The following is a 144,179-nucleotide window of genomic DNA, read 5'->3' on the forward strand; positions in this document are numbered from 1 at the left end:
TACACCACCTCTGAATATCCCTGCACAGAGTCAAGGTTAAATTTATCTCAGGAGCATACTTCCCCCTTTGTATTTGGGAGACGGACTCCTACACGACTGTATATGGACATTTGATTTTTGTAGCAGCTGGTAATTATCACAGCACTAATTTGGAGTGGTTTTACTATCAACCTTATCCAATGTTTAACTTCATGTCTTCAAATTAGGCTGGAATTAGATTTAAAAAAAATAAAAAAATCCAATATATTTCTGTACCAAAATACGCTAAAGGCAGTAAAGTTTCAGCATTTCTCTGAAAAGTTTTTTGTTCTTCCATTTAAAAGAGAAAAGAAGGAATATTTGAGGCAAGCATTCTCCACAACAACAACAACAAAGCTGTTTTTGAAATATCCTGCTCTGTGTTGGAAAAGTTATGACAGAGAGTTTCCTGCCAGCTTTTATGTTCACCCACATTCCTCATCTGTGCAGGGAATTTCAGTGGTGTCATTAGAAATGCAGGCTTGAGGCCACCAAGACCTGGGTTAACACCTGAAGATGACACCTGAGGCCTTTTCAAAGAAGTGTCATTAACATTTTAGAAATGTGGGGGTTTTCTGCCTAAATTGACACTGAAGATTCAATTGGGGTGGGGAGGGGAATAGGGTGGAAGGAGCTGGAAAGTGATAATAATCCTGTTTATGAACATATCGCTGTGGCTTTAGCCAGTAAGACTACCCTTATGATCCACAGCACCGAGCATACTTTTAAAGGCTTTATTTCTGCCACTCTGTGAACTGAGAAAGTGAGATGAACCCATAAAAACAAATGTATGGACAATCTTCTTTCATTACCTGTCATACACTCGGTGGTCTGACATCTGAGAGACACAGGCAGCTATTTCCACATAATAGAGGAGATGTAAACTGGGTTCCCTGGCACATGACCTGGAGGTTGCTATGTTTGTCCCTGGAGAGTTTTCCAGGGAGCTGTTGCACAGCTGTTGCACCACAGAACTGGATCATAAAATATTCCCCCCGTGCCATTTATTTTCACTCTGGAGAAAAGTCAGAGGATGCCACCAAGAACCAGAGTGACCACCAGATTACAGTGCTTCAATTTTTTAGCCTCCCAGGAGGACTTTTGTCATACCTACAGCAGAATGATAGACTTGAAGACTGTTTACAAACACAGCAGCCAAAGACAGCAGTGGTTACAAGCCAGGAATCCAGGGATCAGACACAGCTGCAGGAACCTACCATGATTCTTGCCTATGGGTCCAAAAGAGAAATCTGAAGCTGCTGACTCCCTCTTTTTTGCAGGTTTTCTCATGAAAGGGCTTTACTCCGGTCTCAGGTACAGTACAAGATCTGCTCAACATGACTGTAGCCTTGCCTTTGAGTCTTCAAAGATGTTGACCTCAAGGGTTATCCTATGTCCCTGAGCCAACCCCTGACTGGACAGTAAATTCAGTCAAACCTCATGAAGTTTTCTTCTTTGAACAGGAATGAAAGACCAGGCAGTTGGTTGATTTCTTTCTCCTTGGCTCAGAGACCTTGTGCGCAGACGACCACAGTGATGAGAGCTTGCAGTCAGATCACTGAGCCTAGCACCTGAGTCACTGTTTTCCTTTGGCCAGTTGAGGTCCCAAACTACCTTGCAGTGGTAAGTGGTGGATTGGCTCCCCAACCTGGTCCCTTTCTTATCCCATTCTATGTTTGCTCCCATGAATGGGGAGAAATCCAGATGCAGGTGAGAGCTGAATCCAAGCTCCTTTTCACGGCCCAGCTCACAATCATGGTCCGAAGCAAGTTCACTGTTTTCTTCCGAGTGTTAGTGTATTTGGTCCAAATTTCATGCCTTGCCCGTAAGGTAACATCACTCAGGGTAATCAGACTGCATTTGCAAGCCATAAGAAAGGTCAGTGACACATACTTAAAAAGCTATTTTTGAATGTCTGGCTCCACACTTTTATCTCTTGAAATTCCCTTCATGGCTTTCTATGGCTCCAATCAAACTCCCATTGATTTCCTCAGGAATTGGATCAGGCTTTCTGTGGTTCCTGCCAAAACAAAAAAGCAGAATGCAGTCAAATGTATGCATGAGAAGAGCTGCAATAAAACCTGTTTAGATGAAAATGTGGTTCTACTCTGAAGACTGCCTCTGTCAGTGCGGTTGTGCCTTTCCTTGGTTGACTCTTAATCATTTCCTTATCATCAGTGCCAAGTTTAATATTTTAAAATTTGGATTTTTTTTCATGAGCTACAGCCCTCTAAAATCAACCTGGGATTAGGAGAGGAAGCATGGTCTTGTGGTTAAGACAACAGACTAGTATTCACTCTCATTTCTGCCACAAACACCCACCACTGACCTTCGGCAAGTTGCTAAGGGAGTGATTTTCAAAAGCACTCAACTTTGGCCTGACTCTGCTTCCTAAGATTTAAACAGAAACAGAAATTTACACTAATGGGAAGAGAGATAGGTCAGACCTAAGTCTCAGAGAAAAAACTGTTTTCGTTCCTCATTTCTTTCCATTTAGTAGTATTATTCCTTATTATCTATCAAGTCCTTTAGAAGTGAAGTTCTTCAGCATGGAGAGACACTCCTACACAGGGATTGTACAGTGTCTGGTCTAACAAAGCCTCAGTCTTGACTGAGTCTTCTAAGATGATGTCAAGCTGGGACAGAAGCAAGGGTCCACCTTGACTGCTATTCTGCTTCTGGCTTTGTCCGGCCAAGGAAGCTTAGACACAAACATAATAAGGGAGCATGTTAAGGGTGCTCCTTCCCCAGCTCCTTCGCCCAAACTTTTAACAACATATTATTTAACAAATTATTATAATCATCATAATAAAAGTTATTAAATAATTCAGTCTAATGGCAAAAATGTAATCTAGTTCACATGCTCCTGTCTATATTAGGAGGAAAAATTGAGGTTTTTGTAACATGACTAAACACACATCTGCTAAATAAGTTACAATTTTCTAGCCATATATGCATTTTAGTAAAATATTGAGAAGGTAATATACTCCAACTATATCCTGCAGTACCACTAGTTTAAAATGTGTCCTTGGGCAAAGCACTTTTCTTCTTAGCAAATCCATTTTCTTCTTTCCTTCTTTCCCAGTTTCATCTAGATAGCTGTAAGGACTTTGGGGTGGTGACTGGCTTTCCATTATTGTTCCTGCAAGGCTTCACAGTGTGGTCCCTGGTCTTGAAAGGAGTTTCCAGATGCAATTGCAATGCAAACAAAGGGATGATTACTCTGAATATATTCTACATAGAACAATTATAGGAAAACCTTCTATCTAGAAGTATTTCTACTGGTCTGAGAGCACCATGGGCACTAGAAAAAAATGGATGGACTTCTGTTATAACCAACTTGGAGGAAATCCATTAAAAAAATCAGACGTCTTTTTCTGTTTTAAGTTTACCAAGAATTGGAATTAAACCCATGCCTTCTGAAGAAATCCCTTTCTCCCTCCAGCCATCACACTGAACTGAAATAAAACAGATGTGCTCAAATAAAAAAATCTGTGCTTACTTGTTATTTTTTTCCTTGCCCTTATTACCAACACATATGACTTGCACCAATACAGGTAAAAGCAAGGAATATTCTTCAGAAGTTTCCCATTGCTATATTCTGCCAATACCTGCTGTGATTCCATTCTTATAAATAATGGGTTTCTTGTGTTATATTGTCAGATCCCAGCTGCACAAAAGCCAAACTCAAAACTCAGATATTCTTATAGATTTTAAAAAAACTAAAAAACAAGCCCCCCAAATCCAAAACTAATACATACAAATTCAACTGGAGATAAATATTTTCAAGATTTGTGGTCAATTAATGCTTATTGTGTGAAGACAAAAATGCACTCCTCTAAAAAGTACCAGTTTTGATATAGAAATATAAAGTATTGTTTCAAGCTTCATTCAAATATCCTTTCAGAAATAAGTTCTCAGGATGGGGCTTCATAGTTTCACCATTACATTAAGAAAAATAAGTTGTTTGTAGAACACTATGCAGTTCATAAGTTACCAGTTATAAACTAATCCTCGATATCCAGTCCAAATCCTAAGGGAGGCTTCAAGGCAGCCACTTCTTTTTGGCAATACAGTGATGAAAGATATATTGTTGAAAACCATAAAGCCTTGGGAAAAAATTTAGCAAACTATCTACACAGGAATGAAATGTTGAGAGCTTGGCTCATCAGCTGGAGCTTTCTGGAGAAGGAGGGGCTGCAAATATTTTTGTACAGGTTAGCTAAGCAGTCTTGAAAACAAAGAAAAATGCTGTTATGTGAATTATTAGAAGGGTTTTCTTGTATATCACAGAGACTTGCTTTCCAGGGATCTATGGGTAAAGATTAGGTGTTAAATGAATATAAACTATCCTTTTGCAAGTTGTTCATAGACATTATTACCCCAAATGAAGTCTGCGTTCAGAAAACATATGTATGGGTATGTGTTTACAAATTCCCAGGAACTTCTGTTCAGAAGGAGGGACCATCACTAGCATACTTTGTTGTATACAAACACATGTATGTGACACTGCACAAGCACCCATTGCCCCTTACTATGCCAGTCTAGGTGAACGCAGAGGAATATCGTTTTTCCATAGCACAGACAATAGCAGAGGATTGCACCAGAACCAGCTGCCCCTACCCTCACTTCTTATCAAGGCAGAGCTCTGGCCAAAATAAAGCCTGCAGGATTTAGCGATGCAGCTAGATGCTCCCTTCCCAATCAACTCTAGGAGAAGCCAAGGCATTTTAATGAGAAGATTTCAGTGTACATGGCTGCATCACAGGTCATTTTATAAACCAGTAAAACTTTCCCAGACATAAAGAACAGTAGTAAAACAAGGTTTCCTAAAACTTTTGTACTAGATGAAAAAGGCTTAATTGCCCTCTCTGATGCTAGGAAAGTAACTCCCTGAAAAAGCCTGTGACGCCCTTCACGCAGCCAAGGCCACGGAGTCAGCAGGGCCTGAGTCAGCCTGAGCCTCTCCTTTTTCCCAAACCTTTGTGCATCCTTTTACTTACCCGATAAACACTTGGGGCCAGCCCCTGTGGGCTACCCGGCATCGGAGGTACAGCAGTGGTGCCTACACCCACTGCTGAGGACAGCCGGGCACACGGTGGATGGACTTGGTCTCCAGTGCAGCTTTTGGGCACCAGTCTGCAAACACAGACCTCCATGCCTGAGCACACCCCACCAGCAGATGCACCGTAGGCAGGCCTAAGGGTGACTGGCTGGGCTCCAGGGACCTTATTTTCAAGCAGAGCAGACCAAGCCAATGTGCCCTTTGTAAGGACATTCTCACTGTGGCTGGAGGTTTCCGGGTGCTGCTGTAATACAAATGGTCAGATTAACTGAGACTCATACCCGGGCTTCGAATATAAACATTGGAAGTGACATGATAATTTTGTCATGTTAACACCTCAGCTAGGCATCAGAAGAAAAGAAACCAAAGTCCTGGAGCTGAGCAGTCCCAGAAGCTGGAGAACCTGGAGTCAGATCTGAAGTTTATGGCAGTGTGGGTTCTGTACACAACTTACTTATACAAGATGATTTATTTTTAATTGCAGACTAATTCATGGAAAGACTTCAGAAAGCATTTGATATTTTTGGCAAAATCCTGGTCCCACTGAAGCCAATGACAAATTCCACATGACTTCAGTGGGACCATGCTTTAAGGCTTTGTTCCTCCCATCTCAATACAATAGCACTTTTGCCAATTGCAGTAACAACTTTTGGTTATTACTGAAAAGAGACATTATTAACAGAAGAATCTTCTTAGTGGGTTCATCACATGATTGTACCGACGAAACTTTGATATAGTTCAGTAGCCACATCCTTCTGAACATGCACTCAGTGGCAGTTAGAAACATATGTTTTTTATAAATTTCTCATTCAGAAACAAAGACTGACAGTAAAAACCAAAAGCTTTGATATTTATATAAATTGCTAAATGGTCGCACTGGAAAGTACATTTCAATTAATGTGTCACAGTGCATCACAGTTGTTTTAAAGTTTCCCGACTCAACTGACTCTTTAGCCCTATGTAAGTAGTTTAGGTTTACTCTAAATCTGTGATATAGAAAACAGTTTGCCTCAGTGAGTGCTCTCCAACAAGTGGAGATTTTTTAGGTCAAATTATTTCACTGGGATCCAGAACATGCAATAACATTAGTATTATTTCCACCCTGTTACCTATTTCAAAGCTATGCCAATATTCCCTCTTGGGTTTTATGTTAGCACTATATTCCAGTAAAGCCCTTTAGTGAGATTTTATATAGATTAACTACTAACCAAACACAACTTTGCCCATTTTTGTGTTAGCTTTTTTTTTTCTTATGTACTCTGCTGCCGCCTCTAGGACAACATTGTAAAACTAGGTTTTGTTCTATGGCAAGCAGAGGTGAAACTTACTTCTATACCTCAAATAATGCTATAGGAGAAAAATGAGACAATTCTAGCTGTATTTTTTGCTAATTTTGGAAAGTAAAATGAAAAAGTGATAGCAAATATCATGTTCAGTTAAAGAAAAACAGGTCTTCCCAGCAAAGACACAATTGTCCTATTTTAATTCACTGCCTTTTCTAGATTTAGATAATCTATTCAGCTCTTTGGTCTGTGGGCAAAAAAGAAAAATCTCTTAAAAACTTACCTAGCTTTCCATTTTTCCGCAGATCCAAGAGTCAAGTAGATTAGCATGTATAAAATGCCCCTTAAATGTCAGCAATTGCCTGCGAGGTGGGAGCCAGACAATGCACTCCAGTTCTAAAGCTTTCGCTCTTCTAAGAATACATCAAAATGCATTGACCAGCTCACATCCCAAAGGGCGCTTATATTCATGGAGAGATTACAGCATATTTCCTGCTATTGATTGTACTGGGTTGGGGGTTGGTAATCTCAGAGAGGAAGAATGGTTGTCCTTGAGCAAGAGGAAAACAGCGAGTGTCATCCCATGCTCCTGTCACCAGCCCGGACAGGTGACCTGGAGCAGATCTTGATGGGCAGAAATCAGTGGTTAACATGTGCCTTTGCCAGTGTATCTTTCCTGGCAAGTGTCAGTAATGCTAGTACTCAGGAGACCTAAGATAAAGAAAATTGGATAAACAGTAAGGGAAAGCTATAAAAAGGTCATTTTGGACTTGGAATTAGCTAGCAGAGAGCTCATGCTACACATGCAATTCTCATTTCTCTGCAGTATTTAAATAAAATAGCTACCAATCCTGAGAAAAGCTCCTCTGTGTTTGAGATTGTCATCTCCATGGCCCCACTTGGCTGCTGAAGGGCTTCACTTGCCTGCTCGGCTGCTCTAGGCTAGCAGGACACATTTGGAGCAACGTGACCTTTTTTGCCCAATTCCACAAACAAGAGGGATTTTACCTTCATATTATAGCACATCATTGGACAAATGATATGCAAAATTGGCTGAGAGGAAAAAAACCCCTCCGCTTACTGTTTTTTGGAGGTACCTTATTCAAAGATGTAAATCTGCTATATTCACATTCAAGCTTGAATTGACATTTCATCTCCCTTCCCCCAAAGTCACAGCCAGCTACAGTTCCTGCAAAATGCTATTACCATATTAATACACCCTCGCAATATTGACTCCTCTGAAAAAAAACACCCACTAATTAGTAAAATTGACTGAAACGGAAAGACATGTATACACAGTTCCTTTCACCTACTTGTGCTTCACTCACCAGCCCTTTTGCCCTTCAGATGCTGATGTTTTCCTGACTCAAGCTCACCTTGTCTCCATCGGTGCTCCTTGCAGTCCCTGTGACCATCTGTCTGGACTTCCAAATCTACCCCAGCCTCCCAAGCGTTCCTCTTATCTCGTGTGCCTGCCACTGTCACTTTTGTTCATTCGGTGGTGAGATAAATATTTTTTTTCTTCTAACTGTTGACCCTGCATGCTAGCTGACCTCCAATTAGGCTGTGGCCAAAGCCTACTGAAATCAATGCGAGGTATACGATGGTCTCCACTGGGGTTTGGATCAGTCTCTTAAAGACTCACAAGGCCAGTGTGCCTTGCTCATGTGGGAAACAAGTTAAAATATTGACCATTCCACCTAACATTAAGATCCCAGTGAAGACAGTGAGTGTTTTGCCGTTGACTTTACTTAGACCAGAATCCCATTCTGCTCAACTTTCTACAGGCAATCTGTGCATTTATTGTACAGATAGTAGGATTACTGAGGCACTGCTGTAACCAGGATTTCCCCATGGAAAACAAATGGTTTATTGAATCCAACTTCCCTCAACATTAAAAACAGAAACATGTATAAATCATGTTAGCTGAAAATGTGTGGAACACCTTCAAATCTTTTTTATTTCTTATCCAACAAATATTTCCTATGTACTTAGGTCTTACTTGAGAAACACTAAACCCCTTCATTTAAAACTGAATAAATAAATTGCAACCATCAGAGAATGATTATGGAAAGTTATGCCAACACTCGGTGTCTTGCGGTCATTCCACAATAACAGATTGCTTATGGTGCTATGTTTTGTTTCCTTTTTCATTATTATTTTAAAGGAGGCAATTATTTCTGAAGTCATATGGAAAAAGTCTGATTAAAAGTATATTTATACAAATTAGTATATTCCTGAATAATGATCCCTTCTGAATAGGGGCAAGTCCATTTTGGTTTGGATCTTTTATTTATTTATTTTAAAATTAAGGATTGTTCCTTCAGAGTTTTCCCATTACACTAAATAGTGATATATGAGCAGTATGAAAAATGAAAGCTGGCACAAGCAGTTGAAGAAAAAGAAATCTCCATAGGAGTCTGGATACAAAACTACAACTGCTGTAAGTGATGAATGCAAACCAGCATTCTTTTTGAATGCTAGCCTTTGACAAATGCATACTTGAGAAAGATATCTTAAAATGCTCCATGCATGAAATACACATTTTCCCTTATTTAAAAATTATTAAAAAATCTAAGCTTTAGGCATCTTCCAACACTTTTACCTACTCATAAAAATTACTAGTATTACGCCATATTTGTGCGAAGACTTTAAAGAAACTTAATATTACAGCAGTGAAAATGCAGAGCAAGAAGAAAGTCACCTCCAGTACTATTCCCAGGTTTACCACAGGAAAGAGCAACCCAATGCTCTCTTTCAACATGCAAAGAGGAAAAGGGGTATAACAAGCAGAGGAGGCAAATAGGAGCCAGGGTTCTTTGGTCAGATTTTGTTCATTCATTTTTGAAATGGGAACAGAAACAACTTGCATCCCCTGGGTATTGCTAAAGACTTAATTATGGGTTTTTTTTATGATGCTTCAATTATACTTGCATGGAACGATAGCTGCATATTGCCACACACACACAATTATTCATTTGTAGTCTAGTAACACATCCAGCGTAGTCTTATCCTCTGAGAAATGATAGACCCCACCCTACAGAGATTACAAAAATAATAATAATTCATTATTGTTAAAAAGTAAGATAATCATATCTACCAGATGGGCAATTTGTAGGAAGTTATTTGTTGCTTTTCGTACAGGAATACTTTCATTTGTACATATAAAGGCTAGTTTGTGCAAAGTGCCAGTAGATGGAGCTAAAGAATATACGCACATTTTCAGGTTTTGGGGGGTCAACAGGAGGGAGTATGTTCCCTTCTGCTTTGTAATTTGTACCAAGATACGAGCGCAGTTCAGGTGCCATTGAAGCTGAACCTGAAATCTAGCCCTAATTACAACACAACTGGTTCCCAATTGCACGGGAGCGTCAGCTCTGCCAGGAAGTGGGAGGTGACTGCACATTGTGCAAGGCTCCCTGAATCTTCATCCTTCTCTTGACTGCCATAGTCCTCTCCCACTGCCTGTCCAGACATCTACTGCCAGGTAGGAACTGGGTACGCAAAGAGAGAAATATAATGAAGTAATCCTAGACTAAATGCAGACAGACCTGGGAGGGAGAGGGAAGGGATGGGGCCAAGGGGGATGACATCTGCCATCATGGAGCCTCGCAGTATTCAGACACCCTGAATATCTATGGTGTAATTACAACTGCTTTATTTGGGTTTTGCTCAAAAAAAGGTCCAAGCAAGGCCTGAAAAAGAAAAAATCCTGAGAGAAACTTTTGGGTTTGATATACTACTTCAAAAACTTTATTTCAGAATTTAGTTCTTTCCAGCTAATTTTGTCAAGAGATTCCTAAATTCTAGTTTGAATACCACTGAGCAATACCATGCTCACCTAATGTTGCCTCATTCGTTGGTGATGACCAGAAAGGACAAGACATAAATATTCTGTGAAGCTTTTAGGTCAATGCACCTCAACAAATCAAGAAAACTGATACCTAATGCAAGAGTTTCAGAACTGTGCAGGGCAGGAATCTCCCTCTCTCCCTTCCTTTGGGCACTGATATCCTTCTGTTCTCATAACATCCAAGTTGGACAAAAAGCCATAGGCAATTCTTCAAAGGAGGAACCTGAAGTGAAACCCCTGTCATTCAAAGGCAGTGTTTCCCATGTAGCTGAGATTTCTCCTTTGGTTTTATTTTTGTGTGCATACTATTCATAAACAGGGAATACTTCTAGAAGAAAGCAAGGGGTTGGCTGCTGAATTAAGATATTGGTTCACTTAGTGAATTGTTACTTTACCAACACACGTGCATTCAAAATTATTTTAGAAGTACTTTGCTGAAACTCTTTATCTTTCACAGCTTTCAAGATCTGGCTCAACAAACATGTTCCAACAGAAGCTGTTACTTGAGGTTTATATGTATCAGCAACTTTCCCCACTGCAATCAGTGACACATGTCAGATTTTAAAAAGATAGACATTTTCCTCCAGGTCATCTTGTTTATGTTAGTTTCCCTCTGCCATAATAAGGGAAATTTGGTAGAGCAAGGAAGACAAAACTTCTCCACATCTCAGTGCATTGCTGGTGCTGGGCACCAGATTAGAGGCCACGCTGGAGCAACATTAACATTGCAGAGCTTGGGGGTCTGGAAAGCCCCCTTGGTGCAGCTGGGAGCAGGCTGGAGCCAGGTCTCAAAGATGTGGCCCTGGAGCTACAGTTGCTTGAGGTTGTTAAAACAAAACCAATGCTAATTTACATTTTTGTTTGGGGTGATTTGCTTTACCTTTGTGCAATCCTCTTGGAGAGAAATAAATGCATGCAAACTGCTTGCTCCTGTCCCCATGGTGAGGTTTCTGCCCCTGGAGTCAGACTGGCCATGCACAAATTAATCTGACATCCAGCACAGCTGAAAGGAAAGAAGTCAGCATCTGCAGAGCGAGGAGTCTGAAGACGTGGTGTGGGTGGTGGGGAGCACGCTAGGAAACACACACAAATGAGTCTGATGGCTGTGAAGAAAGCTGCTCATCCCTGCGTAGTGGATGCATGCTTCCTCCCTTCTCATCGTCCTTTGTGCCTACTGTAAGCGTCTGCCTGCTCAGCCACACAAATTGTGTGTGTCTCACCTGGCAACTAAATAAGGGCAAGAAGCTTAGGTGGAGCGATTTTTAACAGGCATTTTTAGACAGATTGCCACAGGAGTTTGGGGGTAAAATCCCCTGGCATTAGCTGCATGAAAGTTGCTGTTGCTGCTCTACACACTGCTATGTGCTGACCCAGCTGATAGCTCTTCATAGACTGCATAAACCAAGAGTGTATTTATAGCAATATAAATACATATAAACTTCAGTGGGCTTAAACCAGGCCATCAAGGACTGCTAAAGGAGGAAGTGACAACTTTTTCCAAAGGCAAATCCTAGGCCATGTAGGTCTTTAAAGGCCAAAACCCAGTGCGAGACAACCACAGATCCTTAGGACAGAGCTTTTGGAGCAACAGGTGCTAAAAGATGAGGAGACATGACAGTAAGGGCAGTACCTGTCTACTAAGTGGCATAACTTGCTTGCCAATTAGGATTGCAAGGCAGTATCATTCCCACATTTTCCTCTTGGTACCAAAAATGAAAAGGAAGAGAATGAAAAAGAGAAGGTTGGGTCAACAGTATCTTTTTTTCATGGAGATGTTCCTTGCATCCCTCTCCCTGGGAAGGTATATTAAGAAATTCTTTTCCTCTTGCTATAGTGCCTGCCTCAAAGAGATAATTAAGTGACATCCTGGTAACTGCTTATGAGTACAGAGTAAGATTTTGAATGCTGGCACATGGCACACACTTTACTATGGCAATTGTGCAAGCTCAGATTTATTGGGACGGTTAGTCATATCAGTCCAAAGACTGTCACATCCCGTTTTCACTAGTGTCATGTAATTAATCTTCCCTTGACTTAGAGTCAGACCTCATCATTCTAAATACCATAATAGATTTTCAAATGAGAACATTAATAACAAGGTCTCTCTATTATTTACCTTGGCTAGAGTAATGAAAGCCAAAAAGGAGATGGCTACTCCCAAGGGCAGGCGAGGAGAGGCGTAAGAAGGAAATGAAGGTTGCTGACCTTCCTGTAGAAGAACCCAGGGAAACAGTATGATTTGCAGAGCTTCACTTCGTCACTGAAAAAGAGGTTGTTGTTGTAATTTCTATTAAGTACTTTGGAGGCACTTCCATATGATGGTGATGAGGGCCATAGGCATACTTAGATATCTCTATTAAAGAAGCATAAAGGTATAATATGCCAGTCTCGTTTAAAATAAAGATAACTATGTTGAACTGGAATTTTTTCTACCAGTAATTGGACTAAACTGTTTATTTAAAATTGACAATATAAGAATGCTGAGTGGGTTCTTTGCAAATCAGCTCTCGTTTTCGGTTGTATTACAAGAGTTTAAGCAAAAGGCCAGAGGCAACAATTTCATCTGAACAGACTTCAGAAAGCTGGGAGAGTGTAAGATACTTTGAATTCTGTGCCTGTACCTTTACTCTTTCTGAGATGTATGTAAAATGCAGATATTTCTATAGATATGGGAACACAGTACACAAGGCAATGAAATTGTGACACCTCATTCACATACCAAATGAGAACAGAAGCAGCATAATATTAATCCAGCTTCATGACAATCAGTGTGAAGAGAATAAGGTGGTAGAAAAAACACAACCTTCTCTAAATTACAGGGTTAAAACTGGAGTCTCATGCTACTTTTCTGCCTCTACGCTCCATTAAAATGAAATGGCTAATAAGAAATGCATTTCAGAGTTCAGTCCCAATTATCCAAACACCACAGAGGACATGGAGTGAATGCAGATTATCATGATTTCAAGCGATCAGTGGCTTTTTCAGGAAAACACAGAAATGGCATCACGACTAGAGCTTTTCCAGAAAGTTAAAAAGATATTTGTGTTCCTGGTGTGTCCCAATCTGAGCAGCAAGAGGGAAGAGAAATACTCTTCTATATGGACAGCTCAACTTGGACTTGAGTCTTCTGGGGTTAGATGCTGTGACTGCTGGAGAAAGTTATTCTCCAGCTGTTTTCTGAAAGGCTTCAAAGCCATTCCAGAACATGGAATGGCAAGTGGAGAGGATCAGGCATCTTCTACCACAGATTGCATTCTTTGGTGCTTTACTACCCTTTACTACCAAAGGTTAGGTTATTCACCTGGAAGCACAGGACCCAAGCCAGGTTTGTTTGTAAGTTAGTGGGGGTTGGATTATCCTCCCTGTGAGCAGTGAGCAAACACTAGGGGTGAATCCTAGTGCAGAAGAACATTATAGAAAAAGTGGAGTCACACCAGGGTGAATATCCACAATTGTAAATTGAAATTGTCAGAAACAGCAGAAATACTACTCGAGGGTCAAGACCCATTGAGGGCAGGTATCTGAAACACAACGGAAAGCTATTCCTTGCTCCTGCTTAACAGTTCAAAGGAAAATATCCCTGAAAGACTATAGAAATATATAGTAGAAACTGGCTACAAAGAGCTTACAGTGTAAGTGCCAGAGAGGTGCAAAATTTTTGATAAACAGAGTTAAGCACAGCACACAAGGAAACGCTCTGACTAGAGTCATCAGCAAGGAAGACCTAGGCATACAGGTTGTGCAGTCATATTCTGAGATAGCTGAAGTCACCAGACAGTATGAGAGATTTGGAAAATGTTCACAGGACAGTGTGCTGGTCTTGATTACTTTTTACAGGTGAATCCTCCAGACAACGTAGAAAATACCTGAGCGTTTTATTGTTGTACACACCCTTACAACTTCTCTATCTTGTTTTGTTTTCATACCATCTCTTTTAATAACAATGACAGCAGTACCACAGCTGGGAGAATCAGAAAAGGTGACATAAAATATGGTCAGTCAGAATGACACACTTTACTTTTATTATTTCAAATGACAAATTTGATTTGAGAGCTTTTGGGGATACTATTCTTAATTTATAACAAAAGAGGTTGAAATTGATGAATACCATAGATCATTGTATTCCAGAATGGCACCTTGAAATGTTAAAAGTATTAATCTAAAATGATATACTATATCCAGAAACTGAAATGGGTGAGTATGACTTTTGTTCGTTCTAAAAGTTCATCGAATTAAGTCCGTCACAAGACAATACAGCTTTCTAGTAGAAGTAAAATTTCTTGTCTCAAATTTCATGTAATTTCTGTTATTTCCCTTTTGAGCTGTAACTTACTAACAGGAATTAACAGAGCCAAATTTCATAATCATATCACTGTCATTATGATATCCCTTTCTATGGCATATTTTCTGTGGTGACTCCTAGAGCATTTCGTAGATTAAAAAGTGATATAGTCGAGCATGCTGTCAGTTCATGACAACAGCAAAAGGAAAGGGTCATGCTGAAAACAGCTATTTGGTTTCATGTCTGCTGACCAGAATGAAGAACAACCCATGAAATGGACTAAAGGAATGAACACAGAATAGTCAAGACAGGGCTGCCTAGCATTAATGCTTGATTACCTCAGGCCCAGAATGGATAGGAGATATTGATAGGTAGAGAGAAATTTACTGTCATCTTTTAAAAGTACCCAAACACCCTTGCTAATCTCAGGGATAACTATACAAGATACACATACCTCAAGGGACACAAGCTGTCCTAAGGAATTTCCAGTTTAAATAGATGTGACAGTCAGACAGTAGGAAAGGAGGAAAATTATCATATCCAGTCATAGATAAGGATTTGAAGCACCTACAGATTATGTGCAGTCAGGCACATGCTTATCACTGGAGGGAGATTGGGGGTATTTTAGCTCCCTTGTGTGCCACATGCCCCTGTGTCACACGTGGTGACGCCCCTATGGTGAGACCCATCTCTGTCCACTATACAGAGTAGGTCTGTGGCAGATCTGAGAAAATAATCCCTCTTCCAAGCCCAAAGCACTGAATGGAGCCACAGGCAAAGCAAAAAACCCCTGTTTGTATGATCCAGCTCCTCCCATAACAAATATTCACTATGCCTTTAGCTGCTACAGGAGACCATACACACAGCTCAGAGACTAACTCTGGAGAAAAATACACCACTTGTGACTGCAGTAACATTGCTGTTGTTCCTCCAGTTCTTCCCAAACCTGTAAGGAGTGGCAGGTCTTCCTGTGCAGCTTTTTTTCCTCCTCAGAGAAAGTCCAGTGAAGTCAGTAGCAAATGCCGTCAGGATGCAGGATAAGGACCGTGTGCTTTGAATGGTTCCGGAACAGAATTGTCCTCAGTGGGACTAAATACTCATTTCTTTTCACTATAAAAAATAGGGTTTAAAGCATCCTGAAAGCATACTGTGCATACATGTATACACAGAAGGCTTTCTCCTTCAAGACTAACATCCCCCAAAAGTATATATCAAATAACTACAGACTTGAAGACACACTAAGAGTACAATGTTTCATTCTTGCATGCCTCTTTCCTATTACTCTTCACAAAAGCTATTGCACCCTGTTCTTTGGGCTTCTTCAGCAGAAAAAGTGGGTGGCATACCCCAGAGCAAGAAGCAGGAGTGGACCTGTAATAGTGATTTAATGAATGCCAAAAATGATCCCTTACCTACATGAGCTAATTTATCATGCCAACAAGAACAGGAGTGACTGTAGCAGTGGTACAGGTCTGAGAGTGCAAAACTGATCTTTTTGCCAAATTCCCCAAAGAGAAAAGAGCAGCTCTGTTTAACGGATCATGATAAGTCGCAAGTGTCATTACTGCATTTCAGGGCAACATGCTTTATTTAGCTCTTTAACCTTGGCCTATTTGTTATCAGCACAGTAGGGAATAGTTTGTATTCATTAGGAGACTTGTTTATTTTGTAACATAATCCTTTTCTTTGTTAACATGAAAGCACAGAGCAGGAAGCACTGGAAGGACAGTTCATCCAGGTCTGCAATGTTGTTCCATAAAAAATGTCTCTTGATAAATGATTACCAGGATTAGATTTTATGGGCTAGATTCATAAGAAATTTCAGTCTTGTTCCCATATGTTTCTTACATAATAGGAAACATGCAAAAGATACTTAAAAGTGCAATTCCCGGTCATTCATTAAGTGCTCCCCTTCTCTCATATTTCTGGGAAGTATAAGACAATTTTGTATATTTTGTGGATTTACTCACCTTGGAAGAATTTGTTTTAAGCGTGTCAACTTTTTCCTGTAATTTGAAACCAGATTTTTACCTACATTCCCTAAGGATCATTTAAAGCAAAACAAAACAAAACAAAACACGTCTTTGCTCCTCTCTCATCTTGCTCATACCCAGCTCCAGGAAAGACTTCAGCATGTAGAAAAGAGAGAAAATTTACAGGAACAGGTGGCTGCTGTTTGATGGCACCGAAGTCTTGCATTTCCACAAGTGGCTTGTGATTCCTGCTGCCATCCTTAGGCCCTCAGGTCACCAACAGAGAGAAAAAGAGAAAGCCCACACAAATTTGACACTTCCCCCCAAAATCCAGCTTCTCTGAGCCTCAAGGTAGGCTGGAAGAAGTGGAAGTATGCAAAAAGTTTCTAGTCATCTTGAAAATTTATATTTAGATTACGTCTTCAGTTTGTCCTTGAACAGACACATTTATCAAGTAAGTGGAAAATGTCTGTTTAGATAAACTAAATATAATACCAATGTGAAACATCAGAAGCACTGTCTTTCAAGAGCATTGCACTGGCTAGTGCTTGGGAGCACGTCAATGAGGGAATGTTAACTCTTAGAAATACAGGTATGTGATCATGGGAGTTTAATACAGCTTCTAAGACAGAGAACCTGATTTTATTGTTAAGTGCTCAAATGTCTTTTTAAAATGGTACTGTCCCATATTTACATTAATCCAAAAGAGAAATGGATGATTTTTCTGCCACTTTTTTGATGTGACTCTTTAAAGTTAACAGAGGCAGATCAAGTGTGGCCATTCTGCACCTCAGGAAGGTATTTTTCTGTGTGGGCTATGAGCTTTACCCTCTTTCCTTCCTTCTTACTTGTGCAGAGGAGATAGTACATTTGTATTTCAACACCTTTCCTATGTTTGGAGATCAGCAGACATTTGTCCTCTGAGCAGAAGTAAAGACAGACCAAGAACCCACGCACACAGGCTGCTGAGCACATTTTACATGCAATAAGAAAGAAGTATCTGTTTGCTCTTTGTGCGTGAAAAAAAATCTGCAATGTTCATATTAAAGCTGAACTTTTGAACCTGAATTGCTCATGTTAGGAATATCTTGTTCACCTATTCCTCTCCTGGAATGTTTTCCATAAAGCTTTATGATGGAACACATAGTAAACAGAAACAATCTTCATCATTCACAATCATTTAATCTTGCTCACAGCACACAGTTCATCCCTGCTGCACCCTGGATTTTGGGTTTCTCTCCCCCCGCCCGCCCTGGACAGATATATTTAGGTAGGCTTTGATGTGCTTGGACTTCTGCTTCTGAAAGAGGCAAGGGAAATGCACCTGAAACAAAGTAATTTCTGCTTCTGCAACAAAAATATCTCATGTATAGTCAGGCTATTGAGTCTTTTTTAAAAGAGGAAAAGTAGGATTCAATTTACAGGTTTAAAAGTGGTGGGTTTTTTACACTAAAGGAACAATGATGTAGCTCCTTGCCTTGTAGGTCAACATGTACGGCTCATAGTACAAGGTTACTAGGTGAACTTCCTAAAAGCTGGTTGGATTAAACTGAGTACAGAGTAGGTGGCTCACTGCACAACTGACTGTTTTCAGGACAGACAGAAAGAGGCTATGTGAGACCAAAAGCTCATTTCAGCCATTCTTCTACATAAAAAGCACTCTGATTCCAGCAGGATTTGGGTTCCACGGGAGGAGGCATCTGGAGCTATAACCACACTTAAGCATCACTGGAAAAGCCTTGTGGGTATTCTTTGTGCTTCTGGAAACCCAATGCTGTTGAGAGACTTCACAAACTTTTGTTCTTTAATGGAGAGCATAACTGTGGTTGATGGAGGGCTAGCAGGCCCAAAGGGCGGTTGAAGCACAGTAGCTTCTGTAGCTGGTGGCACACAAGGGAGAATTGTGTCTTGCCTAAGTGTTTGCCTGGTGCCGACTCCTGACACTGGACAGGGACCCATTTACAAGGAGTCCTGGGCCCATGCCAGGGGCTGTCTCAAGGCTGAAGCACACATCTCTGGGACACTAGCAAGATGCTTTAACCATGCTGCCTCAGGAGCGAGCAAGCCATTTTTCACAGTGCATCCTCCACTTTCCTCTGGGACAAAAGGACACATGGTCCTTAAAAGGAGTGATTTATGCTTTGCACATAAAGGGCTATAGTAAAAAGCTGGCTTTCTGCTAGGATGGCACCCATTCCTGAATTTATCCAAGTCCAGTATTGTTTCAATTAGATAAACCTCTAGGTTTGGCGTCATTTAATGAAGAACAACTTCATAATGAAAATTCACTTCGCGCTGGAACTTGGCATATGCACTTTTATGCCTAGGAGCCAACTTCCCTTTTCTCCATATGTATTTTAATAGGTTGATCTGTTTTCAGGCAACAGGGATCCAAATGGGTCAATGTTTATTTATAAATCCAAGATCTGCCCTTCTGCCTCTTATGTTAAAACTGGGTTTGTTCCAGGATCACAGCTTTTTTTCAGAGTGCCCATAAATTAGCAGCTATCCTTAATTCCACCACTTCAAAAGGGCTTAAGCTTTTTTTTTTTTTTTTTTTTTTTTGTGGTATAATGCACCTGAATGTCACAGTGGCATCTCTAAAATTAAAAAAAAGATAAGCCTGTGTTACACATTTGAAAGAGTAAGGCACTGTGGATGTTTTGATATTTTGTTGATTTCTGGATGAAAAAAAATTTGAATTTAAAAGTCTCCTCTTCAAAATTGCTTTTTGTGTCATGAAGCATGCCTGGCAATCATTAAGTATAAAATGAGAGAATTATTTAAGCCAGCAAGCTTGGCAAAACCTATACAACCTTCTCTTTGTTATGTTCTGCCTATATTTAGCATTACAGACCATAGCATTTTTTAAAAACACCTTATTTTTCTCCATATTTGGAAGTGTGTTTAAAAGTAGCCATGTCAGAGCAGAGCTACATACTTTCCAGCATCCCTACTTTGTACATATATATAGCGCAACCACAGTTAGGCAGTTTAGGCAGGGTAAAACCAGTATTTGGGGGAAGGATCAGGCCAACTGACTATATGCAAAGCAAGCAGGCAGCCAGCACCTGCAAAGCCCAAGGTTTCCAAGAGGTTTCAGGTTTACTGTGCATAGGCACAGTAACATGGATGGGAGGTCTGGTCTTCCCTGAAAGTACTGGCCTGGTACCACCAAGCCACCGCTCAGAGCAGCATAGCCCTTGGCTTGAATTCCATATATGAATGAGCTCTTGTGAAAAAACCAAAGAACCCCAGTCCAGGTCACTCTCAATAGATAACACGAGCACAGGACTGTCTAACCTCTCATAAGGACACTCAGAAAACACGGACAAATACAAAAAGTTATTGCTGGAATCGAATTATTGACTCATTTGATAGCATTCTTCCCTCTAAGACAGTTTGAGCAACATGCAAGTTTGAGGAAGGAGGTAATGAGATCAGGGAGTGATAATGCACATCAGATTAAGTGTGTGGTTAAGGGAAAATGCAAAAAGAAAATCAAACAGAATTCTGGGCTGCATGACAAAAGTAACAACTCCTTTCCTTACACATGGATGAAGCTGCTTTTAGGATACTGTGTATGACTTGAGGCCTGCCTGATGTGGAGAGAATGATCAGCCACTTCTTTCTGCTAAATCTCAAGAACTATTTCCCTCAAGGTCTTGAGAGGATGAGAAAAGTAAGTCCAAGTGTTTGAAATTCAAGGAAGTTTGGTCAAATCTTACCTCTTTTCTTACTGCTCCTCTTTCCTTCTCTTGGGACTCAACAACGTCTTGTGCTAGGCACTTTCGATAGGCCAATCACAGAGATCACATATTGTGATAGAATTTGAAGATGTAGGGTTTAGAAATCCCCTATATCTCAATTCCCAAAGCCCTCAAAAGTCAAAAGAAGCATTAACAACCAATTCCATCGAAATAGAGGCTGAGTTCAACCTGGAAACTTCAACCACCAGCTCTAGATTCAGCTATCATTATGAAGGCACAAGCTCTACCTCCAGTATAAATAAAAAAAAGTTAAAAGAGAGAACATTTTTTCCTCTGAAACATGTGAAATATTTCTTTCTTGGAGCAGGGAGAGGAAGGGAAAAGAAAGGAGCTGGGGAGCATGCTTTTGTAACAAAGCACTGCAATATGAGCCAAGCCAGAGCTGCCCATTGCCTCCTAAGTGTTACAGCTCAGTGTCCCTCCCACCTCTCTTTCTTCAGTAAGCCACTTTCCCGAGAGACCCTATAGTGCCTATCATGTGTTAGGTCAAAAGAAAAAATACTGATAGTAATGGCCCATAAAGAGCACAGGGGCATGAAGCATCCAAACCACATCTGCCTCAAAATACTGCTATGGCTTGCACAGATACTTGACTGTATCAAACCACTTCCAACTCAATATTTCAATTCAATGCATTTGGAGTTTTAGATGTGGGTCAGTTAGATTAGAAATGATACATTTTATAAGATTTACCCCACTGAAAATTTAAAAGACTAGCGGTATTGAAAGTTTTCCCCAGCTAAAATTATAAATTTTGCAACAATTGAGTGTTGCCAGAAGGTTTTTGAGAACTTGTCAGTCATAAAACAGAAAACAAAAGATCATATGACCATACCAACAAAGAGGTCCAAGATGCAATTATTAGGGCTGCTGACCTCTTCTTCACCCTTTGCCTGTGTAAGGGGAAGATGAATGCCACTTACTGCACTAAAGAGAGAGGTCAGGCTGTACTTGGCCTGAGAATAGAGCAATCAGGACAGTCTAGACTTTCATCTGCATTGAAAGTTGGGAGAAGAAAACAAAAACAGTAAAGCTGAAGTAACATGACAGCTTGAAAGTCATGATGAGAAGACTGAACATGAACAATCAATACAAAGCATCTGTTTTTCCCTTTGCTACAAGGCTCATTTCTGTTTTACTGGCTATCTCAGGTCCTCTTTTTCCCAGCTCATTGTTTTTATTCCTTATGCTACTTTCCACTAATTTTGGCTGTGCAAAGTCCTGTCAGCGAATTAGCAAATGTTGCCTTAAATTGAGGTGAAATACTAGATCTTAGTCTGTGCACAAGCATACTAGTAGTAAGGTTGACTTCAGCATGCTTAACTTCTTTGCTAAATGCACCCCAAGAAAGGAAACGCAGGACAAGACAGGATTATTTTAACAGTGGTCTGTAGCCCCTGGATCTATCATTCCCCTGTAGCTTCTCCAATAAAAATCCACCCAGTGTGACGTGTGTCCCCAGAGCCAAATACTGAGAGAAGCCATGTGGCCGCACAGCTCTCCTGGCCAGGCAGTGAGTCTCCAGTGCTGCGCTAGCTTGTTGAAACTCTGTTAGTTCAGTGGAGAATAGGAATCCACTTCGATATAATCTTGCTGACCTGGTCCCGGCTCCTCCTGCTCACAACTGGCTCTGGGGACATTTTTATGCTGACAGTCTCTGTACTTGTTTTCATTTGACTGCCATAATCTCCTCCCCAGCGGATAAGCTATGGCACAAGGGAAATGAATTTTTCCTGCATATGGCTGGCTGACACTAATACACAGATGTTTGAGTAGTTGGGGTTCCCTCCACCTTTCCTCTTCCCCCTCTCATCTTCCTCTTATTTTGTAACCTTGCATTAATTTGGCTAGAATTACAGAGCTCACTTTGCTTAACTGCACAGAACACATGGCTTAACACTGGTGGCAGGTGAGTGCAGCTGTCATTTCAGAACAGGATGATTCACTCCTACAATACAAAATAAAAATAAAAAATAAAAATAAAAAGCAACTCCAAACCACCCAGCGTCACCTAAGGCATGGTCCCATACATGAAGTCCAGATAATACTGTGTGGGTATCTGCTGCCAAACACCCCCCCCACCTCCAACCATCAGGCATGAAGAAGCTGAGATGTCATCTAACAGAACCGTCTCATAAATGTGTTCTATCATTTTTTGATGGTCGCTTTTCAGGAGGGGGTGGTGGTGGTGTGGAGGGGGGGCGTTCTTCTGCTTATTTTATTTTTCAGTGTTTATGGAGCTTTTTGTTCTTTTTACATAGTCGATAAACTGACCTTTTGACTTCTGCAGCTATTCTGCAATAACTGAAGTGCAAAACCTCTCTTGGCAGGCAGTCACTTTGGATTTTCTGATATCTACTAGCACTCCAGAATTTCAGAATAGTCTCACACCAGTTAGTTTAGCATATGCTAAGAAAAACTTTCCTTCATTGCATTTTTTGCCTATCATTTGTCATCTGCAAGTAGAGTAAGAAAGAATCAACTTCCTAAAAACAGCAGTATGTTCTGTATAGAGGGCAGTATTGCTAAAAATATATGGCAATAAGGACATGCAGTATAGCCCAGTAATCCGGGCTGGGATCTCTCCAATTCTAATGCTGCCTTCACCAACCGCTTCGTGCAACACTTGGTTATCTGAGAAACCCAGTGAAAGCCATGACACGGCTCACCTGAACAGGGAACTGGCACCCGCTTGCACCCCAGGACATTGTGCATCTGACCTGATACTGCTCTGAGTGTGCTCAGGGACAACCCAACACGCTCAGCTCCTGGGGAGAAAAACATAGACTTTTTGCATTTCCTAATTCCCACTTGCTTTAGCTACACACAGGTTAAGCTGCAGTGCTGATGGTCCCAGCGTCCAGAGAGAGTGAAGACACCACAGCTCTGGAGTTAGGGGAGGCACCACAGCAGCACAGAGTCCTTCAGGAGTTCCCCCAAGGACACTGCACTCCTCCACTGCTCCATGGGGAGCTAAATCTGTTTGTCACAGGCCAGAAGTTTGTCTCCATTCCCAATATGTAAAGTAAGGATAATACTACTTATCCCATGGGGAAGTTCTGAGGGCTTAGGTAATGTGTATACATGGCTTTCGAAATATAATCCACTCCAAGGTCAGCCCTTCGTTTGTCTTATGGAGCTGCATTTGCATGTGCGCACACACATTTCAGAGGGAGCTCCGAGGTCACCCCAGAGGTGGCCATCCCCTCGCCAAGAGCCACCCCATTATCAGCTAAAAATCGGAAGGGGAAGAGGCAATCAGATCAGTTACGCTGGCACGATAACGTGCATTTGATATATAGCTGCGTACCGAGCAACATCATCCATCGTAGCCTATTAGAACATAGGGAAAAGCGGTGAATTAGCCTCACGCTGAAAATGAATGGTTGGTCCGGGCACCCTGATAAGGTGAGATGCACATCCTGGTGATTAGCTGGGTCGGTACTAAAGAACATTAGGAATTCACTTCTGCTGCTCTGATTGGTAATTAAGTGACTCGTCTACTGGCCGACAGTCCTGTATGCTTCCCCAGGCAGTTGTTAGTTCTTCGAAAACCACTCCTGACAAAATGAGGTTTGCCCTTGGTACACAGATAATGAGACTCAGCTTGACAGGTGTGGCGCGATTAGAGCGCCGCTACACGTGGCTCTTTCTGCTATAGCCACTCCGCAGTAAACACACTCATTACAACCCACTGGTCCCTGGAGGCAAAGCATGTTTGACATTATTAATTGGCTTTTCTGTATAAGGAGTCAAATAGATGAAAAGGTTTATCAAGCTGAAATAATTAATTTTGCCTGAATTCGCTGACAGTTCAGTTCTCCCGCAAAAGACCATTTTAAGGGTTTGGATTTTTTTTTTTTTTTTTTTTTTTTTTGAATTTCAAAGTTCAAAAGACATAATAGTGGTAAAAGTGGAGCTTTTTAGTAAATTATAATTAAAGGGAATTTAATTAATTTAGACCTGAGAAAAGGGTGTGTGCGGGGGGGAACTCCTATCTTTGTCTATACAGAGGTCTAGATGGTAGAACATATCATGGCTTAATAATGCATTAATTTTAATCTAATCAAAATATAATAAAAGAGGTAATTATGTTTAAAAATTATCATGCTCCAATATTGGTATATTTAAACACTTAATACTTACACTGCTTCCAGTTAGCAAAAGTTGTAATTGTTGCACTCAAATTTAGCTTATTTAATGATAGGGTTTATATTCATGAGGTTAATTGAATAAATCATTGTAATAACTCATGGTGAAACTATGATTATCTGTCAGGTTCTAATTTCACTTTCAAAAGGAGAAAAAAAAGCCTCAGAAGTTATTTTTCTTGGTTTCTCTCCCCAAAAGGCAGTAGATATTCTCCTCAAAAAACTTGAAGCTAGCATTTGATTTAAAAAACACAAAACATACTTCTCATGTACTTTTCAAATGACACACTCTGCAGTTTATTTAGCCTTTTCAAAGCATGCCAATGTCACTTACCAAATGTTTTAAGCCTTCCACATTAAAACATTCAGATAAATATTGTGTAATTAACTGTGTTCAGTCTGTTTACAAGCCCTTCTGTACTAATGAAAATATTCACCTTATAATTATAAAGGCATGAGATTTGAAATTTCAGAAAAGTGCCGGTAATATGGAAGTAAAAAAGAAATAGAAAACCCGGGAAGAGCAAGTGGGTCAGTAGTTGCTCCTACGTAGTCGCTTTTTAATGCATCTGCTAATGCCCTTATTTGGACATTTTAAAAGGACATCTTCACACCCATCTTTTAAAAATCCTTTTGACCTTTTCTGACAGACTTGTGTGCATGCCACTGAGCAAAGCAATGAAAAAAGTTCTCTAGTAAACCAGTTATTTTTGCTGAAGCCTCAGTGGCCCATAACCGTCAGACCACTGCACTTCATCTAGTGCGTGGACTGTTCCAAAACATTCAAAATGTTTCAAAACAGCAACAAGGGAGTTTTTCTACATTTAAAGCAGACTCTACCATCAAACACTCCAGAGTTTGTTCAACAGTGTTATAATTCATCAACATCTGTTTATTTGTCCCAGTTAAAAAGAGAAATTTAAGAAGACTTGATTATTCACCTAGCAGAGGATGAGGATCCAGGAATAACACACAAGTGTCAACATGTCAATATATTTTTGTTGCCGTATGAGAATATTTGTGAATTTTATAGTCTCTCATGTCTATATAGATGTATTTCTGAAAAGACTGATAGGAATCTGGATAACCAGTATTAGATCTGTAAAAGTGAAAGCCAACCCACCAGTCAGTTTTCGTGGAGGAAGATACAATGCCCAGTGGAGAGAGCAGCAGATGGGCTCCTGGGGGTACCTCGCAGTTCATGGTGCGACCCATGGATCTTTATGGAGCCACACAGGCGGGAGAAAACATGGGGAAAGAGGGGAAAGCAGTGGGACCCGCTTTAAAAATCACATCCTGAATAAGAAACCTGGAAGTCCTGCACAGTAACAAATTGTAATATTTACCAGCAACTTAGTATTTGGTTCCAGAAATGTCATCTTCCAAAAATGCAAACATCTGTGCACTCACAGTGGAGAAGTCAGCAAATGCATCAAAGGGATAAGAAAATAAGACCATTTATTAACAGCATCATTTTTCTCCCTTTGTCACACTTAATGATAGTTATCATATTTTATACTTGCATGTACTATATTAAACTTACTAATTGGCTACATAATAAAGCTCAGAGGACATTATGTTTAAGTAACTGGGGAACTGAGAATCAGGAGAGGAACAGGAAGGATGGGTATGAGCTGATCTATGCTTATTGACCAAGTTTTTTGAAGATTTTAGTTGGCATTTTCCGTAAGTATGTTTAATTCTTGTGTCTTACAAAAATGAATTCACATGCTAATTCTAAAAGTAATTTATTTGGGATTTGTAATGACTTATCTCACAGTAACAAATCCTGTCTTAAAAAGTCTGGAAAAAAACCCCACACACTAAAGCAAAGACCCCAAAGCCATATAACACATTGTTCTGCTAATCGAATTAATAATTCTACATCTTATAATTCTTGTTTTCAGCAATTTTGTTTGATAAAATTCTCCCACCTAGAAGGATTCTGTGTCAATGTGGTCAGTAGAAGAATATCCTGGGGGAAAGCACATCTGCCCAGCACCTCCCTTTCATTCATTAACCCACCAGGGGCTAACACTAATTAGATCAGGCTGCTCATTTTAAGCTGATAATTGATTTAAATAGGTTGCTCATTTAAAATAGAATAAAAACCTGCTAAACATTTGGTGCTTAGGTTTTTTTCATCTGCAACTTTCAATTGCTTGTGCAATGTAGCATAAAATGTAGAGGTCTCCCTTTGCTAAAAAGGCCATAAAATTAATTACAATGAGTATGAATTGTGCAGGGTGAGGGGGTGGGGGAAAATGAGTGCTGAAGTTAACTGGTGATGACTAAGAATCAAAAGCAATAGAGCTTGTTTCTTTTAAGCAGAATTTTTAAAGTAACTTGGATATCTGAACCACTCAGTTTTACAGACTTTTTTATCCCATAAGAGAAGGAACAGTTTAGCACATCCAGAGATGCTTCCTGCATCTTCTAAGCTGCCATTGCTGGGTGTACAAACGTTGTCGCATACAGCTAGAGGTTTCCATTGTCTCCCTTCAATTATTAACATCTCAGACTCTGTCCGAGCATGTAAATACGAAGTCTTCATTTTGTTATTAGGACAGTATCAAGCCTCAGTCAACGTAAAAATATTCACTTGGTGAAGTTGCACATCAAAAACTTCAGTTGCATGTGTCCGTAATTTACAACTTGTTTCTTCCAAATCTAACTAAATCGTTACCTTTTCAGCCAACTATAACCACGTTTATTTGTACAAGGCTCAGAGTTCAGCCCAGGCTAACACCCAGCATTTGCTGTTTATTTAGCCTGCGTAAGTGTCTAAATCTGCAAGCTAGCATGCACACGCACACAAGACAAAACAAGTAGCAGCAGGTACAAGTAGGCTGAAACAGAAACTCCTGATGAAGCTGCAGATATTTTAAAGCAGGATTACCAGTGGACAGAAATAAAAGTGACTGCGAGCTGCAGAGATTGTCAGCGCTGTTATTTTCTTTTTAATCCCACTCACTAATAAAGCCAAGTCCCTGCCAGTCCATCCGCTGCTGCAGCCCCATTTCTTGCCCCGTTCGGGGAGGTCCCCTCCGCACCGGTGGCACCACATTTCCCCCCTTATAAATCACATTCTTTCTCCTGCTTCCAAGAAATTCACCCAGAGGTTCAGACTTTGCAGTTCGCAGGGGTTCAAGGATTCTCTGCCTTGAAAAACTATTCAAGAGCACTCACTAGTGGCTGAAAATTAAAACAGCACCTTAACAGGCCATTACTCAGCCTGTTTCGTTCATGCCTTTTTAAATCGTAGGGAAGACAACAAGGAGACAATAAACACCCTTTCGATAATTCTGTATTCAGGCACCAGATCATTTTCTCAGTTAATGGTAAACATTATATACCAGTAAGCAGTTTTTCAAGGCAACCAGTTGTGAAATACACTGAAAACAATACCAGTTTCTCAACCGCTATCAAGGAATATTGAAGATAATTCAATTGCTTACATTTTACGTAAACGCCTGAATTTCTCCATTCAGTTTTGAACAAAACACATGTTAATAAAGCAAGCTTTTTTCAAAGTAAGATGCTAATTTATTCCCTTGCATTTCAATTTGTCACTGAGCACATGCTTCTCATGTTCTCCTGTTAGGTGCACTAATATATAAGCATGCAGCACATGAAAATGCATGCGAACAATCAGTTTAATTGACAGTCTGCTGTAACAGGAGCACACAAATAGGATGAACTTAATGACCGTACGCTGCAGTGCACCCAGTTTAGCTGCACTAAAACTTTCAGTGGCAGAAGGCATTTGAAAACAGATAACCAGGGTAACCAGGTAAAACTGCAGTCCCCAGGGTGGCTGATTTTACAAAGTTTCCCCATTACACCTCTCCAAATGGCAGTAACCTGTGTTGGTCACCTGTGAATGTGCGTGAGGACCGGCACTCCGGTACACTGGGTCAGGACAGCCCGCAGGAGCCGGGCGTCCGGCACAGGGCAGGGGTCCGGGCCGGGATGCGCTGCCTCGCCAAGGGTGACGGGCTCCTCGTTGAACCACAACACTGTAGAGGAACAGATTGCCTGCTAATATGGAAAACTGCCTGTTTCCTAGATTAACGATGAGGTAATTTAGAATTTACATATGTGTGGAGAGGGACTGTTTTGATCCCAGGGTGATGTATCGGTGGTATAATAATGCAGCCAATAGAGAAAAGGTGAAGCAAAGAGGCCAGATAAGAGGGAAGCGAAGTGTCTCTGGTGCCGGTGCCAAGGAGAGACCTAACAAAGCACCGGACCCAGCTCAGCGTTAAGTAGAGGCGTTGCTGGAACAACAGAGATGCGGCTGAGCCGGGGAAAGGCGAGTGCACAGCAAGGGACGTTGCAAAGGTCAGTGAAGCGGTTTGCACAGCTGTGCGTCCAAGTGGGCTCCTCTAGCCCCAAGTCCTTGCCCCTGACATTTCAGTAGCTGAAAACCAGGCTTTGCCGCTACCTTTTCACTCGCCTCAACACCTTCAAGTGCAACTGGGAGCTGAGAGGTCTTAGCCAGGCAAGGCTAAATGCACTTGATTCCCCCTTAGCCCTGTATTCAAGAAGCTTTAACACGTTTGCTCGCATAGCAGCGAGTTGGATGTGCTGCCTCAAACCTGAGACCCGGAGAGGCAAAAGAATTTGCCTGCGGTTGCATGGGCAGTTGGCAGCATAGTGGGGAATCACTGCTGACCCCTGGCAAATGTTTTGAGCAACAGTGTCCTCCCCAAGCACAGGACTGGGGCTGGAAACGGAGGAAACAGGCTTGCATTCATCCACCAAATCCTCAGTGATGAGGCGAGAGCTGATGGCAGAGAAGCAATCAGCTGCACAGTGAAAACACAGCATCATTCCTGAATCCTAGTATACAAAAAATATATCTATTTTTAATACTGGCTGTCCCACTCTGGCCTCTGTTTGATGCATGAGTTTTGGGGGTCAGGGAGGAAGCTTGAAATGACCATAATCTCTCTTTTACATTCTGATTAAGATTTGTATCATCTATCCCATTTGGAGTAGCAAAAGTAATTATATTGCAGAACTATAGTACAAACCTCCGCCCGTTCTTGTGCACTGCACACGACCTAAGCAGAGAGATAAGTGGGAGTAGCTTAAACCTGAGACACCGGTTCTTCCCCATTCAGAAAATCCTCTCACACTGAACTTGCCAGTATTAAATGTCATCTGCCACTATATGTCCAGAGATTTATGTATAAGTGAAGGCCGGTGTATTTACACTAATGGCAAAGAAAAGGTGGCAGCAAACTGAGTGCCAGAATAGCCAGTCATTCAATCTGTATCTCATCTCCTTTTATTTCATGCTTTTTCCTTCTTTTTAAGCTGTCTACCTTATTTTTGCTGTCTGCCTTTTCTCTCTGGTACATTTCAGTGCCTGTATTTTTCCTTAGAATACTTTTCCTTAAGGTATCTTTTAACTTGGCTATAATTTCCCTCCTCTTTCTATGCATGGCTTCGTCTTGAGATGCAGTCTCTTACAGCTTTCAATTACCTCCAAAAAAAAATTTTCTGTGCAACTTCTGTTTCCATCTCCTCTGCACATTTATCTTAGTCTCATTTCTAGCTGTTTTTGCAGTTATTTAAAATAGCATAATAAGAAGAATACATATATTTCTTCTCTCCTTCCATTTTCTGTTGATAACTAGATACCACTGTTAATTCCCTTTGCCATCTCCTGAAGACCATTTCTAAACAAAACTCCACTTGTTTTTAGTGGAGCTATACTTTCTGTTGTTTTCCTTCTGCAGTGGTAGGACAGGAGGGGACACACTGCCCCTTGTCCGGGGAGCTGATAAACCCTTCTGTGTTTCCATGGGGGAACCATCCAGATTTCTAGGAAACCTAGTTAAGTTTCTTTTATTTGGAAGTCCAGCATATCATTTCTGACTTAGGATATCCATCAGTAGCTCTAGAAAAAGGCTTCTGCCCAGATTGCTGCTGTAGTTACTGAGGTTTGGTAAAGAGTACCAGAAATGGGGTTTACAACCAAATCCTCAAGGTCATTCCAGGCACACAATTTGGAGAAGGTTGCCTCGCTTGCAAGCAGTAATATCGCTTGCACAGAGGTCTGGTGTCCTCTTGAGAGGAAGTAAGGAGGTAAGATGAGTGCTGGGCAGAGTTTTACTAACACTGCAGTTTGAATAGGGATTAAGGGCTACGAGGATTTTTAAGTGCTTCTCAGTCATGGTTCTTAGACTCAAGAGCACTTAAAGTGAATACCTAAAAGATTTTTCCTTTCTGTTTCCTCTTTCTCCAAAATGGAAGAGATTATAAGGAGTTCAACTTTCTGTTTGCTTTTTACTTTTAATTCTGGGGGATTTAAATTACCTGTATTTTGGGGGCCAGCTCAGCAGAAACACACAACAGGAGCAGCGTGCCTGCAAGCAGATTGTGCAACTGTTTCTTTTGTGGCATTTTCTTTTGTATTGCTGTAGTCTGTAACCGCTCTGGATCCTGTTCTAGGACACAAGCCAAGAATGAGAAACAAGGCTGCAAGCAAGACAACAATTCACAACCACAGTATTGTTTGACTTGGAGTACTCACTAGGGTAAAACTTACAACAGGAATACAAGATCCTTTAAGAAGCAGATGCTGATTTTAGTCTTTCTGGTAGTTAGGAAGTCCACCTTGCAGAGCCACACGCGGCCCACGGAGCCTCGAGGGACCTGGCAGAGGGATTTCTTCCTGGTTATGTCAGCGAGGAAATGACAGCAGGAGCAAGTGTTGGTAAGCACCCAAGGTGATCAGTAGAGTAAGTAGGATGCATATGAATATATGTTTTGATAGAGAAAAGGACTGTGCTATCAGTGAAAATACGCAGCAGCAGATTAAGATGAATGGTCAAAATGGTTAAAAAATACCTGTGTTCTAGTTTGCTAGGAATTTTTAGCCAAAAATACGACGGTCTTTGAACATACACACTGCATGAGAAGGAATAGATAAAGCTGTTTTCTACAATTTGGAAACAAAAGAACATGGGCAAAGAAAAATAGACATTGAGGTTTTGATTCTGCTTAAAGAGGAAGAAAAACATTAAAAAATGCTGCAAAACTCCAACATCAAAGTAGGATAAGACAGTAACAGTAAGGGTCACAGTGCTCTGAAATAAATGTCTTAGAAACATGTATCCTAGATTTTAAAGGAAATTAGTGTAATACCAAATAAACTTTTAAAGAGAACTTCTCTTTAATTTTCTGATGATTGGTAAGGTTTATGATGAAGCTTTAAAATTATTTGGGAGACATTATGGTATGAAAATTGAATATGGGAATGTAGCACACATTACTGTACAGGACAATATAAACTCTCTGATTTCCAGAGCAGTTGTTAGAGCTGTTCAGAAAATGCTGACAAAAATTAAATTTTTATTAAAAAGAAAACCTCTCTCAAAACTGTTTGTGATTTCCTAATCCAACCCACACTCCCAGTTCCCACCCGTCTTTGAGAATGCTCTGGGTGAGATCCAAAGCCTGTGAAAGCAATGGACAGGATCCCACTGGCATTCAGCAGGTGGGACACGAATGCCAAGTCAGTGTCGGGATGTCTCTTGAAAGCCATATCTCTCGCTGCAGATCCCAAATATTATATCTAGGCCTGTGGTAATCCTCTGTAAAACAAGCTACAGAGGCTTTGGATGTTTTTATGGTCAAACTTGCTAGTGCAAACAAAATGGCAAACAGTAAATTTGTAAGGATGGCAATAACAAAACGAAAATAGCCCAGGCATATTCAATGGGAAAGTTATGTACTACACTGTCCAAGAAGGGAATGCAAATTTTACTATTCAGAAAGGCCCAGAACTATCAGCTCAAGCAGTGTTTGTACCCTGGCCCTGCATCAGCTGCAGTTTTACCACGGGAGGGAGGCTGAGGATCTCCAGGCCCAGCCCCACAGGGTGTGCACAGGCTCCCACATCACACAACGCATTCGCAGCTGTGTGCCCATGCAGCCCACCTCTCCGCTCAGCTGAGAGCCACATCCTTCCAGTTCGCTTCACATGCAAACTGGAGTGCTCCACGTGCACTGTCTCACCCAACATGTGTGCTTTTTCCCTTCCCCCCCTGAAATTTGACATAAAGCAAAGTAGGAAGGGCAATGGACAAGTCCTAGAAGAAAATGTTACAACCGCAAACCTGCTGTCACTGCCCACCAGAGCTAGAAAGAAGAGTGCCATGTATCTGCTCGCATAGCCTGTGCAGATAATCCAGGCAGTTCTCTGGCACCTCCACAGCTATACTCTTTTCCAGAAGTAGCTGGTCTTTTGTCTCAGATGAAAATTATTTGCGTGAAAAGGACAAAATACAGAAGATTCAATGTCATTAAGATAAATCGAAATTATCACTAACAGCAATAGAATGCTAAGAGCAAGATTTACAGAAAATCATCCTGAAAAAAAGGTTAAAATTAAAAAGTTTACAAGCAGGACAGGTTCAGGACATGAAATGCTTAGCAAAAGCAGAGCAGATCAAAGATTACATTATAGAAAACTTAACAGCAGGTGTAGTATCAGAAAGATGCAACAGACATTCTAGGTTTTGAGATTATTCTGTTCTTTTATTAGGCAAAGGAAAAATGTATGCAGAGTGAAAATGGAGCCTGCAGGATGGGAACCATCTTAGGTTCTGTTACTTGTGTTACCTAAAAGGACTGCCATAATGGTATTTTCTGGCCTTAAAATTTCTGATTATGGAAGAAAATTTTCCAGTCAAAACAGTCTGTAAGAATCACGAATTAATTTTGTTTACTCACAATTTCTATCAAAATGTGTTGGGTTTTTGCTGGAGTGATATTTTTAAAGGGAAAATTGTTACCCTTGCTGAAAGAAACACCAAAACCCTGCAGGTATAAACATTTCAGCCAAAGTGGGTCAAATGGTTGAGTTTCCACCAAAGGCCTCAATTTTTAGCAACTACATTGTTAAACAGCTTTATAACTCATGTCATGAGATGCAGAATCACAGTCTGAAGAAGGAGGTAGTCAACCTGCACACCCTGCAGATTCATCCTGAGGCACAACTTTCTTGGGCTATGCCAGAAATAAGCCTGTGAGAGCTCTGTATAGCAGGCACTGATACCTAGCCAGTGAAAAAGAGACTTCAATACTACACTGACTTTATACCCTGGGCTTTGTGATTCTTTGACTGAACACCATCTCACATGTACAAAGCAGAGATATAAAGAAGAATGAAATGCCAAGGAGGTGAAAAAATTTCTGTCATTTTAAAACAGGAGGTAAAATTTCTAATACTATTTTTCTGCATGGTGACTTCCTAAACTAGATCCAATTTATAGCACTGATTGTCCTCTGGGGAGGGGAAAAAAAAGCGCTTTTCATTTATTTTTCTTTGTGCTGTTCAGTGTTGCTCTGTGACATATCTGGCTATGCAGTCACTAGCAGTGCCAGCAATCATCTGATAGTCCAGGATCAGGGCTAAGGAAAATTTTCAAATGGAGATAGAATCATGGAATGGTCTGGGTTGGAAGGGACCTTAAAGGTCATCTAGTTCCAACCCCCCTGCCATGGGCAGGGACACCTTCCACTAGACCAGGTTGCTCAAAGCCCCATCCAACCTGGCCTGGAACACTGCCAGGGACGGGGCATCCACAACCTTTCTGGGCAACCTGTTCCAGTGTCTCACCACTCTCACAATCTACCATAATCAGATTTTTAACCAGCCTCTTATATGCTCTTAAGCAAGGAGTCCTATAGGCTTTGGATAAAGCAAATGGTAGAGATTCTCTGTCTCCTGGTTTGTCATGAGGTCTGATGACACTTCTCCCTGGATGAAGTTTTTTTAAGTTTCTGCCCTGTTTGGGTTCTCTGGTGTGCTGCAGCCTGCCTGCAGCCATTCTCCCTACCAGTGCCTTCATGGGGTATTTTTTCCCTATCATGCTACATGTTTTCACTGACCTTCATGCAATATTTATCCCCTCTCAGATTTGGTCAGATTCAAAAACTGTTGCTGAAGAAATGGCATACATACACACAAGCAAATACATACACGAATATTTGTCTACAGCTTTTTTTTTTTTTTTGGTGAGGCAATCTGCTTAAAATACTATCTAGCAGAATGACATTTCCCTCCATCAGTCATAGTGAACACATGTACTCCTATTTCATTCATAGTTACAGGAAATAATAATAATTTTTGTAGTAGTAAAGTTAATCTGTCAGGATTATAGTATTCAAAATGAGCTGCAAAGAGAAGGAAAGAACCATAAACGATAAATACATGTAAACTAATTGCTGGTTTTATTTTATCAAGCCACAAAAATGTAAAATACTCAGCTCCAGGGACTCTAAATGGATTGAACAATATTTTTTAAAAGAAATCTTTCATTTGTTTTATTCCAGGATAATGAGTAAGTGCCCCCAGGACAGTCTTGAAAGGAGATAATGCACCTCAAGAACTGATTTCCTTTTTCTGGCAACATATTCTAACTGTAAAAGTATTTGGATTAAGCAACTCGACTGACTGGCTGTCAATACCGCAGAGCAACTTTACAAAGCTACCTTAGTTGCACTGTTTAGCTGCAGCTATCCTTCAGAATTCAAAACTGTCAGGTATATTTTCTTCTCATGTGAAAACACAATTTTCTCTTCAAACTTCAGGTGCAACATAGAGAGCAGCCAACCCAGGCAGTGAGCTGCCCAGGAATCCAGACATTTGTTTCCCTTAAAGCCTTGGCAGCTCATTGTGGCTTCCAGCACTCGCTGAGGGGACAGTACGGGGCATCCAGATCATCACAAAAACACTAGTGATCTGGCCCTTTCTGCAGAAGGGAAAGGGCACATCTAGTGTTTGCGACAGACTGTCAGCAAGCTGAAGAGTAATTTTTTTTTTCTTTCAAGGTAGGGTGTATAATGGAGTTGGGGGCTCAAAGCTTGCTGAGTATGGGAGGTGGGCTCCCAGAGGACTCAGGAGAAGGGCTTGGGAAGTTAGCTGAACAGACATGCAGGGGAATTTTTACAATGTGAAAAAAAACAAAACAAAACAAAAAAACAGAAGTAGGATTATAAGAAAAGAGGACAGAAGCAAGCTTGGGATGACTGAGTGCTGATCCTGAGATGGCATTTTTGGGGGGGCTGAAAGACAAAATTTAGCTCAGGTGTTACTCAAGTGTCTAAACTAATACAGAAAACACAAATACAGGGATTCAAAATCCAGATATTGTAGTGCCTGGAACCTAAAATTTACACACAACAGTATGGAGCCCAATCTTACAAGTCCATTTTACTTATCAAATTCTTTCTTAAAACCTCTTTATGCATGCAACACACAGATGACCGTGACGAGCTGGTGTCTCTACAACTGTTACCAATTCTATATGACGAAGGGAACAAAAATGCAAAGGCAAACGGAGGAGGCAATATGAGCAAGTGGATTAGAAAAAGAATTGGTGATTGACAGATATGGGTTTACACATGGCTCTGCCTTGCTGAATGATGGCAAATCAAGCTCCTGCTGCTTTAGAACCCCAGCTAAGCTGGGTGGTGAGCCTTGAGGACCTCAGACACGAATTTCTGACCTACTGTGAAACCAGACACTGCAGCAGCTACTGCAAACTAGGAGCTTCAGCACTGCCCTTGAGCAAACAGCACTGCGCAATAACCACACAGAGAGATGTTGCAGTCTCACCTTCACCCCCAGACTGAGGATGGTGTATTTCCCGCTGAACCCTGAATCCTGAAGAGGCCCACCTGGTAGCAGGGTGGGCCATAACTGATAGATATAGTCCCATCTTCTGTAAGGAGGGAGGTGAAAAGGGTACACTTGGGATAGCTGCACACCTGCGGGTGCTTCAGGTAGAGCAGTTATAGAGCTGTGTTTCATATTGCCCCATGGAGCCACAAAGCCTCCTAATTCTCCTGGCAGCCCCATTAAAATGACAGTGAAAATGTTGGGGAGCACATCTAGTTATCTGTTTAAAGGTCTGGGGTGTTCAGTTCTCCCAAAGAGAGAACAAACCATTGACTTGGTCCAGTGATTTGTAACACCTCGGTCAGAAATACATACATCTAGTACTGCAAAGTCACTATTGCTGCTTATGGAATCCTCGTAGATATCTATGTCCCTCCAATGTTTTGACTTCAGTATAAAGTCAGAGAAAACTCTCCATGGTGGCCAGTTCAAAACAGAAAAGTAAACCTGTTCTCTAAGGCTTAGGTGCCTTTGGACCTCTATAAAATGAAAACTGTAAATGAGATTGTCAAAAGACTTGGGATCAAAATACTTTGCTGCTTTTATAGACATCAACGGCCATTTGTTATACAATGAAATTCACAACCTAATTATGGTTACCTAGTATATAGTATGTATATATTATCTCTTTATATATACATGCCCCTGCAAATATTCTTTTGCTAGTATGCCTCAGTTTCATTGAATGTGTTTACTTTTATAGCTTCCTTTTAAAATCACTAACCTTCAGGAGAGAGAAAACATACAAGTACCTTAAGAAATGTTGATTTATGAACTATAGTGGTCTTTATTTTTCTTGTAAACCTGGGTGGAAAATTGATCAGTTATAAGCCTGCTATAGATCTCACAGGTTTGCAAGATACATTATTGTATTTCAAGATTATCTGATATTGCAAAAGATTTTTTTCCCCTTCTTTTTTATTTTACCATGGTCATACATTTTCCTGTCTCCAATTTTTTTCTACTCTTGTTAGAGTTAGGGAAGCTATCAGAAAATAAAAATAAAGAGGAAGAAATCATCCTAGAGAAAGTAGCTTTGGGCCACCCCAGGTTTTCCCAATCCATCATAATGTGGGTTTTATTTCATATCCCACTGAGGTGGAATTTGCAGAATGTTTCTTGAATTACCATGAGGCGCTCTTATAAGACAATTACTGTCTTTTTTCCCCCCTTTTGCTTCACTCTGCTTTTGACAGCTGTTGGTGTTTATTATATAACCAATGGAACCGGCATTAATTTTCAGTGAAGAACCCTTCCGTAGGATACAGATCAGTTAAACTGTAAAGTAAAATGTACAGACTAGGATTGCTCAAAAGTAGGATATCCATGTTGCAGAAAACAAAAATATTTCAACATCTTTTGAAATCCAATTTTGGGCAGAAAGATGAAATATGACAATTTTACCAAAAATTTCTAAAAATAATGTTTTTACAATGTTAGAATAAATAGGAAAATGCTGACATTTTTATCAGAACAAAAATGTCATTTCAAAATGCCAACAATTTTGGTAGTTCAAAATCCAAGTCTGTTGCTCCAGATTTTTCTGTTTGGGGTAATATCAGGGAAATAGAGACCTCTTCATAATATTCCCCAAATGTCACCTGTCTTGAGAATCTCCCAAATAATGAAGTTTATCAGTAAGAAACCATCATCAAACGGTAGTACATATACCAAGATAAATTATATTCTGAGTCATTTATATTTTTATTATTTACTCTAATAATCTGTACAGGTCCAGGTCATGTAAAAACTTTGGTAAGTATAAAGTTAGATGCAATTTTAAAAGGCAGATTCGATGCATTTTTGGAGCTTTGGAATGTTCACTTGTTCCAGATTCCTTAAAATAATTGAGTGCTCAGAGTGTGAACAAGCTGCCCTTTCTCTGACTGGATGGAGCTGAAACATCTGACCTTATATTAGAGAATGAGTTCTGAGAAATGGTCTCCAACTCAGTAACACCAGTAATGCCCAAGTCAGTCACAGTCTGGCTTTAGCTCCTAAGTCTCGAGCTGAAGGCTAGATAAGAATTACAAGCTGTATTTTGGCAAAAGCAACAATCATCACTTCCATGATACAGCTCTAAAGCTCTGGCAGTTCAGTTGTGACCATCAGACAGCTATCTATCTAAATTATCTGCACCTTTCTTGATCGTTTTCCACGTTCACTTTATGCCTTTGCTGAGATGCTGCTTCCCTTTTTATGTTGTGCTTACAGCACTCTCTAGGAGCAATAGTTTTTCTCTCACCCTTGAATCAGGAGATAACAGTAAGGGGAAAGTTCCTTCTGCTCTTTTCTAAGTGGAAGGAAACCTTCTACATGTGAGCCAGAACGCAGACGTACTGCTTCCTAAGCACTGCCCCTTTAAGGGTCATATACTAATTATTTTGCAGATGTTGAATTCCAGTTTATTCCACTGGAATCTCCATTGAGTGACATCAACAAGATTTCTGGAAAATTATGAGTTTCTTAATTATTAACACAGATGTTACATTGTAGACTAAAAAGCAGAGCTGTGGCCTGAGACAAAAGGTCAGGACAAAAGTTTCAACTAATCCTCACATTAATCAAACATAAAGATGTCTACCATGGATTTTGACACACATCTGAACCAAGTCTTCAGAGGTGCATGGAATGGCTATTCTGCATATGTTAGTCTTAGCAGTCTTATGGGGTTTCATTCTGCACAGACAGTGATTTTCTTCTGGTCTCAAATTCATACCTCTCCTGTAGAAATTACGGAACACTTACAGTTGGAAGAATATGTATCAGAAGAAATCTCGTATGCTAAGGTTTCTTATTCCCATGTAAAGTCTAGTACGGTCATCTACTGCATGAGACAAGATGGGCCAGACGGACCACTAATCCAGCCCAGCTAGTTCTAACATTCTTTTTGCCACCTTTCTATCAATAATATGATAATTATGCACACTAAATAAAACATATCTTTGAAGGATTCCTTAATCAAGAACCTTACTGATACAGCCTCCTGCTGGAAACATTCTTCTCCTTGACATGAGCAAGTTTAAGTGTATAACACCATGATTTGTTAGGTGGAAGAAGCTGTATGACAAAACACTTCAGAGATGCAATGCTTTTTGCCAAGCAGCTGAAATTGTTTTGTTGATAAATGTTCGGGTCTCATACTATTAACACTGTCACACAGGTAAAGTTTGATCTCCTGACAAAACCTCTTGTGGCTGTCTCTTAATCTATTTAGTAATCAATATTAACACTGTCAAATGTCTCAAAACATTCCTTTTAGCTTGTTTGTTTCAGTATGTGCTATGTACACATACACATATTTCACTCCATATATTCATTCTGTATGTGTGTATATATTTCATTCCAAGTGATAATATACATTTTCTTTAGTAACTGCAACAACCTAGAATGTAACAGAAAGATGAACGTCCAGATACCCTGGCAAAGAGCACATTATTAAAGATTCGGAAAACAGGAGAGGCAGCTGCTTACATAAACCTGCAGTTCGTACTGGCCTTCAGGCTCCATCAGGATCTCAATATAGTCTGACAGTTTTGTTTGCTGTCTTAGGAATCTGTCTGGCGTTGTAACCTCAACTCTGCCTGACACCAGCAGGAATGGACAGTGCTTGGTTTGCTATGGAAGATGGCCCACCTCTCTCATGACCAAGCCTATCACATCTCAGATATTTATGCAGCCAAGTAATAAAAGATGCAGTTCTGTGATAAACGACAGATGGTTTGCCTGTTCCCGCTGTCTCACAATATTTAAAATAAGCTGTGATGATGCATAAACCCAAATACTAGACTGCTCTCACACCTAATTGATCCACTCCAAATGCTAGTGAAGAAGACCTTTCCAGATTAATCACACCAGACACTTCGACTCCTTCACGGTGCAGCAGATTCCATTCTTCTCTTAAAGGCATATTTCCTTAAGGCCATCAGAATTCCAAAGTTAAAAGAAAATTAGCATGTGTCTTGGCTTAACCAAGACCTGGAAAGATGGAACTGTTATTTCTTGGAGACGAAAAGAGCGTAACTTTGCAAAGTTTGAGTTTTCACAAGCAGACACTGCATTTTAATACTTTATCTTCTCAGAGGAGCATATTGTACCTTGAAGTAGAGCCTGAAAGGTTTTACCCTGTAGGGAATGCAGCTACAACAAAAGAAAACTGAAAACCATTTGGCTGCTTGTGACCAGCTCAGAGTTCGAATTGGCCAAATTCCACACACGAGCACAGAGAGACACATACACACAGCGGCTGCAACCAGCTCACAGTGCCAAATTGCAACCATATTTATAATCCTTTCAAAACACTTGGGTCCATTTTTGTGGGAACAACAAACATAAAAATAATGAAAAAACAATATTTCTTTTAGGAAGCGAAGTGTCCTCTCTCCCACGCACCCAGTAAAAGCAGTCATGTTGCATTTCCTGCTATTGAGCTGAACAATACCAGCCGTTAACATTTGTAGTTTCTTGTAAAGATTTCTTTTGAAGAAACATGCTAAAAAAATAAGAACCCTTAAAGTTTTGATATATATTGTCTTTTCTGACTAATTCCAAGAAAAATTGCTCATGCCTGACTGTGTGGGCAAATGCTCTTCCTCATTTAAATTATACCTGTTCTCGTGAAGCTATTGTTTCAACATCAGAAAACTGGTTTACACTTTAATATGCATGCAAATTCCATTTAGTGGTGGCATAGAGTGAGATTTTGTACTTATGCTTTGTGGCTATTAAACTTGTAATGACAACAAAGAATCTCTCTTGACACTCAAACCACTATTGTAAAGAACAAATTCATTTTTGTTGATATTAGCATCTCAAAATCACAACAGCATATTCATACATGCTCATGAATATATTCAATATATAAAAATATTTTACATTTATACGTAACCAGTTTGAGGGCAGACCATTAGCTAGTGACATCAGTCAACACCATTTAAAATTTATACCACATTAGTCTCTCTCCTTTACTGTTGTGCTATGCTGAAATTTAAAATTTCCTGTCTGAAACTCTTTTTGAAGAGAGTCCCACCATTCTGAAGTTCCAAGAGACCAGCTCCCTCCACTGCTGTAAATCAGCCTGCAATAACCAATGTCATCTTCAGAGAGTAAGTCCCACATTATCCAATAATATTTCTAACAGCATCAGGATCCCAGATTGAAAGTTGTTTTCGTATCTGAAGTAGCAAATATTTATTGAAGGGAAGGTGCTGATCCAGCAAATAAAAGGAAGGAGACAATATTTTCCACTGAAATGTAGGGTAAAAAGAAGGAAGGGAGAAGAAGAAGGGTTATTCCCTGAAACTGGGCAAATGTGGACTACACGATGCCACTTACAATTCTGAAACATGAAGCAGAGCTGCAGTAAAATGACATTAGCAGCTTTCATATGATAATTCGTATAGAAGAGAAGGTTGTTTCTGGGTGGAGCACTAGCCAAGACCAAGTTCACTGAACCTAGCACACCATTCAATCAACTATGGAAAAAACAATGGGAGACAGAGATGGGGGAGACTTTTATTTTGACTTGGTAGCAGACGTGAAGGCAGGGGGTGAGTATAGGGAGGGGAAAGTATGCAAAAGTGAGAATTCAAGCAAGCTAAATATTTGAAATGTCTCTGAATGCACATATATTATTTATAACAATAAAATAACAATCATTCCTGCATTGACATACAGGACGGCAAACCAAGCAAACACAGACTTATATGGTACGTGTAACATACGAAATAATGAAAGAAGATAGTGGCAGTCTGCCAAGTCGCCCCCTCCCCATTACCCCCCTCCCCAGTCATTGACTTTCAAAGAGGAAAAGATTTCATACAACAAAATCTACCCTGACTTCCAGGAGATGCAATGAGAAGGGATTTACACTTAGTTGTATCTTCTAAATAGTCCCAAATAAATTCAAGTTTCAAGTAGTTCCTTGCAAGAAATAAGTCTTTTTAGCTTGCTAGGACAGACATACAAGTTAGGATTTTCTTGCCTATGTCTTTTAGCTAGGATTTTTCACCCATTTTATTTGCTGTCTTTTGGCATCATTTTATTCTTATTTTAAAATAAAAGCTACAAAAGGCTGTTCTATTTTCATGGAAATTGCCCAGCAGTAAGAATTTCAACTCATTTCCAGAAGAATAATCTTTGTGCTGGTCAATTCAGCCAAGATAGTTTGCTGGCTTTCACACAGCAATTTACTAATTAATGACAAATTAAATAGTGTTCTATATGAAGACAACTTCAGAGGTGGTGCATAAAGTTTGGGATTCCTGGAATATTTTCACACTGGCTACAGTCCATTTGCATGAAAATACGGCTGTTAAAATCGTGTTGAGTTTTTTGTGCTACTCAGCACATAAATAAACCCTTATGATGAATAAGCATGTTTCCTTTAGTCATATAGATATTTACATTGATTCAATACTCTTGGTGTGCCCTAAAACATGTTTATAATTCAAACCCACAGAGCTATCATATTAACACTTTGCTGCACTCTTTGGGAAAAATCATTCAGGCTGCTCTGAGAGATGTAAGCCATGCTATCAAAATGCATTGCTTTACAGCATGGCTTCATTTTGAAGGAGTGTGGGAATCGTTCACAGTGCTGCATTCCTCAGGGTTTCTCACTGTGGGCATCATTTCAGAGTTAGGCATTTTCAAGCACTCAGGATTGGTATAATTTTAATCTCACTGAAATGTACAGATAGCTCGTGCTTGACTTTAATGGGACCTCGCTGTGATACAATGCTTATGAAAGAGCCCTTGAATTCCCATTGTGAACTGCCCGAGACCCACAAGGTCATTTCAGGATGCTTTGGCCTTTTCTCCAGCAGCATCAACCTCCCTTGAGCCTGGCCACACCAGCGGAGTCCAGTGTTTCTGGTAGGGTGGGGGCACAAAGCAGCTTAAGGAGTTGCAAACTGTCTGCACCATGCAATCAGTCCTATGCCAAAAATTCAGGCATTACCTAGCAGACATTGGATGCACGTCTGATGCACGTATAGTAGCTTTTGACTTTGTGACCTGATGCACACTGGATTTCCAGACTGGATTTACTGGAATATCATTCAGAAAACCAGGAATTATTACATTTTGTCATCTAACACTAGAAGGGACCGTGAGTGAGTCTGTAAGGTGGCAGAGAAGACACTGCAGTGGAATGTTGTTTAGGGGAAAGAGGCATGGCTGAAGACCCTGTACCCGAACCATAGGTCAGCTACTTGGTCTAAAGCAATTTTGGTTGCCTATCAGCTGCTTTGTACCACTACAGTTTTCCTACACAGCATACATTAGGTGTTAAACAATTGACTGCAAGAGACTATGTTTTCTCTAGTGGTAGGTGATGCAGCATGCTGGGCTAATCTCCCCAGACTTGAGGAAATGTGCAATAAGGCAGGAAAGGTTCAGTTTTTAAAATAAATTGAATGTTTGATCACAAGTTAGCATTCTGCAAAGCTGTGTGCTGTTACTATGACAAGTTCTTAAAACTAGAGCTAGCTAATAAAAGAATTTTATTGATTGTCATGCCACATCAGGTCAGAAATTCATTTAGTGTTTTATTGCATTCTTAGCACCAGATGTTTCAGAGGAAGGTGTGAAACTCCCATAACAGAGAATTATGCAATAACTTGCTTATGAAAGAATCTTCTTCCTATGCCCAGTGCTTAATGGTTAGCATTATTGTTCTTCTTCTTATATACTATCATCCTATTTAAAGTGGCTGCAGCTGTTCTTTCCACATATAACCAGTGAATCTTGCAGTCTTTGTTACGTTATTCTAATGTTGCCCATGTGCAATGAGTTCCACAAGTTAACATACATACAAATGGTGTTTCAATGGTTTTCCGCCCTTTTTAAAAAAAATTTCCTTTGGTATAATTCACGACCAAAAAAAAGTATCCATCCTGCACTAATCCTTACTGATGATTTTTCTTATGCTTCCCTCAGTGTTTTCCTCTCCAAATTCAAACTGGTTCAGTAGCAATAAAGATAGTAAATGAAAAATGAGTCATATACTTGCAGACTTTTGCCTCTCTATACATTCCTGTGTTAGGTATGAACAGGTCACAATTTATTTGAATTTATTTCTGTGAAAGATTTCAGTAACTAATATATGCTCAGTGTTTTATTTAGAAGTTTTTAATCTGGCTAAGCATACAGGTAACTCAAGATATTTTTATAGTATGTAAAGAAGAATGGGCATGCATAAGTCCGTGAATGAGAAGCCAGGTTACAAAATCAAAATAAAAATTCTGCAATTATTCTTGAATATCTACTAAAAACCAGTGCTTTCATAAACTTTCCTGACAGAAGCTCCCTTTCAAGAAAGCTAATGAAACTGAACCCAAAGCAGATGGGAATACAATCAAGACAAATTTGTTTTCCAATTCCATTCAATTGTTGTGGATTTTTTTTCTCCACTCTTCTACTTTCAGATTCCTCATCTGTTTTATGGGTTGCTACTACTTACTCTCCCCATAGTGAAAGATCAATACATTCATATTTTTAAAGTATTTTCAAATCTCCGAGTGAAAGGGGCGACTATATCAAATTCATTTTGTGTTTATAAAAAAGAAACTTAAAAGTTACTTCAGCAAAGGCTTTAAAATCCAGATCAATACCGATCTCAGGACTGAATATAGTGAATCCGAATACAGTGTTGTGTATGTGTTACACAGTTTGGCTCTAACCCAATAAAGCACTTAGACTCGTGCCTGGTTTTACACACTGTAAGTAGCGTCATTGAACTCTGAGGCACTACTGAGCCTTAAGTGCTTCACTGGATTGGGGCATTCTTGCTGTGGGGCAGAAAGGGAAGTGCCACAACCATTACGATATGCAGGAATCCAATTACATTTTTCTCCCAATAGATCTGCCTATAAGCTCTCTGTTTATCACCCCAACTATATTTTCTTAAGTCCACAAGCAATGCTATTTAATTTACCAGCTTCCATAAGGGCAGGTGTTATGTGAGCATTCCTTTCAGCAGCTTTGACATCCTTAAAATTAACCACTAAGTTTTCAAATGTATGCCAGGAGAAACTATTTCAGGAATAAAAGCCAAAATGTCTCTCTCTCTAAAGTAAATGAAAGTCAAAGGTATTCAGCTCACATTGAAAAATTTTCTTCAGTCTAGGTAGGCACAAGACAAGACTTTGCACAACAAAGCTTTCCGGTGCTACTGAAATACTACCTTTGGCTCTTTCTTCCTGCAGGGTAAGAATAAACAAGCACTCATGTTTCATTAAGGATTTGAGAAATGCATCTCTGTCCCATTTGGAAGACAAGTATAAACTAAATAAAGAGTTGACCTTACTGGCAAATACTTTTCATCAGTTTCAAACTCATTTGGGTTCACATCCTGGTTGTCTTAACTCATAGAAATATGGGAGTTCGTGCTCCTCTACTTGAATGTATCAGGTATCACCTTGTAACACAGGGAGTTAGATTTCCATAAGGGCAGTAGCTCACATTTATTGCATTTCTTCCCACAGGCCATGGGTGAGTCTATATTAGTATTTTAGTCCAGATTAGGGACTTTAAAAGGAAGTTTCCTAATCATACTGACTTACCACTTCTTGGTTCACAACACAGAGCAAACTCAGAGGGCACAAACAGGCTCCTTTTTGGATGAAGCTGATGCAGAAGCACTCCAGAGGTCAGCTTATGCCCTCCAGGCACCCATAGGCTAAGACGGGAGTTAGTCCAGAGGAAAAACCTCCAAAACACAGAGTGTGGACCTTTCATCCTCAGCACCAACAACATCCCTCTATAGGTCTTCTCCTTTTGCACTGCATTCCTCAATAGTGTAGATGACAGTAGTAAGCCATAACTTACAAATTAAGATAATTGCTATTCCACCCAAATGTCAATTCTCTACTGGACAGTAAAATCTGATCTCATTTCTGGATGATGCAAAGCACCTCAGTGAACTATATTTCTGCTGCAGCAGTGTACAGGCACAGAGATGCTTTAGGGAGCTTGCAGTAACAGGCAAGATGCACTGCAGTAGGAATTTAGATTTTCAATCCAGTGTCATTCTGTTCTCTTCTTTCCAGCTCTTGCACCTTGCAGTAGGGGAACTCCATTTCACACACGTGGATGGGATTCATATTCGAACCCGTGTGACTACATTTTTCTGGGCTTTGTGATACAGAAGGCTCCAGCATTACAATCAAGTTCATAAAGGTGATCCTGGCACACATGTCCTGATAGAACAATCCTTTGGACTTCTGTGATTTCTGGTCAGATCAGCAACCTGCCCACACAGCAGCTATGTTCAACTCACAGGTCAAGGGAGTAGGCAAGCATGGTACAAGCCTGTGCCTCTCCTAGCCCAGTCATAAGGCAAGTCACTCTTCACTTTGCAAGTGTCACCTTCCTTCTATTTCCTCCCCTATGTTACATGCACATAAATACTACCCGCATTCCACGAAAAGTCTTGTCTCTATACTATTAAAATTTATTTCATTTCATTTCATGGATCTGTTTGGTGTACTGAAACTTTTTAAAGGGATGCTATAAGAAATTACCTTACCTCTCTAAAAGATCCCATGCTGTGTGTTTTGTGGAGTGGTGTACCCTCAGTTTGGCTCCTCCTTGGTTCCACAAGAGCCTTAGAAACTCTGAAAAACAAAGCACAATTACAAAATCATTATGCTTTATTCAGTATTATTTTCATTTCTATTTACCCAGAAGTTTAAAGCAAAGCTCCAGCACTTAAAATATTGTACTTCAACCAAAAGTTTTTCCTGCCTGTCTTTTTTTTCAATTACATCATTAGAATATGTTCACAATTAAGACAAAACAAACATTTTTTCCCCCTTGCATGCAACATAAAAAAATATTTACTTTACACTGTGAAAGTAGAGATCTGTTCAAATCCAAAAATTTAACCTGGGGTATTTGCAGTAGAAATGTGTCTTTTATAATTATCCCCTTGTGTTAGAACAATCCTAGTCAGTCCAGAATCAGTCTGGCTGTGAATACCTCTCTCCCTCACGTGAGGCTGAGTGGAGAAGCAAAGATGAAAGCAAGGAAGAGGTTTTATAGTGCCCTTGCAGTATTTTCTTTCTCCGGGTAGAATATGATTAAAGATATCTCATGTGAAGTGGGAACAGGCAACACTTTCTAGCGGCTATTTCAAATTCTGCCCTTGAGGATAGTAAAAAAAAAAAATACTCATTCTTACACAGCATTTTTCACCCAAAGATTTCAAAGGCATTTCTTGTCTCACTACTAGGGCACTCTGTACTCACGTGGAAAAGTTTTTTCTCTCCTTGCTTGCTGGCACCCCTGAATGCCTGGAAGGTCATGGAGGGAGTGGGGGTTGCATGGCTGGACGTGATCAGAGAAGGTGCCAGGAGAGACTTTTCACTATCATATGCCAAAACACATGGCACCGTGATGGCTGAGCCACTGTAGCAAAGCCTGGTGAAGCTGCCCCAAGCAGAGGGCATGCTGGAGCATCATAGCACCATGGTAAAGGGGCTCTTTATCTCAGAGATGCTCCCTGGATGACTATTCTCACTCTGTTACAGCTATAGCAGTGACTACTGGAGTTTCCAAGAGAGAAATCTTTTCTTCATCATCCTATAGTGCAAGTCCTTTTTCATCTGTCTTCTTCACTTCTAAATCAATTCTCACTCAATGTATTCTTTTCTTTGTTTCATTAACTGATGGTTTTAAGGACTCTCAGTGTTGCATAGTTAATAACTTTTCTGTAGCTTGACTTTTTCCATCAGTTCACATTTCCAAACCAATTAATTCCTTGTTGTTTTCCAATGGTTATTAAAAGGTAGAAAAATCCAGTTTAACCCAGTCTACCGTCTGAGGGATGCATCTATATGCTAATTACTTTTCCAGTTTGCTAGCAGGAAACTCTGCATGATAGAAAGGACCATTTTCTAAAATTATCAAGGGCCAGACTTTTAGAGGTAGTTAGGTGCTTAAAGATGTATAAGAGCCTACTGGGGTTTTTAGAAGTGCCTAGAGATTTAAATCCTATTGAAATCAGTGTGATTGAATTAGGGGACTGAATACCTTTAAAAGCCTAGCTCCACAAGATGCAAAAAGAGCATTTTAAAAAAAGACAGTATTTAAAAAATATTTAGTCATGTAACAAGGAAGTTAAATATTTAAGAGTGGGGTGATTTTTTTTCTGCTGTTAATTAAATTTTAGGTTAATCAGCAGGATTATTCAATTCATGGTGCATTCAGCCAAGTGACTTTAGCTAACCAAAAACCCTAAATATATTTCATTATTGCTATTTCCAAAAGATAAACTTTTTCCTGTTTTGTTTCTTAAACACATTAATTCTTAGAAAGGATAATAATCTGTGAGCTAAATAAAATTATACTGTTTTCCTCTTTCACCAGGAAGAGCTACAGATAGTACATTTTCAATTGAACTTCACCCAGTTGTATACATACTTGATGGTTTTTTCCCAGAGCTATGCTCCCATTGACTCATTTCTGTGTAAGAGCTCCAAGGCTGAACTCATGGCCAGCTTCTTGCCTGTTCACATTGTTTAATTGAAAGGGCCCTCTCAGCACTTGCTCTGGCAGTTTTTATCTGTCCCATCCACTTCTGCAGCAATAGCACTTGAGGAACATCAGACAGCTAAAAAACAGCCTGAGGTCCTTTTTCAGAAGGGCCCTAATAGCACAGGGGAGAAATGGTTTGCAGGTAGCCTGAATTCCGGGTGAATTCAGGATTTGTACACAAAGCACCACATCTCAGGAGAGAACAGAAATACAGGTTACTCCCAACACCAACCAACTATGTTTTTACAAATAACTAGACTTTGAAGATTAATTCTCCTAGGTGTGCAGAGAAGGATACATTGTCTTGCATCACTCCTAATGCCCTTAAAAATTGGACTATGGGCGAAGTTTGAAGAGAGTCTCCATAAGAGTCTTCAGAAGTAACAATATAACTGCGAGTCCAGAACACCCAAAGGTGTAGGTGTTACATTAAGCTATAGATACCTAGATACCGTCTGGATCTCATTGGAAAACATAGTTTGGCTAATTTTAGAAATGGTGAGCAAAGTGCAGACTTGCTAGAGATATGATCACCTCTCAATGAATTTTGGTTGGAGTCACCTGAACAAGATCTCCTACCATCTACTGTATGAAGAATTTTAAAAGCATTTTAACACTTTAGGATAGACATCATTGATGAGGTAGTAAAACAAGGTTTATAGCCTCAAGCTATGGTTTGATTTCATCCTAGGACACAATGACCATGCGTCTCTTAAAGCTATCATCTCATAGCCTTAGGAGTGCAGCTAAGCAAAAACACAGGAAAAATTTTATTTCAGAAGAGTGGTTCGCTGCTTGTTTATCTGATTTGTCCCTTAATCCACAACTTGTATTTATTTCTTCCCCAGAAATATTGCAAAATTGCTTAAGGACAGGATGGCTCAAGGTCTGGTAATGGGATTTTTAGCCTTTCACACCCAGCTCATTTATCTGACCATGGGTAGGTCTTCAGGTCAGTGAGTTGTTACCCGCTCACTCTTGTCCAGTGGCCTCTGAAAAAAAAAAATGAATGAGCAACTTTCTCACAGCGAACAGTTGTCTACCCAAAAGTTATCTGCCAAAAGGGGATAGTAACAGAAGAAAAAACACAGCTACACAAGAGTAGAGCCCAAATTTCTTTATGAGCACAAAAAAGGGTTTTTCCCTGACACTTCTGAATTATGCTGGTAAGGAGATTTGTAGAAACCAGCACCATTCAGCCCATCTCTTCTGGGTAGAGACATATTTTACTATCCCACACCGAATCAGATTTCTGCTGGACTTGCTCAGTACTTTTTCTGGGCAATAGATTTGGAAAAAATAGGAATTCCCATCCTTTGAAGAAACCTCCAGCATTATGAAATAAAACTTTGAGATCAATAAAGTCCAGTATTGTGTCTAAGAAACACTTATTTTCTTTTATACTGAACACTGTAATAAAAATAGAAAATCATAAGCTACATATATACACACACTCACAAAAATAGTTGAATAAGATTTTAAATTAAGGATGTAAAAAAGAAAGCAATCAAGCCATATTGATACAAAAGAAGAAAGCTAAGGAAAGATATTTCATTTTGTTTAAAACTTCTTGGTTTATTTTTTCCATTAAAAGCATTCTGAGCAGCTCTTCCAGGTACAGACTTTGAGAGTGAAGTGTAGACAGTGTCAAAACTGAGTCAGGACTGCAGGAGCTGACCTAGCTGGGATTTCTAGCTGCAAGTTTTACCTTTTGCTTTTTATTCAGTCTCATACTTCCCACCCCACAAAAATAACTACATAGTTTAGCCTGATCTAGAGCTTTCCAAAAGAAATGAAATTTTACTATTTATGCTACTTCATCAGGTCGAGGATTAAATCATACTCTAATAAATAAATGCATCTGTTACATTTAAACTGCAGCTGAAAACAATCTGTCCATTTACAGGCTGGTTTTAGTAGACCACCACAGACAACCTTCAGCAAGCCAGACCTGTTCCCATGCATGTTCTTAGTGCTCTTTGAGCATGCTGCAGAGACCTGCCAGAGATAGAGACACCCTAACATAACAGTACAGGCAGTTCTAGCAATTCCCCATAGAAAGCCACCTTATTTCTTCCAAAGCCTCTACCTCACCAACACAGGGATAACCTCTATTCATAAGAATGCTCCTTCCACAAAATGGCATGCTCTAATTAGGCATTCGAGTACTATGTACTTCCAGATCAAGAGAAAGCCTCCTCTGACTGTATGTATCTGATTGTCAAATACCATCCCCTATTGGAATGCACTCTGAAAATCAGTAAGCAATTATTAACTATAAAGGAAGGCAGCGCTACTCTGAAATAAATGCTCTTAGACCACTACCCCAACTGCTGCCTTTGAACCATGCTCATTCACCACCAGGACAAGATTGCCCATGGGCCAACCAACACTGAACTGGATGGGCTCACACTAGAGAAACAAATACAAAACCTGTTCAAACCTCAGTAATAAATACCCATGAGAGCAGGCATATGAAGGCCCTTATGAATGATAAACCACAATCTACTTCAGCCAATGCAATAAAATTAATTAAAAAACCCCCAAACCCCCACACCCATGCTGGATGAAACCAAATAAGTATAATGTAACAGAATAGCTTAAAGAATTGCTAAAGAACAGAAGCATCCAGAGATTACTTAAAAATAGGCGCTTTATCTTGTTTTTTTCATTCCTGATTATCAAAACCAGCATGCCAGTATCTGCAAAATACAACCTCAGAAACTAAGATGATGCAAAAAAACCTACCTCATCAGAGAGGCTGCTTTTATGGTTTATTACTCTTTCTCTCATTTCTCAGTTTCCACTAAGCCCTAATTGTTCCACAGGTGTGAATTAGATCACCTCTAATGATCTAATTGATTAACATATTTAAATTAAAGTAATTATCACCTGATACTTAGTTGAAGTTTGATGCTTTGGTTTCAGACCTCAGAAAGACCTCAAATGTGTCCATTTTTTCCCACAAATATATTAGCAAGTCTATAAAAATATATCTCTACATTATCGCACCTGTACCAATGCTAATAAAACAACAACAACAAAAAGCAAGGTACTTGTTTGATCATTCTTCTTCTGTAATCAGCAAAAATCATATGCAAACTTGATTGATAATTGCATGTACAAATTAGGTATGATTTGGTTTGCATGGGTATTTGTTTGTATGTGAATCAAAAATTCATGCCCCCTGTGAATACAATAACACTAAGATTTACTGCATGCCACATTGCTATGTATGAAGAATATTGCAGTGTGCTACTTATTCAATGTATGCAGACAGTTTTCCTAGGAGACTGAATGTTAAATATTTAGTATCATCCATGATACAAGGCAACATTTTATTAGATGTCTAAGTATTTGGTTTGATTCATTAGGACAGACAGAACCACAGAATAACTTGGCTGGAAGGTCAACCAGTCCAACACCCTAGCATCTTCTGGAAAAATATAATGTATATAACTGTAGGATGTCTGCATGAAGATGTTACAGATGCATGGATGATGCAAGGAAAACAAAATGCAGAATGTGAGAATCCAGTCCTGTGTTACTTACGGTGTTAAATAAAGACAAGACAATTGCTGGCAGTTTCACAGATTTCTGTACTCTACATTACTGAAAATCCCTGTGCCTTTGGAAACGTCTGTTCATTTGTTTAGGTTAAACCAATTCGTAGCACATTCAGCTAAGCTGAAACAATCCTAATTTAAATAATAGTATTCATGCTGAGATGTAGTTCAGTAGTTCCATAGTTTTAAAATGATATTTCAAGCTAAAGCAGTGAAGTTTTGTTGTGCAGCGGTAAGAAAAAATACCTAGCCGATACCTAGCTTTTACACAGAGCATTGCAAGTCTCAGAAGGTAAAGGCCTCAGACCAAAGTTGTGCAGAAGCTGATGCACTTCTCCTGTAAATCAGGCAATTAATTTCCTCCTAACAAGCCCAGACTAAAGCTCAGTAAATAATTTGCTGACACCGTCTGACACCAGCTAGGGATTTGGTACAGGGAATGCAAATCCATAGGTGCCAAGGACAGATTGCATGGCTGTGTGCAGGTGGAGGGCAGTGCCCCTGCCATCAGTACCTCAGCTCTCTTCTGACATCTGCTCATGCTCTGCATTTTAGGAATGGCCCAAAGCCCATTAGACGAGCAGTATGTATGTAGCATTGCATGTCTGGCCATAACATGACTTCCAGATATGCTGTGCCTGGGGGTTAACTTCACCCTCTAAGCAGCAAAAATTCCCAGCATCCATGAACGGCTACAAAGAGAAATTGCTGAAGTCTGCAGAGCTGTCGGCCTCTTTTAAGCGGAAACTCCCTTTGCTGTAAGTGCACAGAGCATGGCTTTAGGCTGAAAGTGGATGTTTTCATTTGCATTGAACAGCCCACTGCTGAAACACTGGGGACACTAAGGTCAGCGATGAGTATCCTGGATGGAAGTGCTATAGTAGATCCAGAGCCTGCTGCAATCAGATCACACTGGTGCGGGCCTAAGGTGAGGGAAAAGCCAATTTAACAGTATTTCAGCAACGTAACATCAGAGCAAAATTGTGTGCTGCTGAATGGCCATCTCAATAACAAGTCATGCTCGGGGTGGGGTAAGCGCGTGGGTGGGGATGAGAGAGAATAAGTCTTTGTCAGAGATCACGCCAGGGCTCCAGATCAAAACATTCTTCAGCCTCGGAGGGGATTCACCATCCAAACTTCGATGCAAACCTGAATCTCATTGCTACTCTTCTCAGCACACTGAGCTCAATCAAATTCCCATGCGCGAGACTGAAACATGAATCCCAGTTGCATAGCTTGGCCCCTTCTCTAATTTGTAATATTATCAGTAATAAGCTTTCCAAGGAAAAGTGAAGGGGCATCACACATCTATCACGCTGTACATCAAACATGCTGGACCAAATTCTTCCATTTACATTTTGCTGTCAAAGCCTACAGAAAAATGTTGATTTAAGCAGTAGGGGCTCTGTGCCTGTGTCTCCCCGTAGATACGCATGCAGTCTCTGTGCCAAAGCTAGAAATGAAGTCTTAGGGTTATTGAGGCTGAGGAAGCTATTGAACTCAAGAGACATTGGAAGAAACTGGAATCCTAGTGTTTTTACTAGGATTTCTCTCATAGTAATGAAGGCTTTTGCATTAATGATTTTTCACACAAAGGGGTGGCCAGTCAGGATACATGAGTGTGCATGTGTGTGTGTGAGGGAAGAGAGGGGTAGAGGTAAATGCGGGTAGCTTTACACTAAAATTAAATCAGGCTTTTCCATAAAACAGATGTTATGGCTCCCTTTAAAAAAAATAATTAAATTAACAGTGAACAGAAACGCTTAGGAGAAGGAATTTGGGGTTGGGATTTTGGCATTAGTAATTCCCTATACTTAATCCATAAAAGTTTTCTTTTATGTTTACAGAAGGGGGTTAAAAAAAGGAGCAAGTCTGTTACTAAAGGATTTTAAGATACAGTGGAGATGTGAAAGGCACAGAAGATTTTCATTTCCTGTGTTATAGGGTGCAAATAATATCAGTATGAAAAACCTGGCAGGAAGATTTAAGATAGCAGTTTTTACATTGATAAGTATTTGTTCATTTCCTGACAACAAAAAATATAAATCTCTTCAGAAATTAAATACCCTGGCTTGTTGAAGCACTTTTGTGACGTTCTGTGGTAGACTGGCTTCCTTTCATTGGAAATCCACAGCTAGAATAATAATCACAGCATCAGTTATTATACTTGTATCAGTTCTGTGCGGCAAGAGGCTAATACAGTGTATGGCCGAATTCTCCTACTTTTGTGTCACTTATTTTCTCTGTGGGCCAGATTTGCATTTTAATGGAAGTAGTTTATAGACTTCTTTGCTGCCTTCATAGTGCCACAAGTGGCATCATTAAGTGAGTTAAGCCGGATTAATGCTGATAGTAAAGTCAGATAATACAATAACAGAGGCCTTCATTTCCATTTGGATTAGGTGAAGAGAGCAGGCCTGTCTGGTGCAGGGTGATAATTTGTAAGCGCGATATGTTGTACTTGAGAGGATAAGATTAAATTTAGTGGGTTTAACTGTCATCCCAGTAAGTCAATTACTTCATCTTTTCAGGCTTTGAATTTATTTTATAAATAAAATAAATGGAATATTGAGCTGCTCCACAGCCATTTCGAGCTTCCATGAAGAAGAATTACACATGCTGGGCAAAAAAAAAAAAAAAAGAGAGAGAGAGGGGAGGGGAAAAAGGGTTTCTGATTTGGCTCCATAAACCAAATATAAACTGCATTCAAGTGCCAGCATGGCAACAGCTTGGGAATATTGTCCATCTCTCATATCACAAGCATGACAGATTCCATTGTGACTTTAGTTTATCCATAATAGGAAATATTTATGTTGTGCCTGGCCTTTTCTATTTGTATCTATTAGATTGTAGAAGGAATACACTAAAATACTGATCCCTGCTATCATTTAACTCTTTTACTTTTTTTTCTCTGCTTGCTATCTCTTGTATATTTAATGCTTAACATCTTGCTGCTAAGAGAGTCTTAAATGGCAATATATAAAGGAGATCTGTTCGATTTTGATCAGTATCAGATAAAATCTTTTTTAATTCTCCTGTCTTCTCTCCCCATCTCCACCCCCATTTGGACACCAAATCCTGCAATACCATTTCTTGGGCTCAGAAAGTTTGACAAGCTTTCTGTAAATTAGATACAGAAAGATAAACACCAACATCTTCATTTCTATCCACAGACCCAGAATACAGGTTATGTCAAGGGATGCTAGGCATGTCAACAAGGGAGTGCTTATCCATAACAAGAGACTATTTCAGAAGCCCCCCAAACTCTAGATCCTTTCATAACATCATTTATAAGTACTTAGCTTTCTCCTGTGATTCCTGCTGTGGGGCATTATCACATGCAATGGGAAAGAAACCTCTGCTAGTCTCTTTTAAGCTATTGATAAAGCTCAGCACTACAATGAACTGAAGTCTTCAGGTCTGGTGTGGCAAGGTGCTAGGCACTCTTATCTCCCACTGATGCCGAGAAAGAGCTGGCATTAATCTCCTGGGAGGGAGGAAGGACATAGCTAAAGGCTAAGACAAGTGCTCTTCATTCCCATAAGAATACTTGGCACACGGACCATTAGCTAATTCAGTCAAATAAGCATCCGAAGACCCTGGCATTAAAGGGCACTTCACAGAAGATGCTCAGCAGCCTGCAGGACTAAATACATTGTATGAACCCAGATACCCCGAAAAGACAGGGCACCTGGAGAGCTGATCAAGCGTGATGGATAGATTCAGACTGGTCCGCCTAGGACATGTCTTTTTATTTTCCTGCAGCTCTCACACGTGGCACCTCTCTGATTTCACTGGGAACTATAACTGTGGTACTACAAAGTGAAAGGCACCCTTCTGGGTTGATGTGGGTAGGATAAGTATATACTTTGACACTTATTCTGTGCCAAGGAGCAAGATATTTTCCACACAATTAAGCTGACAGAAATCATAAGTAAATAACTATTTGCAATGGGCTTTTATGGCATGTTTGCCTCTCTTTTATGCTAATATATATCACATATAGCTCCCCAAAAGTCAAAGGAATCACCCAGCGACCAAACCTGTAAGGCAAAGAACTGGGTCTTTTCATGATACAAAACTACATGAAATAAAATGGGATGTATCAAATCACAGAATCTGTATCTTAAGTGGAGGGCACCATTTAACATACAAAGATTCCTCTGTAGGTAGGAGTTACTTAACACAGAAAGTTGTGCTTTGAAAAGTGTTAAATAATTCTGATTTCATAATTTCATGCCACAATCTGATGGTCAATTTGACTTTCAGGTATCTTAAAATCTGACTAACCTCTTTCAATTTTTCTTAATAGCTGACATTTACATCTTCCCATCTTTTGTTTTTGAACGATATGTGTAATTACTTATGTAAAGATACTAAATGACTTTAATATTCACAGGTTTGATTTGCTGATATATGGAGTCTATAATCAAAATCCCAACCCCGAGTGTTCTTACAGATATCAGTGTCCTATTTTCTCTCAAATTAGCAATGTCACGCAAGCTTTGAGAGAGTGTAATTACAACCTCAACAGAGCAGAAAAGCCCCAGCAGCCAGCCAGGCTCATTCTGCTCAAAAATGAGTCTTCCCTTGTCTTTAACACTGGGGAGTTCTTCCTTCTTGCATCTGAGTGCTGTGACTATGATCCAAATTCTGCCTTTTTTTGGACCCAGCAATGCCACAGGTTTTTGTGCAAATGTCAGTATGGCAAAATTTGACCAGCTTGACTTTAATCTGCCCTGATTTGTCACACAGTTCTGCCAATTGAGTTCCTTAGATGGTATGGAAAATTGGCGCTGCTTTTCTCCAGAATGCGTGTTCACACACTAGCACAGCGTACAGACAGTCAAGTGTGCAGTAAACAAAGAGCACAATAGCTCAATGTGTTTGTCACAACCAGCTGGGCTACCAGTCTCTAGTTACTAGGTTAGCTAAGCTATTTCATGGAAATTAAGACTGTATGCCAAAATTAGGTACCTAGATGTCTTCCTTTGCTGTGCTATCTGAGCATCTCAATAATACTGTGAAATAAGACAGTATTAACCTTCATTTTCTAGGAAGTGAGTCACAGAAAGAGATAAGGGCAGGTTTAAAGGTAGTCAAGATGATAAAACATGCAGAGAAGTTTGTAGCAAGTATAAGTTAATAAGCCCTCTTTGCTGATTTCTTCCCCCTCCTCTTCTCAGGACTCAACCAACCTGCTTAGACTGGAATGTAAATATCCCAGGGGACACCTGCTTTATATCTTTTGCTATTTAAATATTCTTTAATCAGTTTTTAAGTGATGTTAGCAAGCAGTAGCCCTTATGTCCAGTGAAGCACCTCAGTCACTATGTTATGTTACTGTTGGTAAGGCTGAGCAGAAGCTCCGTGACTAGATCAGCGAGGAAAGACGGATTTCTACAGAAATCTGCAAGGCTAAAATACATTAAATATTCTGTTTGATGAACAGCTTAGTCCAAAACCTTGGCAAGCTTCAATTAATTAAAAAGAAAGGAGAAATGTGTGGAAAGCCTTTGCCATGCAGGAGTCCAAATGGACTGGCATTGTCATGATGAACACTAAAGAACAAAGTCAATGGGGTTGTACCAGTACACATGAGATCCTTAGGGCCAGCTGTCACCCCACCTTACACAGGTTTTATGGAAATGTAAAGTCTGTGAGGCTGATGAGGTTGCTTTGGGCTAGTTACCTGCAGGTACTTGAAATTTTTGTCTGCACATGTCATACAGGGCTGGTTGAATTAATACCTGGCCAGAACATATAGAAGTATTAAGTTCTCTAAGTGCCAAATATGGCTATTTCTGCATCAGTTCTCATCTGACAGAGGACAGCTTTGGTCTTACTGATATCAGAAGCAGAAGCCTGTATATGTCATCCATCAGTTGTCTTAGAGTATATGTATGTTTTAAAGAGAGACAGAGGCAAAGACAGAGATGAATCAAAAAAGGCTGCAGCAGTATCTCAATTTGGTTTCAGGTAACTCTATATGGGCAAATATTAAATTGTATGACAGAGAAGGTTCTGCCCCCACCAAGCTTTAGCTAAAAGCAAGCCTCTCCTTACTGTGTTCCTGTTCTGCAAAGCGCAGAAGGTTTGTTAAGTTTGTATTAGCAGCTTTGACAAACAGTTGTTCAAAAATATTTTAAGCCTCCTAGGTACATGAAAAGAAACATGTATATTACAAATGCCATACAAAAACGAGGGTTCTCAGGAGCTGAAAGCAGAGACCTGTGCCAGCAGGTCTCAAAAGGAGAATTTCTACCCATGAGATCATGTTATCCCATTCACAGTACAGAACAGAGGGAAAGTTTTGGAATTCATATCCTTTTGAACATGATACTGTAGCTGCAACAGAAAGGGCAGATTTATAGATCTGTAGAGTGGTTAATATGCTTTTGTATTTACCAAAGTGTTATGTCTTGTACATTAGGTCAAGTTCTCCAGTATAGAACAGTATGGTTTTATCACACAGATAGTAAAATACAGCATAAAATCCATTTTAGCTACCGCAGAAGAAGATCATTTGACACTAACAGCAGCTCCCAACAACTGCTGAGTTGAAGTCAGGTGCTTCCAGACAGCAAACCTTTCTCCTCCAAGACTGAAGGAAAGCAGGTATTGCAGAAAGGAAAAAAATCACAGGCTGGGTATGAACGTGAGCCCAGCTGGGATGTGCTGTCCTTTGAGGTTGGTATCAATTAAGGAAGCCACTGAGCAGCTCTGAAAAAACATATGGGACCAGCCTTCAGAAAGCAGTGCAAGGGTTAGGGAGAGTAAAAATGAGTTTTAAGCAACTGCAGCCAGCTATTCCATGAACTGCCTGAGCACTGCATATGCGTGAAGTGTTAGCAGTAACATTTGAATCTACAGTGGGCTAAGTCCAGTAAATACCAGGTTCATTGTACATGAGCATCATCACTTTCTTCTTCTACCCCTCTTCTTTTAACATGTATTCTTGTTTTAATATGCAGAATATACTGGCTTAAGAAAAGGAATAAGAAGAATTCTTTCAAATAAAGAGGAATAAATGGGTGTGAACTGGGTAACATAGTCTGATTTACATGTTGGGGAGGGTCAACAAGAGGGTTAGCAGGACGTGTGTATGAAACTACATTACTTCCGCAGCCTACTAACTTAATCTCTAAACTGCATCTAAGAAAAGTCTACCTGCCAGAAGGAAAAAAGTACAGTACATTGCAACTGTGTACTGAGGAAGCTAATGGAGCATTTTATGGATGAAAAAAGAGTGCAGCAAGCCTAGGTCAATAGACATGGGCTGAACTCTAGGAAAGAAATTAGTGTAAATATACAATAATAGGAATAAATATTATACAATCATCCATTTGTGCAGATTTGGATGCAGAAAATAAGTAATATTATGATGTTTCTTGAGCATGTGATCATTCACCTAGTGACTGTATTATAATACACATGTACGATGTTAGTTTTACAGTTGAATATGCTGCCTTTTCTTTTGCATCTTTTAGTTTTTGAAGGTAGAACCATGACTTTTCTGAATATAGGTCTGTCTGGGGAGTTTTTAAGCTTAATATTATATTTCCATGTGAATGGAACAATGTCCATGTGTACCTCATGACATTTCTGCATGCCTCACTGCATATGATAGAAACTCTTTCAGAAGATGCTGTTACTTTAAGGATTGACTTGTCATATAATAAAATTATATCTGTCAGATTGCTGAGATTTAGAGAGACCTTTGGACTGAAAGTGCATGAATTGCCACTTACATGTTGGTTTAGAAGATTTTATCACGTTCTACATGCCTGGCAACAATTTAACCAATTCTCAAATTTTGTATCACACTTTTTTAGAAGATTTTCTTTCTTTATAAAGAAGGTTAAGGTATTTTACTTCCCATGTTTATTATATATGAAGTTGTTGAAATAATGAGGGCAATAAAATTGAATTTAGCATTGTCTTTATTGGTATGAAGGTTACATTCATAAGCTTTGTTTGTTTTAATAGGTTTATTGTACAGTCTTAGGCATATGCTATTATGCAGCGATGGATATGCTATGAATATTTTTGTAATTGTGGGTAGTATAAAAGTCATTTTCTGTTAGATTGCACAAATCCATTACATTAGTAGAAAGATACATTATTGTAATAGGATTAATGTGCAACACATAAACATGATCAGTAATATTCTTTTTGATAAATTATCTTATTTTAATCACTTGGAATGTAGAAAGATTTCAGGATAGTTCCATCTTTGATTTGCATAATTGTATTACAGACAGACAAATTGCATTATATTCTTCATTAACAATAGATGGCTTGTATAACTATTGTATTTTTGAAGACACTGCTCTTATGTTCATCCTGTAATTTGTCATTTTATGACACCACTGTTTAGCTTAGTTTGGAAAGAATAGAAACTAAAAGATTATTTGATTTTAGCTGAGTACAGTAATATCTTTGCACTCAACTGTAATGCAGTAAGCTATTGTTTGTTTTAACAAATTATAATCCAACAGCTAAAGTTAGTAAAAAAATATTCTTCTTATTTGTGGCAGATCCCACATTCATGGCTTTTCACAGCAAAGTGTTAGCACTCGTAAATGAACTTTAATATAAAAACACAACATAAAATTAAATCCAATCCATCAGAATTTTTTCTACTTCTCTGCTTGGGCTCGCTCTCCCCCTTTCATGTTTTTTCTCCCTTACACATGTGCACACACACAAACACATGCTCTGTCTAGCTTTCACTGAGTTCTTTAGTGGTTTTTAATTCCGTGGGCTAAATAAAACAGCTGAATTGCAAATTATATCATAAAATGTATTATTCATTTCTTCAATGGCAAATCCTTCTTTTTCAAGATTGTGTGTTTTCTCTATGAAAAGGTAGTGTCAAAGATATTTTAGGATAAAACAAATCATTTTTTTATTTTTCTCTAACCAAGCCTTCTTCAATCATTTCTGACTGCTAAGAATACCAGTAAATTAAAAGTTAGTAGCTTGAGACAGGTTTACACTCCTACCAAATCAAAACCAGCTTCTTATTTTAGAAAACCTAATTGTTGCACTTTATTAGGGCACCTTGAGCATTGCGATTCTTTAAAAAGAAATTGGGTTTAGAAAGAAATTATTATGGCTAAATCACAAATAGATACCTTTGATAACAAAACACAAAACTTAAGTTCCTGATATAAATGCAAGTGAGAATTCAGGCCTAGCTCACTGAAGCTTGCTATGTTAAACAGAATTTTAAAAATCTGGGCCAACATTCTTATAGTTGAGGTTCCAGTCCTACAAGAGCATATTTATTGTTGCATGTAATGAGTAATTCTATCAATGCTCATATAACCAGCCTCAAATGAAAGCCTGATGCTATAAAGCCAATGGGAGTATGGCTATGAGTCCAAAGAGTCCAGGATTAAAGCCTCTTCATCCACCTACTGACACCCACCACAGCCCTGGCCTTCCTAATAATGGGGATTTTTTACTCCAATACACACTGGAAATAAACTTTACGGAGATGGGAAAAAGAGAGAGTTTGGACCAAATTTACATGTTCCTTCAGCAGCTAAACCACATTATTACAACACTTTTGAGGCTTGTAACATGGCTGTTTTTGTCAAAATGGGTCAAAAACAAAATAAAAATCTATACCTTGTGTTTTTTCATTCTTCTGGAGAAGAAACATATAAAATTACCAAAACACAAGTTCACACAAATTTGTTAGAACTCCATGCATCTTCTATAGAACAAAAGGGATAAACCAGGTACAACAAAGGTAGAAAAATATAGCTAAATCTATTTGCAGGGAACTGAATGAAAACTCTTAACTTGATTTGGTTATGCTTTTTAAGGTTATTCTTTTTAGTTTTCTCAAAATAGCATTCATACAAGTTGTATTTGCCCACCCTGATCCTGAAAGTGTTATCAGATATTTTTGCAAAAGGCTGAAGGTTCATATTTTGCTATTTGTCTTCTTGAAATCTCTTTGAATGTCTCCACTGTAGCTTGGCAAAATCTTAGTGCTTCAACAAGGGAGGATAAACATTATCCGCACCATCACGTGGCCTCCATGGCTGACTGCATACTGAGAATTAACAGTTAATGAACTCTGCATATGCAAGGACAGTTTCTGAAACAGACTGGCAAAAGGAGATCACATCCTAGTGCTGACGAATGAGAAAATGTATAAAATTCAGAGTCTGCTTGCAGATAATTCCCAAACACAAAATAGAATTACATTTGCAAGCAATTTATGACCAACAAATTGCCAAGCAGTGTGTACATTTACATCAGCTCTGTCAAAAGTCATTTTCAAAAATGTTTCAGCACTGATATCTACAGCTGACCTCCCCAATCCACACAGCATCACACATAGCTGATGTGTCAATCTGAGAGGTTTTTATACTGCTTGACACCTCGGATCAAACACAGAGACATACTGTTTTTTTCAGTTCCAATGTTTTGTGTGTTTGTAAATGTGCACATTGCAACGCAATTGAGATTTAGGGTCATACATATTTAACACTCTAAAGAACTCCAGGAAATTTCTTTTTGCTGCTTATACTAAATAGCCAGAAGTCTTACAGAGCAAGTAATGTGAAAAATAAGCTTATACTGTTATTTACCATCACAATAACTCATCTAATCAAATACAAACGGGCCACACTTTCTCAGAAGCATGATTCTTTAGACTGTTTGGGCAAGGGCAAAACAATCACATCCTCACCACTGCATCAGTTGCATGCACCACGGCTCACTGCCAGATATGCTCTTCCAAATTATCTCTCTCTGTATTCTCCAGATGAAAAGCCATGCCACTCTGAATGAGGTTTCACTCACCATAAGTAGCCTGTGTGACCATCTCACATACGATAAACTGGACTTGGAAATAAGTATGGAGATGCCTGACTTCTGGTCACCACCGACTCATCCTCTGACCTGAGAAAAGCATATTCTGCTTCTACCTCTGCACGTATTGTTTGTTCTCTCCATTAAGATGTCCCACAGCCAGTTTGCCTGCCTGTGTGATTTAACTATGGACATTAGAAAGATAAATAGGGAGCAATATTTTAGGATGTGTATTTATTCTCCTCCTAATAGCTTGCCTTCCACCACCTAACTCTTAGTAATGCAGTTGAGGAACTTTCCTCAGAGTGTATATATTACAGCATCAGTGTTTTTAATTCTTGAAAGTTTTCCTTGCCCACCAAGAGGATAATTATAAATATCAACAGGAATAAAAGCCGCCACATGTAAAAATATATCAAACCAGAAAAAAGAACCAAAGCCTCAAACCAATTTCTTCTTTTTTAACATGTTTCCCTAAAAACAATTCTTCTGTCTTCTCTCCCTCTTCCAGAGATCCCTCTGAACAGAAAAATGGGATGCATATGCTGTATCGTCCATATGGAAACTAAACATAAGCCCCTTCAGGAATTAATAAGATTAAGTTACACTTCAGTGGGAAATCAGTGTACATAAATTAATGAAAATTTCCTGTGGATGGTGGCAAAGAAAGCCACTCACTGTGTTAGCGAACTGATGCAAACAGACATTTTATGATGAGGAGATTTACTGAAGAAGAATTAATAGGACCCACCTACTGTCTATGACAGAATATAGGTGACCTTAAGTGTCCCCTATGAGTCAATGTTTTCTGTTGTGTCTGTAAATGAACCAGCAAGTATGTTCTGATGCTTTCTATCTTAGACATCAGGTAAGGATTTTTTCCAGTCATGAAAAATGTCTCTTGCAGGCAATCATATCTGTGTATGCTTAAAGGTAAGAATGTGTTTAAATGCTTCTGATATTTGGCTTCAAAAACTGGCCAACACCTGCTATTGTCTTACACACTCTTCTCTGCAGGAAAGCACCAGCTTCCGTCAAGTAAGCAGTCATTAGAAATTCTCTCTTGCCCTTGGATATCTTACTAATGGTTGTACCTCTCATTCCCTTTCAGAATGTTACAACAGGCCAATGCTGGTGTCTTCTAGGGTCCCCAGATTCTCTCATTTCAGGCTCACCATCAGCCAGAGGATGCATGGAAATTCATTTCATCCTATTACTGGGAGGTTACTTAGTTCTTTCAGTCCTAGCATCAGCCTTTGATTTCGATATTGATAGCAAGGATGCTTTTGAGCCGCATTTTTAGAGGTGGTTCTTGGAGTACAGGCTTTATCTTGAAAAATCTTTTTTTCCTCTACTCAGATATCTCCGAATGTGGTAGTGGACATCTCTTCTGTAGGCCACCACATACAGAACTGGGGAAATGGGGTTTCTTTCTCTTCTATCTTATACCTGCTATTTTTGCTTGCTGGTGAACAGTGATATTAAGTACAGTTCTTTGAATACAAGCTATACCCAAATCTTGGCTGTTTTAAGTTAAATATTCTTCTAATTAGGTTTATTCTTTCAGAATCCAAACAATTTTTCATACAACCAAGCAAGCTAAAGGAGGAAAATGGCATTTGTGTCATCTGCAAGATGTCAAATTTATTAATGTGTTGTCTAGTGCACATCAAAGTATCAAAGAAGAAAGCTTCCAAAATTTCCGTAGGGATTCTATTTCCTTATTTATTAAAGCTCTCTTAGAAAGCATTTTCCAGCATTTGCATGTGCCTATTTTTATTCTATTACCCCTAGTTATGTTGTACCTAGGATCACTAACTACTAATTTATTTTGATGGTTAAAGCTAACCCAATAATATTTGATCAAATAGTCATAACATATTTAAGATTCCCAAGTCTGAGATTATGTTTGGTACTTTAACATTTATTGTAGCTGTTGGAGCTCTTAGTGCTTTTAAAATTCTCCTTGTGATGTGCAACTGTTATGTGGAGTTTAAATATCTCACCACCAAATGAAGTGACTGTTTTATATACTAGAGAAGCATCTTAGAGATACAAAAATGTATCGTTGCCCTCCTATTCTTTTCCCCAAGGTGCCCTAAGAAGCATCCAGTCACTTTAGATAAATGGGACAACAACTCTTAAAGGACTTAAGTGCATTTAAAATTCAGAACTGAATAAATAATTGTTTATAACTGTGGAAAACATGAGGAAGTTCCATTGTTCCTTTCAGAAGCTGTGTTATACACACAGATTGAAATAAAAGAAAACCTCTGAAATGGTTAGTAGCAGCATCCTACAGGGAATAAATATAACCACAGGAACAACAGGTATTTTTTTCAGAGCTCTCATTGGAACTAATACTTAGCTCTAGATCAAACACAGGGGATATTCTGGGATCTGAAAAAGGGCTTCCCAAAAAACCCAAATGCTCACAGGATTCGTGTTTCCCTTTTAACCATCAAAATAAACACTCCATAGACTTATAACCAATGGGTTTATTTCAAATAACAGTAAATGGCCTTCTAAGGTCAATATATTAGTTTCCCTCTATATATACAGTTTCAATAGCAAGTGATGCATGAAGTCTGTTAAGCCTTTTGAATTGTCTATCAGTTCTGGGAATTATAGATTTTAACCCATATAGATACTTGGCTCAACCACAAAATGAAAAATCATTAAGAAAAAAGCACTGTATATTATTACTCCAATATGTATTTGTGATCTAGAATTGGCATTTCAATACACAAAGAAAATTCCTAGAATCATCCAGCTAAATGCAAATGGGTTCTATAAATACTTTAAATAACAGAAACAAAAAAGCTCATCAGAATTTACTACTCATCCAAGTGTATATAGCTTTTTCTATTACACATCCGTAAACACTCTTTGTACTTCTACAGTTGATTGAATCAAAACATGAGAAGATCTGAAAACACTTTTGTAGCTTTCTTTAAGTTGTACTACTACCGTAATATCTTCCCTGGTAGTGCACAGCCCATATTCTGTAAATAAATGTGTGTTTCATTTTCAGTTGGAATTTCATTAATCAAACCACAGTAATAGTGGAGTATTTAAAACACATTTCTCTAAAAAGGGGGTGGAACATGCCAGAAAACTACTGATACAGTTCTACTGCACAATGATTTAAACCATCTGAGGAGATGGCCTTCTGCCTTTGGATTTCATGACAGCCCGGGCTCGAACTCCTTCCCTTCTCAGAGGCTCTCAAAGCAACTCCAACACAGTAACGAACTCTTATATCTCCCCTTCTGGGAGGCAGACATGTATTTCTCCTCCCCATTTCATTCACAGGGAAATTCAAGCAGAAAGAGGTAGGTTAATGCATAGGTGCCGTATCTATGAATCAAACTCAAAGGCACATAGGTTACAGTGACCTACCTTTAGTAACAATACCTTCAGATGTAGTTGGCAACTGCTGACATCATATAAGCATTTCCTCTGAAGCCGGAAAAGTATTTTAGCGATGAAGAAATAAGAAAAGTGAGATGAGAGTGACATTAAAATGTCCTTCATTCACTGGGCTGAACAAACACAAAATATCCAGTATCCAAAACCTTTGCCCTCACCTTCAGAAGGTAACAACGGGGAGCCAGCAGACTGGACCCCAGATGCTATCTAACATGGCAACTGCAGCAAAACCATCAGTAACTGCTTCCTGTATAAAGATGGGTTGTACATGAAGCTTTCAGTTAAGGTGTGGGTAGCTAGAGCACAACCGCACAAAGACTTTCCTGATTCCCAGGAATACCTATGGCCTTTGACGTTTGCAAATTTAGGACAGAAATCAACACCGTATCCATTAAAGGCGACTAGCACTTGCTATTAGCTTCGTATTTTGGTCCTTAATGTACAATGCTGCAGGGAGAGAGAGGGATGGAACAAAAGGGAGAAGAATGACTTCCCTAAGATTCTCTGAGGATTTCAGGCAGAACAATAAAAAACTAAATTAACTTATTCATTTTTATCACCTGATGAGCATAATTAGCAAACAGTGCATAATGACAGCAAATAATGGTTCTTTTTCCCCTATTAAGATAGCTTAATGACTCTATTTTCCCACAGTCTTAAAGCTCTGCTGTATTTACCAGTTGTACTTACCTGAAAAATGTTTTGTCTGTCAATATTGAAGTTAACAAAACGCTTAACTACAGCACATAATGGTCCTAACACAAAGCAGCATTCGAGCTGAGCATGGAGGCTTTTGCAGCTCTCACTGTGCTGAAACCTCTGCGACAGCAACTCAGGAAAGAAATGTGATGTAGCGAAATTTAATAATTCACCTCATCTTCCCTGTATGATGACTAATAAGCAACCTTCATTTGTGACGTGCTTCTTTCTTTTATGAGTTTCACTATCCATGTATGAATCCCAGAACAACCATCTAGAGAAACCTGATGGTAGAACTGCATTTTAATGTAAGCACTTTAATATACAGCTTCAGGATCCAGGTACCCTTTGGTAACATTGAACTATCCCTTTGGGTTTCAAGGTTGTGAATAAGGTTATCAAGCTGGCTTGCTCTATACTCACACTGAGAGACCTTGCAATTAAACTTGGGGAAATGGATTTGCTGAATTTGCTAGTGTTGAAATCAGCTTTTTGCAACAGGAACAAGACGCAAACTGTCTTGTCCAATGACAGAGTTTTCATGTTTTGTCTTCAACACCAAGTGACACTGATGGCATTGGCAGCTATTGCTATCTACTGCCAGACAAAACAAATTCAAACTAATTTGGATGGAGTATAAAATATACCTCTCCTCAGGGCACAGTCTTGCAAGACCCCTGGAGACTGAACTCCCATTGATTTCCCTTGATTTAAAAGGCACAAATGATTCGCATGACCAGATCCAGAATGGATAAAGATGGAGAACAGCAGTGATTCTGATATCATCCTAAAAGCCTCTCTGACCCTCACTGTATGGCCATCCTTTGATTCATCTGTCACAGCTGTGTCTAACAGAAGTATTTACTTTCAAGGGTCTTCCCAGTTTATTGTATTTTACCTACTGTTTCCCAGTCACAGCCTAAATGTCAACCTCTGTCTCTTCCAGATATCTATTCCTCCATTTTCTTGTTGTCATGTGAAGAGATCAGAAGTATCTCTTAGTTCTCTTTTTCTACAGCAACTTGCCCAACATGACAATAGTCTGTAAGCAACACTCCATGGTCAATTAGAGCAAACACTATACCAGAGATAAACCTACAGAAGAGAAAAAGTATTATTATTCCTTCTCAGATCAAGTGTGTTGGGTATCTGGGGAATAAAAATACCCTAGCTGATTCTTTGGGGAGATTTAACACTGACTAACAATATATCAGCACCCTATTTTTTTTCCTTTTTATTTCATTCCCTGATAATAGACATTAAAAAAACCTCTGCAGTTTTACAGAAAAACAGCACATGGCACTTTATCATCACCTAGATGATTATGGTGGTAGTCCTTCTGAGACTTCTAAATTCTGTATTATTGCATAGGGTTTTATTAGCTAGATGCACGTTATGCTGGTGGATGTAAGGCTTTGCTGATGGAAGGAGCTTTCTGCATGCCTGGTGCAGTATGGGAGAGAGAAATGTATGCCAGGAGATGTGGTGTGTTTTGCCATTCTTGGAAAAAGTGAAAAAGTTTTGGACTTTGTTGTTGTTGCTTTGTTTAGTTTTCTGCTCTTCCTGCAAAGGAAGAACTTTCATCACTAATGCCTCTTCCAACGACCCATGGGTCACATGGGTCCACAGCTCACCACATGATTCATTCAGTAATTAATTTACTTCTTTGGAAGGATCTATGATTGAGTCAGTAACAAAAGGGTTTGAAACTACGCTTGTAGTAAGTTTACCTACTTCTAGAGGTCACTACATTAAAGATAAGATATTTGCTCTTACTGCCTTTCTTATTACTTCTTTTATGGTTTTGTTTTACTTCTTTCATCAGTCATCAGTGAGGTGTGATAGGGTGAGGAGAAAAGACTTGCCAGCCACTCATGCGTCTGTTACAAAGCAGGACTCTAAATGCTAGGCCCAAACATTTAAAAAGTAGGCTTTATCGTACATGGCATTTCTGTGTGGCTAGAAAAGAGAGATACTGAACTTTATTAGATCCGGTTGACTCTATCCTGTCATTACAATGAACATGTGGCATTGATGATCTTACTGTTTCTAACAAGAGCCCACTGAAGAAGCTTATTTAACAGCAGAGGATAATTCAGGGAAGAATCTCAGAAGAGCTCAGTCCTTCAGCAACTGGATTTTATGCCAACAAATAATCTGACAAGTAAAGAAACCTTGTCAAAACTAAGCTCACGCAGCTTGAAGTATCTATCATACACTCATCCTTTTTTTCATCTTTGTCATGGCTATTTCTAAATAGACTTTAGAACTAGGGAAAAGACTCATGGCTTCTGGACCAAGTTTTTCTGGGCATACTGAAGATCAATATGCCCTGTATCAAATGAAGTATTAGTACCTATCGCAAAACTTGAATCATGTATCTTGGGTACAAAGGAGAGACTGGAAGAATGAGTGAGAATCCTGTATATGTAAATACATACTTGCAAATACACACACAAATGCCTACCAATACTATAAATTTTATATAATATGCTGGCACTTGTTCAAAACTTTGAGGCATTGGCATTATTTTAATCATTTTTCCATTGAAGTAAAGAAACTGCATGTATAATTAAACAGTTGTATTGTATTGTAGAAATAACCATGTAATGACATAGTTAGAAATTCTTGGTTTTTCATGGTAATACCAAATATAATTACCATGTAATTTGCAGAAAGCAAACAAAGCTGTAATTATTCTGTAATCCAATTTAATTACAGGGTAACAGATTTGTTATTTCTTCCCCATAAAACCTACATGCAAAGAAAAGAAACTGGTAGAGAAAAGATATTTTTCCTCTGAAGAAACTTATTTAGTATAAAACCCCTCCATGGTTCGCTAGTATTTCTATGTCAAAAGACACAGATGAACCTAGCTGTGGACATCACTCTGGCCAAACCTTGCAGCGTATACTCTGGCATCACTCCATTAGGGGAGATACCTTTTTTACCTTTTTCTTTCTTTTTTAGCTGCTAAAGCTGTAACTCCATATATTTGTATGATTCTATAGGAAGATACTGAGTTAAAAGCATAGAAAAAGGAAATCTTATAATTATTCCCAAAATAGGCATTGTGTGGGTTTGGAAGTCTTAGATGCCTTATGCTATCTGCCGCAGTCATGTGGGACCAGCAGAGGATGAGCTGACTGTCTGTTCCATCCTCTGCCCTGACAGCAACCACATCATGTCACTGACGTGGGCTGAGACTGTTCCTTTCATTTTTGCAAAGTGCCCACTTTCACCTACTCAGAGAGTCATTTTGGTTTACCCAAAGCTAAACCATAACTGAAACAGCTACTTCTACCCCAAAAAAACTGTTAGAGGTCAGATCAGCCCCTAGACAAAAATGAAATATTTCTACAGGCTGTATGTACTCGGGGTATTTTGTGACCCCACCCACATTCCCATTTCAGTTCTGTAATTCCAGTCAAGTTAAATCTTCTGATCTAATTTTTTATTTGTTTTTAAAATAATAATAATTGTGAAGCATGCCACAGAAATCTGGAAGTAAATTGCTGAAAGGCTGTGCTGCATGTACAAAAGGAGAGATGAATGCAGCAGCTCCCATCCATTCCTACTGTAAGTTTGAATGACTGTCCTCTATAGTCAACAGGTTTACGTCCAGTTTGAAACTTCCTAAAGAGCTTGACTATCATATGACAGAAAATACTGTGTTCCTTTATATATGATATAAAGTGACTTTTGAAAATGCTGGTTCTAATTTTCTTTTGCTATCCTTAAAAAGAAAAAAAAGGGTTTGATCCTGTGAGCTATTTCTACCAACCTGCTTCTGCTCCAGATATTTATTCTAGCCCACTACCACTTTCAGACCACTTAAAACCCTAGTCTTGTGATGCCAAGATCAGGTTTCTAAGCCAGCAGTGCTCCACTTTTCTGGACTGTGTATGTTAAGGATATATCCAAAGTCAAGACAAAGTCACCAAAAGTCAAGCTATCATCCTCAAGTGCTTTCCTGCTCTATTTCTTTGCTTCAGAATTTTAACTGGAACAATATCAGAGACAGTAGGTACCCTTTGCCCTAACAGAGACTGAGATCAACACTTGGTGCTAGCCCCATGGTCCCAACAGCCCTTGGTCCGTAAGTGTAGCCCTACATCCTTTTGTCCACAGTGCTGCTCTGTACAGTGCCATGGTCTAGCTCCAGACGAGGAGCTGCAAGACTTGAACAGCACCATTAGATCAGAAGGGCACTAGCTCCAACCTACTTCCATTTACCATGCAAGCAAAAACAGTCACAGAATTCAGTGGCCATTGGAGTTTTAAATTACTGTACTGCAAATAATCACTTTGCCCTACTCTTGTCTGCCTGGCCTGCTCTGATCTCCTCTTCCTTTCTAAACTTGCACCACTCTAATCCTCAGTGTTCAGTTGTTAATCCTTTTGAGAACAAGATGAAAAGTGGTGCAGTAAAGTAATGTTTGAGGGCATGCAAACAATTATATTTCTGCCCTTAGCAGGTGCTGTTTCTATTTCTGGAAATTGTTTAAAGCTCTTTAAAGTATGAATAGATGGAGAGTACTCTTTCTGCTCTGTTTCCTCATACACAGCACCTTCTTAATGAACAATACATTCCACACTAAAGGAGTCCTGGGGGTCAGGTTTTCACTTAGAAAATTTGGGCACTCCTCATTAGATATTAAATAAAAGCTCAAGACATTTCTTCTATTTTGAATGCAAATATAATTTTGAATGTACATAGTGTTCATTTTTAGAGCATGAAACATATATACCACTTGAATGAATTGGGACAATAGACTTCTGTCTCCTAGAATATAAGTGTGAATTTCTGGGGAGGGGTATAAGAAGCAGCAAATTTCAAGGGTCACACACTCCTGTAATACTTTTTTTCCTATCTGCCTCCTGAGACAAGCTTAGAAGATTAAAATAAGGAAAGGCTATTACACAGCAGTAGTTCTGAAAAGGAAATACTTATACCAACATGCCTATGGAGAAGCAGTTTAGACAGTCTGCCAGACTTACACAGACTTCTGTCCCAAGTTTTGAGTTTATGGATATTCATTTTTGGATAAAGTACATCAGCCTGGATGTGTGGAACTGATTTTTTTCCCTTGGCCAAACTGTTGTAAAAGTTGCAATTGGGGAACCACTTTGGTGTAGGACTGGTGGTAAGATCCATTCCTGCTTTAAGACCACAAGTCCTCTGGTGAATGGCTTGACAGGGCGGAGAGGAAGTCTCTGCCTCTTGCATGTTGCTTTCTCTCTTTTCTCTTAAGGGTATGAAACTTAAGCAATCATGTCATGTCTGAATGTTCCCTCACCCTTTCATTTCACAAATTATTTTTGAGCCTACTAGGCAATGTCAGCCAAATTTAACAGAAGGGTAGGTATTGAGTCTCCACAAATTTCTACAGTTTCTATTCTACTCAATTCTAAATATAGCAGCTGAGAAGGGTGAGAGATTGTATTAGTGCCCTATGGAAGGTAAGACGACAGCCTGAACTTATTTTCTATTAGCTATGGGAGAAGCCATATGGGTAAGAGATGTTATGAGTACCAGGGCTAGAAAACCATTGAATAGGTCTCACATCAGTGAGTACAACTGCAGTGCACAGGTCCATAGGGAAGCAGGTTTCATTGATTCCACTTGCACCACAACTTCTTGATCCCTGCTATAGCTCAGGTTTTAGTCTCACACAACAATCTGTGAAAAAAAGCCTCTTGGCATTATCAGAACAAAACTGCATACAAACAGATGCACTGAAACCACTATCAAATAACACTAAAAGGACATCATGGTGACAAAATCAAGCTCTAAAAATATTGGGAACGACAGTTGATTCAGCATGTGCACGTACATGGACTGTAACAATATCAGTATGCAGGGTCTGGCTTCATTTTGATTCAATCAATTGTTTTACTTCTTTATTTGACAGAGCCCCACACTAATATTGTCTATCCATCCAGTAAAGATTTGTTTTTTTCTTTCAACTCTGTTTTTGTGTTGCACTCTCTAGAGTAACCAGCAGCTTCACAAACATGCAGCCCATTGCACTTCATAGGACTCTGCAGAACAGGTGTTATTATCCCCATTTTACAGCTGCAGAACAGAGGCACAGAGCAGCTAGTACTATAACTGTAAAAAAAGTGTCCACTAATCCCAGTATCTGAAATCAGTTTGTTTGGGATTTTTATTCTTGGGTTTTCTTTTTGAGTATCTGGCATTGTTATTGCACTTTTTACATTCAAATCACAGCTCAAGTTGACTTCTGTTACAGCTGTAAGAACTCAACATCTCTAAATTTGGCCACAGATGAACTGCACTGGGCACCCAAAAAATGAGAAACTCATCCTAAAGGGCCAGCTGTGCCAAGACTGAGGATCTGCCCAGTTTTACAGGGCAGACAGTATGAGACAGCAGCTGGGATAGAATCCAGCTTCCTTAACCATGGGATGCAGCTTCTCCTACTATTGCCCCATTGCCTCTGTCATAAGCCCTCCAGCACTGGAAAAAAAGTTGTGATGTTCTGCACAGAGAAGAGCTTCATTGATTGCACAGTACTAACTACACAGTACACTTAATAAAGCAGGGTTCTGGTGAAGGATGGTGAAAACTTCCTGGTCCAAAATATTTTGAGCATGGTATGACTATTCAGATGAGTGAAACTGCATATTACTGCAATACAGTGTTCCTAACTGCATGTATGTATTCCTTAAGGACGCTAAATCTTGTTTGCTTTGCCACTGAAAATGAATATTCAGGTTTAGCATGAAATAATGATTTTTAAACTCTGTGCAACAAACCCCAAAAATCTTGTGATGACAGGAGCACTTAGTGCTCTTCTCATTGAGTAATGTGGATTAGTGAGCTCTGGAAAAACGGTATTCCACTATACAGTATGTGCTCATGTAATTAAAGACTTTGTAATGCATACAGCCCTATTAATACCATATAAGCTGAACATGCCAAAGCCCTGACTTTTCAATATTAACATTCCTTTTTTTTTTAAATATACTTTCTGGATGGAATTCAGAATTAAAAAGTAAAATTATCTCCTCCTTCATCTTTCTCCACACTTCCATCAGGCACAACCACATTGACTCCACCCAAGGTCAGCAGGAGGATTTGGACAATAGATATTTTACTATTTCTCTTGAACTGTTGACAGCTGGGGACTTAAAAAACCTACTAAAGCCATTGAACAGACATTGGTCAGCCAAGGCAAACACTGATCTCCGTAGAAAAAGTAAAATATGGAAGACTGGGTGCTCATTTCTTTGCTCATCTAGAATGAAACCTTGCCATGGATACAGTTCAGGGAAGACTGGTTAGAATATTGTTAAGACTCACTGAAATCAGTGCTTAGCATGTGCTAATGTGCTTTGATGAACGAACTTCTGAGTAACAGTACTGTATTCAAACTACAGCTTGAAGTATGTCTCAGCCTGACTAAGTGTCACAACTTTCTGAACTTCTTGTTCCCTAAATGTCATGTTTTGCCCCTTAAATCAAAACCAAGTCATTGAATCTTACTTATAGGGATAAAAATAATAATCTTGCCAAACTGAGTTTCTAATAAAATATCAGCCACCTGAGTTTTGTTTGCTGTTGTGTTGCTGGCTTGGAGACTCATTTTTTTATTTTCATTGAGGACTTCTGTACAGAAGCTAAGTTAAAGGTGCATTTTGGATTCAGTGGAGTCTTAATTCAAATGACATTCTCATGCGCATAACCTTCAATTTTTTGAACAGTGTTTGTGTTCATTGTGTGAGAGCACATGCACACTGCTGTGGGGAGAAAGCAAGAGAAAAATTGTTTCAATACCCTTGAACTCTTCTGAATCTAAATGTAACATTAAAATACATTTCTATGTTATTTAGATATAGCACTTGTCCAGACTTTCAGGAGAAAGAATAAGGAAAGGAAGGATAAAAGATGTGACTAGAAAGGTGTAGAAGACCAGAAAAAAAAACCCAAACAAGCAAAAGCAAACAACTGACTGCAACAGGCTCCTTCACAGCCATTCTAATCCTTTATGTCAATGCATACTGGTAGAGATCCTTAATTGATGGATTATTGACACCACAAGCAGTAACGGCTCCTTTGGAGTTGTTACACTCAGTGCTGTTAGTGGCTATTTAAAGAGCTTTAATCTGCCAATTATTGACGTGACAGAAAGTAATGGCTCCTTGGAAACCATTATCTTGTGTTGTGTCAGGGCAAGTTTTCCTGCCTACCAAAAGTTATATCCTGTGCAATTCCATGCTTTAATGATGAGTAAGAGTGCTGCAGATAATACTAAGAAATACTGCAACACTGCAGCACCATAACTTCAAAATCAATACTACAGGCAGCAAAATATCCACCAACGGACTGCAATAATTCATGCTCTGCCTAGTTTCATCTGCCTGTATAATGAAAACAAAATAATAAAACCAAAAGAAAGATCAGGGTGTATTAGGTTCATATCCAGTGTGGAATCTGTAAAAAAAATCTCAGACAGTTCCTGTGTTTGAGATGTGCTTCATTCCCAAACCTCCTGAGCAAGCACAGTGGTGCTTAAAATGCCCAGCACTTCTCAGAGTGAGATAAGGAGTAGTTGGTTACCAACACCATGGTATGTTGAGCAAGTGCTTGTGATTGAGACTTAGATCTAGATAATTACCTTCAACACCACTTCTCTGATGATAGTGCCAGCATTCAGGTAGAAGGCCAAACACATGCTTAGGAAGCTCTTTCAGCATAGCTATTCTGGTATCTCCATACTATACTATTGTTTTGCCAGTACAGCTGTGCCTGTGTCAGGAGATTTTGCCAGCATGTTTATATTGGTCATAAACTGCACATCGCAAAGCTCTTAACAGACTTGCTGAAGATCTGTGCATCTGCAGCGCGGTTCCACCTTCCCTCCCAAGCCTTGCATCCCCATCTTCTCCCTTGTGACAGCATTAGTGATCACGCATTTGGCTGGGAGCAAAAAATTACCATTTTGGGGGGGGAGGGGGTAATATTTCTTTTGAGCTGGATCTGCTCACTGATCCAGCCAACTTCACAGCTGTCCCCTGTTAAAGCCAACACTGAGAAGGAGAGGGAACACACAGCAGGACCCTGGGCTTTCTTTGGCTTAAACTGCTTCATAAACCACACTCTTTGAGTGGTACAAGGAGTGATATCTCATCCAGCATAAAGATCACTGGTACAAAGTCATCAGAAGTGACAGCTCTGGCCTAACAGAGAAAGTCTATCCAGGCTTGGTGTTTCACATCATTCAGTCACAAAATGTTTTGATCCAATACTAGAAAGCAAATTTATTATATCATTGAACTGTGGCCTCAGTCTGTACCCCAAACTACTTCCAGTTTGAAAAGGCAAGTAAAAAAAAGCTAGAAGAAAGGATGTATTATCTACCCACTTTCAGTGGAAGATGTAAGGTCAAGTGACCTGACCAAGGTTGCACGTCAAGTCTATGGCTGAGTAGGGAATTTAATCTGGATTTTCCAAATCTCACTTTGATGTCTTAACCATAAAACCACCCTTCCTTACTCTTATGCATATCTTTTTCATTCCAGAGACAGCAAACTATAGGGCAGGATTTTTCAAAAAAGCCTTATTCTTTTGAAGTACCACAAAACATGTTTGGAAATCTGACCTTTCTGCGAATACTTTAGTGAAAAGTGAAAAATCCATCTCAATTTACATATGCCATGCATTTGGAAAATCAACACAGAATGGTTGCTTTATTGCTTCACTGCTTAGGTAAAACTTTGAAGATGACCAAAGTTTGCAAAGTCATAAAGCAAAGACATAGGCAAAGTAGTGAGTATTCTGCATTTTTCCATTTCTAATTGTCAAATATGGTTAAAAAGAAGATTCAATACCTAGTACCTGACTATTACAGAAGTGGTAGAGTTTTCTGGGTTTCAAAGTATTGGCATTACTTTTCTTATATTGAGGAAAATTAAGCATAATTGTGATATAAAATTTTTGTTTCTAATACAATTGTCTACTGGCAAAACTATCACTTTGTACAAAATAATGTTATTCTAATGAATCTATTCAATCTAATCTTCATAATCATGGTATCTCCAAGGTAGAAAATTAATTGGATGAAGTTAAATATCCCCTTTTCATGTCAACAAAATTGGTTTTTCTGGGGATTAAAGGATTAACGTGGTGTTAAGTCCCTAAAGAGGTTAAAACACTTTATTATTCATTACAAAACACAAAGATTGGACTGTTATTTTGTTCTTATGTCACTGTTTGTCATTTCATTGAAATAAGAAAAACAGGACAGGAAAACTTTAATGATTAAAAAAGCACCTAATGCGTAATTTTAAAAAAGGTGTTGAAATTAGTAAACTTTTTGTCTATCACAAATTACCAATCTTTTTAAACAACGTGTATCTGCAGTTTTCAGACTATGTTAAATGTATCTATAGGTGAGGAACAGGAGCCCATACAGCGCGAAGTTGCAGTTCTGCATTGATATGTTAGAATTTCAGATAACTCCACAAGTATTACCAAATTAATCTTTTCTTTTAGTTATCTTTCTTAAAGCTATAGAATGAAGAAAATGGTCCATTAACTCTGTGTTCAGAAGGAATTCTTGCTGAGGGGAAGGTTCTTTAAGTAGAAGAATTAATCCTCACAAAATACTTCCCTCATCACTCTGGGACTGATCTAATACCCATTAAAGTCAGTGAGAGTCTTTCCAGTACTTTCAGTGAGCAATGGACCAAGTCTTAAGAACTGTGCTTGGTCAACATCATTAAAAACTACATTTTTTTTAATCTGTCACAGAAGCAAAACTTTGCACTAAGATGTTCTTTTGATTGACATCCTTTATTAAATTTAAATAGATAAAATACTGCTTATGTTAACAGCTTCTTCTGCTAAGTCCTTTTGCCACTCCTACTCTGGCCAAATCAATGCAGTAAATAGCTCACAGTTTAACGGTGCCAAAAGCAGGATTGGTGTATGGATTTCCCGCTGGAATTCAAAGATGGAATCCTAAAGCCTGTGAAAAGCCAAGGGCATAAATGGGTATGGGATTTTAAAACATCTAGATTCACAGCCAGCCGTAGAAGTCAGTGGGCTAGACATATCTGCAGAAAGACAGATTTACATTTTCTAAGTGTCCCTAATGCATGAATAGATTCACCAGATCCAAAAAACCTGCCTTTTTTCTAACCTCACCCTTAAAACGCCTGTTTCCACCAGTTTAAGACATATCATGAAAGACATTTGCAATTTGGCAGCTACTTCACAAAAACTTCACTGACACAAGTGAAGTGACACTTGTGACACTAGCTAGCAGCATCTAGAAGAATTATCTTTGATCATCTGTCAGTTAGCCAGTAATCAACACTTCATTTGTATGGAGCACTGAGAGAAAGTGCATGCATGTGGGCATGCCTGCTGAAACACATCACATAGCTACCTCTAGTCCTCTTATTTGTTCTTAACTGGAGAAGGTCCTTGGACACAGGAATGTCCACATGGGAAAAGTATGAAAAAACTGATTGGGTTGATTTTTGTTATCTGTTGCACGGCGGGTTTGGCTCAATATTTCTCCACTAACAAGACACAGTGCTGGAATCCTTGGCACCAATAGGCCATTCCTGGAGGAAAAAATGCCTTACAGCAGTACTTTAGCTTGTGTGAATTCAACCCAAATTTTAATCTGTATCACATAAGATACAGACTGTGAACCCCACAATGCTTTACTACATACAGCATAGACCCAGCCAAGGTGTAAGTTCAAGCCAAAATAGAGCAAAAGCCAGTTGCATAAGGGTATTTTAGAGAGCAATCAATACTAACCATAGGGAGAGCAAAAGAGAACTTAAGGGGCACAGGCTGGGGGAACAGAAGATGTTTTCAAACAAGATTTGAAGGGAAGTGGAGAATCAGGGAGTTGGAGACATGGGAAGGTTGTTCCAGACAGCCAGAGCTGCAGAGAAGCTCACCCATGCATATCATCACAGAGTGGTGGGAGGCAAATACATGGGCATTTAAAGGGTGCCTAAGAAGCCCCATGTATTGTGTTGAAACAGATTGTCTCCAGCAGTCTGAGTGCAGATACTCATCTGCTTTCTCAGAGATGCTCAGTCCCTAACTGAAAGCCATGCGGTTATATCTCCATCACTGTTTTGGATACAAAAGCATATGCCTAGGTTATGCTTCCCTCCCAGATCTTGCTGCTGGCTGTGAAACTATCCCAGTCCCATTTCCTTAGCTGATGCCACTCTGATAAGAGCAGTAAATTCCTCCAACTCCCACTCCTCAAGCTCTTCTCTAACCTCAGTGTCCAATTCAGTCAGCCTCATCTTGCCATCTCCTCTACAGAGGTTTTAGTTCAGGCTTCAGCTAGTGAAAAAGGAATGCCAAAGTACAAACAATTGAGAAATGAAAAAAAAGTGCCAAAATATCACAAGAAAGCTGATCTTGGAACATTTCCAGGCTGAACCAAAGGAGGAAATTCTTAAAAGTCGTAATAGAGATTATCTTCTTGATATCTCCTGCCAAATTTTGGCAGTCCAGTAAATAGGAATAAACTGACAAACTTTGAATACTTATCCACTGAATGCAAGCTTTGACCCATATTAGTTATACCCATCTTTAGTCAAAACTCAGCTCCACCAACCCCCTGGGGCTTCTTTCAGTCCTGCTGCTTTGATGTCTGTATAAGGAAGATTTATACTTAGAGCTTCTGGAGTATCTCACATGGTTCAATTTTCAGCATTGAAAAACAGCATCTTTTCTTTTCTGAAGTCTCACCTCATTTATTATATTAATGAGGGAATCTTCTGTGCTGCTACTGACTCCACTGCAGAGGAAGAACTTTTCCACATCTTTCCCAGCAACAGACACCCTCTTTATGGCTTTGTTTCAGGACACTGAGAGCTAAGGGAAAAGGATGAGGCTCCATGGAAACTTCCCTTTTGCTGGCCATTGTCGTCAGCATGGGTGAGAGTTGCATTCCTGGCACTAAAAATCCCATTGTTGCAATTATAACTGAGTATTTGTATCACCTGGCACGATGTCGAAACAGATGCTGACTAGTACATGCATATGACATACATTTTGAACAATGCAATTTCAATATTCACATCATTTAAAGAAACAGAATGATTTTTGAGTGGGGGAAAGAGTAAAACCACTGATATGTATTGAAGGTAATGCACATTCTTTGGCTCTTTGTTGTGCTCGGCAGGTGGTAATCAACGACCTGATAAGATTAGTGAGACCTTTAACATTTCAGAAAAGACCGTAGGAGCCATGAAAAAGTCTTATAATTGACGAGTATTGCAGCAAGCTCACCCAGGGCAAGAGCGTACTCTGCTCATTTTTTGTTTATCTCATCCCTGACAGTAGATATCAAACTTGTAATGCATTTTCTGAAAATAATAAAGTATCAAGACAATACTCCTACAAGCCTTTTCTTTTTGGCTAATGATGGATACTCTTATTAAATCAAAGACTATCTGGACTTGCAATGGAGAAAAATAGAAACCTAGAAAGCTGTCACTTGATTTTTAAAAACTTGTGCTGGATTCATCTAGCAGTGCTGATCTCATAGCAAAGAATAAATAGTTATGAAAGAGATAAGAAATTCTGAGGATAGATATATTTCCTGGTGTATTTAATGACAGCAATGTTCTACAATGATGATGGCTGCTGTAGTTTTCTCAAATTAAGCCATGGATCAGGCGGACTATCATAGTGTTTTTTCCAAGAGGTAGTAAGTGACTATTAAGAGTCCTGGACACAACTAACCCTTTCACTTTGTTCAGCTGCTGTATCCCAGAATTAGATATGTTGGAAATCATCCAATATTACTTTTCCTTGCAAACAAGTGTCTTCGGTGATACAGGAATAATATATGAGTATGAATAGAAAGCAGGTAGTTTTTCTGGCTGGAAACAGAAAAGAAGAATTGTATGGGCTGACATTTTTTATAGCTGCTTCGTGTGAGTTGGGAGTGCACTGATTTCAGACTAGAAGTCTGATGGTGAAGCTGGTTTAAGATTTCATTCAAGATTCAGAGCTGCAGATTTCTAACTAACAACTCTGAAAAGTTTCAGCTGACGTTAATAAAATGATACTGATTCACATCTACCATAAATAGAAGGGTTCTGCAGGCTATCATGCCAATATAGTCTCCATTCTCACCAACCATACCCATGTGCAGAAGTGTCTAGCTGCTGAAGCAGTTGCCTCTGCTGCAATAGTTCCAGACATCTTCAAGCATACGTCAGCAAAAGCTGGATTTAATGAACAACATTTTCTTTATGTGTTTGTGTTAAATGATGAAAAATTAATTTTCATGTGGTAATGGGAGTAAAGTCTGACCTTTTCTTAGATTCTATTTCTGTAATTGAAATCCACTACATTACTTTTTTAATTGAGTTATTCATGAGTGTGGGGTTGTTCACTTCTCTTGCGTGTACAGGTTATGTGAGAATCTTGGCTTTGAAAACTACAGAGGAAGGTAAAGGAATAAGATTCAGCAATGGTTGGAAGCAATTGTTTGTGTGAATACTACGGATGGAGAACTGTTGAACTGGAGGTGGACACAGCTTTATTCTGGCTAGATTTATGGTCTATAAGTTTAATTTTGTGCAATTTTCTGGGAAGGAAGAGAAGAATGTAGCTTTTCTCTCTAATTTATGCAGAATCAGCTTCCAGCCACCTGGAGTTAAGATGGGGGATATGGTTACACCTCTGGAATGTGACAGGATGTTTGGGGAAAAGGGAGTGTATTTGAAGCCCCAAAATGGGACAGAAAATGAAGACAGACTGGAAGATCAGGACTGAATTATTAAGTGATACAAATGCAAAACCCAACACATTTGGGAAATTTAGGAAAAAATAAGATTTGGACTCTGTGCAGTTTTAAATTGCATTATTGGCCTTTTCCCCAGCAAATAACCCAGTAAAACCTTACTTAGTTTGCCAGAACTCTGGTATGATTCTCTACATGAAAGAGAAGGCCTCTCACATGAGAATAGGCTGCTTCCTCCAGAATTAGGCCCTTTGATTTATCTTTCCTCTCTCACACAGCCACAGCGTAACCACTTTGGTCCTTGGCCACATATAAGCAACCCCTATTGAAGAGTAGAGATGTTGGACAGATAAAAGCAGGTCCCAGATCAACACTTTCACTACCAAATGAGGTAAATCTTATTCTTAAGTCTAGGGGTCCCTTCCAATCTGAATTATCCTATGAGAAAACTAAAACATTAAAGGAGAAGGCAACCAGCCCAGACACTATCTACTTTATTTTGCAGTTCCTGCAGGCTGTGTACTACACTACAGCCACAACTACCTGCATAGTCCTTAGCATTAGTTATATACATCTTCAAGTGACTACTGTGCCTGAGATGTGCAGTGATAGGCATACCTAGTTTTGAAGCAGTTGGACAGAGTACTGTTAACATTATACCTGGAGGGTCAAGACTCAAACACTTATTCCTCTCTTTTAGCAGATTCTTATGTTTGCCCTCAGTCCTGTGCTGCTCCAGTGGGACTGAAACCCATACACAGGCCAGACAGTTTAATGCCACTATGGAGGTACCTGTGCTGCACTTCAATGCTAGTGTGCCATCCCCACCTTTTTTACCATGACTCCTTTGGGAAGGAAGCAATGGACAGAGCCCTCCAGATTGCATAAGCTGCAAGAGCCCTAACATGATACGGTCTGTATCTTTCTGTGTCATCACAAATGAGAGGCTTTGGCAGACCCATGACAGACATGAAATATTCTCTCCCTGCACTGAATGGCTTCACAAATTCATGCAGAAGACCAGGCTTCAACTGGGACAGGGGTGAGCCACAAGGTCTCTGGAACCACCTGTAAGGATGACTAAGCAGGGTAAATTCAGGGGTCATCTGGTTGGAGGATGAATGGGACAATGACACCTCTGCCTCTCCCTGGCATACTATCAGTCATGGCTCTGCAAAGCACAGCTCAAATGTTTTTCAGCAACTGTGACATGAATGGAAGTATTTTAATTGACTTCAAAAGTCCTTGAATCTGGGTCATAATGTGCAACTGAACTTTGGACAGTAAAATCCTTAGGGCAGGAACATCAAGTTTTTATTAACCTGGCAGTCACTTAAACCTCCACCCACTTTCACTTAGAGCACTATAGAAATGATTAGTGTGAAGATCTCAGCAGTGCAGTACTCTGCCTTTGAACATTACTACCTCTGGCCATGGCTCAGCTGAATTAAAGGTTCACCAGAGTCAAAACTTGGCCATATTAATAGATCCCAGGCACCACAGTTCCACCTGCCAGCAAAGAACCCCTAGCTGCTATAGAAGGAACAGGGCTTGCAGCATTACACAGGGGACAATAAAACTGGTCAGATATTCCACAACCTTGTCTTTGCCCTGCTAAGAAGAAGGGGTTAAGGGGAGCATCTCTGCACTGCATAAGGAGAAAGGGAGCCAAGTGGAAAATGGACCCAGAAGAAAATGTAGCAGAACCTCCCTCTGCGCCAGCTCACGGAAATTGGTGGTAGCACTAATTTTGTGTGTGCAGCTATATTGCTCAGAGAAGCGTGCTTTTCATTAGAGGTTGAATTGTGAGCTCCAAACAGACAAGCTGGTGACTGTCAAACCCATACCAGTCTCTGTCAGCTTTGCATGGAGAACCGAACAGAACACTGCTAACAGTGCTCCTGACACCATCCCATGGGGGAAAAAAGAGAACTGTCTTGCTGAGACTACCTTGCAAGTGTCATGCACGATATAAAATGTCTAATTTTTAATTTAAATTATTACATTTTAAGGATAAAATAATTAGTAATTGACCTGATTTTACCTGCTATTTTAGTATTTTAAATTTAGGAAATAATATATAAATCTAAAAGAAGCCCCTCTGATAAAACCAGCTTTGATACTCATCCATAGATTTAAAGCTATAAAGTGTTTTGTTGGCCAAGGAGAAGTCATTATTCCAGCCAAGACGTAATAAATTTCTATGTTGTAGTTCCTAAAATATTTTCCTGGAATTTATGGCATCACTGGAACTTATTCTTTACATTTTTAAACACATAACTTTATTATTTTGCCAGTAATTTTATGTTTTACACTAAATCACTGGGTTATGAATGTTCCCATTCTTTTTAGACTTTGTCTTTTGTAAATCAAATTAATCACAATTTGGAAGTACATAAACTTGATAGGACATTTTTATAACTTTGTTGAACATTTCAAACTGGGTGTACACAAAAACAATTAAAGTAAGAAAATATCTTGAATCAATATTATTGCAATTCATTTATCAGTGGTATAGAATAAATTAGAGTTTCTAGAATCTGATTTAGGTCACTCTGTAGCTTCAGTGACAACCACAAATCACGTACACGCATACAGATTTCCTTACATCTCCCCAGTCTCCTCTGCAAACAAATCTGTTTCCTTTCTGTCCACTCAGCCTTCTCAATTCTCAGTCTTTCCACACTTTGAGCCTTTGTTTTCTATTAAAACAACACGCTCAGCTACTTAGCAGTGAGCACTAAGACTGAAGAAGTCTGTGTACTCCTTTGGTGCTGCCCTAGAATTATCTTTCTGTACAAGATGTAACTTTCTCTTGTTCACCTTCTCCAGCTATAAAATGCCAAGCCTCTGCAGCTGAAGAGAGGCAGAGATTTATTAACCTGTCTAAACCAGACTTTGAGAAGCACAGAGGAAATTTCTGCTGAGCAGATGCCCCGCAGAAGGCATTTGCAACACTTAAAATTAACTTAACATTCCTTTTCAAGGGACTGAGCAGCCCATAAAATTCAGTCCAGCTTTCAGTCCTGCTGCTAATGTTATTTTAGTTATAGCTCTTGCTTACCCTTGATGGTAGAGTTTTAATACATACACCATACTTGACAGTTGCCACAATCAGCAAGAATAACAAATACAGCTTAGAGCGCGACTCATTTTAAACACAGGGTGCAAGCCCAATCACGCAAAACGGCTGCCAGGGAGGTGCTGTGGATGCAGTCCACAGAAATGGACTCAAAAGAGTTACGAACTGCGTTAGTCCACTCCGATCTTCTCTGATTTCTCAGCAACTGTCCGGTTTAGGTCCTTCTGAACCTTATACAAACACACTTCGGTGAAATCCACAAGACCCCTGCAATTCTAGGATCCTTCTTGTCTTTTTTAAGGAGCAGCTGGTTTGTCAGCATGCTTTCCGCAGAGCTGCTTCTGTCCCAAGAAACAGTTACGGCCCAAAGTTAATTCGATGACTGAACTATAAAACCTGAAAAGAAGGATTTGTATAGGATACGCTGAGAGACTTTTAACAAAGACACTACAGCAGCAGCTGGTGTGATAAAAGTGATACTGAAAGATTGTTTGAAGAAATAAAACAATTCAAACAGTTCACCCGATGAGGAAAAATGTATTTCACCACTGTACATCTCAGCGAGCTGGTTTTAAATCAAAACCAAATAAAATACTGAGAAATATATATATATATAATTTATATAGTATATATTTTTATATCTTTATAATTATGTGATTTTTTTAGTCAGATCATTCAGAAAAAAACATCTGAATGATAGTTGCAGAATGAGACTCTTATTTTAGTGAGTCTATTGCACATGATCATGGAAAATCTGTAAGGCTTGGTATTTATTATCAAAGGGCTTGCACAGCAGCACTGGAAACCTACAGATGAATAATGTTTGACGCATTGCCCCATCTAAATAGGGTCCCAGATAGTCCCAAATAGGCCTGTTTCCTCGGTGTGGCAGGTCTCAGAAGTGAGCATGACACCTGGTAGCACTAGCACTTGCAGAATCAGAACCAGAGAGCAGGCAAGCATTGTAAGCTTTTGTTAAACCTGACAGTTTAACCTACTGCTGAAAAAGGAATTTATGGACTTTTAGCTTTGATTTAAATCACTGATTTATCACTTTCATTCTATCCCGAACTTTTCCCAGTGAAAGACTTTGCATTAACAACTCCACTTCTCTTAGCAGAATTTCTTGGTAGAGATTCCTTATGTGAAGTATTAATCGAGCTCTTCTTTGAAAATCCAGCTTCTGCCAGTGTTTTACAGTCACACAAGGTATTTCCAACACAGCAGGGTAAAATTTTTCAGACAAATAACATACTCATCAGGAAATGTCATGCTGTGGCAATATGTAGAAATATTTGAAAATTCAGGTCAAATTCAGCAAATTATTTGAAAATAGCAAAGTGGAATGGACAAATAATGTCTAAACATTTTATTTAAATATTTGCTAAATAAAAATTTCAACTGCTGATGTCAAATTATTGCCTTATCCCAGGAAATTAGCTACTTTTTCAAAGAAACATTTTAAAAACTTTTTAAGGGTAAAACAAAAAACTGAAATTGTTTCTTTTATATTAAAGCTGTTGACTTCAAAAAATTATTCTAAGCAATTACATGAAAGAAAGCGTTTTAAAAAGATTGCAAGAAGTCATTGTGGATTGTGATCCCCTCAATATTTTGATTTGGTGACTTACTAGGAGGTGGGGATGGGGAGAAGCTATTTGCCCAGCTCTGATGATTACCACAGGCCTCCACTTGATACTGTACTATGCAGGCAAGGATGGGTGACCACCACATTTCATACTGGCACAGCAATAATGGCCATGATCTATCTGAGGCTGGAAAAGTGTGTGACGCGCTAATATAAGGACTGGTGCACATGGAAAGAATTTGATTTTAAAAACATACACAGCATTAAGGTTTAAACTAAAGTTTTGTCCTCATATAAGTGGTTCCACATATTTCAGCTACCCACAATATCTTAAAAAAATTATTGCATTGTGAGACTGCATATAAATGATGTGCAATACCTGGAATGAAGTGCAGGAAATGTCAAGGACATCCATCTCAGCACTGCTTCACAGGATTCCCCAAGAAGAGACACGAGTGAAAAATCTGAGAGCAGATAGGTGCATGAAAAATGGACCTGCTTTCAGAAATCCTGAAGCACTAGTTCCTGGCTGCACCACAAATGCTCTTGACTACATAGCAGTAAGCAAAAAAGATACTGAATGAAAACAACAATGTTTAGTGGCTGTTTATTATCAGAGTTATAGCTGTTCTGTTAGACCTAAGTTACTTCCTTTTGCCACACTCCTGGAAGAGTGACTTCTCATGCCTACAGAGGCACTGTACTGTCCACAACACATAGCTGTTAGCACACATTTGGATATCCTGACTGTATTCTTCTCTGAATATTATCCTGATAAATCATTCATTGTTTTTAGAAGTTCATGAAAGCACAAATGAAAAAGGGGAAAAAACCCAACAAATCTTAGGAAAAAATCTAATGCCAAATACTGTGCAAAGGCAGAAAGACTTTATGCTATTTGAAAAATCAAGGCACGAGTAAAGATCTCTGTATAGCATTCTTCAGCCTATGTTGTATGTGGTTTACTATACTACCAGCAACACACCTAAACATGAGGCGAATTTTACCCTCTTCACAACACTACACACACTGGCTCCTTACATTCTTAAAATAGACCCTAAATAATACATGATATTGTACTCTCTCTCTGCATAGGAGCATATCAGCTAGCATAGGTGTTGTCTGGCATATAATCCAAAGGATGTGCCTTCCGCTTTGCAATCTTCCAGTTTACCCATTACTGAAACTTGTTCCACCACCATAATTCCATAAATCTAATTACCAATGTTCAGACTCAACTCAGCTAAGAAGGCAGGTATGTCTGGCAAAAGAATGAAAACTGAAAAGAGAGAGAAATAGACTTTATCCATGCCACTGACAATGATTTGTCAAGCTTACCCGAGCCTTGCACTCACTCAGTGGTAGGAAGCAGCTAGACAGATCTTATACCGAATCCAGCCCTTATTCTGCTCTTGGGTTATGCAATATATTATACCTTGAAAACGACGCTTATGTAAGTAAAGTTACAGTGGACTCACATTTCATATGTAGAGAAACAGCTGCTTTTTTAATTTAAAAAATCCAAATTAAATCATAACTTAAAAGCTATGTTTCGTCATCTACAGAACATGCCAAATCATATGCCTGAAATATAAAACTGATGCTGAAATTCTGGTAATATTTAACATGTTCTTTATGAAGAAAACATTCTTCTTGAGCTTGGAAACTGACTGAACAATAGCAGCTTTAGGACCTCCAAAGCCGAAGGCGTACAAAGGTTATGAGAATGTGTCTGCCCAAAACTACAAATCAAAAGAGTAACAACAATACCATATGTTACAGAACATAAAGTATCCTTCACAAACACTATAAAACCCCCACATATCTCTGCCTTGAGAGTCCCACTGGCCAGTGGAAGGTTGTGTTTCATTATACTATCACCATATAAGAACATTTTTTCTCCATTTTTAATGGCATGCCAAAAACCTAGTGGTACCACTGAATGACTTTGGAGGGTTAAGATTAAGTAGTAATGACAGAAGATTGTCTTTGGCCTAATACTATTTAAAAATGCAGAAGCTGATTTCATGGAGAATGTCTCCAGCTGGCTTTAAACTGCAGCCAAAACTGGTCTTTATTGATGTTGTTAGTTTGTTTTATTTAATTTAGGGTTGCTGTATGGATTTGTCCACTCCCATAAGACCCATTTCTTGTTGGAGTATTTCTCTTCACACAGAAGTACTGTAGGTCCCTGTGCTCTAAGGTATTACAAGCAAAGAAATGGACACATCTAGACTGGCACTGAGACCCTGCATCCAAACAGGGAGGAGACAGAACTAGTGACCTTCCTTGTTTAACTGCACAGAGCCCCCAGATTCTGAGCTTTATAACATGGACATGCACCCACCATGTCACTGGACAAGGAGTGACTTGGGAGAAAGGCAGCTTCTCTCACAGCTCATTTCAGCAGAGGGAAGATTACACTGGAGTGCCACCACTTCTGTTAAGAGATTATTTCTTTTCTTCCTTGTGAGAGAAAGGAAAGTGGCATGGGAGCAATGCCTTCAAGAATCTATATGCCACAGATGTGCTGGAGCTGGAGTGGTTTTGCTCCAATAAAAGCAACAAGAACTTGGTCAGTCTTTCAGCACTGATTCCTGCAGCAATGGGACCTTTATGAAACCCTGAATTAAAACCACTAGATGTGGAGATACACCTACAGTCCATTCAAGACCCCTCTAAGATCAATGAATTAAGCTTTACAGCAGTCCTGGGAGAAAGCACAATGAGACACAGAGGAGTTCAAGCTTTGAGATGTAAAGTATATGCACCTGGGGCCTGGGTTAAAGTGTGCACAGACACAGCCTTGTCCTGCACATAGCTCTTTGCTGAAGCTCACCTCTATTTTGAGAAACATTAATACAAAACTATCTTAAGGTTCACTAAACATAAACATCAAACATAAACTTTATCAATAGCTCCCCCAAATTTTAGGGAGTATCTGGAACACTCTTAAACAGCTCTTTAACTAGAAGATAATGAATAATAAAACTGTCAGCCTCTCTTCCCTGTATTAATTTCAGAGAGATTTTCCTTACTCCATTAAAATTACCTTTTCAGATTCTCAGCAGGAACATTCAATCTTGCTCAGCAGAACTTAATCACAGCCTATGTCTGGTTTACATGGAAGCTTAGGTAGACCCTTTCCATATCATTATGAAAAGAGAAATTCCCTGATCACCTATACAAATGCTCCAGTCTCATACTAACTTGTGGATTTCTCAGTACACTTTCTCTAATCAAAATGAAAATTACACAAAACTAAAATGGAAAACGTTTATAACTACATGAAATAGAACAGAGAGGAGCATTCCTGCAGAATCCTTCTCAGTATCAAGCTGTCTTCCTCCCAGGAGGAGGAAGGCTAGAGGAGGCATTTACAGATATTCCCTGTACTTAACTCTTGTATCTATTCTTGGACTTAGCAATATAGAAAATTACAACTTTAAGCAATTAACAGTGATTAAAAGTGTTATAAGTGTTGTGGGTTCTAGAGAGGAGAGCTTTTGCATGCCTATTTGGAGATGCCCAAGATCTAGGGGGTGGGTTGTAGATGGAAAACCATGCACAGGTTTCCCCACAGCATGGAGGATCTGGAAGGAAATGTCTGTAAAGTTCAGCAAAGCCCAGCACTCCGCATACCCAGAGCACAATGACCGAACAACATCCCCTTTCTTTGCCTCATGCCACATGAACAGACTCATCTGTAGACAGGGCTGAGAGACAGTGACGAGAAATCTTTCCAGGCTAGGACTTAAATCCTTGTGTTTCTGATTGAACTGCAGATTACTGTGGCCATATGCTGCCTTTCCACAACAGGTGGAATACACTTTATCAGATCTGCCATTGCCAAGACAGCTATCATTTTACTCATTTAAAAGATTTATGCCTCAATTGTCCTATTTCTCTCAAATGGAGGGCTTGTCTATGTGGGAAATTTGGTGTGCAGTAAGCCAAGCCACAGATTTTTCAGCACACATGCTTTTCCACAGTAATGCTCTGAATGCATGCTTCTAGAGCCTAGTATTGTTACTTTTTTTGTTGGTTTGTGTTTTTTTCTTTAAGGCACTCTGAAAGACTATATGGTTGGAAATTGGTGTGGAGAGGTTATGTAAAATTCACGGCTTCCCATGCCACAGACTGACTTTCTCTGGTGAAAGTTAGTGTAAACAAGCTCCAATAAAACCAGCTGAAAGAAAAAAAGGGTGCGTAAGATCCAGCCTTCCTCTTCCCTTCTCCCTCTGAAAGCTCTGGACCTTTCCTAGCGTAACTGCTTCAGAAGTCTGGCAGACCTGAGACTTACTGCTGTGGTCTGTATTCAGAAAGAAGCAAAAAAAAAAAAAAAAAAAAATTCAATATTCCACACTGGGTTAATGGAGCTAAAATACTTTGGGCCTACAAGGAAAAGAGGAGAGTGAGACCAAAAACTCTGATAGGACTGTTCCTATTGGCAAAATGCAGTTTCACCAGAATAATGGGCTCACTCATCTCTGTCACGCTGGTATAATATAAATATAAATAATATAAGTAATACCGTACTTGGGAGAGTCATCAGTATGATATAAATTGAGTGTGTCAGGAAAAGAGAACAGACAACAGTGCAAAGGGAAAGGGAGCTGGTACCTGCTGTTCAGGCAAGCGGTGTCTCGGGTGTATGAACCAGGCCGGCGTACACGAAATGCCTCAGAAATGGACGTCCCCACGATTCTTGTTCCCTCAACACTTATTTTTGGACTAACGTCCCTGTCCAGCAGTTCACCTCACACGAGAGGGAAGCCGGGAGCCAAGCGGGCCCTGCTGGGCGCAGCCCCACTGCCCCAAGGGAGGGAGCAAGGCAGGCCCCAGGATGGCGGCTGGGGTCAGCCCAAGTCCAGGCCCACAGGCGGGTTCACGGTGATGGAGCAGGGCCGAGGCCAGGCCAGGACATCGGTGTCCCTACAAACCGGCATCCTCCAGCCTCGCTGGGGCAGGGGAGGAGGGCCCAGGCTGGGCTGCAGTGGGGTCCTGGGCCGCAGGCAGCCGGAGGCCGCAGTGGGGGGGTCCTGGGCCAGTCAGGGCCACGGCAGCACTGGTGTCCCCACACACCAGTCTTACTGGTACTGAGGACAGGTCGAGCTGTGTGCAATTCAGACAGAAGTACTGCTTATTCTAATTTTTACTACTTACTCTAATTTTTAAGTGCCCCTTTCCTTGCATGCTGACTACCTAGTAGTCTTTATCCCTTTCACAGAGAGATTCCTCCATCTTAGAGCTTCCCTCCGGAGCCACCTCTTGAATTTCTACCTGAGCCTGCCTGCTTTTGTGTTCAAACTTTGCAGAAGAGGAGGCATCCCAGGACAGAAAGTGCAGCCTTCATGAGGGGGGAAGTAAAAGCAGGTACTGTACGTGGAGTCTTTGCTCCAAGCCGGGCTGACATAAAGTGCCACAGACAGACCCAGGTCCAAAGAAGCCCCAGGGGATCCATCACGCAGGGTGATAATGCAGCTCTGCCATGTCATGATCAGACAAACCCTTGGGAAGAATCTTCTTGTGCTTGCAGCCGAAAAGCGGGTAGTTTGTGAGGAAAAAATCCCATACCTCACTCCAGCTAATTGTATAAAGAAAAGCATAGACCACAGTGGGCAGATTTATCATCGAGAGCACCCACATCCATTTAGTTTCAGTAAGAGGTAATTCTCCTTGTTGACTGGAAGTATTGCACTATCACATTTATGGCAGTGCCACATATGGAGAGCATAAGGTGTTGCTGTGCCAGGTACTGTACATTATTATTATTTGTACTAGCACCATGCCAGGAGCCAGGTGCTGTACAACATAAAACAAAAAGTAATTCTCTCCTGCGGACAGGTTACAGAATAATAGCAAAGGTGACCACTCCTGACCTGGGCAGCTTAGTCTAGATCAGGACAAGAAAACATGCATCAGATGTCATGGTTAAATAAAATATTTGTTTTCCTCACGGAAAGGGTCTTTGTATAACAGGAGTCAGGATTACTGCACCTGGAGACAGTCAGAAGGTAAGGTGAGAAGAGACACCTTTATCAAACCTTGTTTATTCAGGGTCCTTTTTGAAACATTTCATCAGAGACATCAAACTGCTGAAGAGCCCGACTTAGAAACCAGTTGTGAAAAGTTTAGTCCTGCAAGTGGTACAAATAGCCACAAGTCTCAGCACAGTTAGACACCAGCATTTTGCTCTGAATGAATTCTTCATCTACAAACATATATGCAAAGCGCAGCCTAGCTCATACACTGAAAAAGCAAACATTATAAATATATCTTAAAAGCCTGGTAAAGTTGTTTCTTCTGCAGGTGAAGATGGAAGAACATGCACCCCGGCAGACAGACAGGTTCTGGCTGCACTTGTGTGTGGCCTCAGCACTGCCAGCTAGCTTCTCCATGGAAATGGACCAAATAATCCTTTAAAGAAAAGGGGTTTCATCATGTTAGACTTACAGCTCTTTTCTAAGGCCTGAAAGTTAGGGGCAAAAAGAGAATCCTAAATCAACATAGGAGGTTTAGAGCTGCTTTTGTAAGTAAAAACTAATTTACCAAGTGTCCTTGCAGTAGTGACTATGCCCTCACCATCTGCAGCAGCCAGGAAGTAAGCAGGTCCAAAATGACTGCAAAGTATCACGGAACAAGTGAGATCTAAATTTAAACAGGAGCAAAACAAGACAAAAAAAGGGAATGATTAGTTATTTTTATGGGGAGGAGGTTGCTGTGACATAGGATAGTGCTTCAGACATGGATGGAAAGCTAACCTGGCATAAATGACATCAGGAAACCAAACCTGTCTCTACAGGGACTTGACAGTGACACCAATGTCAAGCTGGTACACATGGCTGAATAGAAGAGATGAAACAGGGAAAATATTTAAAGAATTTGTTTGACCTTTTTTTTTTCATGTGTATCCAAATTTCAGATTTTAAAGTTTAAAATTATGGTGGAGTTTCAACATGATTAGCAACAAAGTGTGGGATTGGAACTTGATATTTATCTTCTTTGCCATAAAGACTTTTTGCCTCCTTCACAACTGGAAGGCTGCATTCAAAGCCTCTAAGATAATTTCATCAAAATATCAGACCTTACAGGTAAATGAGGATGTTCTTTTTATTCTGTTAAGAAGATCCTTTAAGACTTGCTTTGCCAGAATGAGTCTTCATAACGCAGGTCTTTTAAAGGAAAGCTATAGTAAAGACAAAAAAAAATCCTCTTTTTTGAATCATAGAAAGCATACCAAAAGTGTCCATCAAAAGAAAACTAAAATTCATAATAAAATATGCATAAAACTTCAAAATCTGTTCCAGTTTTTCAGACCACGATACACTCTATTCACTAAGAAATCTGGGTAAAAACTAACAGAAACCCTTGTAAAGGCCTTTATAAAAAGCTGATTGGCATGCCTATCTTTTGATTTGGCTGAATGCAAAAGGGAAGTTTGAGAAATTTGGGTTTAGGGCAAACGTGCCTAGGAAGGTCCATTCAAAGCCCATTACAGAGGCCCCTGGGTTTTGCTGTACGGTCCCTCCCCCAGCACTCCCTTCATCTTCGTGCTCATTGTCATGTATCTCAACTCCACACACAGGGTCCAAACCAATGAACTGCAGTTTCGCCATTGTCCCTATAGGTTGATGGATCACAGTCCTAGTCTTTTACCTGACTAATCCTTTCTCACAGAGGGATGCCCCTAATTCTAATTAACTGAGTGCCTTTGGGTCCCTAATCTATGCAAAATCCTTTTCAAAATTGGTACTGATAAAAGTGCCAGGAACGTATGTATGTGCCAAGATCCTACATGTAAAATACAAGTATTTACTTATCCAGACACAGTCCTTGTGATTATTTCTTGACATGTGTGAATCTTGTACTTTTAGTATAGAAACTGCAGGTGATCTGAAAACAGAAGACACCCCCTGAAAGAGTCTAGTATTGGTTTTAAGATGATGAAGGCTAAAACCAAAATATTTTCTAGGCAAGGGTGGAGAAGGCAAAGACTAAAAATTCTGCTTGCTGAAAGAGAGATTCACAGATGTGTAGAGATGGTCTTAGGCTGGTTGTAGCAGCTGGCATTGATTATCACCTAAGTAGCAAAAAAATGAGCACAAGGGTAGAACTCAAAAGACAGCCCCTCCAGGACAAGACTTCAGGTGTCATAACTTAGTATAGTGTTATCAAAGCTGAGATACCAAAGCACACACCTCCAGACCAGGGCATCCTGAAAAGACAGCATTAGGGATCTTCAACACACAGTTGCCTTCATAACCTGGGTTGGAGTTAGTTCTCTGTGCCTTGAAAGAAGACACCAAAACCTTTCGACAATGCAGCTTATATGACAGTCCCACCTGCCATCCCTCCCTGAATGAGACACTTCAAAAGCCTGACTTTAGGAAAACGAACTAGCTACCAGAATTTAGCCCTTTTTAAAAATATGTTTTATAATTCCTGGAGCTAGAACTTGACATGTTTACTCCTGGGATCTTGCCCTACAAGAAGTTCCATGTAAAGCACTGTTCCTAATAAACTATAGATATAGGAATCAGCTGGGAATGAAATGTCTGAAGCAACATCTATTTCCTAATGAATTTCATCATTGGTGAAAATAACTTTAACAAAATACAGGTCCCCCCTCCCCTAGCAGTTCTTCCTTTGCGTGCCGAGTATTGTGGGTTTACCAAAGTCCCCTCTGCAAGCTGAATGAGAGCCCTAGCCTCTTGAGAGTCTCCCAAATCAACAAAATGCCCCCTCCTAATTCTATCTCTGTTAGAATTTGTTTTGCATGGAATTTATTTGCCCGTTTTGCATGAGCCGTTTGGCTGTAATCTCGGCAGCGTGCAGCCTTGCCAGATTTCAGAAAGATGAGTAAACTTCTGAATCTGATAGCGACTTCAACAGAATACCAAAAAGGGGCTTCTTTGTTCTCCATAAACAGACTATTTACTTTGATCTGGTAAAATGAATTAATGAAAGGAAATGACACCTTCCAATTTTGTGTGTGCAGGAGAAAGAGAAGTGGGCTTAATTTTTGTTTGAGGTTTTTTTTTCCTTTCCTTTTTGCAAGGATATTGTAGGCTAAGGGGCATCCTTTCGAAAGTACAGCGCTCTTAGAAAAAGACAGATCTTTTCTCTGGTAAAAAGTCTCCTCATAACACTGTAAGGTCCATGTATATGCAAGCAGTTCAGAGTTATTACAAATCTAAAATAGGAAGCTATTCACTTGATCTTTTGGTTCAATCCTATTAGGACCCCCCTGGTGCTCTAAATGGATACCAGCCTGTCACAGGCCTGTTGCTGTGACGACCCAGTCTTTACAGAACAAGAAAAAGAAATGATAGTGATTGGCAGACCTTCCTTGCCCTAGTATGTAACACAAAAGGAGACAAAATGAAGAGGAAGTCAGACTCTTATTATAGGTTTGATGCTTCTTAACCTTACAGCACCTTACACCTGGTAAGTGTCACCCTGCAAACTTAAACCCTTGGAAGACTACTGTTACATTTCAGTATCAGATGTGAAGAGCTAAGTCAGGCATTAATTTATCCATCCTCTTGTTTTAGTTGATTGAAATGCAAACAGCATTCCGAGCAAAGCTGCATTTGCAGAAAGAAGAAATAAACACAGAGGGCCGAACCCTGCTTGCCATGCCCTCATAAGTAAGTTTATGGGTGTAAAAGCAGTAGGTCAAGCAGGATTTAGCCCACGGCATAAATGAATGAGTGGCTAGCAAAGCAAGGACTGCAAGAGGGAACTGTCTACGGCCCCTATTCGCCCTGCATGAGAAAGGAAAGAATTTGATAAATTCTACCATATGGTGCCATACTGTATCTTGCTAGCTATAAATAATAGTCTTTCTGTTTCTGGTTTTCTTTAGCTTTCCTTGGTAGCTGTGACAGATTTTCAGCAATGGTTATAAAAAAGTGCAAAATGCAGTTTCTTCACTTTTTTCTTTTTTCTTTTTTTTTTTTTACCAGCTAAACAAAAGAAAAAAGATCAAAAGAAAGGGAATAAAATAGGAAACTTTCCCTTAGCTTAACAACATGAAGATCCAAATAAAGTCATTATGATGTTAGAATATTGTACATTCAACTGTTGCTATCAAGAGCTGTCAAAGAAAATGATTGCTTAAGGGTGATAGATATACACCTGCATCTGTATCTGCATCTGTATATCTGTACCTTATGCATGTTTCTCCCAAACTTAATTATAAATGTTGTTACTATCACATAATAGTATTGAAAAAATCCCAAGAGCCAAATAGCTTTCTCATCGTACCATAGAGAAAGTTAATGTAAAACTTTTATTTTCATTGCTTTCCGGGTTCTTTTAAAAGCAACAAAGTTTTTACTCATAAACTTTCAAACAGCATTTCTGACATTTGTAGTACAGTCTTGTATTTAAGAGTGTCACTAAACAAATGTTTGCTTGAGTAGTCAGATGAAATCAAATAAACCATGATCCTTAATGATGGTATAAAAGTTTGCTGCATTAGCATGCTCAAAAAATGATATTCTCTAAAGATAATAAGGGAAAGTTAAATTAGCAAGAACAGAGAATCTGCCTATATTCTGAAATGGCTTTTTAATATCTAAGTCACAGTTCAAAATATTAATTTTCTTGAATAAGCAAAGCTGAACTTTTAAAGGTTTGTAGAAAAGCACTTGCGCTTAAAATAAGATTCAAAACAATAGCACAGATTCTTAGCTGATATAAGCCAATGTAGCTCCACTAACTTCAGTGAAGTTACACTGATTTAAAGCAACAGAGATTCTGATCCAACCTTCTAAATGGTTTTTGACTTGAAATTTAGAATAATATGCTATTGAGTCTTTTGGATGATGCTTTGGATATTTACACTTATAGCTCTCCACCATTATTCCTCTCTAACCACTCACTTCCAAAGTGACATCCACCTCCAAAGCAAAATGCAAAATAAATATGTATATGTGTTATTATTAAGGTAGGGATAAAAAAAAAATCTATCCAACATTTCTCAGAATTTTAAAAAATAAGTAGGTTAGCACAAATTCAATCCTGTATTTTCTTTTAACCTTCATACAACTTAATTTCCCACATACCTTAAAAAAAGATTGTTTAATAACACGTTGAACAGAGATATGCTTATTACAACATATATACATATTGCTCGAAGAAGTCTGCATTCATAAAAACAATGCAAGCTTTTGTACCTGGAACATATGTAAAATTTACATGAAAAAAATATTTTTTAACCAGGAGAGGAAAAAAAGTTCAAGGTGTCAAAATATAAATTCTAAAAAGATTATAGTTCACCTTGTTCCAGAGAAAATATGCTGAAATATACTGTTTTTTGTATACTGGCAGTCTAAACTATCTCAAAATAGGCATTGCTAGTCATTGCCAATTGAGAAGCTGAAATGAATGCTTCTTTTCCATACCCTTGTTCTTTAATAAACAAAACAGAACTTCTGTAACATGAGGAACAATAAGCTGAGGCTATTTTTTAATTTTCTGTGTAAGCTGAACTCAAGTCCCTATAATTTTTTTCTTACAGTGTAAAACAAGTTTTCACATGACAGCTTTGTAATAATACACTGAGATTTTAAAAATTAAATAAAAACTTCAGTTTACCTGAAACTAATTTATTTATTTTATTAATGTTTCAGTAATTCAGCAATCAAGCCATGTTTTACACAGTTTTGTCACAAAGACAAATTAGTTGTTTTGTTAAATTACCACCAAAGGCCATATAATGTATTTACAAACTACTTATTACTAATGTACAGTAATTCAGTAAGAAGAAAGGGAAAACATTTAGCAGTTTCTGTTTTGAGTAAGAGATAACTGACAACGCACTTTCACGACATAGCTTTTTAATTTGTTTTTAATTAATACACATGGACACAATGCTTTATGAAAACCTATTTATTTTTACTCTTATTAATTTATTTTTAGTATTCTTTTATGAAAAAGTTTAAAAAATAAAGAAGAAAGCAGTTGTACAAAATGGAAAAAACAAGCACAAAGAATCTAAAGTCTGATCACATTTTTGTCTGCATTCTGCACAGCAAGAATCGTTTGTCCTAGAAATATAATACTTTGGAAGTCATTTGGTAATACCTTTATTTTATTACCATTATTGCAGCATGATAACAGCAGTTAGCAGTACAAAGTTCCCCTGCATTTTCTTCCTTTCGCACAGTTAATATTGTCAGCCTTAAATACATACCAAAACACGAGAGTTATAGAAGCATGCTGGGGAGGGTGAAACCTCTAGTATTTTTCCTGGGTAGTACAAGTTGAGGAATAGTCCCTGGAAGAATGGAATTTGCCTCCTAGCTGTGGGATGAGCAGGGGCTTTGCACCACCTCCTGGTGCACTGGGGAACAGCCAGAGACGAGTGCTCTCGCTGACTGATCCCTTCTCTTTCTGTTTTTCTCTTTTTTCCCCACTGTTACCCCCCTATTTTCTTAACCCCTCTTTAAAACTTAGGGCCCAATAGCGCCCAAAGCCCTTATCCTGCCCTGCTGTGCCTCACCCCCTAAAACACAGGGATAAAGCACGGGGTCTTTACATCCACCCTCTTGCTGCCCCTCTGCAAGAATACCTCTGCGGATAAAGCCAACGTACGCACATTGCTGATTTAACACAGACCCCCGGTCCGGAAAGCGGGGAGCTCCCGGAGGGATGGAACCTCCCCAGCTTGCACCGAGAGGTGCTGGGTGGCATTCCTCCCAGGTGCCAAGTCCAGGCAGGATCGTTTGAGCGGGGCCTTTGTCACAGCCCTGTCCCCTCGGCCACAGCTGCTCTCAAGCTTTCATCATCCTGAGCTGCAGGTTTCTAGATGAGCCCCCAGCCGTCTGGTCTGAGGGCTTGCGAAAATGAAGAGAAATATTCCTGGGGGTTCCAGGGGACTTTGGGTCAGGCTCAGAGCTAATAAGTGCCCGGCAGCAGACCTTTCCTGGGATGGGCTAGTCCTGCCTCCTCTTATGTTTGTTGAACAGCATCCTAGATAGGTCTATGGGGCTTCTGCCACAGAAAATGAATTAGACAGAACAAAAGGAAAAAACACAAAATCCCGGAGGTCCTGAACCGAATCCTCGTCTCTTGCACTGACAGAGCCACTATGTGATGGGGATTTGGCCCCATAAGTCTCGTAACAGTCTAGAGCAAAACAAAAGAGCTAAAAAGGGGGTTTCATCATCTGTTTGGCTTCGCACTCCTAGCTTTAAAACAAAACAAGACACGACCACTATAATACCAGAAAAATAAATGCTTTTCTTTCTTAGGTTCATAAAACACTCATTACCCATAATTAATCATAATGACATGCTGTATTCAGGCCTCTAGCTAGGTTCTGGCTCGAAGTGTAAAGAATTGGCTTCTCATAGCTTCCAGTACTTTACCCAGTATGTTCTCCAGGATGCAAAATTGATTATCCAAAATAGAAATCTCTTCATTTCCTTTGTTTTTCTTGCGTTGAAAAACCTATTAGTTACTTGTTAAGTCTGTGCATTTTCTACTTCCCTTAAACAGTTGGCTTTTTAACTCCACTGAAGTCAATGGATTTACACTACAGTCAAGTTAACCTAGCAGCTACAAAGTCACTAAAAGCTTGACCGAAGATTGACCAAAACTTGACCTGAGCCTCACTAAAGACTTTGGGCCACTGCTGAGATCATTAATAAATTATGTATGTCTTAATACTATCTGCTCACAACAGACCCCAGGATATAATATATAATATTGATTGTAATGCAATCTCTTCTTGTCGAAACAGCAATTGATACTATTTATAAATATGATTCTGAGACATAAATTAAAAAAAAACCCACACAACACCATAAACACTTTAATAATAAATCTCCAAGGTATATAAGCCCATATAAACATCTTTGATTTGAAAAGTAAGAGTGGAAGGAGAAAGCAAATGTTAGGATATATCCATCACCCCAGCCAACTATGACATTTAAACTAAGAGTACAATTCTGCTGGAGAGATTTTTTTCACCCTCACATCACTTACACTGAACTCTGATAATGGGAGGTTGGTGCGTGATCCAAGGTCTATTTAGTCAGCAGTTTTCTACTCATTTCAGCCTACAGGTCGAATTGGATCAACCCCCAGGAGACACCATGCCTGTTGGCTTCCTCTATTCCATGTGTGATATCAGGTCAGTAACAGAAAAACACCCACTGGCTCTTGGAGCAATTCCTACTTCCTTCAGATTGGCTCCACACAAAGCATATATACCCATACCAGCTTGCTCATGCCAGCAGCAACCTTCCCCTTGTCCTCCGAGGACAGACAGTCAGTCTGGACAAGACAAGTTTTGAGCATCCTGGATATGAACCAGGTTATTTTCCAAAGCCCAGGGAACTGAACAGACAATAGTGGCTCACGTACTTAAGACAAGCATTTTGCTTTCTTTTTCAATAAATCTGACCATGAAGTGTGTTCGATGTTGCAGAAGTAATCGCTACTGACTGCTCCTCAACAGGGCATTTACACAACACAAGCAGGACACCTCCTTCTCACATGCTTCAGAAAATGGGTTTGCTCAGACAAAAGTGGCAAACCTACAATAACCTTCCCAAGTCTGAGTGGACATCATCATGATTTCTTCATAGAGATGGTCCTCAGAGTTTAATAACTATAATTTTTGATGAGTGTACGAAGACTGTGTGAAGAATTATGGATTTGCTGTAGAAATCTAAAACAGACTTGAAAAGAAACACTCCAAAGAAAAACTCTGAATAAAATTCTGTGGGCCAGACTGTGCTCGCTTTCTGCTGAGCTTAGTGCAGTGGTAAGGCTGTCAGTTATGGCTCCCTAACACATCCCCATGGGCTGCTCCAGCTTTCACCAGATGGCAGTGGTGCCTCAGGGACTATCCATCAGATGAGGTTAACAGCAGGCTCTCCTCCCCTCTCCTGACATGCCTACCAAATGGGGGACTTTGGGGAGCAAAGCGTTGCACCTTCTTTATCCTGTTCAAGACTCTTCCATTTCCTATGGTATCCACAGCAGAACTTTATAGGAAATCACTAAATCCATAGGACTACCTGAGCAACAAAGAGAACAACGCTAAAAAATAAGGGGTCCTGGCAGTTTCTGTGGTTACATCTACAGACATCTGTGAAATTCCGTAGATCCCTTCTGTTACTAAACTCAAAAGGACTTTTTCTGTAAATACAAGGACAAAGAATAGTCACATGGAATCAGAGCTTATGGGTTTGATTTTGCCACAAGCCCTGTATTTGGGCTAAGTCATCTAACCGTTCCATTTTTCAGTCAACATAATAAGCACAGTAATTGTCCTTCAAATAATATATGATGGGGTTTAATTCAGTTGTCATCTGCAAAGTGCTAAGGCTGATGAATACCATGGAAATATCTATCTGAATGTTTTTATAAGTGTACATTCTTGGAGTATAGGCAATATTTATATTCATGATTGTGGAAACAGACCGGAGTTTCCAGCAAGAGATTTCCATCTGCTTCTCCTCCCAGCCTTTCCGTAGCCCCCGTCACACTCCACACTCATTCATAAACTCATATTTATTTTGGTTACAATGAACAGCCTATCATTTCTCCTATATAGCAAAGCAACTTTCTGAATTTCATTCACACTTTCCTCTGCTAGTTAGAGTTTGGGGCAGGTGGGACCGAGAGGTTTCTGACAGTAAATCCTGCCTATAGGTAGTAGATACAGACAGATTTTTCACTGCAACATCCTTTGCATAATGAACTGAAGGGGATGTCAGGACAACATGTAGGAAAACCCTAGCAAGAAGCTGCCAGTCACTGTATGAATTCACCCAGAAGTGAAAGAGTCCAGCCAGGAGGTGCAGACCAACTCAGTTGTCACAGAGAAGAATGGCTTGGGAAACCGTACCTCAGCAGAAATGCAGATGGACACAAGCCATTTTCTTCAGAAAGTTGCCTCTTACCCTCTAGGGGACCAAGAGATCAAGCAGATGTTGTTCAAACTGTTGATCTGGTCAAAGAGTATTAATCTATATATGTATATCCTGAAAGAGAGGTAGATACACATGTATATAATGATACACACACATGCTCTAGGTGCACCCAACAGAAGCACACCTGTGATCTGCCACAAGTCTCTTGTTTGTATCACAGCCCTGGTAAAGGCTGAAGGTTTTCCATGCTTAGGTAAAACAATTGTACTGTTAAGAGAAATGTTGGCTGCAGTGGCACTTCCTGCTTCTCTAAGTGGTGGAAAGTGGGCAGAGAACTGCCTGTGGTATGTGGGCTGAGATCAGGTACCACCTCAACCCTCCTGAGATGTGAGAAACAATATATTCTCTTCTGTGATGTGAAATATGTTCTGAGGCACAGAAGTCTTGTCTGTTACACAGAAGCACAAAGCAAAAGGAAAGGGCTGGCCAGTACAGGTTCTGTTTATATGCTGAATTTATATTCTTGCAACACTGAATTTTGAGCCACAGCTTCATCCCCACCTCGCCACAATCCTGCAGCTGTGCAGACGTACATGCCGTACCGTACAAGCAAGGAAGAGACACGTTTTTAATAAGTTGTTCTGACATTTCTACACTATGGCATTTGTATTTATTACAGCAGACCATCACTGTGCACATTGCAAATCAATAAAGTGAATGTGAAGCCGTTCGTAGCACTCAAAGCCTTGTCCATTACTGTAATATCCAGTTGTTTACAGTGCAGTAATGAGGCACTTGTAGGCCTCACTCAAATATGGCTTTCATTCTCCAGCATGATCAAATGCCAACATGCTGTACAATGGTTCCTTTGTGGAGCAGGTATATCCTGATTTAGCCTTGGATAACACTACAGAAGTCAACAGGGTTGTAGTTCACTCACATCATCAGGTAAAGATAAATTAAGTCAAAACCTCAGACCAAGGAGTTTCCAGAATTGGGGAACTTTTGGCTCTGATCCCTCTCTATCAGGAAGAAGAATTTAAAGAGGAGAGAAGGAACACAGGGAGAAAGGGGGTGTGGAGACAGAAAAAATATGCCATCTCAGCCATGCATTGGCAGCTTCCATAAGAGAGGACTCGAGCACAGCTCAAAAACCTATTTCACAGCTTCTTTGGCTGAAACAAAGCCTGAGCAAATGTCTGTGTTTAATTTCCTAACATTACAGACTGATTCTGCACAGGACAGACTGCAGAGACGCTTGCTGATTCTCTTTGCCACGTCCCACGTCCCCTCACATGTCCTGGGTGTTGGCTGTTGAGTGGTCATTTAGCAAATATTCTGGAGAGCTGTGCTCCATCTCTATGGAAACAGGTAAATATTCAACTACAATCAGAATAATTTCATCCCAGGTTTCCAGGAAGGAGGCAACACATTCTGAATATGACTTTTTGTTCTTTTCCCACCAGCAAGACAAAAGGTCTGTAACAGGTAGGAGGTTTGAACAGCTACAGTTTTGGGGGCAATCTGGTGTTGCATTGTGAAACTCAAAACCCAAAGAGCTGGTTTGCTTGCAGATCAGAGAGATTTCAGGGAGATGCTATGAGCAGCACAGGCTTACTTAAAATAAGGCTTTGTCTTTTCTCTCAAGCATCTTCAATGACCACATTAAAGGTAAAAACTGAAACTTGTAGTGGGGAAAAGGAATAGATGGAAGGTATTCTGAATTCTCTCAGTTTGTCCCCAAATGCTCGTTTCCTTCTGGGAGTTACTAATTTCTTCAAAATTTTCCACCTATACTTTCTCTCTTCAAATTTCACCTTTGTTCCTCTTATTTTTCAGTCTTTTTTCTCTCTTTGAGTCTTTTCCTGCCAAGGATTTCCCTTTCCACAGCTCCCTTAGCTCATTTCTGTCACATTGTCCTGGTTTCAGCTGGGATAGAGTTAATTTTCTTTCTAGTAGCTGATATAGTGCTGTGTTTTGGATTCAGTATGAGAAGAATGTTGATAACACACTGATGTTTTCAGTTGTCGCTAAGCCGTGTTTAGACTAAGGCAAGGATTTTTCAGCTTCTCATGCCCAGCCAGCAAGAAGGCTGGAGGGGCACAAGAAGTTGGAAGGGGACACAGCCAGGGCAGCTGACCCAAACTGCCCAAAGGGGTATTCCAGACCATGTGACATCATGCCCAGTATATAAACTGGGGGGAGTTGGCGGGGGGGGGATCGCTGCTCGGGAACTAACTGGGCATCGGTCGGCATGTGGTGAACAATTGCATTGTGCATCACTTGGTTTATATATTCCAATTCTTTTATTATTATTGCCATTTTATTATTGTTACTATTATCATTATTAGTTTCTTCCTTTCTGTTCTATTAAACTGTTCTTATCTCAACCCATGAGTTTTACCTTTTCTTTCTGATTCTCTCCCACACGCCACTGGGTGGGGGGGAAGTGTGTGAGTGGCTGCGTGGTGCTTAGTTGCTGGCTATGGTTAAACCAGGACACACACCCAGCTCCTCCAGTGGCCCTTCCCTAATGGACCTCGCTCTACTCCCAACCCTTTGTTATCTCCCTGCAGCAGAAGGCTTTATTATACTGCTGTTCCTAACCCCAACCCAAACTACCTGTTTCACAGCATCCCAGCTCTGGTGCAGGGCCAATTCAAAATAAACAGCCCAAGCAGGCTATACCAGTAGCTGCTCACAGATGTAGCTAAGGAAGCCAGATTGATATAGCCAAGTGCAGAATGGGAACGGCTCCACCTGGATCAAGGGCTCCAAAGTTTGAGAAGGGCAGTAACAGGGTAGGAAAGCAGATCTGTAAACCATTAGAAGTGCCTCTGTATAAAAGCTAGAAGCTTAAGGAAACTGGACAAAGCAGTACTTTTGCTGGGAAGGTCATGGTTTCAATTTTGTTATTTTGTTGTGATATACAGCAGTCATTTTTTCACCAGGTTATGGCTTTCACATGTGCAGTGGATATACTTCCGTAACAGGATGTCATCTGACCGTTTAACTATGCAGATTGACTTTGTGAATCCAACCTAAACCACCCAAAAAACCCAAATAATTTTGTTTAGTTTTTCTTTTGGATCTGAAAAAGTCTATAGTTGCTGATTTGTGCGCTCCTGCAGACTATCTGCTTAGCACCCAAGCAGCAGGGCTGATATATCCCATATGCATCAGAGTAACTGCACATGCATCATCCATCTGTCCAAGATTTCCAGTAGCCTGGTCAGAAGAGCAGCAAGAACCTCAAGCCCTGTTCAAGCTAAAACACTGGGCAGAAAGGGGACATGGCCTGGCAGGTAGCCGTCAGTGGCTGAGCTTCATTCAGTTTCACAGAGCTGCTATAAAGCACGTAGATAGCAGTAGCCTTCATTCCCAGCTCCTCCAGGTGGTCTATGACAATGGAAGCTATGACTGGCACAAAACTCGTTCAAGAACATGCAAAAGTAGCCCTGGAGTAAAAAGGTTGACTGACACATTTAGTGAGTAGCACTTATATAATATTAAACATAGCAGGCTGTGCAGCAGCTTGAGTTGTAGAGTATTGCAATCATTGCTATCATGCAGAGTAGAGAGGGTGAAGACGAGACTCATCTAACCACCAACACACTGAACAGGTAGCTACAGCAGCAAGGCTAGAGCTTCAGTGACAGCTTCAACCAATGAATGACATGACCATCCCTGTATCAGCTCCTTGTCTGAAACCAAAGTATTTTTCAGCAGTCAATAGCTGCCTTTCCAAATTGTTACAGGACACGTACAAGGAATTGCTGCGTTATCTGAAATTACTGTTTGCTTGCTTTAACTCCTTTTTGTCTTTATTTGCTTATCTGCATATGAGAGTAAATAATTTTTAGCCAATTTAAAAAGATGTGGTTTTGGAATCCCCTACATTTTTTCAGAGGTACACAATCTATAAAATTTACATTTTATTCAGCAGCTCCTAACTAGCTGCTTGTAATTGGTGTCTGAAGGGAAACTTTTTTCAGCCACTGCAAAAACTGGGTTCTGAGTGTAAGGACTTGGTGTACCAGGCGGGAAGCAGCAAATCCTCCAGCTAATTAATGGGTTCCCCGTGTTACATCTACCCTGACTTAGTATGGTCACGTCAGAAGGAGCATTACAGCTATAGAGCTGTGCTATTCTGTTTCACAAATTCACACTTCTCTAGTGTGTACAAATAACAAACTCCCTCGCTACCACTCCAAAAATATTTAACAGTAGTGGCTCCAGGGATCATTCACATTACTGAAATGTAATTAGTCCTACAAGAAGTGTAGGAACATTTACTAGTCTATTATATTAGCATAAAGAATAATTACACTGCATGGATTTTTTTTTAACACAGCTGTACAAGTACGTATTTTGCACTGTCAGCACATGGAAAGGCAGAGAGATTTGGTAAGCCTGCAGACAAGTGTTTATTTGACTCCTGGGAGGAAGAAAATATCCAAGGTTTATAAGTATCCTGAAAAAGGGACAAACGTGCTGCAGTAATTCAACAAAGTGCTTATTCTAATCCTTATAAATATGCACCACATGTATCTTTTATAACTGTTATGTTTTGCAGTATTTAGGCAATAGTCAGTATTGAAGGCTTTGTCAGCTATGCTTCAATGGATTCATAAAAGCACCTTCCGTTTAAAGAAAGAGGATTTCATAGTAATGGGCAAAATTGTAAGTGCTGTCAATGGCTACATTTCATCTCATTGATTTACACTGTGTAGGATGATTGCCTGATCTGAATCACATATGCCGGAGACGTGCCGCATTCAGTGCAAAACAACTGGATTTCACAAAAGAAATGAACTAGCAAAATCCGCTAATTCTCAGTGCGGCGACTCTGTCCATGGAAAGCTTACAAGGTTATGCTGAGATGAGCTCAACAGTGCAACAGTGAGTGGAAACTAACAAACTACAAGTCTTCAAATGATGTCTTAAAGCTGTCTGAGGCCAAAATACACCTACTTATTCAGCAGGTGTTCAGTTTTAATGCAGAACATTGTTGAAAAGAGGCCTTGGGCTGGGACAATCTCTAACTACAGCTAAGCAGAGGGCACTTTGAGACGAAACTCGCAGATAGGGGTGGTTGGCACTGTTAGCAAAACACTACCAAAACCTAACTGTTTATGTTTGCTGGGCCTTGTTCTTGCCCTGGTTGAATTGTCTGCAAGGAGGGAGGAAGCCCTGGATGGGTTATAACCTGAACTATCCAAGTGAAGTTGTTCGTGCAGCGAGGTGGAGTGCTGTTTTACACACAGTGCCTGTGTGATGATAAACAGCCTGGATTTGGCACTGTAGGACCGGTGGTAGCCCAGCAGCTTGGCATATCAGCTCTCATTTTCCTCCCCTCTGGAAACACTCTGTGTAATATGTGCTAAAAAGGTCAATGCCTTTGGGGGATTTAACAGTTTAGGGTTGAACTCTGCATGTGATAAGTGATGCCTGTCACATACCTTACTTAGACTTTGTTACGGTCTTCACCATCCATAAGAGGTAACAGCCTGGCAAACACATACTCCACCTAAACTGTGCTAGCAGCAGTAAATCAGAAGGCAGAGGTTTGATTTGCCTTGCAAGTCACAGCAGAGATCAGATGCAGAGACCACATTTTCTCTCCTGACCTATTTCGTATTAGTCCCTAAAAGTTACATTTCTGTTCCTCCGACAGATGAAATAAGGGCATATTCTGGATACTACAAGCAAGATTTCATTTTTATCTTCTCTCTCTCAACCAGGGATTCAGTCTGTGAACTCACGTGGAGTAAACGCATACCTCTTACACCAAAGTACAACATTAGGGCAAGCGCAGAGTAAGGTTTTTTGATAGCTTGTAATAGCTTAAAATTTCAGCTTAGAGATGGGCTGATTATTTGAAGTGTGCACTGCACAACAAACTTTCCACAAACCAAAAGCATCGTAACAATGGGACACAAAATACTTTCAGCACAACTAAAATCTTTAGCGTAGGAGAAACTTGAAAAAGTAGGCCTGGATTGAAAATGTAGGATATAAGCCTAAGCAGACAAGAGGTTAACTCAGAGCACAGAAGAACAGGACAAAGGAGCCTGAGCAAGGTCAGAGGAAGGTAAAACCTCCATGCAGCGTGGCAGAGAACCATGCTGAGTTTGAGTCCCAGAGGCAATACAGATGCACCAGTGCACATGTTAATAAGCTTCATCTCAGTAAAAACTATTAGCATGGGCACAGCCTCCTGCTACACCAATTATTCTGCTTTGTGCGCTAGTTTAGTTTCTTCAAGGTGCTCCATTGCAAACAACATCCATGCCCTCTGCTCCCGTTCCCTACACAGCTACTTTGCTAGCAAATAAATCTGTCGTATGCAAAAAAAGGGACATGGTTTCATTGTGGCTCAGCTTTGCTGCCAGCGCTTGCTTTGAGGATCCCAGAGTTGTAACCTCTTGGACTGTGTCTGAGGAACTCCCCAGGGCATTTTTGCCTTGACACGCTGAGGGTGATGGAGGGTATGGGTTGGGAATGCTAGCGGGGACCCTTGAAAAACCACAGAGCCAAGGCTGGCTGGAGCAGGGGGCTGGCAGCCAGCTGTTTCCAAGCAGATACTGCTCACCTTTACCCTCACCCTGCCATACGTGGTCAGCCCTGGCCGATGTTGGGTTTCCTCCGTGTGCTGAAGGCCTAGGAGCCAGGACCTGCCAAGCAAGGACAGCTCTGGCGTAGGTGGGAGCTGCTCTGTGGCTGTAATCCATCGCTGCCCTCAGGCTTAGGCAGCTGCTGCCTAGCCTCAAACACAACAGGACTCGCTTTGGGTCACATCTGCCCCAAAAATGGTTTGGCTGAACCTTCTATTTCAATGCGCCTCCTGTGTTTCTGCCCTCTCCCTCACGTCTTTGATGGTGTCAGCCCAGGGATTCGCTGTAAGGTTCTGGATGTCCCAGGGAAAGGGCTGAATCCAAACAGGGAGCGTGCACCGTGGGCAAGCAGGTTGGAAAGGGCTGACCCTCTCCAAACCCAGGCATCAGTCACTGCTTCACTGCCCCATGGAAGTCTGCTGGGGAGGTAAGAGATGCAGCCAGGGAAGAACATAAGTTCTGAAGCCAAAGAAAATAAAGCTTTAATCATAATTATAAGGTTATTGCATGACATGCAAGAGATCATCGGAAACTTTCCAGTGTCTTTCTCTTCAGACTTATTTTAACTGAGCTAACTTCAACTGAGTTTTCTGTGAATTATAAGGCTTGCTTGGGGGACAATTACATCCCTTTGATTTGTTTTATGCTGGTGTGATTGATATATATACCAGCCTTAACTTCTTAATGCAGGGGTTTTGGTGCAGTTCAGGAACCAATTCTCCTGGTCCCACTCAATTTACGTTTAAATGTTATAGCCAGTACTAAGGGTTTTTTTCTTGCACAAAGGGCCAGATGCAGAAGCAAGTCTTAGATGTCTGAAATTAGATTTTGGCACTGAAGCTTAGATCCTCTTGAAGGCTGACCATTTTGCAAAGCCTCTGAAGTTCATGGGATGAGCGATGGGGGAGCAGCAAATGGCTCCTGCATCGGACAGATTGAGGGGCTCAGGTAGCAGGTAAGTCCAGTAGCAGCACTTCTTCCAAAAGGTACTGTGAATTCGTCCCATCTCTGTTGCCATCCATTTCATCCTGCCATAGACAGAGAAGGTCTTGTGTCTCAGAGGCGAAAACAAGCTTTTTACCCCAGCCAGCCCTGGGAGGGCACACTGTGGCATTAGGATCAGGGTATAGACTGAACCATAAAAAAATAGGCGCAACTATTCATGTTCTGAGATACTGCTGAAGCATAAGGAGTTTCCTACTGGATGTGAGTTCAGCTAAGGCACAGTATTGACACAACTGACCAAAACAGGCTCAGCATGTGGAGAATTCAGCAAGAGCAATTGTTAAGCATGGGGCATGGAGGGACATGTGTTGCACTTTTTCTGGAAAGGGCATTTTCTGCACTCCTTTATGTAGCTCTTTTCCTTATTTTTGCAACATGTTAGTGCCTTGACACAACACCTGTAAACCAAGACTCCACCATGCTAAGCACAAAACTCCACCCTTTGCCTGACCACAGATAGAAGCGGACAAGTATTCACAAACCAGGCATGCTCTGCGTGCACTTGGACCAGCCGGGCGTGTGAGCATCATACCCATTGGCACAAAGTAGTCCAGCGTTATCTCGTGCTATGAATCGTTCTCCCTGTTGATCTGTGACTTATTCTGCTGGTGATCTCTCTCTGGTGAAGTATTCTGCCTATTGAGTTTTAGTTCTGTTGAGCCTTTTGACTTTGGCCATCCTTGAAAGAAAAGCTAGGTTAGCTTTCTGGTTTTAATTTATCATCCTGTTAACTGTCCAGGACCCTGTGGATTACAGCACTACAGGTTTTCTTTTTCCTCAGCCCCTAGATTGATAAGGAAAGAGTTTATATAATCTGCTCTGCTTGGAATACACGTGGTCTTCTGTCCCTTTCAGCAGAAGTGCTGATATGCCCAAATCCGGGAGAACAAGGCCCCATGGAGTAAGTCAATGACGAGATCTCCTTGAGGGTGTGTTGAGGAATCGAGGAAATTAATTCGGATTTCCAAAACATTTCGGAAATATAGCAAAGAGCAAGAAGGTGTAAAGGCACAGGTCCATGGGTGGCTTCCCAGCTCCTCCTGCACTGCCCCAGCCTTTAACGCCTTCCTGTGCTTTGCAGGCCACGCTGGTTCCTCTTGCAGAAAGTCACTCTGGTTACCTGTGCACAGAAGAATGCAGCAAAGAATTTTTGCTCATTTTTCTTCCAAACCACTACAGGACTGTTCCCAGCCTTCAGAGTCGGTAGAAGGATTGCCATTGACTTCAGGTTTGAAGTCATGCCCCAAACAGGTATGGGAAATGATGTCAGCCTGGGCTGAAAATGACGGTGTTCAGATGGCCAGTGCTGGCCAGGACTTGGAAGGAGGTACTCTAATGGTCCTTTACCGACGGTAAAATCAATTCATCTATTATGATGGTAATGCTGAAAACAATTCCTCAAAAATTGCCCATCATTTCTCAACCAGCGGTACTTCAAAAATACCCACCTAGAAAACTTCTTAGGCTGAGCCCATTGATTTCAGAAAGGATGCTGCTCTTTTGCACAGTTTGTGGAGCAAGTAGGAGAGGATTAGATTCAACATTTTTTCGGACTCTGCAGTGGTGCTGGTCAAGTTTATTAGGTAATGAAAAATGTGTGCTGATGCTTAGCCTGCAGGAGAAAAGTGCTAGCACTGGTAGGAAGCTTATAGCCTGTTGGAGAAAAAAATACATGTCCAAACAACATATTCAGGAAATTATCACAGGCGGGAGTATTCTAGTCAGAGCAAATACATGGACTCAGAATGGCAAAGGAAGGTAAGGAGAGCAGCACAACTGAGGCCAAGTAACCTGGAAATGGTCCAGGTCCATGGGGCCTGGTCTTAGATACAGATGTAGGCAGGCAGCAGCATGCAGGTGGGATATCAGCGCAAAAAGGTCGCAGGCATCCTCTGCTGCATGCTTGCTTTGGCCTTGAAGGTGGTAGTTTCTTTCCCAATCCCATCTGGCAGCTCACCATGGCTGGGAGCGGAGTCAGGCTGAAGACCCGTGTGGTGCCATGAGTGGGTCCCACACGTGGGTCACAATGAAGGTCACTCCGTTTGACTTGGTAAGCGAGCAGAGGAGCCTCACCTCTTTGGCTGGGCTGGAAGTCTGGTTCACAGCCAGTGGAGGTAGAGCCAAACGCAATTCCTTGAGGAAGCTATCGTTTGCAAGAAAAACATGGAATCTGCTAGATATTGAGAGGAGCAGATGAGAAAAAAACATTAATAGGAGAAATGAAAGCTGGTCTAATAGCGACAGTACTAATAACCAGAGTACAGTATTCAGGGACTTGGTGCCAGTTCCTACTGTCTGCCACCCACTTTCTTATGTCCTAGGACAAGTCACTTTGGATCCCAGCATCTGAAGTATTTAGGCATTTCATAAGCCTTCATGCCTCAGTTTCCCTTCTGTAAAGGAATAATACCACTTTATCACCTCTCAAGCAACTTGCAAGAATAAATATATCAAGGTTTGTCGGGAGCACAGGTACCAGATGATGCAAACCCGCAAATACTTCTGGGCTTTTCTTGCCATAAGTGCATATGGGCACTGGGTGTGTGGAGCCCAGCTGGGCCTGGGGGGGCCACGCAGACCCCACGTGAACCAGCAGCGTGCATGGGGGAGCTGGTGCCACAACATGGGAGATTTACACCTTGGCTGGCTCCACAGTAACGTCCTTGTGCACGCAAGTCCTCGCTGTACCTGCAATGTTCCCTGCAGGGACGTGCTATTAATTCACATCCCAGCCCCGTGTGCCATAATTTTTCCATGGAGACAAGCCCCAAGACAGATGTGAGAGTGGAAACGTAAGGCAGAGTAAAAATTAAGGCCAGCTGGAGCAGCAACATGGTGGGAAAGGAGGGTTGTGTACCCTGTCTCCACTGCCACGTGTGGGACTAGCAAGGACTCCTGCAGTCCCTTCAGCGCTCTCTCCTCCCCGTGCCTGAATATGTCAGGGAATCAAATCTTGTGAGAGAAACTTTCATGAATCAGTGTAGACAACGTGGAAAAAGATGGAAGGATTCGTTTTCTCCTGGCTTTATAACTCAGACCAAGCTGAAGATTGCTGCAGATTTGAGCAGTTGGCTGCGGTTTGTGCTCGTGGACTCGCACACAGAGAAAGTGAGGGGGTGTGAGGAGGAGACGCAGAGTAAAACCACGCCAGGAGAAATGCGTATTAGGCAAAACAAGAAAGTGGGCATGCCTGTTGTGAGCGAGTGTGCGGCTGTGGAAAGGGGCATGTGCAAGACAGACAGAGAGAGAGAGTAGATGAGGGACCTGCCAGCCGCAAGTGTGAAGATGAACACCCAGTAGTGACAATGATGTTTGGGCCAATCAATGATGCTTGATGCATGGGGGACAGGATAGATGTCATTATTCTACAAAACCGTATACAAGCAAGAACAAAGCCATCTTTTTTAAATGAAAATGAAAGAGAAATGACAGGGGAAAAGCAAAATATTTGTGAAATGATTTAAACAAAGAGAAGTAAATCCAAAGAATATATTTTTCCCAACCAATATGATGTACTGTATAGTTTACGAGAGAAGAAAGAAAAAAATCAATCCGTGGCAATATCTGATGTACCTCTGTGTAATAAACTGCTCTGCAATTATATGAACAAGGTGGTGGTGGTGACGAGAGGTAGGGGATTTTTGTGTCTCCAAATGTGCTGGGTTTGTATCATCCTGTCACCAGTTGTTCAATATTGTGATACCGGACAATCTCCAGTGTTTTTCCCAGTAGGTCAGTGAACTTATTTTCTTATCAAGCCTTAAGGCAGGTGCAGACATGAGGAAGGCATTTGCCTTTGTTTTTCTCCTTCAGCCCAGCCCAGCAGCTCCTTAGTATGCGGGGCCAGTGATTCAACCACACAAGTTTCCTCCTCCCAGTATTTTCTTTACAAGGATTGCAGCGAAAAGCACAACGGGGAGAAGTTTCATCTCCCCCTGTAAATGCGAATGAGAGAAATGTCTAATACCTGTTATAAAAGATGGCATTTTAATTACTGCACCGCACTACAGCAGGCACACGCACACGTCTGCGTGCACGCACACACGGTCACATAAACACACACGGTCACATAAACACACCCCCACACCCCCACACCCCCGTTGCACCTCTCCCCCCCTCCCCGGTATGAAGAAGGTCTTCTTCCTCCTCCAATCCCTTCTTCGCCTTTATGCAACCCAGGGAACACGGGTTGATTGGAAAGGTCTCTTTCCTTGATAACAACAATTCAATGCGCCTTGACATTTTAATAGCCTGCCGTCCTAGTGAACACAATCGAGCTGAGCAGTGAAGCAAAAATCATTAGGTAAGCAAGATAATCTAAACGAAAAATCAGCCTCGACTGGCTTCCCACATCTGGGGCACATCTGGGCAGAGGCTACCCTTTCCCGCCTGCTTCCGAACGGGAATCCTCTCCTGGGAAGGGTGTCAGGGGAAAGAGGGGCGTCCACGGATTTATTGCTGGGGGGAATCCAGCCCCTCCTGCCCCCCCACCCCTCCCACCTGCAAACCCTTTCCCTCCGCTCACCCACCCCCCCGACCCCTTCCGCAGGAGCGAGATGCTGACTTTGCAAGCCATTCGCTTTATGAATATGACCCTCAAAGGGAAGAAACCCTCTCACAAGCCCAGAACTATGTTATCATCGTTATTAAGGAGCTTAAAAAGGAGCTGGGAAGAGGAGACACCGGTGGAATTGCAGCCTGATTGTGATTGATGTGTTCCTATTAGCTCCTCACTGTTATCTCTCTGGATGGCAAGAACAGCCAGTGGCTTGTAACACAACAGATTACCTGAGTTTTCAGCCCTAGACGGATGTTTAAATAAAATATAGTCCCTTTTAGCGAGAAGCTCATTTTCTCTCCGAGGCTCCCAGACTATTTCATGTCAGCTGTGATTCGCTGTGACTCTCCTCAGTAAACATGTCTTATCATTAATAATTCTTTACAAGCACAATTTCATGGAGTCTTTTTGTATGTGTGCGTGGGGGGAGGAGGGGGCGTGCATGCGCAAATGTTGGTCTCAGCCTCATCTCGATACAGTTTGGGAATCCAAGGTGCTTCTCTTCAGAATTTCACCTGCCTTGCCAAAAATGATTGATTACCCCTAGCAGACTGGGTGTCCGGCTATACCCAACAAATGACTTTGGCCCCTAACAACAGGCCTTGGCCAGATAGAAATCAATATTTCACCATTAAAATCTATCAAAGAAGAGTTAAGGCACCATCTGTCCCTGCCGCCTTTCCATGGTGTGTGAACATTAAATCCGACACTTGTAGTACATGAGTAATCAATATATAGTAGTTCACAGATCATTTGTGGTCCCCTTTTAGCAGTGATGGATGCTTGGAATAGTTGTGATTCATTTTGTCACACCATTAAACAAGATTCTGTCCAGTTCCTTCCTGATTTCATTTAGAGGATCATTCTTCACAGTTCATAAGAGAGAAACGGTTTTACCAATCTGCTTCTATTTCAATAAGTCACTTTATAGAGATTTTGTGTCCTGCAGACTGTAAAAATTCTGGAGAGATAGTACAAACATACCTCTAAAACTATTCACTGCATGACATATGCATAAAGTGTGAAAAACTGAATGTAAATATGTTTACCTCTTTATCTACAAATATTGGTTTTAACCCTCCCCTTGCTAGAGGGGTCTTAAGGCAGAAGTGCATTGAAATACAGCCTCGCCTGGGGCAGATATAGTCAAGTTTGGAAATGGGCTGTAATTAAAAGCATGAATAAAACAACTGCAAACTCAGTGACAGAGCTTTACTTCTGAAATTAAAATGGAGAGACCTCAGTAAAATAAACACCTTTCTTAATTGCTTCTGCTGATATTCTCCCAGCTTTTGCTGAATTGTTCATTTTATACTGACAATAAATGTATAATTGCTAAGCGTGTTTAAATGGTTACGAAGAAATGGCCTTCTTTTTTTTTAACTTTTCTTATAATTGCCATTATTATCCAGACTTCTTCCTTTTTTGGAGGAGGGGGGAGAATTACATATTAATGTTACATAGATTATTAATCTCGTAAAAGACCTGCTCTTTCAGTCCCCAAATCATTCAATCAGATCCTCAGACAATGGTGTAATTGGGCATCGTGATGGGGCTTCTCAGATTTAAACACTTTAGGAATTGGCCTTGTCTGGACTTCCCCTGGCTGCAGTAAGAGATCCAAATAATATAAGCAGCAGACTTGGATGCAGAGATAAGTCAGAGGGAGCACTGAAGATCTGTCAGAAGACATCCTCTAAAACCCGCATTGTACAGCAATTTTCCTAATTAAAGGACATAAATAGCAGTGATTCATGCAACTAGCAGTGCTAGCCTGTCCTCTGTGGAGCGCTTTATGCAGTAATTTCTAATCAGGTTGATCATTTATAACCCATACATTATTAAGAATCCTATTTGGCTGCTGGGGCACACTGACTCACTAAACACAGCGTCGGAGGGAGGAGGAGGAAGGCAGAAGCCCATCCTCAGCTGGACGAGGTCCCACCAAGGTCTTCCTGGCAGTAGACCAGACCCCACAGACATTTAATTCAAGTATTCCTTGAGGGACAACCTATTTGCTAGAGTGCAGACCACTTTAAACTGGGGTTCCCCCTTCGGTATGTGGCTGTGTCCCAGCAGCGTCCAGTGGCTCCAGGCTGATGGGAAGAGACAGGAGGAGAAGGGAAGAGCCCTGTCCTCTTTGTTGGGCTCCGTGAAGATCACCAGGAGCACGAAAGGCAGTAAGCTGAGGAGTTCATACTCACACAAGGCAAGGCACCTGGCCAGTATATTAATGATAAAACGGTACAGATGATTTGTGTTAGTAAGGTCGAGTCGCTGGAGCAGAAATCCATAGTGAAGAATTCCCAGGGTCAGGCCTGGCTTTGTCACAGCTCCTGGGTGGCTGAGCTCAGGTACTTAAAACTGCTCCAAGCAGGAAAAAATGCCCCAACTCCACATGCAGCTGAACTGATGTCCCAGGAAAACTGCCTGCAGTTCCACACGTGGCAGTGGATGGGTGAGAGCAGGGCAGCTGTGCCCAGGAACCCCACTCTGAGACATTGGTTTAGGCTGGAGTTGTACCTTTCATTTCTTCCTTTATATATCCATCATTCATTAATTCCATAAAAAGAGCTGTGCTCCTGGGAGATAACAAATGTAAAGTATTATTGGTAGAAATGAGCTACTTAAAAAAAGAGGGCCAGGACTTCAGCACAAATCAAATATCCACCTAGATTTCAGTGAAGACGTGCTGATTTGCACACACGGAAGCCTCTGTCCCTTATGTTCAGGCTCACTTTATTTCAGAGAACAGAGATGGCAAAATAATTACTGACTATTTTCCAGAAAAAACACACTGAATCATCATATGAAAGCTGTTCCTGACTTCAGCCATACGTCTGACGTCCTGGCGCTGGAGCTTGCTGAAGGTACTGTGGTTCTCCTATTACCACCAAGCAACTCTGCAGGTTCAATGCAGAAGCCAAAGAAAGCAAACAGATAAAAAAAGAAATCCGGCAAGAAATCTGAGTTATTACCTGTAAAAACATTGCATGGGGAAAAGAAGAAAAAACGAAAACATGCATCACCTCTACTCTTCAAATATTATGCAGAGCACCCCCTGTTTAGCTGAACCTCTAATACATGTAAACAGATACATGTATTGATTTTTTTGCTAATAAACTGCATAGCTGTGATTCCCTTATTATAAATCTTTTCCTAAGCACAAAAGTGAGCAAAGGGAGGGGGAAGGTGTTGTAGGGTAACAGGACTAATCAGGACTTCACCATCAAAGCAAATACATCCAATTAACAGCTATTAAAGAAGAATTTTATGGCACCGTGCACAGTGAAGGCCATTATATCCAGTGGAATTAATCTTAATTATTTGTACCTGTGTACATACATGCAAAGGAAAGCAACTCACATTAATCTACATTAAACTTAATATGCAGTTGGTGTATTATCTTCTGAGTCAAAATTGACTGCTGGTTTATGCATATGTATCTGTGATGCTATCTTCAGTACTTATAGTACCGTATGTCTAAAGACACAATTTGCTCCATACACAGCAACTCAGCAGATAAAATCTTTCCTGTGATTTTTAAAAAGCCAAAAAAGAGACCAGTATAGGCAGATATTATCTTCTCAGAAGTCTTTCTTAAAAAAAAAAAAAAAAAAAAAAGACACAAAAAAACCCAAGAAGAAGCTGTACAGATTTATTATCCAGCTTAAAGGGAAACAGAACAAATATAAATCTGTGGCTTTCTGAGGTTTAAATAACGGCAATTACTACCCCCAAAATATTGCATTTCATGCACTGTGGACAATGTTGTTAAAACCACCCACAATATTTTGGACTGTGGGGATTTTTTTTCAGGTTTTTACAGAAGTTGACAGTAAATTATGTTGGTTGTTTGTTCACTTGGTTTGCATTATTTGATAGGGCTAGTTGTAGACGTCTATGCTGCAGTAACAATAATGAATGATGTACTTCTTACTTTAAATCCCTGCCTAATGAATATAGACATAGGCAAACAGCTGCTTAGGATTCCAAAATATAACTAACCACAAAGCAGAGCTCCAGCTGGTCTTCCCTCCTAGTGCACTGTTCAAGGGCATTTTCCTTATCAAGAAATAGCTTCTGAGTAACAAAAAGAGAAATTGATGTCCACTGTGCCCAGCAAAAGCACTTCTGATGTGGTGATGATCAAGTATGCAACTGCTTAATAGTCTTATAAATGTTTACACCTAACAGTGGGTTTTATTCCGTTCATAATATGCAAAATCCTGACCGTGCAGAAGTCAGTGGGTCCCAGTTTCATGCCGTGTCTCGGATCAGGATCCCCAGAGCAGATGTTACCTACTTTAGTAAACATAGGTCAGCACCTTGTCCTGTGTGAAAGCCTAAGCACTGGATTTTAGTTATGTTTCAATATATGTTATTAACTTTCATTAGCTATCAAGATTTTAAAATCCCATGGAGATGCTATACAAAATATTCCTCTTAGGGCTAATCATAACTAGCAGCCAGTTAAAGTCCTTTCCATGCCAGCATTTGCAGATGTGTCAAAATATGCATCAAAGTACTACCGTGCACTTCGGTTGTTATTAATGAGAATTTTGAGTTAACATTTGTAACTATGAATCTCTTGTAGGAAAACTGGTAGATTCATGAAGATTTAAAGAAAAGGCTTGAAAATGTCTCATGCAGTTGGCTATTTTCACTCCTTCAGCAATGTTTAGTCTGTTCTTAAATGTTTTAGGAGGTATTATATTTCACTTTATGCTTCTTAAATATTGATGCATGTTTATCAGCTATTAAACCATTATGGCTGAAGTGATTTCTCCTGCCCAGGCAGCTCCCAGGGCTTGCTGAAAGTAAACCTGCACAGGATACACAGCGCTCCTGAACTGCTGCGCAGTCTGGCATTTTAGCATGAAATCAAATTCTGATGTCAATCTTAGGTTTTGCACTGTCAGGGAATATCAAAAGGGGTGGTGTGACTGCATTTGCTTTAATTCAGATGCTTACTGAAGTCTGAAGTGACTATCCTTTACTCTGCTTGTATAACAAACCTGAGGCTTTTCCCCCAAGCCCACACCACTTTCCCGTCTTTGCACATGAACCATAAATCCAGAGATCATGTTGCCGTTGGGTTTCTCCATCAGGAAAGGGTGACAATATAAGCACAACAAACTAGAAAGTCTCCCAGCCCAGGGGCATCCAAGCAGCAAGGAAACTAAATGGAGAAGTTCCTGCAAAGGTGGGAAGTACAGAAGATTAATGGGGATGAAAGGAGACAAACTTAGAAGAAAAAACGGGAGAGTCACCTGCCAAAGACCGACGTGCTCAGAATGACCTCAGTGACTCTTTTTGAGAGGATATTAGAAAATACACCATCCCCAACTGTAAAACAGTAAGATCAGAGCTCTGATGCTCTTCAGAGCAATTCTGCACTGGGATAACTTGGCAAGTTGAGATAATGCAGGTGGTGGGGAATCTTTGAGAAAGCCAATGGGCCCCGGGAAGGAATGAAGGCTGGAGGCAGATGAAGTATGCATCAGTACAAATACCATCATTAGCTACATTTCTGAGGTCTGCAAAGTACAACAGAGATGTCTGTTCATGCAAAAAGTTGTTAGCAAGCCTCGAACCACCAAATAAGCAGGTGAGGATGGAGAAAATATTTGTATACATAGCTGTGCCTTTGTGAGTAAAGAAAAACATAAACCACAAATGGATGTTTCTGAAAATATCTCAATCCTGAAAGATTAGCCTCAGCAGAAGTGTCACTGCAGAAACCATCTGCATGTTGAAGAGGTTGCCTAGCAAGGGGTTTTTTTCCTCATTATTATTTTCTACTTAGATTGCTAAGAAAAGATCTCTCAGGAGAAATAACAGTAGGATCTTAAAAATAGTTCCATATCTGCCACTAAAAATTCAACACAGATATTGTCTAAGCCATCTGTACTCATGCCGTTTTGATGCTGTCACGTTAAACACGCTGAGATTCTCTGCTGAGCTTGTTTTTAATTCTAAGCACCAGCGTTAAGTATTTCACTGAATTAGACGGCCAAAGGGTAGCATGGTGCTCGGGGAGCAGCTACATGGGTTTGAAGGTGCTGCGACATCGCGGCGCAGCAAACAGGCTGTGTCCTCCTAACGAAATAAAACAGGACAAGGAGTCACACTGAAACTAGAAGAGGTGATCCGTAGGAGGTACCACGAGGACAAGAAATTGCACTGAAACTAGAGGAAGCAACCCAGGGGGGTTACCATGAGAAACTCCAGCCATAAACGTGAAAAGGGAGTGGACCGCAGCCTAATGTTTTCTATGCTTCTCCTCTATGCTATGATACATATGTTGTTATACTGTGACCGTCACTGTTGCATTTTGCCCTTTTCTGAAATCAAAGTAGTAATTTCTGCCATGTACTATTTTTCCTTTCATCTTTTCCCCTCCGGAAGCTGGGTGCTGCCCTTACAAATTTGGTTTCTCCCCATCTAATCTTTCTCTCCTAGCTATTTTCCTTTTTCACTGCCAATCCCATCAAAGGCCTCTACTGCTCCCTTCCCCTCCCCTCGCAGGATCTGAAGAACCCAGAAAGCTCGATAAAGAGCACCCTCCTCCTGAAGACAGGAATGGCACCAACCAGCAAGTTTTGTAGGCTACTGCTCTATTACATGGTTTGTATATCAGGCATCTTTCTACTGTGATTTGTGTGCCTGAACGATGGCGGGCGGCAGGAGCCTCGATGGCAGAAATACCCTTTTAATCTGTTCCTGCAATGCCATGTCCAACTGGAGCATAAACCTGGTTGATCCCCAGTCATCACACCCATACAGAGTAGGGTGCAGCACCCTTCTGTGGTGCAGATGTTTATTCACATTTAGATTATTTACTGAAGCAAATGTTGTTTGGATACATGTAGTGAGGATGAAGGAAGCAAGCAGAAACCTATGTTAAATTATGAATGTCTACATTTGGAGGAAAGTGAGTAAAATATTGACATTGGTTAGGAATTCTCATAATTCATCTTATTGGGTAGAATGTAAATGGAAGTGGGTAAAACCTCAGCCCTGGTGAAGCCAGTGCAAAACTACTACTGACTCCTTAAGACACCCAACAGAAGCCATAATTTTACGTGGATAGGAAACACTGCAAAGATTTATTGTGTCCTAAATTCTCCACCACTATAGTCTCTAAGCACTTCTCAAATATGACTCATTGTTTCCCTTGACCTTCCCCTGGGGAGAGCAGAGAATGCACCATGAAATGGTTCCTTTTGCCACCAGCTGTATTTCGAGGCGGAGTCGCTGCCCATCCTATATGTTTCTGTGAGACAGAAGGCAAGTGGAAGGTGTACCTGGAAGGGCAGGTAATTGCACCTTTGATGACCGTCCATTCCCAGAGGAGCTCGCTTCCCAGGCTCAGGCCGGTCCCGCAAACACCCGTCCTTGCAAAGAGAAAGCCGGGAGGCTGCCTGGAAATTAATTCCAGCGTGCCAGAGGCGCAGGGTGGGCAGGCGCTGCCTCCGTCTCAAGCCTTGAGCCAGTCTGTCGTCCACCCTGATCACAAGCCACCGAGCCCTTTCAAGTTTCGGACCTGCTTAGTAACATCAGCGAGCGTGTAAAATCTTTTTGTGGTCCCACAGAATAATTAAACTTCCATCAGTGCTGCTGATCTTGCCAATATAACAATACCAGCTACTGCGTGCCAAAACAATAAAATAGCTGTTTCCATGAGCAGCCAAATGTAATTTGAATTCTTCAGTTCTTTCCAGTTATTTACAAGTATTGTATTTCACAAACAGACCACCTCTTTTGTAACGTTCTTTAGGAAAGCTGTGTATTATATTGGCATAATAGTCTTCTTCAGGGAGAGCATTTTGTTTTAATAAAATGTGTGCCATCATATTTAATCAATCAGATTGATTGACACCAGCACTAGCTGCGTCTCCCAGCAGATGCTGCTGCTACCTCATTCTTATTCCAGTTTCATTTCTCAATCAAATCCATGTGTAAAAAACATAATGTGCTGCCAACATAATGTAATAAAACTTCAACTGAAATGCACACCACCACAACTGAAACTGATAAGTCAAAGTATGGGGAAAGCTAACTTTAGCAAAATCACTTTTGACGTGAAAATATTAAAGTTTTACAGTTCAGATATGCCTAGACTAACCCTAACATGAACGCAAAAGTTTCACAAGTGTTAAAAAATTCCTATAAGAAGAAACCTTTCTAAAAGCTATTGAGCTTTTAGCTTGGTCCCAGCGTTTTCTAATCTTTGGAGTTTGTTAGTGTCATTCCAGTTGGATTTAAGCATAGGCTGCCCAAGTGAAATGAATTATAACTTCTACCCGAACAGCTCAGGTGCCTGTGTTGAGGTGAACACCAGTTAGCGGTGATGCATGGCTCTGTGTCAGAGGCTGAACTAGCAGGTTTGGAAGTTAATGATTCATACAAGCATAGAGGGTACCCTAATTGTTAGATGTCACACACAGGCTGAAACTACTCTCAACTCTATTAAAGTTCATTCTAAATGATCTGCACACCTCACGTTACCCACATAGTACGTATGGCTCACAGAGCAGTTTCCTGGGGAATTTGCCTTTACTGTACTTACAGGAGCTGGTTTCAGACCACTGAAGTCGAGACCCCTCTAGATACAGATGGGTCCCTCAAATTCCCGCGTAGGTTACACCTCAACCCCCCCCCCCCCCCCCCCCCCCCCCCCCTCCCCCCCCGGTTACCCTCCAGCCTGCCGGCAGTGCCCAAAGCCAGGTAGGGGTTAAAGCCAAGCATCTGATTGCTTGACAGATTATATGCTACGTGCATAAGGTTTTCATGTGTAATTACTGAAAGAGGTATGATAAGAGCTCCAGACCAGTTTTTTTAAGGCCCCACAATAAATGACTTCCCCTTCATTTATTTTATACTTCTCCCAGTGACGATATGATAGGAAACACATGCCACGAATTCACGTGCCACCGATTTCCATACTTCTGTTAAAAAGGAGAACGGAGGTTTTAATCTGAGAAAATGCCTGATGCTTCAGAACGCCTTTTTTCCTCCGTTGGTCATTTTCAAATTAAAAGATTTCATTAAATGCAGTCCTGCTGGACAGTGCTTTGGACAGCCTATGTAGCAGCTGTGGTTACACAAAGAGGGAGTGATGGGGAAATTTTAGGCTGCAAGGAAATTGCCACAGCTGGAAGTTTTTCAACCGTTTCTTTAGGCAAAAGGCACGAATGGTAAATCTATAAATATAAATAACACTTGAAGAAATTGCAAGTCTCAAATATTATCAACCTCTCCGTTTTTATCTCCCCAGGACACAATGAGCCCAGTTGCCAGGTGGGCTGGGGGACGCCCCACCAGCAGCACCGTGGCCCGTGCCAGCCAGTTGAGATCCCTCCTTTATTCCCATTGGATTCAATACATTATGCTGCTCAATCAGCCCATTTTGCTCAGAAATAATGTGTTTCCAAAGAAGGTTCCTTTAATACAGCCAAATGTCCAGGGGTGCTCCAGCTTCACAACACAGGTGATCGCACATAGGCTCCATAAAATGGGGCTGAGGAGGGTGGTAGATGTTGTTCTAGTTGACCTCAAACCCAGAGCTGAGACTCGTGGAGTTTGACCGCTTGAGGCTTGAGATGGGTTGATATTTTCCCTTGCCTGTCCCAAACCGGTGCTCGCCACCAGGCCCACGGCATCAAAATGCCTCTGGGCGACAGCGGCGGTGAAGCCCAGCAGTGCCGGGGCTGCTGTCCCACCACCACCCTCCTCCTCCTCCTGTGCCTTCGCAGAGAGGGGCTGGGGCTCCTTGCCCGCCAAACACAGCAAATCCACACGGGCAGTCCGAAACTGATTCCAAAAAAGAGCCATGGAAATGATTCAGTGTTTGGAAAAAGCTGTTTTGTAGTGCGAAGTTCAGTCCATGCAAATTAGTAAAATGAAAATTCAGCAATAATTTAGTTATTGTCTACACATAATATAGGGGGAGGAAATTTCTGGCAGCAGAGGGCTCTTTAAGTTAACAGGCTGAGGTACAGAAGTATCTGGTAGCTGCAAGCTGAAGCTAAACACATTTGGACTAGAAATAAGATGAAATTTATTAGTGATGAAAAAAACTAATCCCCAGGACTTCCTTGCTTTAGAAATGAGTTGGATTCCACAGCCCTCAACAGCAGATTAGATGAGGATGGAAAGCAATGGGTAGTTCCAAATGGATTGTAAAGATAATTTTCATTTAAATTAAATACCCTTTTTTAAAGAAATAAACTTGTTTAAAATTGTATTTGTTACTATGACAAGCTATAGTAAAACCTAGGCTTACTGATATTGTGGAGTAATTCAGATACATAAAATAACACACTGCATCAATGAGATAAAAGTGGTTTAAATTCCATAATCCTTGGTTTTTAACATGTAGTCCGAGGAAGCAGCCTGAACTTCTGAAAAGAGCTCAGGCTGTAGAGACTTGTCACAAAACCATGCAGTGCATTGCCTGCATCATTTTTTGGAAAGTTTAAAAATCCTCAGAAGTTCATTATTTGCTCCCAGCCCATTTCAAGACCCCGAGGACATCTCACTCCGACACCGAGACCCCGTTGGAGGGTGCCGACCAGACGTCCTTTGGTTCCCTCAAAAAACACATGCCCTTTCCTTTTGCACAATGAGCATTCGGAGTTTGGCTGATTTTGCCCATGGACGGTTCATGACTTGCTGCCTCCAAGAATGCACGCACTGGTTCTGCAGCATTAAAGTGCTCGGCTCTGAAGACCTTGTCCCTGTTCATCAGATCCAGGCAGACATTTCTGCCAGGAAAATCAAAGACAGCTGCCCATTTTCTGAACAAGACACCCTGAGTGGGTGACGTATCGCATTTTTGAGGAAAGGTAGAGCTAAATGGAGCCAGAGCAGAGCTTTCTTGGAGGTGGTACAGTGAAAACACTCCCATGTGGAAAAAAGGAGAAACCTTTCTAAGAAGTTTTCCTCGGTGCTGCTGCTGAAAGGAGCATTGTGCCTCCACGTTACAAAGCGCAGTGGCTGGAGCAGGGTTTTTCATGGCATTTCATGCATGCCTCAAGCAGAACCTGGGTCTCAGCATGGCTTCACGAGACAGAACTGATGGCCAGGTCCCAGGGAGAAATGGCTCTGTTAAAACATGGATGAGAAAGAAAACACAGCAACATGACTCTTGAGCCTAAAATATTTAGATTAAATTTCATCCAAATCTGTGCTAAGCCTTTTTCTGGCACAGCCCTAGCAGTGTCCTTCCAGGTAGTCACATTACGAGTTATTCCAGATAGTACCAACGGAACATAATTACATCTGGACTCAATACTGCCATTTTCTGATTAGCAAGACAGCCACTTATCTTAGTATCTGGGCGTGTTGTCTTCTCCTAAGGGTGGTAATTTGCACCCGCGACGATGATAAAGCTTTTCCTCACTGCTGCTGAATTACCCCTCCCAGAAGCTCTCCGAACAAGGCACGGTTTGCCAATGCGTATGTGGAGGAAGGAATTAAAGCCCAGAGGATGAAGCTCAGCAGCTGAAACAGAAGTCTCTAGTTCCAGCTGGGATGCTCTGGGGGACCTGAGACGTTGCTATGGGGTTGGCAGATAGGAGGGATGACCTACATGGGACCCCACCTTCTGTAGCGGAGGCCAGGGCTGGCAGCTGAGTAGTCCAAAGGAGCACGTGGCACATGTGTTACAGCAACCAAATCCCCTTAAAAGTGATTAAAACTTGCCCAAGCTCTCCTCCGGTATGAGAACTATTTATACAGCGTGAGGCTGCTCTGCAGCAGCCTTCCAGAGCAGAAGCTGGTCACAGACCCCAGCCACGCATCTGCCCCCAAGTACCTTTCGTACTGACGGACCCTTAAAACAGAGATTGAGAATTAGCATCCTCTGCAGGAGGGATGGACATTGCCTGCCAGACCCTGACACCCTGCAGTCTCTGCCACCTCCCAATAAGGATGCTTGTTCGACTAATACCTTTTCCACGAATGTCTCTGTGACCTTTTCCAGTGGAAGTGAGGGGATGCTGTGCAGAGGGAGAGCAGATCTGTGCTCCAGACACCCACGCTCGAGGTGGGGAGGACAAATTTTTCCTAGTTTCTGCTCCCTCTTGCTGCCGCTGGGCCACGGCTGTTGACTCCTTCTCCCCAACAGCCTGAGAGCTGTGATCCCATGATTTGACTTTGGGTGACAAAGAGAAAAAAAATGAACCGTAGGAGCGGGCGGCGAGGGCAGAGCACGTGGTGCTGCTGCTCCTCTCCCCACGGCCGGCCAGCACCGTGCTTGCCCCGGCAGCCCCAAGCGTTCCCGGCACAGTCTGTTCCCACTGCCTCCGCTGCGCTGCTCTGCCACGGGATTTTTGCCATGGGATTTTTGCGTTCAATTGGCTTTGGCCACCTTCCAAAATTTCCCTCAGGAATGCAACTGGAAGGAGGGAAACAGCAGTTTTTTAACACTTCATATTTCAGCCCAAGCGGAATGAAATTTTAGCAGAGCGAAAACATGGTGGTTGAGCACCTCTGTAGCCTGAGGGCTGTCTGCTCACCAAACACCGCAGGCACGCCACGATCCCAACGTCAACATTGTGAAGGGAAAAGACATAGGGCAGTTTTGTGAGGGGACGCGTTGCAAAGCCTGGAAAAAATATTTCAGCACACACCCTCCTCTCATACACGCTAGAGAAGTCTAAAACAATTTGGACATTAATGTTTTGGAAAGTTTTGAAAGCTCAAACTAATAGAAACATCCCCAAATTTTGGAAACTTTTCAACTCCTCTTCAGCATCCATGGCCTGACTCCACTTTTAATATGTTTGTTACTGCATGGACATTAAACGTCCTGTCCTGTTTGTCTTCCACGTTGAGCTCTCTCCTTGGCACAGTGGTGTTTTGCAGTTGGATTGCAGAGCCTTACACACACACCGTTCACCCAAAATTTGGCTGCAGGGTTATTTATAGCCCTCCCCATCGTACGAGGCAGGGTGACAGTTGCCAGCTGTGCTGGTGGCTTTTGTGATGAGCAAACTGAATGCTCTGAATTTGGCTGGAAACGTGTAATTCGTTGCACATAAAAGAACCTGAACAACATCAGATGTGAACGCTCCTTTTAAATGTCCTGCTGCTTGGCACAGATTTCTCCTACATCTGTGTGAAGAAGCTGCTGCACGGCCCAGGACTATGGACAACCTGGGACGGCAGCTGTGCTGCAGTCATCATTTTGGAAAATTGCTGGATTTGAGGCTAAATCTACAAAGACTTTGGCAAAGTATGGAGAGGAGGAAACTTCAGGGTATCTGGCCGATCTTGGGAACGTTCCCCCAAGGAGAAACTCTTCAGACTGAGGTGTTGATGTTGAATTAAGTTGATTTTATGCAGATTTACACTTTCCCAAATAACTTGAGGAACAGTTGAGTAGTACCAGGAGAGGGCGGTGAACAGGGGTTACACTGGAGTATCCTCATCCCTGCCCATGGACACATGAGAATTGTGTGGCCAGCTTATACTAAAGACATTTTTATACTAAAGGTTTTATTCTCTCTCATCCAAGGCATCTCTCCTGATGGTTTTCTTGCTTCATCCAGTTGTTATGGCTTATCATTAATATTGGCAGACTGCTTGGGACCTACATATTCATGAGGATGGAAGCCATGATTTGGATAAAATTATAGGTGCTGCCGTGGCATAAACCAGGAATTTTCTCATCCACATCTAGGACAGGAGAATATTTTGGCCAGTAAACTTCTGTATCAAGTATGAGAAGTTCCTTGCCATGACATTACAATCTCTGGAATAACTCAACTGACTTGATTTCTTTGCTCCACAAGAGAAACCATATGGACTGGGACTTGATGAGAGCCATTCAAAGGGCTGATGTTATCCTGAAATTTGAATAACATCTCCTGGAGAATGCGAGGCAGAAGGATCAACACTTAATTGAATTCAGGATTTCATTTGCCTTAGACTAACAGCTAAGGAAACTGGTTTAATTTCTTCTGTGAGAAAAGTGAGATAAATGATGTGTACATGTATCTCAGGTAGAATATTTGATCGCTTACCTTCTTAGTCATCACTGGTCTTTAATCGCATATTAGGTAACGTTACACCCAATACAGATTACATCGGGGGGGGAAATCACAACCATGCAGCCTGCAGAAACTAGAAAGTAATTTGTCTACAGGAGGAAGGATGCTCTTTTCTGCACACTCCGTGTACAGCATCATTTATCATCTGAGAGAATGGCCCAGAGGCAGCAGAACAATGCTCAGCCGAAGTCACATCAGGCCAACGGTCTTCTTAGAGGCTCCTGTCCTGATAGTAGCTAAACCCTACGACTCTCCCAGGGCAAAGGCCTCTAAAGCAATGCCAAATCAGTCAGTCCAAATAGGTTTGTAAGACTTTTTAAACTCTCAGGCACTGCTGTAGCAAGTATGGTCTTTTCCAGGCTACCTCTGTGAGTGACAGTGCTGTATTCAGAGACCTATTGTACTTGCAGATTGAAGACAGATCTATTTGGTAGTAATAAAAGAAAAAAAGGGGAAAAAAAAAAAAAAAGAAAAAGAATCCCAAAGCCAAACCCTCCAAATTATTTCCTACTGAAGAAACTTTTCTGATCCTATGAAACCTAACTACAGTTTGGCATGTTTTCCCAAACACAGCATGCAAAAGTAGTAATATTTTATGTTGTGATTATAGGACATTGTGGGCTGCAGCCATCTGCTAAGAGAGGGACATTCTGCTCCCTGAACATCCTGGCTGTAATTTGCACAATATTTGAGTTTCTGAGAGTTACCAGGAGCTCTAATATGGCGTGGATACCCATCAGCACTAACAGCACATAAAACATTGGTGAGCTGACTCAGGGGCGACAGTGGATTTTGGCACCTCGGGATTTTTCCCCGGGCAGTGGAATACGTTCCAGCACGAACCAAATGTACCAAGGTTTCCGGGAAGCACGTGCTGCCTTTATGGCAAACAGAAAGCACGAGGGAGCGTCCCATGCGACACCATTATCTCCCTTTTTTCAGAGTTACAGTTGGGCTCAATTTTCTATTATTGCAGATCTTTGGGGTGGGATCTTTTTGAAGCGTTCAGCCTTGGCCTAAATCCTCTCCCGTTGAAAACAATGAACCCCCGACCCCCCCCACTGCTTTAATGGCAGACGAGCGCAGCCAGCACGGAGTGCTTTGGGAAATCCCTCCCCTCCCGCCCGGTCCTGCACAATGGGTCAAATGTTTCATCCCTGCGTGAAGCCTGAATAAACAGGCATTGCACAAGGAATCGCAGTGGGGAAGGGAAGCCGCTGTGCCAAGGGCAGGCGTTAACGCTGCAACCGCTCTCCGCGTTAACCATTACAGCTCATGGACCGGGACCATTCCCGGGAATGCCGCTGCCCTCCTGGGGGGAGCCTGCAGCCCCCTCGCTGGTTGTTTGATTGACGTCCGCCAAGCTCTGCGAGCGACGGCTGACGGGACAAGGCTGGCCATGATGTGGCTCGTACTTCTGTATCCTCCTACAGATGGCAAAGATGGTAATTTCTGAGTTTGAGGGCTATTTATTGTAAGGTCTGTTTTGGTTCCCCGGCCGCAAACTTTGCTGCAAGTTAGTATTTTTGAAAATCAACCAATTTCGTTCATTAATGAAAGAGCAACATAGTCACAAATCATTACGTAGGACCTTCAGAAGAAGAATAATGTACTGTTGGTTTGAAATAGCTGACAAAACTTGGAGATAAGACTGAGGTGAAAGGGACATCTATTTGCAACACCAGTCATACCCAGTAATTTCTTGACAAAACATGTCCGAGCTGGCACTCGGCTTCACCAAGGCATCAAAGACAATCTGAAAGACCTGCAAAGTTCAGCCACATTTTTCTCCTTGGGACTCACAGGCAGGGATTACAGATGGAAACGTACATTCCTGCAGCGGGTGGGAGCTTCTTCACCCACAGTCTACCTCGCAGAAGAAGGCATGGAGGATTAAATATGGGCTCAACAGCCTTGAGCCTATGCCTATAGCACCCGAGCCAGAAACCTAAGCTCCTATTGGGTGAAGAGTGTTAATCTGCTGCTAATGCACACTTTTACATCATTGTTTCTTCGTTATCTGGGATGTTTCTGGTGTGGTTCATCAATGCTTTGCCCTGAGTCTCAGGACGTGTTTCTGTAGGCCAGCAGGAATAAATAGCTTTTTCTTCTGCATTAGGTAAACAGGCACAGTAAATGGACTCTCCCAGTTTATATTAGTTGAGGATTTGTCCCATCATCTCCAATGCCAAGATAGCTGAGCATTTCCTATCATCCTTCTATTGAGATGACTACAGCAAAGGCATAAAAAGCTTTCTTCAGGCAGCCCCGTGAATATTATGCTCATTTAAGAGGTAAATAAAGAAGACATCACTGCTGGATGTGTCCCCTCTGGTAGCAATCAATGCACAGCATACACTTTTGATGAGGTTAGATAACAAGCATCATATGGAGAGAGAAGTACTATGCACACACAACCTTCTGAATATGTGTCAGCAATAAAATGAGAACTACAAAGGCAAGCAGTAGCTGCCCACTGTAGGATGTCTCATCTAGTTCAAGTTCAGCTGTGCAATACAAGCCCAACTCTCTGTAGTTTGATTTAAAAACCCACCCTAAAACAACAACAAAAAACCCATATACTGCTCTGAAGGATTAGCACAAGGATGTATCTTTGTTCACAGAGCCCCTTTTAGTTTTGAAAAAGGAGTTTCTTACATCAAAAATAGAGAATTCTTTCATGTTACTGACAGCTCCATAGCCCACCTAAAATTGCATTATTACCACTGACAGAAAGACAGGTGTTAACAGCTGGAGAGAAAACAAATGTAGAGCGCTGTGGCAAAATTTGAGGAGAAACAGATGTGTGAGCAACTTTGTCTTTGATATTTATTTCAATAGTGCTTCTCAAATATGTTTAATATTTATGCGGCTATAGTGTTAGCTTTCACTAGCACACTAGAGCCAGCACAGTGCATTATTCACCTCTGCCACCACTTCTTTTCTTTTCCTCCCTTCCAACCATCATCAAACAGCATCTGTAAATCTCTCAGGAAATGCCAGTTTATTCCTCCTCCCCCAGTATAAAACAGATAGAGTTTTTTAGCAGTGGGACTTCAGTGTGATTAGTATGCTAATATGGGAGAGAGAAAAGGAAATGGAGATGAGAGATATGATCCTTTAGCGAAGAAAAGCAGCAACAACTGAAAGGAGGATCTCTGCTAATCAATTAACCTACAACGGACCTAATGCCATAAGAAGCTATTGTGCATAAAGGGACAAAATTCTCAGTGACAGATGGCACTTGGGCTCGTGATATTATGGGGTTACTGCTCGAGAGCTTGTTTACCTCCCATACAGGGGTAAGCAATAAAGCAATAAAATTGCTTATTTATTTTAAAGAGAGAAGTTGAAATGCTTATTTACCAAATCAATCAAGGTTTACTAAGGCAGAACAGCCACAATCCTCACGGCCCTAAAATACTGGATACTTCACTGATTTCAAATAGCAATTATCTATTGCAGTTTCTTGAACCCGCTCTGACTGCAAAGAGACATTTCATTTGCAAATTTTGATGAAAATTGTCATTTTTTTAATTGCCTATTTCACCAATTTGAATTTTAAAACAAACGATTAACTAGAAGCTCATTTTTACTTGCCTTGGGCAAGCCCGGAAAATATTTGTCAAACCCAAGCCTGTCTGCTTAGCATTTGAGTTGAGAAATGCACAACTGCCTTCAAGTCAACATTAGCTGTGACAGAAGCAAGACTATTCTTTAACAGTAGCTGAAAATGTCAAAAACAAGCGGCGTCTGGCATTTTGACAAGACGGCGTTGAAAAGAAACCACTTTTTTTTTTTTTTCCCAACACTAGGTTAACTAACGCAAAACGGTACAATTATCACTTGGCTCCAAGTACAGCTTTGGCGGGTCCCTTTGAACTGGTGGGGATGAAGGAGAGCAGGTGGGTCTCCATCTTCTCCTCGCAGCTGCCTTCGAGGTCCAACCAGGGGCCAGACCCTTGGCATTGCTCTCCACGCTTCCAACAAACCCACACTCTGCTCCCAGGAACAGAGACGGCATCATCTAACAACTCGTGTCAGGCCTCAGGCACGTCAACTCGATGAAGACATCCCGAAAGCTAAGGACATATGTAGATGTTTAGAGGTATATGTTTTAGATGTTAACTGGCTGTCAGAAGAAAATGCAGGCTTTTTTTAAAAGTAAGTATTGTGCCTGGGCATTAATCAGCCCTTTTTACATTAGAATTCATAACAAAGCGTCGGCAGATTTAATTAAAAATAGTACTGTGATGAAGAGAAGCCTGATATTGGAGAAATGCAGAAAAACTAATATCTAAAATACTGTCTTCCCACGAGAAGATTAAGTTGGAATTTACCGTTTTAATCAACGGTAAGGTGCGACAGTGCTTACGATAAACAATATTGTGAACCGTCTCAGGGAAACAGTGCAACAGGCGATAAGATACTGGTTTCAAGAATTTTAGATAGCAGAATGAATAGGCCTTAATAATTTAAGAGATGCCAAAGTGATGAACATACGTTCATCTTCATTGCACACACCACATACTCTGCACCATTTATCTGAGCTCAAGTAGAACAATTTTCTAGCAGCTTTTCCTGCCCGTTAAGTCCCTTTAACATCAGTCAGCATTAGGTAGGGTATCAAATCCCATAAAGATTTGTCTATACAAGTGTCAGTTGGCTGTTTATGTCCTTTCTCAGCGAAATCTCGGTATGCACCTCACAGCAGCCGTGCAAGAGAGACATCAGATGTGTCGCATGGTCCCTTTTCTACATCGCATCCCTTAGTAACCTGCTGTGTAACAGCTACGTGACCAACCTCACTATCTCTCTGCGTTTCATTAGTTGCTGTGACCTTGGAAAGCACAAACTATCACAGTTTGACAGTTCATCACAGCGTAAGTATTCCATGAAAAGCTGATTCAGATGATGTCAGAAAGCACATACTGTGCCCCATAGCTTTGGAACTTCCCTGATGAGATAGTTCAGGGGTTTCTGGTAGCAGCTGGGTCCCTTTCTTGTTGCACAGCATCTCTGGTGCCTCGCTTTTATGACCAGTGGAAGGCAGGAGGAGACGATACCGCTGACAAAAAGAGGCCTTCCCTTTGCACTGACCTCTGCGTTGGTGCTGCGATGGAAAAGAGGGGACTGGGGAACTGCTCCTGCTTCAGCTAAGCTTGTTTTATTTCCTGGGAGCAGAATAAGGGACCACACTGGTCAAGCCACAGGTTGCAGGAGCAACACAACCATCCTCATTTACCAGTGAGCTGATCCAGAATGGTGAAATCCAGTGGGTTTTGAATCCCAAGCAGCACTCCAAATCCAGGGACTTGGACCTGGCATTCAAAAAAGCACTGGTATTTGTCTTTGCGCTGGGCCTTTTGACCTGACATCTAAACTGAACTCCCTTTTGTATCTAGCCAGCTTATCAAGTGACCCCTTGTCTCACTGCTCTTCACTGTCCCAGAGTTCATCCCCTGGACCAGTGCAACGACCAATGTCTGCAGAACAAACCCGAAAAAAATGTTTCCAGCAATGCGTACGTGTCTCACTTTCTACCAGCCCCATTATTTCTTAACACTGCATTTCTAAATTTATTACTTACGTAATACTACTTGTCTGTCGTTTCTTACACCACTTATCACCATAGTGGATACATCACTACATTGGTTCATGTCCTTGAAACATCAGTCTTCAGGATCTTTCAATTCATCTTCTTCAAGCCGCTACTCCAGCTGCACTTTTGCTTGTTACACTGATTTGAGGAAACTGGTTGGTAATAGGAGTTTGAAACCACACAAAGCAGTATTATTTCTCTCTCTCCAGTTTAATCAGAACAGGCACAGGTCCAACACAAATCCTCAGCTGAATTTCCTACAAGCGAAATACTGGACAAAAAAAAAAAAAAAGCAAGATCGTGGCAAGCATCTATGACAACAAGCTCATCAGTGGCCAACATTTCGCATTTGCATCTTTACTAATCTGATCTGCCAGATCTGATTCTTGTACGTCAGTCCTCCTGAAGAGCTGATATACCATATAAAAAGCACACATTGTAAATCACAGAGAACGATGACAGTTTTCATCAGTGGTGAAAGAGAGGAGAGGGAAAGGCAGATTCTGCAGCGTGCTGCTCTTATTTGTTGCACAGCGCTGGAATTTTTTTGACCTGTCTCACATTAGAAAAGAAGTGAGGTCTAAACAGTTTCATCCCTTTCAAACACAGTGGGCCAAATTCCCAACCAGCATGAAACGCTGCATATCCACTGAAATCGATGGAGCTATGCCAGTTCAGCTGAGAACCTGGCTTTGCGTGTCAGTTCATTCAGCAATGATTGCACTTGACATGCAGCACAGAACAAGCATTTGTTTTTTAAAAAGAAAACAGTGGAGTCTTTCAGTGCTAACCCAGCCTATACATAGTCCCAGTTCCAAGAACGGGATTAACTGTCCTTAGCTCAGGCTCCTACGTATTTGTGCAAAGGAAGAGTAAGGAGGAGGAAAAAAGCATATTCTTCCCTCTTTGCCAGACTGATGGCAGGTCTCACCGCTTGAGACAAGAAATGATGGTCTGTAGAGCAGGGCAACTTTGCTTTTCATTAGAACCATAATTGACATATGCACTTAAGCTCCTTACACGGAGTATCACCCCCTGCCCAAGCACCGTTTAGTCACATCCCTCACCTCTACCTCACCCTTACCAACCAAAGTGCCCAGAGGCAGACTGCCAGTTTCACACGAAGTTCAAAAGGACTGTGTCAATCTCAGCAAGAAGCTGCTAAAGCCATTTTCCTACAAATTCTCTGGTGGCATGGCCAGGCTTACCCCAGGCATCCCTAGTCGCTGAGGAAACAACTGGCACAGCTGGGTTGGAGGAAAACAATCGAGCCAAAACACGCTCTGGTGATCATGGCCAATAAAGTGATGCCTTTGGAGAACGGCTGAAGATCAGAACAAGTCAATACAAATGCACTGCATCTGTAAGGCTCCCCTTCCCCTCTTGTTTTGAAACCCAGGATGAAATCAGAACATCACTTAACATCCTTTTCTTTCTTGCAACATCATGCAAAATTCTGGAGCTTCTCCTGGCATAATTTCTATGTGATAAATAAAGTTGCAACCCTATTCCTCCCACCTTTCTTTTTAGTTCACACATTTTCCCTTAATAATTGCACCAAACAAATCTTGCTTTGAGGTTTGATTACCAAAAAAGTATTAAATATCTGAAATGTTGGTTTATCTCGCATAACACAAGGCATACATTGAACTAATCAGAGAACTGAAATAGCAGAATTACGTTGTGAATTCAGACAGCAAGATATTTATAAATACAGATTTTCTTTCAACAAATATTTTGCCCTATTTGCTTAAAAGGCACTATTTCAGGATTTCTACCAACAAATTCGTAAAAAGCAGACTTTATGGCTATACCTGTGGACTTTGCCATTGCAAATACTCTGCAATGTGTGCTGTAGTTATGCGGGCATACATGCACAACAGGTCACTCCCTGCACAGAGGTTTTTCAGTGCAAAAGTCAAGGCAGGACTGCTGCCAGTACAGAAAGCGAATCCTATGAACTTTTGGTCTGGGGATGTTGCAGGTTGCGTGTCTGATACCGATGCACATGGCACACTGGACACCACTGGGCTCTGAACCCACTTGGCCTGGGGAAACTTAGTAGCAGCCCTTTCCCTTTATATTCTTTCTTACTTGTATATGTTGTTTCCCATCTGCTACAGTGCTGAGCAGGCTAAAAACCAAAGTAAGTGTGAAAGTGTAACAGGAGCTGCTAAACTTTAGCACTTCAGGAATGAAAAGCAAAAAAGGAAAACCTCAAGAAAATGCAAAACTACATTTCAACATGGATTTCGGCTCCAATCAGAACAAGAAATGACCCCTACCTCTTCCCCAGCATGGTTTTTAAGCATTCAAAGCACAAACTCCCAGTATGCTGCCTAAAAATCCCAGGCATAAAGTTTATCCTTTGATTTGAGGCTTTGTCATTTGACTGGAGGGAGGTAATCAGGACAAGGCTCTGGACCATGCTGCTCAAAACATGACAACAGACACACCAAAAATCCAAGCTGGCTGCATGAAGCAATTAAAGCAGTGTTTACTATTCCATGACAGTTAACATGTTGCACTGACCTTTCATTTACTGTTTAGTACCGAACATTAAGCTGCAAAATTACTCATGCTTTGCATTTAGTACTGGCATCAGAACTAACAGCGTTAGATAGCTATTCCCACAGCGAGACGTGCATTCCCTCTGCCCAGCTGTGCATGTACTTTTATAAGCATTGCATTTGATATTTAACATGGCTTCCACAGGTTATATTCATCTGTTACCATTAGGAATAACTGGTAACACTGCTCCAAAATGTAAAAAGCATATGCAAAATGTCCAGGGTGACGCAGCTGGTAAAATTATGTCCCTTCCTTACATGCTGGGAGAGATAAAAAGAGAAGGCTGGTGTATGCCCATAGGTCCCCACAGCAGCTCCCAGCCAGATGGCAGAAGGGAAGTAGAGAAGCTACAGCGGAAAAGTTTCTTTGTTTACTCTCCTTTTAGCTGCTTACAGCAGCCACGTTACAAAGGGAGGCACAAGACGCATTTTATCAGAGCCCGGCAGCCCAGCAGTTTGAATATTCTCTCTGCAATGGGCAACTTTCCCCGAGACACCCTCGGGGTGAACTCGGGAAGGAAGGACCCGGAGCTTCCACTCCCCAGGGCGATGCTCTTAGGGAGAGGCTACAGATGGAAGGGAGCAGTTAACTACAGAGTTTAGGGGTTTGGGTCACAGCTTGCCCCATCCAACACAAATCCAGGCCTTCTCCTTTCACCCCCTGCACTCTTTCCCACTTTCACTTGTGGTACTGTCCTGCTGCGGGACTGCTGTGGGCACTGCTTCTCAAACACTGATGAACCTCTCCTCCCAGCTCTTCTTCACCTCTGCCCAGAGGCCTTTTCATTACACATTTCTAAACCTCTATCTGTTACTTCTTTTTTGAGACAGAGCGATAGGCACTATGAATGGACAGTCTGAGGATACCAGAGTAACATTCAGTTCATATCCAGACTGGAACATTAATAAATACAAATATATTAAGGGATTCCCTGCCATTCATGGTTTGGTTTTTTCTTTTTTTTTTTTTTTTTCATATTCATAGTGGCTATTTATATCTAAATCTCTGTTTTCTGTACTGCAACTGAAGTTATCTGGCTTATTTTCCCCCAGCTCAAATATTCCCATTGCAGATTCAAAAGGGCAAATTTTCAAAGGCTGCTCAGCATGCGAATTATGATAGAATCACTGCCGATTTGATCTCGCCTACTTCTTTTTTAGTATTTCTAGACAGATGTTTTGTGCAGCCAATATGCCAGCTCAATGGTCAAAATTATTACGAGATTGCTGATAGAAGGCAACTCAGTGTGTTTTAAAAATCAGTATCATTTCTTAAAGAAAGAAGAAACCTATCAAACAAGGTTGTAATTGTATTTAATGCACATTTTGCTTTTAACAGCAACTTGCCAGTTTAAACAGCATAGACCTTACAATGCTTAATTAGTGAAGAGGTTATAGTGCTTATAAAGTTGTATCTAAAATATACCTTATTCATTCTCTATTGAACAACATTTTTAAGACAGTCTAATGTTATAATTACAGGCTATACAGTAGCAGCATGTTCACACCACTACAGTTAAGGCTGTGTCAGCATTCTCATCATGAACCTTTTTCAGGGTTTGAACACTTCAGCCATAAAATTACAAGCAGTTTGAAAAAGTGACATCCAAGATGTGAATCCGGTATTGACTTTAGTCAAATAAGAATAAAAATAGTAAAACACATAAAGGACTCCACCCAAATTTATTTTGGATGATTGCTGCCTTTGCACAACGTGCTCAAAATTTCCAAAATGAAATTTAAAAGAAGTTAGTGGACAGCACAGTCTAATCAGGTTTAGATGAATCTTGAGTGCAAAGTGTTGTAAAGTGGGTGCCACACATGCACAATAACCACTTCTCACATACTGCACATTTTAACATACACAAGGCTTCTTCTGTGTAAATATTTAGACTGGCAGATAAAAGCAGTTCTGCCACTTAGTGAATAATAAAAGCTACTCATCTCCAGTTGTATACACTTACTGGTCATGACAAAACTAAATTGTTTACCAAGGCAGCACACTGGCTCCTGAGGTGCCATGTTATTCCCTACAGTTAGGATAAGAAACATCTGAATTTTTATGCCATTCATGCCCTGATGAATCAAGAGGGACTCATCACGCTGCCCACCAAGCTGAAGCCATTTGTTTAAGTAAAGAAGGCAGATGAAGCAAAATACTGTATGGAAAGGGACCCAACAGCTTTTTCAGTGAAATGCCAGAGCCTGCCTAAAGAAACTCACCTTTAGTTCATGCCCTGACAGTTTCTTGGTTTTATTAATAAAATGCTTCTTATTGCCGTATGGTTTGATTAAAAGAAAATCTCTAGTCAGGGATCTAAAACATGTTCTACCTCTGCTTAAAGCAAAGCGCATCTGTAAGTGCTTTCCTGAAACGTTACCCAATGAAAGTGTGCTTCAGGTGTTGAATTGTCATGGAACCGTGACAAGCTGATGAAACTTTGTGGAGCTGCAGAACCAAGCTCTTTATATATCATTTGCTTATTTATTGTTTTCACACTTCCCCATTCAAGAAATTTTCCTTTTGTGACCGCCTCTTTCATTACAACGCTTTTGGAAGCACTCCATTGCATACTTTTCAGACTTATGAGATAAACACGAAAGACTGAAAAAGAGTTGCCTATTTCAAGCTTCATATACAATGCATACACACATTTATTAATAAAAACTTGTCTAAACATCTATTTGTTCTTTGGACCAACTCCAGCCTCCCTAGGTGACTGTAACATGTCTTATAAACCTTTCATGGAAGATTTAAAACATAGTACTTCAAGACAAAAAAAGGAGAACGAATACATTAAAACATCATCGACAGAGACAGAAGGGGGAAAACAAAGAGACATCCCATGACAAAATCACTGCTGGCACAGGTTAGCAGTGTCCTCTTGAAGTCTGCTTTCTGCCTTCTTGCACGAGTTCTTTTATCTCATGGTCTTAAAAGCGAGATGCAAAGCCAAGAGGAAATTCCACGTATGCCCCCAAATATGGGTCATACACTAAAATCCTTCTTCTTAAGAAGGGAACCGATTAGCACACAGCCTATTTCAGCTCTCTGTCCTATCAAGACTTTCTGTGCACAGGCACCTGTAAAATAGGGGTAACAGTATTTCTCAACCTCAGAAAATTGCTACAAGAACAAATGCATTTATGGTTACCTGGACCACAGTCACAGCAATAAGGGCTACATCAGTACCTAAAATACAGCCTTGACTCCTTCTGCTGATCCCTGTGAACAGAGCAGGTAGTAGACAAGAACTATCAAGAGTAGCAATGGTAATGGAGGGGTTTATGACACTATATGGTAGTGGCTGATTTAGTTCAGCAGAATTAAGTTTCGCAATAAAAACTCCCTAAGATTTTTTTTTTCATAAGGGATCAAAACAACTCAGCTTAAGGGATTGTAAAAGAATGACCTGAACTGTATCCCATTACTCAACAGAACAGGTAGTTTCAGAATCTGTCCACATCTCATGATGGTCCACTTAAATTCATATATAAACATGCATACTGGTTGTACCGGGGAAAAAAATAGCAAGTCATTTCCAGCCTCAGTTTCCATTTCTGTGTTCTGTGATACTGGGCACATACCACAGACAAATGAAATACCACAGCAATAACCCACACAATCCATATTAAGTTTCCTCACCTGTGATGTAAGAAGAATGATACAGCATATTAACAGGCAGAAATCAGTTACTTACTGCATCAAAGCTCACCTGTAATCCATGGATTTCATAAAGATATTACGGGCTATCATCATGAAAAGAGAAGATCTTCCTTCCTAAATTTGAATCCCTGTCTTTCACTGAGCTATTACGAACAAATTCCTCAAAACTTTCAAGGTAAAGTGAAGCAAGAAGTTTCAGCTACAGAAACGTAGTGCAAAGGTTCAGTTTGGCACTGCAACATTATGGACAGACAAGAATTTATGGTAAACTCAGTTTAGATTTGGAAAAAAGAATCCTATAATTGAACCAATATTGTAAAATATATTGCATACTATTGTAACTTCACAGTAATCAAAATCAGACATCAAGGTTTCTATAGAAGCAGCAATCACAGATTGCAGTAAAGTATACCACTCAAGGGAAAAAAATTGCGTTTTGGCAATTTCATAGTCAAGTGTTCCTTATGCTCCTCCAACAGTCATTTGTCAGATATTTTCCTGTTTAAAAGGTGTATATTGTTTCTCCTCAGTCCTCGTGAGACTTCTCTGCAATGACTTTGCATTCATACTGAAAAACAGAAGTTGACAAAATAAATAATATTGATTTACATAACTAATGAAAAAGACTGCTATGAGGGGGATTTTTCTACAAAATGGGTGATAAAATATGTTAGCTTACACTTCACCCAGGTAACCTTGGTCTCCCTAAGTTCTGTGCACACACTGTTGGCTGCAGTTTCTGTCTCCTTCAGCAGCAGAAAGAGCAGTTCAGACTTAGGGGATGGGATAGCCTGACTTCTCCCCAAAGACGGGAGCTCTTATTTAGCTCTTGGTCCTGAAAGGACTAGAAGTATGCAACTAAGAGCGTACAGAGCAAAGTCATGGGCTGTGCTCTGAGTAACAGTACTAATGGCTCACTAACTAGATCAAAAAGCAACAATTACTGATTTCTGCCTTACTGCACATCCACAAGTCAAACAGCTGGTTGGTATATACGAAGGAAGGAATGACATGTAGATTAAAACTTTTAACTAGAAGGCAATTGACGCCCCCCCCTCCAAACTCACCATTGCCAGTTGCCTGCCGATATTGCCCATAGTTATTCCGCCAGCAAAAAATATACATGGCAACCAGGAACGAACATAAAGGAAATCCGGAGATGTGTATCTGGAAAAGAACATATGTTTTTGAGCTCAATGTTGTATACTACATAGAGTCATCCAATCACATGAGACAAATCCACAAATTTAAATATTAGGACACTTCAATTCAAAAAGACACATATTATAGAAATTTAATTACTTCTAGCAAATAACAAAGGATGCTTCTTATTGATTATAATCAGATTTGTTCAACTAAAAAAAAGCATGTTACACTGCTGGTAAGGTGGTAATTTTATTGAAATGAACAACTTCCAACTAAAAGTCTCACTTAAAAAATACATAAAAGCTTTCATGAACAGTCCAATTTATGTTACGCTCAAAATTAAGTGCTGGCAGCTTTGGAAATCATGTCAAATTCTACCCTTTCAATTATTCTGATTTTATGTTACAGCTTCAGGAGACTATCATTTAACCTTAAAGGAGTAAATACTTACTGATAAACTCCATTGTAGACCAGAAGTTGTGACACCAATGTGGCCAGGAAAGCAATTCCTACTCCAAGACCAAAGCCACTTCGTGATCTATCAAATGTCCACCACAGACCAATTGACAGGGCTGCTAATGTGAGAGACAACTGGATATTGTTGGCAAAATCCACTTTCTGTGTTGATTGTTAAGGATAAGCTTGGAAGTATTATATACAAGTGTAAAGCAGTTTTCTTCATTTCTGTTTATATTTTGACACAACAGAAAAAAATACCATAAAAAAAAATACAGCACTAGCTGTATCAGCTATCACACAGCTATCTGGTATAAAGAAATAATTCTTCTGAGTGTTGCCAATGTATCAGGAGACTAAAAACTTATGACACTTCTTCACGTTTTTAAGGTCTTAGCACTGTGTAAGAGCGAAGAGACTATACACCTGCCAGACACTGCAGGTGTTTTATACAGACATACAATGCACACGTTACTCTTCAGAGTAAGGACATCTCATCCTTACCTAATCCTTTATTATGCTAAGCATGAAATCTTAAATTTAGCATCAGACTCCTCCAAATGACAGGGATTTACTGAAAAAAAGGTATTTCTCACTCTTACTCAATTGCAATTTTGTAATTTAAATGCTAGTTTACATTCAGCTAAACATTAAAAATGTTAATGTTTTCTATAAAACAAAACGTAAATAATATTACTGTGAAAGTATTAATGTAAACCAACATTGAAAATCAGTTTTGTCAACTTGGTGATAAAAGTGTAAAGTTACTCCAGATATCCTTGTAGTGTTTCACATTCTTCAAAATGTTTTGGAAATACTAACTCATACTCACTACTCCTGTCCAAAACAGATTATTAAAAAGGAGGCTGTCAAGTTTCATAAGCCTGAAAGCAAATTTATGGGATGACAACATAAAAACACTGCCCTATTTTCTCACAAAGACCTGGAGAGAGACCTGGAGGAAATGAGAAAGAAGTTCAGCTAAGTGAAATAAATAATTACAGGATAAAAATCGATAGCATCAGAAAAAATGTCAAACAAGAGCAAAAACCACACCAAATACGGCAATACGCAGAACGGGTAATAAGCTGAAAAGAAAGCAGTCTGGAGAGCTGTCAAGGAGGAAATACAGACGGTACATTAATGATGTCCTGGAATACGTGTAACAGCTGTTAGAAAACTGCAAGAAGGTTTGCTGTAAATAATCTGACCCATGCAGAGAGAAGCTGTCAATTCTCTCGTACTTTTTAAAAGCAGCGAAGTTGCACGTGCTTACACAACACGTACAGTCCAGGTCAGTGAGAACCACAGGACCAGATTAATGCATCTCTGGCAAGGACAGCAAGGTTTGCGAGGGACAGTGGGAATGACTCTGAACCTTGGCAGCTCCAGCTCATCTCCCCATACTGGACAGGACAGCTGGTGGGAACAAAACCAAACAAGTACAAAACCCATCCAAGGGCCAAGCCACCTCTGTAAGAATTCAGCCAGCTCTCACAACTTTCACTTAACTTGCCCTCTTTTCCTGGAAATGAGAAGATTCAGTAGCACGCCATCTTAGCACGGCTTCTGCAAACCGTGTTGGAGCTGACACTGAAGGAAGTGAGAGTTCCAGAGATGATCAACTTTCTTTCTAGTTAGTTTACAAGAACCCAATTTTCACAGACAGATCCCGGTTTTACCTGACAGAGGAGGCACTAGGCATGACTACACAAAACCACTAGACTCACAGCACTGCCAGTAAGGTGTGCCAGTCCACATGAAAAGCACCCTGTCACCCAGCATGTCCCCAGCTGCTTCAGAGGGAAGGGATGCCAATTTTGAGCACACTTGTGCAAGTATGTATCTGAATAGCTACACAATGAGAAGAAGTATAATGCACTGCAACACACTGACTTACTTCCAATTGTTATTACGGAATGACCGCGGGAATGGTAACTACTCTCTCAGCATCAAGGCATCATTTGCAGAATGGGATAACAACGT

General features: G+C 40.6%; 1 protein-coding gene across 1 annotated transcript in view; it reads right to left on the minus strand.

Annotated features, from left to right (window-relative positions):
• Positions 1-138,221: 138,221 nt before the first annotated feature.
• The window catches only part of INSIG2 (insulin induced gene 2), a 13,512-nt gene continuing 7,554 nt past the window's right edge, over positions 138,222-144,179 (minus strand). Inside the window, exons 4-6 of the mRNA XM_010575124.1 lie at positions 142,189-142,355; positions 141,659-141,758; positions 138,222-141,159 (exon numbers count right to left, since the gene is read on the minus strand). Of these exons, the coding sequence (XP_010573426.1) occupies positions 141,118-141,159; positions 141,659-141,758; positions 142,189-142,355 (309 nt within the window). The 3' untranslated portion in view covers positions 138,222-141,117. The remainder of the gene's footprint in view (positions 141,160-141,658; positions 141,759-142,188; positions 142,356-144,179) is intronic.

The sequence above is a fragment of the Haliaeetus leucocephalus genome, unplaced genomic scaffold, assembly GCF_000737465.1.
Source record: "Haliaeetus leucocephalus isolate CR32 unplaced genomic scaffold, Haliaeetus_leucocephalus-4.0 Scaffold451, whole genome shotgun sequence".
In the NCBI taxonomy this organism is placed as follows: domain Eukaryota; kingdom Metazoa; phylum Chordata; class Aves; order Accipitriformes; family Accipitridae; genus Haliaeetus; species Haliaeetus leucocephalus.